The 144,179-nt window shown below is 45.4% G+C and overlaps 1 protein-coding gene across 1 annotated transcript; it reads right to left on the bottom strand.

The window, feature by feature from the left end:
• Positions 1-24,461: 24,461 nt before the first annotated feature.
• On the bottom strand, positions 24,462-121,763 carry LOC144761727 (cystatin-like). Its single transcript, XM_078646981.1, has 3 exons — positions 121,447-121,763; positions 36,243-36,356; positions 24,462-24,770 (listed from the first exon to the last, which is right to left on the bottom strand). Exons 1-3 carry the CDS (start codon positions 121,660-121,662, stop codon positions 24,693-24,695), a joined length of 408 nt encoding a protein of 135 aa, XP_078503107.1. The 5' UTR covers positions 121,663-121,763; the 3' UTR covers positions 24,462-24,692.
• Positions 121,764-144,179: the final 22,416 nt, after the last annotated feature.

Here is a 144,179-nt window from a genome sequence, read left to right as displayed (position 1 = left end):
GCCTAACACTATTTTTGCAAATATCTTCTCCCCAATGTCTAACAAATTGATTAATCTGTAGTTTTTTGGGGTATGCATATCACCTTTCTTGTGTATGGGCCTTATTATTGCCCCTTTCCAGTTGTTGGGGAACCTCCCAGTATCTAAAATAACTCAGAACATTTTGGCAAATAATTCAGCCCACCAGTCGGTTTTAATTATTAGGGCAGGGAGGTTATCCGGGCCTTTATCGTGCTTTTTACTTCAGGGACCGAAAAGTCGTGTTTTATATCTGCTACCAGATCGCTCCTATCTGGATGCTGATTCTCTTCTCGGTTTCTCCCGGGACTATACAAGTCCTGCAAATATTCCTTCCAGGCTGCTTCCTCCACTACACAGGTCATTGCGTCCATCTGGCGATCCGCTGCCGAATGAACTAGTTTCCAGAACTGGCGTAGGTTCCTTGACTCAATTGCCTCAAGTAATTTTAACCAACAGCCCTCTTTGTATTCTCTTTTTGCCCTCCTAATTAACATATTATATTCTCTTTTTAGAATCACGAGGGCATTTCTACTACCCTGCCCGCCCTTTATAAATTGGCGACGTGCCATTCTCCTAACTTCTCTCTTCTTTTCCAGACATTCCTTTGTGAACCACCGTCTTTGAGCCTCCGGCTTTGAATGGTTCAATTTGTCATTTATTTTACCTTTTCTCAATCCATCACTAAGGGTTTGGACCACTTCTTCAATTTTACCCACGTACCAATCTAAACTCTGGTCACTTACTGTGCCCAGTTCTAAGTTCTGTTGTAACCTTACTAGTCTGGCCACATATTTTTCTGTTAACCTAGTTGTACACCGCCTAGGGTATTCCACCTGTTGTTCAATAACTTGGGTACGTGGGTTCAAATGTGCATCAGGGAGCTCCAGATCTAGAATGTTATGGTCACTCCCTTCTCTATTTGAAATGGATGTATGACGTTACAACGCATACTTTTACAACGCACACCTTTACAACACATTTTTACGATGCAATATTCATTACAACGCATTCCATTACTACGCATGCCATTACAACAAATTTTTAAAAACTACCTTTACAACGCATTCCATTACAACGCATACTACCTTTACAACGCATACCATTACAACGCATACCATTACATTGCATGTATGGTAAGTATTGGATAGTGTAGGGGTAGAAATTACTATTCTAACTCCAGGGGGTGCAACAGTATGGTAAGTGTTGGATAGTGTAGGGGTAAAAATTACTATTCTAACTCCAGGGGGTGCAACAGTAGGGTAAGTGTTGGATAGTGTAGGGGTAAAAATTACTATTCTAACTCCAGAGGGTGCAACAGTAGGGTAAGTGTTGGATAGTGTAAGGGTACTATGCGTTGTGATGGTATGCGTTGTAATGGTATGCGTTGTAATGACTGCGTTGTAATGACATGCGTTGTAGTGTCATGCATTGTAATGGTTGCGTTGTAATGGCATGCGATGTAATGGATGTTGCGTTGTAAAAGTTTCGTTGTAATGGCAGTGCGTTGTAAAAGTTGCGTTGTAAAGGTTGTTTCCCATTTGAAATCCTAAACCCTTTAATTAGTTGGAAGCTCCAGGGGGTCATGAAAACATAATCGATTGGACAGTTTTGGGAACCTAGTTTGCTGGGCAATCTAAGGAGGATCTTAGGCAAAAGAGGTTTTTAGACCACAAACAGTTTCCCAACTGGGTGTCCTTAGCAGTTGTTATACATTCTGGGAAAGTTGCTTGTGTTATATCGTAGGCCTCTAATACTTCTTGAAACCAGCAGTCTACTTTCTTGGGGTGTAATTTATGATTAAAATTGCCCAATAACATAATCCATGCCATACTTTTGACAAATTGTATCCAAGTCTTCTTTAAAATACCCCGGATGTATGATATTACAACGCATACTTTTACATCGCATGCCTTTACAACTTAAGTATTACAACGCAGTCCATTACAACGCATAGTGCTTTTGGGCGCTGGATAGTGAATAGTTTAATTTACTATTCCAACTCCAGTCCCCGTGGACACTAGGGAAGGTTATTGGATAGTAAATTAACCTTTTCCCTATCCTAGAGCGCCCCCCAGAGCAATGCATTGTAATAGTTCGCGTTGTAATGGTTGCATTGTAAAGGCTCTGCGATGTAAAAGTTGCGTTGTAAGTGTTGTTCACCCTCTGTGAATGATCCACCGGTTCCAAGGTGCATGGTTCTGAATGTGATGTACCTGGGTTCTCCATGTTGTAGAGGTAATGCATCAATCTTCTCCATGCAGTTGCAGCAATTTGTGAACTCTGATGATGCATTTCTGGAGGTGATGTAGCAGTTCCAAGTGCAGTGCATCGATCTGGTTCCCTCAACAGTGGAGATGCATTGGTTCCGATGGGCGCAACACTGTAAATGCATGGGCTTTGCTAGATGCAGTACTTTATACTCACTTCCAAGGGCCCAGGACTCGATTGGCACCACTTGGCAGAGCAGGACTCACAGCAGACGGAGTCCAGGTTCTGTTTGCAGGTTGAAGAGAGAAGTCTTTGCTATCCATGAGACTTCAGAAGACAGGAATAATAATAATAATATTAAAGATCTTTATTCGGCGATAAACACATCCATAAAAGATACAATAAAAAGACAAAGACAAACCTTAAAACACTTCATCAGTACAACTGTGTATCAGACTAAATAATGTGCAAAAAAAGCAAACTCCAATCAATCATTAATACATCTGGAATTTCTAGATATAAGTGTTGCTCTTAAAAAATACGTAACTCGAAAGAGCGTATAATAATTAGAAAACAGCTGCAGATACATTAAGGCAACACAGGCTTGTCTAAAATTCATCGATTTTAAAAGAGGTTTAAGCTATATTCTCCTCGGGTAAGTAAAATATTTACATAAAAGTACAAAATGTAGGGTGTCCTGTGGATACCTATTGTTGCAAACACAGGGGCCTCTCATCTCATCATGTAAAACAAAACCAGTCAGCTGAGCTAAAAGATGGTGGAGCTGGTTAAATCTAAAACGAGATATTTAAAATCTATCAGAGGCTTCTTAATCTGCATAGGTAATCCTCCATGCCATGTACTGGTTTTAGGAGAGCGTGCCCTCTCACCACTGGCTTGGGTAGCTCGGTGTTTTCACAGGCAGCCAAATTGTATTTTAAAAAATAGCTCCTTAACTATACTCAAGTTTCACAGAGTCAGGCTTTAAAAAAATGTTGCCAAAAGCAACAGCCATCTCTTTAATACAGCGCAACCAGGGATTTTTAGTGCATGGTCTAGTGATAAACAATCTGATACAATCAGTTGATTGAGGACCAACTAATTATTAGACAAGATGTTCACCCAACAGGTCAGGGGTTTTACTGCCACCATGTCTGCTAAATAATTTACCCATAGTTCCTCATACAAAAAAGGGGCTAAAATACACCCCTGGCGTACCCCCCTGGTGCAATCAAAATAATCAGTGGTTCCCTCCCCATGTGAGTGAAAGCAGGAGGCAAGCCAACAAGCCCTTGGAGATACATAGGTTCTGGGATTCTGGGATGTAGAGGTGCAGGGACAGTCCTCATTTCCAGGCAAGAGGGCAGCAGGCAGAAACCCAGCACAGCAAAGTAGTTCAGGAAAGTAGCAGTCCCTTCAGCTGCACAGCAGGCCTCCGTTCCCGAAGTGTTCTGATTTGGTGGTGTCAGAGGTCCAGTACTTATACCCAGTTGGGCCTTTGAAGTGAGTGAGAATTCAAAGAGATGGTGTTAAGTGCACAGAGTCACTTTCTTTCCTGTTCTAGCTCCAGACTCACTACAGGGGTGTATGCAACCCTCTGTGTGGGTACAGGACACATCCCTTTCAGGTGTAAGTATAAGCAACTCCCTCCTATCCTACTCAGGATGGTCCATCAGCATGCAGATGGCCACTCTGTCACAGCTGCCACCCACCCCAAACTTGTATTACAGAGACAGGCAGAAGATGCCAAATAGTTACAATAAGAAAATGCCAACTTTCTTAAAGGGCATTTTCAAAATTGCAAATTAAAAAACAATTTCACCATAAGTTGTGTTTTTAACTTGTGATCCCAGGGACTCCGAATTTGGGGTTTCCATTTTTTCTCAATTGGAAATTACATTTATAACATGTAATAAGGCACTCCCAATGTTATCCCATGGGAGAGTCAGGCCTTGCAGTAGTGAAAAACAAATGTAAGTGCAGGTCACTACCAGAACATGTAAATCTTTAAAATACATGTCCTACTTTCTAAATACACTGCACCCTGCCTATAGGCTGTCCAGGACGTATCTCAGGGGTGACTTATATGTAATGAAAAAAAGGATTAGGCCTGACATGTAGGTTTACTTGTGAGGTCGACATGGCAGTTTAAAACTGCACACACAGTGCAGGTCTGAGACATGTTTAGATGGCTACTTAAGTAGGTGGCACAATCAGTGCTGCAAGTCCATGAGTGGCATTTTATTTACAGGACCTGGAAACATGCAGTACACTACTAGGGATGTATAAGTAAACCAAATATGCCAATAGTGGATAAACCAAAGTTACCATGTTATAAATAAAGAGCACATGCACTTAAGTACCTGTTAGCAGTGGTTAAGGGCTCAGATACCTGAAGCCTGCAAAAAAACAAAGTCAGCAAAAACAGGAGGGCAGAAGACAAAAAGTCAGGGGAAACCATGCCAAGGATGCCAGATCTAACACGTCAGTGTGTTACTGACTTACCCTGACTAGGATTGTAGTTCACACGGTGGACATGGTGCATACCTCTGCCAACCAGAAACCCCAATTTCTAGCAGTCAGAAAAAGGGGGAGAAAAAATTATTAGTCATATATTCTGCCGAAAATATTGCTTAGCAAAATATTGTTCCATTTGGGTGTAGATTTCTTCAACACCGCCACCTTCCCGGAGAGCTGGAAGCATGCCGAGCTCAGCGCCCTACTGAAGAAACCAACAGCGGACCCCACCGACCTCAAAAACTTCCGCCCCATCTCGCTCCTCCCTTTTCCTGCTAAAGTCATCGAGAAGATCGTCAACAGACAGCTTGCCGCCTTCCTCGAGACGAACGGATCCCTAGACCCTTCGCAGTCTGGTTTCAGAGCCAACCACAGCACCGAGACCGCCCTCATCGCAGCCACCGACGACATCCGAGCCCTGCTCGACAACGGGGAAACAGCGGCACTCATCCTCCTGGACCTCTCTGCAGCGTTCGACACTGTCTGCCACCGCACCCTAGTTCAACGCCTCAGCAACATCGGCATCCAAGAGAAGGCACTGGAGTGGATCATCTCGTTCCTTGCCGGAAGAACACAGAGAGTCCGCCTCCCCCGTTTCGATCCGAGGCAACCGAAGTCATCTAAGGCGTACCGCAAGCATCATCACTCAGCCCCACCCTCTTCAACGTCTACATGAGACCTCTTGCAGCCATCGCACGCCAACACAACCTCAACATCATCTCCTACGCCGACGACACCCAGCTGATCCTCTCCCTCACCAGAGACCCCCACACCGCCAGAACCAGCCTACACAAAGGGATGAAAGACGTCGCCGAGTGGATGAAGAACAGCCGCATGAAGAACAGCCGCCTGAAACTGAACTGAACGGAAGTCCTCATCCTGGGACCATCTCCCTCCGCCTGGGACGACTCCTGGTGGCCCCCGGCCCTGGGCACCACTCCCAAGCCAACAGACCATGCACGCAACCTGGGCTTCATCCTGGACTCCTCCCTCTCGATGACCAGACAAGTCAACGCCGTCTCCTCATCATGCTTTCACACCCTACGCATGCTTCGCAAGATCTTCCGATGGATCCCGACCGAAACCAGGAAGACGGTCACCCAGGCACTCGTCACCAGCCGACTGGACTAAGGATACACCCTCTGTGCCGGAACCACAGCCAAGCTACAGAATAGACTCCAACGCATCCAGAACGCCTCCGCCCGACTCATCCTGGACATCCCCCGACGCAGCCACATCTCCGGCCACCTGAGGGACCTGCACTGGCTCCCCGTCAACAAGAGGATCACCTTCAGGCTCCTCACCCACGCACACAAGTCTCTCCACGACCTGGGTCCCAAGTACCTCAACGACCGCCTGACCTTCTACATGCCCACCCGCCAGCTACGGTCTACTAGCCTCGCCCTCGCCGCCGTACCACGCATCCGAAGAGCCACCGCTGGAGGCAGATCCTTCTCCTACCTGGCGGCCAAGACATGGAACTCCCTCCCCATCCACCTTCGGCTGACCCAGGACCATCTCGCCTTCAGGATACAACTCAAGACCTGGCTGTTTGAGCAGTAGCGGACCCCTTCCCCCAAGCGCCTTGAGACGCTTCCGGGTGAGTAGTGCGCTATACAAGTGTTATGATTGATTGATTGATTGATTGATTGATTTGCATTTGAATGGGTGTTGATTTTCCAAATGATACTTAGGAAAGAATAATTTTGTCCACAGTATTTAGTCCACAAAAATCTGGAACTGCAACACTTTGCAGTGACCTCTTTTAAGACCCCTTTAAAGAATTGCCTCTTGGGGTCGTGGCCAACATCCATACATGGAGGTTGCATAGCTTACGATCCTGCCCTAATCTTATGCTACTGTAAGTATCGAGGGCCCTAACTGTGACTTGAGCACCTGGGCTGTTGAGCGGTGAGATGTAGCTCCGTGGGAATGCCATGGTTTGAGTCAAAGCCCCTGGAGTAAATCGCACAGTGGCTGTGCTGTGTGGCCAAGATGGCAGACGGCACCTGATTCCAAGTGTGTCTAGAAGACAGGCAGCCTGGGTACTGGGAGGCGTGCTTGCAACACTGACCACTGAGTCATTAAGACTTTATGTGGTGCAGAGCGCACTAGCGAGCTGATGGCCCCCGTCCGTTGCCTCATGTAGTGGGCTACCGATCCCACTGAGCAGCTGGGCCTTTCAGGCCATGTGGTGGATTGGTGCACTCCCCAGAGGCATTTCAGGTCAGGACTGGCTGTGGGAGCCTTCCTGAGAAATGCAGTGTCTCACATTGAATTGCCATCAAGAACTACATGTTGGGAGCTTGTCATCTGAGGCTGCCTGGGTGTAACAGAGAGGCTCAGGGGAATGACTATGCCTACAGGTGGCAACCACCTTGACTGAGAATGGTGGCCCCATGCTCCTACTTACCTTTTTGTCTTGCTCCATCTCCACCTCTTGCCAGTGCTATGCTCCTGCCTGTTACTGTGCATGCAACGTGATGTGAGTATCTCTGCAATGACTTTGAGTGTGTCCTCTGAGACCGGCAGAATGGAATATCTGTGTGGACTGATAACGTCATACAATATACAATGCCTGTGTTCCTAAGGTAGCTGGATCTACTACCACGACTTGAGAAGGCCTGTGTAGAGTATTGACCTTATAGTCTATGAAGCAAGTGACCTGTTAGTACGGGTCCATTGCCCGCAATTATTGCTTGTGCATGTGGCATAGTGTGCATTGGCTATAAGAAACACCCTGCTCCCCCGGGGTTTGGTGTGAAGTCGCTGACTGGACAGCGGATGTGTGGAACTTATTGTCCAGGCTTACTAACTGATTATATTTGATAGACCTATTCAACCATGTACTGTCATTAACCATCGCAGGTATGCGCCCCCCCTTGCTCAGATAATCTGAAGACTTAATTGCATGGGGTCACGACCTCACCGCCCTGTTGGTTATTGGTACTTGAGACCTGCTGGCCTCCCAGAGGAATGTACTCTAAAGCCAACAAAGAAACTTATTATTGGATTCAGCTCATTGGGTTTCGTGCTGAGTGACTCTCTCCAGTGTCCGCATGTGCTTCCCCTCACCCTTTTCCCTGGGCAATTTGTGCATACCACTGGTGAACTATTTCAATCGTACTTTTGAGGGCAGTGTGCAGAAACCATAAACTATGGGGCGCACTAAATCAAGAACCAATAAGTCGGCCCCATCGACTCGCTCCCAGTCACTTTCCTTGGATGGCTTTCCACCTAGGAGTTTCTAGAAAAGGTGGAGGCTCCCCACCTTTAGTGGTCGTGTGCACTCTTCAACTTTGACCGAATAGGTCATCCCCAAATTTCTCATTCTTCAGTCATTCATAAAAAAATTCATCCAATGTTCATCTGTTGATGTTGTTTATTTATTCATTCATAACATAAACTTCATGATTTAGTCAATTAATCATGCTTCATCACTTCTCGTAAACCCAATGCATTTCGGGTCAGGGACCCTTCCTCGGGGGTCTGTATTAGGAGAAAACAAGGAATTTTGAGCCAACCTTATCACTCTATTAGTATGCACACTAAACAATAATGTCAGTGTATATGTACAAAATAAACTTTGATATATCATTACTGAACCAGATAACAGAAATGATCTCAAAGGTGTAAATGAAAACGCTATTGGAACAGTGATCTAACAGAAATCAACTGCGAGTGAAACAAAGTACAATTAAATGGGTTAAATTAAATGCCAACTTCCTCAACTACTCTTCGTGTTCTATTGACTTCATTTTCTTATCTACATTTCCAATGCACCTAACGTCTATTAGAACAAAATATAATGTTACATGCAACTCAGACATCATTGTTTGTACTTACGGAAGTGAGAATCAACGCGAACATCGTAGTTCACCCAATCGTAAACGCGCTAACTGTTTACTGTGTGTATTGGCTTTAAATCAATGTGCTAATAGGATCACGGGAAGGTCACGTGATCGCGACCTATCTTTATCGTCGAAAACCGACTGAAAAATGTATAGAAGTGGATATGATAATCACGGTATTATTGTGTTACCACACGCATTTAGAAAGGTTACAGTAGTATTATAGAAAACATAAAATGACTAAATAAGAAATGTGAACCAGTGAAAATAATGAGGGAAACAAATCGTAATAAAAGAATATGTGCAGTCACTGGAAGTGCTCTATGTGAAAGGTAATGTATAACTCGCATATGAGCAACAGAGTCTCACTGTAGCTTACAACATGTACAATAACAATATCAAAGTGTCGGCCATCTTGGTATGGGATGAGGTATACAGAAACAACTAAACAATCTCAGCTCATAATTATAGAAAACATGATAATTCGATCCTGTCATTTAATCCTTGCGGCTGTAGACTGCCCATCTTACGAATCCAATAGTATTCTGCTCTAAGTCTTTTTTTGTGAATATCTGTATCTTGCTGTGTTGTGATCACTTCTAGAATGGTAAACCGAAGTTGGGAAATATTGTGTTTCGTCTCCTACCAATGCATAGCTATCGATGATTTTTGATTATTTTTTCTGATGTTACTCTTATGTTCTATTATTCTTACTTTAATCTTGCGCTCTGTCTGGCCTACATAAAGTTTTCCACACAGACATTTTATACCATAGATGACATTTTTGGTATCACAAGTACTAGAGTGTAATAACGGAATCTGTTTCCCGGTCATTGGATGAGTAAATAATCCACCTGTGATTACATTATTACAATGCACGCAGTTCATACATTTCTGCATTCCTTTATAGGTCTCAGTTTTAGTTCTTGTCTCTTTTTTCTTTAACAGTTCTTTGATGTTTCTTGATCTATTGTAAGCAAATGTAATCCGTTCAGCAAATAATGGTTGGAGATCTGGTTCTTGGGTCCTATTAGCACATTGATTTAAACCCAATACACACAGCGAACAGTTAGCGCGTTTACGATTGGTTGAACTACGATGTTCGCGTTGATTCTCACTTCCGTAAGTACAAACAATGATGTCTGAGTTGCATGTAACATTATATTTTGTTCTAATCGACGTTAGGTGCATTGGAAATGTAGATAAGAAAATGAAGTCAATAGAACACGAAGAGTAGTTGAGGAAGTTGGCATTTAATTTAACACATTTAATTGTACTTTGTTTCACTCGCAGTTGACTTCTGTTAGATCACTGTTCCAACAGCGTTTTCATTTACACCTTTGAGACCATTTCTGTTATCTGGTTCAGTAATGATATATCAAAGTTTATTTTGTACATATGCATTGACATTATTGTTTAGTGTGCATACTGATAGAGTGATGAGGTTGGCTCAAAATCCCTTGTTTTCTCCTAATACAGACCCCCGAGGAAGGGTCCCTGACCCGAAATGCATTGGGTTTACGAGAAGTAATGAAGCATGATTAATTGACTAAATCATGAAGTTTATGTTATGAATGAATAAATAAACAACATCAACAGCTGAGCATTGGATGAATTGTTTTATGAATGACTGAAGAATGAGAAATTTGAGGATGACCTATTAGGTCAAAGTTGAAGAGTGCACACGACCACTAAAGGTGGGGAGCCTCCACCTTTTCTAGAAATTATTAGAATAATAGTGTTCTTAGACAAAACACTTTGGAAGTAGTTGCACTAAAATTATAATTGGATTACATCAATCAAACTCATCGATAAAAAAGAGTGCACCAACGGATCTAGTATAGTTTCCACCTAGGAGTCCAGATGCCGATGTGCCCTCTTTGGGGGCAATGCCTCTTTTAGATGAACCTTATCCTGCACAAAATAAGAGAGTTGCACTAGGTGATGGAGCAGCATCTGGGGCCACTTACCACCGACGTCAGTCTGTTAAAGGATTACCATTTGAAATCCTCAGTAGCAAGGTATATGTCCTTAGAAGATGTACAATGGCGGCCATCTCACTTGCCATCCAGTTACCTTCTAAAGAATACTGGCTGTTGGGAAAGAGGCCTGTTGTTCCCCCTAAGAGCAGGTACTATGAAATACATGCTTGTTTTCCCTTGGGGTTTAATGTTAAGCTCGATCAAATGCTATGCCCATGTGATAACTATAGCAAACAAACAATGTTACATTTTCTATTTTTCTGCAATTTTTAACAAATGTACACAAAACTGTTTTTGATTCCTTTTTTTAAGGAAACCGCCATTATTGATTACAAAGCAGCCTATACAGAAATTCTTAAATTGGAGAAGGATGCTCTGGTTTTCCGCTTAGGTTCTTTTTTGAAAGCGGCAGTTCATTCACGCACCTCCATGCGCACTCAATGATGGTTGATTTTTATTGTGTCTCTCGCTGCTTTAAAATTACAGTTTGGATAAGCTTTAAAATACTTGGATGTCTACGTTTATTCATCCATCCATATTTATAATTACTGCTGGTGTTTATGCGTATATTGCACATGTTATTTTCAGTTTTTTGGGAAACATATGAAACTGAAGCACTTTATAGTGTATATTTGGAAAAGAATGCACTTCGTAGTTATATTGCGCTGCCATGCTGCTATCCTGTACTAATGTATTACTGTATGGATGTTGCCTCTTATGATGCTGCTGTTTTTATATATTTGTGTTTTTAAATATTTTATGTATTTTAATACTGATCTTTTTGACCTGTGCTTTTATGGATACACTTTGCATCCGAATAAAGATTAATTGAATTTATAGGATTATCATCATAAGTTGACAGTTAGGGTCAAGGCAAACAAAATGGCACTTGTGTCATTATTTATAACATAAAAAAGCCTTTGGGGGGTCTGAGGGCTAAGAATTTAAAGACCTGCAAGAAGTAGTTCCCCTATACACATATATAAATCACACAATGAACTTCTTGGGTCTGTCAAGGCTTGGAACCAATAAAGGCTAGAGTGAAGTGCAACTGTATCTCATCAAGAAGACTCTATTGAGGAGCGATCCCTTTTAGGATGAATGCCCTCACTCACCAAAGGTGACATGCTTCATCATTTGGGCTTTCTCCTCCAAGTGGGAAAACCTAGTCCCACTGAGTGCTACCACCACCCCTCTGAGAGATGGGAGCTCTGGGGCTGGGGGTCACGTAACTAGTTAGCATCGAGGAGTCTTGTGTCATTATCCCCGGTCAAGAACAACTCACTATACAAGTGGCTCAGTTGCAACATTAAGTGGATCTTCAACAGGACAATGCAGAAGATGCAGAGGGGAGAGCCTGCCACAATAATATCGGTATTATTGGTTTTCCAAAGGGAGTGGAGGGGGCGTGCCTGACTCACTTTATGGATGACTGTCTCCGAATGACAGTGGCTCCTACGGGGCTCTCTGACATGTTTGTGGTCGAGAGGGTGCACAGGGTCCAACTAGGAGGTTGATACCAGACACTCCTCCAAGACTTTTCGTGGCCAAGATCCTTAACTAGAGAGACCATGACACCCTATAGCAGGCGGCCAGGGATCAAGTATCTATCATAGAGGACAATGTGAAAATCCCTCTTTTCCCTAATTATACAGTGGCAGTCAAGCAAAGACGTGCCTCCTTTCAAGAGGCCAAGAAGTGGCTTTGGAACACAGATGTCACTTATGCCCACCTCTTCCTGGCCAGGCTCAAAGGGATGAGAAATCAACAGACGCACATTTGCGATACTCCAGAACAGGTCCTGAACTGGCTGGCCCAACACTTCCCTGACGCTCTAGCAGGAAAAACAAGATAAAACACCAAACAAGGTAAGATGCAGGGTAAGGTAGAAGAAACGGAATAAACTGTATGCTCGTGGGGTTGGCAGTGGCCGAGGGCCCCCTCCCCACAGCAGGTGCTGGAAGATAAATTGGCTGCCTTGAGGTCACCGATTACTCTGAGGACACCATCCCCCCTCATCAGCTTGAGTTCCTCCCAGAGCGGAGCCTCCAACGCAGATACAGCAAGTAGTGTAGCACTGTTCCCAGCAGTCACTCCACAAACAGCAGACAAACTATTAATTGAATCCAGTAATCATTTTCTTAGTTGGCTTTAGATGCACAGCTCTGTTCACAGTGTAGCTCATGTTCTTTCCTAACATATATACATTCTGTGGCTTTGCCCTCACAAGGGTTGTCGATGTACTGCATCCCAACACTGCTACGCTGCCCCTTTGACTGTATGATAACAGACAGCTCTTGAAGACATTATAACATCTTGTCACTTCCTGGATGGGTTCCGGGGCCAAAGGCTGGGTTGCTGTCAATAGCACCCTGGATTGTTCTGTGCTAGCATGTGAAACATGTCTTACCAGATTGGCTGCTTGTAACCTCATTGCAAGTTCACCTGGTACTTATTGTTTGTATTGTTACTTTATTTTCAACAGGTTCGGTTGAACATTCCACAATCGCTGGACCGGGTATTAGTAATTTGTTGTTCTAAGATGTTTGATAGTGTTACTGCCGTCATTGTAGGGGAGTGGAAGAGGGTGCCCGTTGTTGAGTTTTAGATTCCAGATACGTAAATACCTCAGTGTCTAAAAATTATAACTTGATCATCTGAAATGTGAGGGGCATGGGTAATATATAAAAAAAGACATAGGATACTGGCCTAACTACACCGTCACCGAGCCCATATTACTGTTCTACAAAAAACACACCTGGTTACCTCAGAGGCCTCCAAATTGCACAAACGTTGCCCTGACCAACTTTTCCGTACCTCCTATTCTGCCTATTCCAGGTGGGCGGATATTTGGATACGTGCCAGAGTCCCCTTTAGACTGCATGACTCGAGAGTGGACATGCAGGGCTGTTATATATTACATCCTAGATGAGGACAAGATAGTCCTAGGATACATATATGCACCCAATACAGATCAAGATATATTTTATACACAGTTGTCTACAGTATTAGCGGATTGGGCTCCATACCCTTGGGTGCTGGGGTAATTTTAATGCAGTTTTGGATATAACCCTTGATGGAACACATTCACCTCCACCCGGTACTTCTCTGGTCTGTCAGGCCTGAAATCCTCAAACTATGGGTGGATGGCTGGGAGTTGAATGATGTGTGGCATGCGAGTAATGAAGAATACTACTTTTAGCCAAACCCACATGCTTTACATACACAGTTAGGTCACTTCCTATAGCAGGCGCACCTCCTACCCTGCATTATCCATGCAACCAACCTAGGTAAGACCATTTCAGATTACAGTCCGTTGGAAATTTCACTGACATGGGTGCCCCGATTTCTACATGGCAGCTTAAACCAATTTCATTAGAAGGTACGGTCTTCGGCGAAACCTTATCAATTGCCATTGACAAATATTTTGCCACTAACACTGGCACTGCCTCTTCACTCACCATAGAATGGGAAGCATTTAAAGTAGTGATCCGCGGCTCCACCATAAATTTAGGGGTGGAGACTAGGAAGATGAATCTTTGCGAGCTCCATGAGGCGGAGGACTCGTTGGGCCTCCTTGAGAATACAGAGGCACAAAACATAGAAAGGCAGGGTGCATTACTCTGAGTAGTGGGACTGACTCTGCATGGTAGACTATCGCCAATATACGCAGAGGATGCACGAAGAGGTTGACAGATTGGGTGCACTATTGGCGTGCATGAGACATCCAGATCTCTCACCCACACCGATGCTACCCTTAAACACAACGATTGGTAAAGTGGTCACACAATGCAAGATTAATGCAACATTTCTGGGCTATTATACAATACTATATTTTAGACAACCCACTCCTGACCCAACGGGCTCTCGGAGTTCCTATGGATAGTGCGCCTGTCAACATTGCAGACTGCAGATCAGGAGGACCTTGCAGCCCCCAATACTAGGAATGAAATCAGATGGGCCTCAAAGGAATTGACACAAAACAACACATAGGCATCCAATAAACTCCTTTCAGAATTCTGCTCTGCCTACGCCACTCAATTGGTCCCCAGTACTTTACAACACTGCTCAGGATGGGAGACTTCTTACCCCCACCACTAAAGACATTTTGTTTACTTCTCTATTAAAACCTCAAAAACCCCCACATGAGTTGACCTCCTACCTCCTACCACCCATTATCAATTTTAAACAGCGAATATAAACTACTCAGCAAGATTCTTACTTGCAGGCTGCTTCTGTTGCTTCCTCGCTTAATACACACTGATTAATGTAATTGTGTACCTCGCCAAAACACCTCATTAAATATACACCGGTTGTTAAAAAAACATGGATGTCAGTCAGGATATTTATCCCAATGACGGTTGCCTCTCATTAGACATCCATCAATCATTTGATTCCTTGGATTGGGAGTACATTGCATGTTTTGAGATACCTTCAGTTTACATCAGATGGGTCAAAATATTAGATACTGCCCCCACGGCCAGGGCTAGAACTGTCCAGCATATCTCCCAATCTTACCCGGTTCAACGAGGCACTAGACAGGGGTGTCCCCTTTCCCCACTCCTCTTTATCCTTGTTGTTGAACCCATAGAGTGAGTACTTAGACAAGAAGCAAGTCACGAGGGAATTTCAGTAAGTATCACAATCCATACCGTCTCCATATATGCCGATGGCATGGTCTTGTTTTTCAAAGATATCCAAGAAGAGCAGAGTGAGTTTGTCCAATTAGTTACTATATTTAGGACCCACTCTGGCCTTCACATTAATGCGGGCAAATCTAATGCACACTCCTTGGCAGGCATGTGCACTGACCCTAATCTGTTTTGATGAATTTATGATTCCAGTAGCCCAGTCCACATGTTGATATCTTGGGGTTCAGATATACCGTGATAGCCTTGATATATTAGAGAGTAACCTCTCAAGAGCCATTGCAACACTCAAAACACAAGTGACCTTTTGGACAAAGTTACCCCTATCCGTGGCTGGGAGACTGGCACTATCGAAAATGGTGATGTTGCCGCGTATTTGATATCACTTTGTAAACTTACCAATTGTGGGCCCCTCGGGTTTTTTCAAAAAGCTTAATACTCTGTTGACTGATCTAATATTGGGATGGGGTCATCGTAGAGTCAGCTCAGCAAAGCTTCAACCTCCAGCACATAAACCAATATTTAGCGGTTTGGTAACTGTTAGAGCAAGAGCGCACTGCGGGTAAAGGAATATACAGCATATACAGTAGGTTTGGTGCTCAAGATAAACGTTGGTCGGTTACCACGACCTATCGCTGTGCTAACAGGTTAGCTCAATCAAAACCTAATTATTTTATCGAGCACTCAAAAAGTCCAAATAAATATGCAGTAGTTTTCAATCTTGCAACGATTTTAATCTTGAATCTTTCCAATTGTCATCTTCATTGGATACATCCTTCAGTAATGAACATTCTTCATCCTACATGCAGGCGTTCTAGTCTAGACTAGAACGCCAGAATAGAGAAGCGTGCTCCGAAGAACGAAACACAGTACGATAGGTGACGGACACCTGAATAAAGAGCTGAGTAGACTATAGAGATATGCGAGCCCGCAGAAGTAATAGAATCTAACCCGACAAGAATAAGACCGGATATTTAATACAAAGTTACGTGGAGAAATATGGCCCTGAGGAAGTCTTTTGGTCTTTAAAAGACCAGACGAAACACGTGTTGGCTGCATGTAGGATGAAGAATGTTCATTACTGAAGGATGTATCCAATGAAGATGACAATTGGAAAGATTGAAGATTAAAATCGTTGCAAGATTGAAAACTCCAGCACTTAAAGGTGGACTGGGCGCTCCAGATTTTAGGGCATACTGTATAGCTAAGCAATTGCAAAGGTTATCATACTGGCTTGCTGGTCATAATATATCAGAAATAGGTTTCACTGCTACACACTTAGAACAGGGCCAGCGTCATCATCTGTTATGCTCGGGTGCTCCAACACTACCCACTCATATACTGTTATTGCGACGTGCATTGTCTTATTGGAAGATGGCATTGGGATATTCCTCGAATAAGGCACCTTATGGCCCCAATCTACCTCTGCAGGCCTCCCCACTGTCTCAGGTGCACTAACGTGTGGGAGGCTTTTGACCTGGGAATGAAAAGGGATTACTCTGTAGGGGATCCATTTGCTGATAGCACCCTCATGGCTTTTGTTGACTTCATTCACACACACAACCTCCCAGGCACCCTTTCCCTAACACATGCCAGCCTCCTGCGCTATGTAGGTAAAGACTGGGCAACAGATGACTATGAACCACCAACATCTGCATTACTAGGAGCATTACACTCAATGGAGCATGGCTACTATCTAGTTAGATGGCTCTATAAGGGTTTTCGCATCCATCTCCTTATATCACTTGCAACACTGAGAGAGGTGGGACACAGATTTTGGCAGAGAACTCACAGATAGGGAATGGGGGAGGCTGCTGCAGTATCTCAAGAAGGTGTCTCGAAACACAAGATTTAAATTTATTCAATTTGCCATTTTACACGAAGCATACTTAATGCCATTTAAACGTCACCGTATACACCTATCAACATCCTCCCTATGTCACCATTGCCGGATAGAGGAGTCCAACTTACTGCACATGTTGTGGGCTTGCCCTCACCTATAATAATACTGGACTGGAGGGGTACAGTCATTGAAGGAGGTCACATGCCAGACTCATTGGAACACAGTAGAGTGCTGCATATTGGCATTGTATGCAAATAAATCAATTTGAGTATGTATTCTTTACTTGCTTTTATGACTATTTTCTGAATCCTCTAGGCAGGTTTTTGCAAACAACCTAAATCTCCTGCTTGTTACATTTGTCACCAGGATGAATTGTGGTGCCTGTATTCTTGTGTTATCATTGGAGAGAATATATGCAATCATAGATGAGTAAAAGTGAAAAATGGAGAAATTTCTCCCCAAAGGGGCATGAGTGACATCAAATAGGCAAAGAGTGCAAAACTAGAATGAGTGATGGCGAGACACACATAGCATGGCGTCTCCTCCCTGCCCCAAATAAACTATCATTCCTTCTGAGAACCCACCCACACCGCCCTCGGTGCCTTCGCTCCACACACCTACTGAAGTAGTGCTCTCTGTTCACCTTCAGAGCGGACAGCCAGCACTGCACTAACAGTCTCTCTGGGAGCCCAGTCAGAGAATCCTGAAAATGATTAAGGTCCCCCAAGGACAGCATCCAATTGAACTTGGTACCCATCTGTGTGAGTAGAATAAGTATTTTTTGGTCCTTGTAATTTGGTAGTCTGTATTTCATTCATACAGAGAGTGCGACAAGAGGGATTGGGGTGCATGGCTCTTGTGGACCTTTAGGCAACTTAATCTTGTCCCGATAAATGACGATGGATTTAGTGATTAAGAGAGGAGCAAGCCCAGTCCTATTCCCTTCTTGACCCAATTTGTTTTCCTTGTCAATGGCTTGGACATGGATAGTCAACCTCCAGGTTGAGAGCGTGGTTACAATCCTGTCTCTGTTACCCACAGACACTGATACTTTAAACAGTAATGAGAGTCATGCTGGCTCCTGCACAAGCACTGCCCTTACACCCGCAAATATCCAATGCCTAAGGTATATATTATCCCTAAACCGAGTCTAGATGCTGTGATAAGGTGTCAAAGAGCGAGCAACACCCAGGCAGATAGGCCTGGACACTAGCCCAGCTATAGATAGGCATTTAGTTAGGAGGCTTGGTAAGCAGCATTCTCTAGGGTAAAACCATTACTACTGATCACACAATACACTTGTGTTTGGCAGCAAAATCACACAATGGAGCTCCCACACTCGGTCCTTGACAGCCTTGCTACAACACTGTTCCCTATTCCAACGAACCCCCATTGACAGGTAGAATTAAAGGTCTAAATTCCCCTATAGTCTTCACCCCACTTTTGGATGGAACTTTGATAAAAATCAATACACCCACCTCAAACACACCCTCACTGGCCATATTCACCAGATACTATGTGTCAAGCATTGAGCGTATGTATGTAATTAACGCATGCTTTATTAGTTGCAGCATTTTTTCACCTATATATTTATTGAGTTTATATTACCACATTTAAGTCAATCTAGGAGTGGCAAACACAGGGCTGGTCACTGTGTGGTCCTGAGGAAGAGCTTGGGGGACGCTCGAAACATGTTGGTGCATACCCAGAATCACTAGCCCATTATAGCTAGGATCTCTGGTTTCACCCTGTTTTTAGAAATACCAATCTAGGAGCAACAATGAAGTATTCTCACCCAGTAGGAAGGTATTTTTAATCCGCTTTAACCCGCTCCACCACTCTTTTGCAGTACACATAGTCTTCCATTAAAAGTGCTCTTACGTAATTTCGCAAGTCGCAGCACGCCTCAGTTCGTCGAGAGCTGAGATGGCCCCAATGATGAAGCATGTCACCGTGGGGAAACTCTGGTGAGTGAGGGGACTCAAGAAAGACATTTTTCTTCCCTGCAGACATTTCCTATCAAGTTTGGTCAGGAAAGCCAATCCCACCCATTAGCTAGGTCCTTTACCCATTAACGTGGGTTGTATTTTTCAGTTTGCTAATGGAGGGCAGATTCAGCTCTTAAACCCTCTATCCTCCCCTCTGTTTTTTGCCTTTCATATAACTAACAGCAATTATAACTCTACCAGCCATGCTCTCATTCTCACGTCCTCTCGGCTCAAACACAGGTTTAGATACCCAAGATATCCATCATGACCCAACCTAACACAGTAAAGATGCTTCGATATGTGAGAAAGGAGACTTGGATGTGGGTCTCAGACACCGGTGTAGGGAAACACTCTTCCATAAGTATATATGGGCACTTGGCAGGAGATGCATACATTGGGGCACTGGGACACAAGCACATGTGGCGGAATACATGGGCATTAGGCACATGGGAAATGTGCCAGGGGCAGTAGTAACTTGGGCTTGAGCAACGGACACAGGCATGATGGCAGCAAGGCAAGAATACAGAGTACATGGCAAAGAGCCACAGACATGGACACTCTGATAAGGGGGAGACACACTCTGGGAAAGAAGATAATGGCATTAAGCAGGAAGCCTCAGGCAGGACTCCTAGGGAGCAAAACACGATGGCAGCTAGGTTCTTGTTGTAAAAATGAGACTACACGCAGGTTAGTTCCAGTATTTATTCGAACTCCTCTGTCCACCATCGAACACCAGCTCCTGACTCTCATAGCTCTCTAACGTTCTACCACAAGCTTCTCTACACATACTCCATGTCCCAACATTCTAAGGAACACTCTGACTACTAACTCTATCGCGCTAACGGGAGCACTAGTGTTGCACTCGTGACAAAGTGTTTTATTTTGGTAAACTTTTAAAAATGATATTTTTTAAACTGTATTGACATCATTATTTTAAATTGAATTACTGTAATTGTCGCGCTACTCCCCGGTCCACCGCAGCGATTTTAGGCTGTTTGTGTGGAGGGAGGAAAGCGCTAGTGTTGCCGGACTGTTCCTTGGTGGGCAGCCATTTTAGCAAGGGCGACGGTCTAGTCTCCCCGCTCCTCCCTGACTACAAAAGGGCTGGACTTCAAAGCGGTCAAGAGATTGACTACTAACTCTATCGCGCTAACGGGAGCACTAGTGTTGCACTCGTGACAAAGTGTTTTATTTTGGTAAACTTTTAAAAATGATATTTTTTAAACTGTATTGACATCATTATTTTAAATTGAATTACTGTAATTGTCGCGCTACTCCCCGGTCTACCGCAGCGATTTTAGGCTGTTTGTGTGGAGGGAGGAAAGCGCTAGTGTTGCCGGACTGTTCCTTGGAGGGCAGCCATTTTAGCAAGGGCGACGGTCTAGTCTCCCCGCTCCTCCCTGACTACAAAAGGGCTGGACTTCAAAGCGGTCGAGAGATTGACTACTAACTCTATCGCGCTAACGGGAGCACTAGTGTTGCACTTGTGACAAAGTGTTTTATTTTGGTAAACTTTTAAAAATGATATTTTTTAAACTGTATTGACATCATTATTTTAAATTGAATTAATGTAATTGTCGGGCTACTCCCCGGTCCACCGCAGCGATTTTAGGCTGTTTGTGTGGAGGGAGGAAAGCGCTAGTGTTGCCGGACTGTTCCTTGGTGGGCAGCCATTTTAGCAAGGGCGACGGTCTAGTCTCCCCACTCCTCCTAATCTTTATAAGCCTCTATCCCCAGCGCAGCGGGAGCGCCTTAGACGCGCTGAAGAAGTGCCAAAGAGAAGCCAGTCTGCGCCAGTCCACGTTCAGACGCTTCGCGCTTTGTGGTCAGGCAGTATGGTAGGACGTCGCATCTCATACAGTGCTTCTATGCTGCACGCCTTACGACCCATCCTCAATCACATTTGTACTATCTCTGTCCCTCCTTATCCCGCTAATATACGCTGCAAAACCTGCGATTGGGGCTTTTCTCCTCCCAGCTTAGGTAAACAACAGTCCCAACATACTATGAAAATGCTTCTTCTTAATTGTCGCTCACTCCCAAAGCATCACACTGAACTGGCACTATTGATTGAGGAGTACAACCCAGAGGCCCTCTTTTTAACTGAGACCTGGCTTCACCTCCAAAATGATCCCACAGTAGTGTGGGCCATTCCTCAAGGCTATACCATTAAGCGCCTTGATCGCCAGTCAGACGGGGCGGAGGATTAGCCATTATTTATAAGGACATCTATAGCTGTCGCGTTACTCCCTCCACCACGTCATCATGTGAAAGTTTATATTTTTCTTTGCATTTTTCCCCTACTAGCACTTTTTCTGGAATTTTGGTCTATCGACCACCGGGCTCTCCCGGCGACTTCATTGCCGATATTACAGACTTAGTTGCTAACTCAGTGCTTACCTCAGCCAATTTCACTCTGTTAGGTGATTTAAATCTGCATTTAGATGATCCCCTTGATGTTGCTGCCAATAACCTCCGTTTAAATCTTCAGGCTATTGATCTGACCCAAAAGGGGTTTCAGGCGACACATAATAGGGGTCACCTTTTGGATCATGTTTTTAGCAATTTAGACAAGCTCTCAGTGGAAACGCCGGTACCACTCCCTTGGTCTGACCATTTTCTAATCCCCCTCACATGGTTTATTAACACTCCTATTACCTCTCAAATCCACGATAGGCATTGGGGTAGGAAATGGAGTGCTCTTCCGCTTCTTACATGGGAACAGGCCCTCTCTGAACAGCCGCCCCGACAAACTAAGAACCCTGACCTAGCAGCTCTTATTTTTCACAACTGGATCTCCAGCACACTAGATCTAGTCCTCCCGAAGTGTTCCTTGCAAACAATAAAAAGACCCAAAGTTGCTCCATGGTACTCTCCTGACCTTAGGATATTGAAACAGGCCTGCCGAAAAGCGGAGAGAGCATGGAGGAAAGACCGCTCTCAACTTAAGAGATCAGAGTACAGATCGGCAATAAGGCACTATAAGAGCAAGATAAAACTTGCCCAAGCTGAGTTTTATGGAACTAAAATTAATGTGGCAGCCAACTCCCCTAGGGAAATTTTTAAAATTGCCAAATCCTTGATATCTCCTCCTTCTGAGAGACTACCATCAGAGGGTGCACAGGCCCGCTGTGAGGACCTTGCCACTTTCTTCTCTCAGAAGATTCAGGCCATTTACTCCCAACTAGCGATAAATGGCAATGGCATATGTTCCCCCTCCATTTTAGACTCAGACTCGCATTTATCCTGCTCTCTGGTCACTTTTCCACACCTGGATTCCAACACTTTAGATACTTTGGTCCAGAAGTTCACCTCAGGATCCCCAAATGACCCAGCCCCGCCTCAGATTTTAGTAAAAGCTATGGACGCTATACGTCCGGGTTTGCTGGAGGTTCTTAATACCTCCATTACCTCCAACTCAGTCCCATCCACGTGGAAGTGTGCGTTGGTAAGGGCTTTGCTGAAAAAGCCGAACCTGGATTCTAACAATCTATCCAATTTCCGCCCCATCTCGCTGCTTCCGTGGATGAGTAAGTTGTTGGAGAGACATATTAATAAAACATATGTGGACTATCTGGAGTCCAACAAACTTTTACAGGTCTCCCAAACAGGGTTTCGTCCTCAGCATGGCACTGAGACCGCCCTTCTAGCAGTCACAGAGGCAGCCAGAGCTATAATGGACCAAGGTGGAAAAACAGCTGTTATACTTCTGGACCTCAGTGCCGCGTTCGACACTGTTAACCATGCCACTCTATTACATCGTTTGAAGGGCATGGGGGTGTCGGGCGCGGCCCTGATGTGGCTGACCTCCTTTTTAGAGGGACGCTTTTTTCAGGTATTTGAAGGCGAGGTGGCATCATCAAAACATCCGCTCAGCTGTGGGGTTCCGCAAGGCTCCTCCCTGAGCCCCACATTATTTAATATTTATATGCAGCCTCTAGAGAAGGTAGTTCTCCCTTTTGGTGTGCGGATTGTCACCTACGCAGACGATACCCAACTTGTGGTCTCTTTGGACCACAAGGAGGGCTCGTCTAACACCTTGGGCCCGTGTCTAGAGGCTGTTGCTGGGTGGATGCAACTCTCCCACCTGAAACTCAACGGAGAGAAGACCGAGATTATGTTACTAGGTAACTCTTCTCCCACTTCCTTGGTGTCCAACTGGCCTTCTTGTCTCGGCGCTCCCCCTCCTCCTAAAGACCCGATAAAGAGCTTAGGAATCTGGTTGGATAGAGCGCTGGACTTTTCGGTCCAAGCTACTAAAACTGCCTCTGTATGTGTGGGGCTAATGAAAATGCTCCGGAAAGTGCTCCCCCTACTTCCATTCCAGGCGAGAAGGATCATGGTACAGGCCCTGATACTTTCTCGCCTGGATTATGGAAATGTTTTATATCTAGGGGCCCCGGCAACAGTGACAAAAAAACTCCAAGTCACTCAAAATTGTGCCGCACGTCTATTGTTCAACATCCCTCGCTGGCAGTCAGCGAGGACTGCCCTAAAAGAGCTTCACTGGCTCCCAGTGGCTGCCAGAACACTATTTAAGGCCATGTGCATTGTGCACAAATCTTTTCATCTAACCGGCCCGGCAGTGCTGTACCCCTTAGTGTTGCCTTATGCGCCGCCTAGAACCCTCCGTTCGGCTTCACTGCATTTGGCATCTAAGGCAAAAATTAAGAAAGCCCGTTGGGGTGGTCGCTCCTTCACCCACTCAGCAGCGAAGGCATGGAACTCCTTGCCTTTATCCCTCAGACAAAACAACAACTTGATGTCATTTAGGAGAGATTTAAAAACCTACCTGTTTTCAAAAGCGTACTTATTTTACCCGGTAGCCGCACTCAGTAATCAGTCTATAGCACTGCAAAGCCTCCGGGTGGTTATGCGCTATATAAGTGGAATTTTTCATTTCATTTCATTTCACTCTGCTCTAACTGTAGGGAAATACCAAGTTTGGGGAAGAGAAGGGGGGCAAGGGCAAATATACACAGCATAATAAGTGATTTTACTTGAAAGCTGTAAATTATGCAGGAGGGGAAAATACAATAAACATGGGATATAGCAGTTCTACCATGGGAAACCCACAACCAGTAGGCATCCTATTCACCGACTTCCTTTCCACGGATGTTGGCAGAGACTGCACGCCTGGCTTAACTATGGAGCTTCCTAGTACAGAACTCGACAACCAGCAGACAACATTCTGCTAAGTGAGAACGCCATCACCAGCAAGCGGGCATGTAATGAATGACATTGGGACTTATAACAAAACCCTCTCAGACAACTGGCAAAAAAAGCTCATGATTAGGCACCAAGACAGACTCTGTTACCTCCCGACTGTAGCCACTTTGTAACCAGAATTTCAAGAACGTGACACCTCTCAATCAAAATATGTGCAATCAGAAATGGTTGCGTAAAGGTGGATAACTTTTTTTATTGTGCTTCAAGAGAAAATGAGTACACTTTACATTCCCCAGTATTCGGGAGATGCAGAAAAATACCTATTGACGAACAACAACGTTATAATACTAGACATGTTATTCTCTTCGGGGGAAAATGGTGATTTTTACTCTTTTCATAGGGTATATCAGAAGTGAGGGCATATATCATCGTTTTCCTTCTTTTCTGGGTGATGCGGAGATCAATTACTGGCATCTTTTTTTCTTCAGTTCAGTTTTCTTGAGCCATGGAACTGTTTCCACAATAAAGGTGCACGTGGATCGCTAAGGGAGAAAGAAACATGACCATCAGGTAAGTGCGCACGTTGTCATCTTCAGCAGTGGAGGAGCAGAAATGCAATGGCACCGTCACGTGGGCATATCAGGAAACAATGGGGCACATTATCAAGGGCCGGTGTTAAAATTATCGCCGTTTCATCGGCAGGAAACTGCCGATAAAACGACGATAATGGGCTTGATAATACGCCCTTGTTAATTCCCATAGAAGCCCATGTTCTGATGTTAACATGGGCTTCTATGGGAATTAACAAGGGCGTATTATCAAGCCTATTATCGCCGTTTTATCAGCAACTGCCGATAAAACGGCGATGATTTTAACACCGGTCCTTGATAATATGCCCCAATGTTTCTCTTTTTTTATTAGGTTAAGTTGAAGTTTATCAGAATTCGTCACTTACCACTAATGCTATACAGCCAAGCAATTCAAATCGATAAACATACTTATGATATTTTATAAAGAATTTAAATGCAGATATATCATTTGCAAAGGAAGGAATAATAAACTAGGGGTGTTCGGTCCGTGTGGTGAAACAAATAATGTACATTGAAGGCCTTTGTCAACTTGAATATACAGGTAGTAATATTTGACCAATGGTATAATACTAACAGTAAGCCTTGGCAAGGACAATACAACAGTTGGAAAGGGGATATCCCCTACATTGTGTTACAGATGAGCACCTGAGCCTGAGTGATCCCAGATGGGGATCCTACCGCTTTAGACTGAAGGGGCATATCAAACATGTTCTCTTGTCAGCATGCAACTACTCTGCGAGTCCTCGGTCATCAAGCGGTGGCAGCAGAGTATCTTTTTTCTGATTGATAGTACTGAGCAGGCCTTTTTTCTGTTCCTGGATAAGTGAGTAGGTTAGTAATAGCAGGGGCCTCACTGCTGTTCATGTGCTCCTGCGCTGGAGGGCTGGGAAGGGCTGATTAATTTACTAATAGCAGGTGCCTCACTGCTGTTCATGTGTTCCTGCACTGGAGGGCTGGGGAGGGCTGATAAGGTTAGTAATAGCAGGGGCCTCACTGCTGTTCATGTGCTCCTGCGCTGGAGGGCTGGGGAGGGCTGATAAGGTTAGTAATAGCAGGGGCCTCACTGCTGTTCATGTGCTCCTGCGCTGGAGGGCTGGGGAGGGCTGATAAGGTTAGTAATAGCAGGGGCCTCACTGCTGTTCATGTGCTCCTGCGCTGGAGGCCCGGGGAGGGTTAGTAGGTTAGTAATAGCAGGGACCTCACTGCTGTTCATGTGCTACTGCGCTGGAAGGCTGGGGAGGGCTGAGTAGAGTAGTAATAGCAGGGGCCTCACTGCTGTTCATGTGCTCCTGCGCTGGAGGCCCGGGGAGGGTTAGTAGGTTAGTAATAGCAGGGACCTCACTGCTGTTCATGTGCTCCTGCGCTGGAGGCCCGGGGAGGGCTGAGTAGGTTAGTAATAGCAGGGGCCTCACTGCTGTTCATGTGCTCCTGCGCTGGAGGCCGGGGGAGGACTGAGTAGAGTCGTAATTGCAGGGGCCTCACTGCTGTTCATGTGCTCCTCCGCTGGAGGGCTGGGGAGGGCTGAGTAGGTTAGTAATAGCAGGGGCCTCACTGCTGTTCATGTGCTCCTGCGCTGGAGGGCTGGGGAGGGCTGATTAATTTACTAAAAGCAGGGACCTCACTGCTGTTCATGTGCTCCTGCGCTGGAGGCCGGGGGAGGACTGAGTAGAGTAGTAATAGCAGGGGCCTCACTGCTGTTCATGTGCTCCTGCGCTGGAGGGCTGGGGAGGGCTGAGTAGGTTAGTAATAGCAGGGGCCTCACTGCTGTTCATGTGCTCCTGCGCTGGAGGGCTGGGGAGGGCTGATTAATTTACTAATAGCAGGGGCCTCACTGCTGTTCATGTGCTCCTGCGCTGGAGGCCCGGGGAGGGTTAGTAGGTTAGTAATAGCAGGGACCTCACTGCTGTTCATGTGCTCCTGCGCTGGAGGGCTGGGGAGGGCTGAGTAGGTTAGTAATAGCAGGGGCCTCACTGCTGTTCATGTTCTCCTGCGCTGGAGGGCTGGGGAGGGCTGATTAATTTACTAATAGCAGGGACCTCACTGCTGTTCATGTGCTCCTGCGCTGGAGGCCGGGGGAGGACTGAGTAGAGTAGTAATAGCAGGGGCCTCACTGCTGTTCATGTGCTCCTGCGCTGGAGGGCTGGGGAGGGCTGAGTAGGTTAGTAATAGCAGGGGCCTCACTGCTGTTCATGTGCTCCTGCGCTGGAGGGCTGGGGAGGGCTGATTAATTTACTAATAGCAGGGACCTCACTGCTGTTCATGTGCTCCTGCGGTGGAGGCGGGGGGAGGACTGAGTAGAGTAGTAATAGCAGGGGCCTCACTGCTGTTCATGTGCTCTTGCGCTGGAGGGCTGGGGAGGGCTGAGTAGGTTAGTAATAGCAGGGGCCTCACTGTTGTTCATGTGCTCCTGCGCTGGAGGCCCGGGGAGGGTTAGTAGGTTAGTAATAGCAGGGGCCTCACTGCTGTTCATGTGCTCCTGCGCTGGAGGGCTGGGGAGGGCTGAGTAGGTTAGTAATAGCAGGGGCCTCACTGCTGTTCATGTGCTCCTGCGCTGGAGGCCCGGGGAGGGTTAGTAGGTTAGTAATAGCAGGGGCCTCACTGCTGTTCATGTGCTCCTGCGCTGGAAGGCTGGGGAGGGCTGAGTAGGTTAGTAATAGCAGGGACCTCACTGCTGTTCATGTGCTCCTGCGCTGGAGGGCTGGGGAGGGCTGAGTAGGTTAGTAATAGCAGGGGCCTCACTGCTGTTCATGTGCTCCTGCGCTGCAGGGCTGATTAATTTACTAATAGCAGGGGCCTCACTGCTGTTCATGTGCTCCTGCGCTGGAGGGCTGGGGAGGGCTGATTAATTTACTAATAGCAGGGGCCTCACTAATTTTCGGGTGATCCTGCGCTGGAGGGCTAGAATAATTTTGCAACAGAAAGGGGCCTTGCTGTTTTATTAGTTGCTCGGCTTTTAGGCCATTGTCACTTTGGCCCTGTGTCCTTCGCAAGAATAGTATCCTCCCACGTACATTCCTTGTGTGTGCAGAGGCATATATGGCCTGATACCAGAGTTGTAGAGATGGGGAATCATGTTTGAGTCCCAGTGTCTGCTCAACACCCTGTGATTCTGGGCAGATCACTTCATTACCCAGGCCCTTAAGTAAAAAATCGGATCTTGAGTACTGTAATTGGTGCTCATGAATAGAACTCAGGTCTGGTTTTCTTATGTTGTGGATTTCTGATTTATGTGATGATTAGAATCATCCGTACAAGCAGGACCATCAACTGAACAGCGTCCTTTTTTAGAAGGAGGCCCCACAGAAACAGTAGACCCCGGAGGGGACTTAGAAAGAACAAAAGAAATAGACAAAACGACGCCACAGACGAGAACAGCCACGTCCAAGAAAAACAAGAACAAGAAATTTCATTAGAAGCAAAAAACTTGGTCATTAATATATCAGATGAAAGGCTTACTAAATTTCAAATGGATACGTTACAAAAAGGGATGTCATTTGTCCTCACAGCCCGCACTAACAAATTGGAGCTGGAGGTGAGCTTATTTAAATTGACACGGAAAATAAGACTTAGACATTTCTTTGACAACGTTCTCACGGAACCTTTGCAAGCGAAAACTGATGAATTAAGAGGGCTTAAAACCACAAGCACTTATATGCCACCAGTTAGCCACAAGACAATTGACCTATTTGAAGTCTTATGTAAACAAGAAATAGAAAAAGTCAACACTAAGAAGACTCCCAAACGGAAGAACATGACAAACAAGGAGTACGGCACCATACAAGCACTGGCAAAAAATGACAAAATCATGTGTCAAAAGGCAGATAAGGGAGGGGCCATGGTTATTTTGAATAAACCTTACTACGAGTCAGCGATCAAAGAACACATTGAAGATGAGTCATTGTATATGGAAATAGATTATAATCCCACGGAAGAAATCCGAAAAACCTTGTCTAACATACTGATGAGAGCAGAAGATAAGGGAATCATAACAGACAAAACCAGGAAATATCTAACCCAAGAAAGCCCTAAGAGTCCAGTTATATATATGGTACCCAAGGTCCATAAAGACTTGAACAAACCACCTTGCCGCCCGATAGTTTCTACGAAGGGAAGTCTCCACGAACCAGTGGGGAAGCTCATCGATAAATACTTGCAACCATTGGTGCTTAAATCCACTTCATACATAAAGGACACCACTGACTTTTTGGTAAAATTGAACAGCTTGAAAACATCAGAGAAAATAACAATGGTAACCATAGACGTTAAGGCGCTTTATACGTCAATACCACACAAGGAAGGCCTGGAAGCCATTGAAAAAGCTCTACTGAACAGCACATATGATCAAGACCTGCAAGTATTTTTAATGGAGCTAATGGAGTTTACTCTCATGAACAGTTACTTTGAATACCAAAAACGATGGTTTATCCAACGGAGTGGCACATCCATGGGCAATTGCGCCGCGCCGGCGTATGCCAATCTGTTTATGACAGATTTTGAAAACCTACACATCCATCAAAGACAAGAATGGGCAACTCAGCTATCGATGTATGTAAGGTTCATCGACGATATCTTTTTAATTTGGAAAGGCGATGATGAAACTTTATGTAGAGAGTTGGAAATATTGAACAGCAGAAATGAACGGATAAGCTTCACGTGGCAAATGAGCACCACCAAGATCCAGTTTTTGGATGTAGAAATTACCAGAAGTGACCATCAATTTCAAACTAACCTTTATCGAAAGCCCACTGACAGGAATAACTTATTGAAATTCGACAGCCACCACCCCCAATCCCTGAAGACACACCTGCCATATTCACAGTTCCTCAGGGTACGAAGAGTGGTCTCGGAAACTCAAGAATGTCAAGAGCAACTAACAATCATGGCGAAGAGATTTCAGGATAGGGGATATCCTGAACAAACGATTCAACCAGCATTGGCAAGAGCACAAAAAACAACCAGAGATGAATTACTAATGAACAAAACAAAATCGTCCACAAAAAGAATAACATGTGTGAGTAAATACTCCAATGTGAGCACCCAATTTAAGAATATCATTAGGAAACATTGGCAAATATTGAAATTGGAAGTGGATTTTAAAGGCATCTTTTCTGATGAACCATTGTTCGCATTTACTAGAGGAAAGAACCTAGGAGAAATGTTGAAATACCCCATCGAGCGACCTCCACAAAGTACTTATCGTGGAACTATCCCATGCATGAACTGTAGTAGTTGCCACAACATCATGAAGGGAAATGTGATATCCCATCCTATGAAAGGGTTTAAAATACCGCTAAGAGTCAATGGGACATGCGACACAATGAACACAATATACATGTTGAAATGCCCTTGTGGTTCAGTGTATGTAGGCCACACTGAACGCAAACTAAAAACGCGCCTTACAGAACATAAAAGCAACATAAGAACGGAATCAGTAAAATCAACGGTGGCCGTCCACTTCAAAGAGAAACATCATCACATAAGCCAACTGCGAGCATGCATTTTGGAAATAGTGCCCAAAACTGAGGGCACAATCAACAAGAAAAACTTACTCAGAAGAGAGAATCACTGGATTTATCATCTGAACAGTCTGAAGCCCAATGGGCTAAATGATCGAACAGAATTTTTGTGCTATTTATGAACTTGTCAATATTTTCGTCACATGTGCAATTTACTAATTATGTTATACATAGCACTACATGAAGCTTTTCATACATTCTTAAAACCGATTAGGCACCATATAGTAAGGGCGCGCAGTCAGATTCACGTAGATTACCAGCATAGAGCATTGACAGTGTTAATAAAGTTGATTGAAGAAAACGGCTAGCGCAGCTAGACGCATGCGCTAAGCAGCCGGTAGAAAAACGTACACATTTGACCCCGGCGCCATTAGAAGATGCAGCGCGGAGTTCGCGTAAGCGGAGCACCTTAGCAGTTTACAAAGTTCACAAGGTGAGCGTTCAAAGTACGAGCATAATGTTAATGCAAGCCGCGTCCCGCAAGTTCAGTGTAACTTTAGCATATTTAAGCATTTGCTAGCGATTGAGCGGCCCAAGAACCTTTACGGTAACATTAAAGCGAGACACCATCAGCTGTGTTTCATTGCAATATCGAACCATAAGCACGCACCCACGATACAGACGCCCATGAATTCATCCGAACTTTGTTAAACATCTCATAGAGTTGTTGGTTTATACGCCAGCACGCATCATGCTAAGCCACACATTTGAACCATAACGCAGTCAGTGAACAAAGTCGCTAACAATGTTTAATATCGTGAATTATACGAAAAAGTGCAGGCTAAAGCAAGTTTTGTTTTATTAATCAACAGGTTTCCTGATGAAGGTGCTAGATGCACCGAAATGCATTGGATATGATTTATTTGGGAACAAAACAAACGATGTAAAAGGAGACATTTAACATGTGAATTTAACATGAAAAAATTGGATTATGATGAAAAATAAATTTGAAAGCATACAACTACAACGAAGTCACGTTTGAATTGCCAGAGCTGGCGATCCAGCAATTTTCTTGTGCCCAGGGTGAGAGGGCTATGATGCAATAGTCCTGCGACCATTTGATTATTCTATTACACTCAGGGAGGAGAGTGATACCCAAGGCAGCACGGATAACACAGTTGAGCCTATAGGCTGTGCACATCCCAAACTTTGAAGTAACATGATTAGAGTCTAGGACATAGCTGGTTGAGAAAGAGTATCTAACGACATTGTGCAGGGTGTTAAGACTGCAAGTACGTATTCCGTTTTTCAGAACTGCAGTGCTCCTAGTCTTTACCAATGTTACTAGCTCTGTAAGCTTTAAAATAGTTAATTTACTAAATATTTCTCTACAAATTAAACCTCAAAGAGTAACCAAATGGTATTTCATGAAAGGGCACGCCCCTTGAATGTAGGGCACGCCACTTGAATGTGGGCCACGTGTCTTGAATGTTGGCCACGCCCCTTGAATGTGGGCCACTTTTTTCGTCAGTGCCTGGGCCAAATTGTGATCCCAATCCGACCCTGCCTACCAGCCTCATGCCTGTGAAGGTTCACTTGAATGTAATTTCCAGGTCATGAAATGACATTCCGGTATGCCTATCTCCTGTGCTGTATGATTGATGACTGGTAGCAGAACTCCATGTTGTTTGTCTATGTGTGCCTGCACAGACCAGTGGGATCCATGTTGTATACCCCTCGTAAAACAAAGCACAAGATGGAGGCTGAGGTACAGTCTGCCCAGACCGTGGAAGTGAGTTACTTGCATTCCTGAGCTAAGAGTAGACTCAGGCATTGAAGTGTGAGAAGATTGAGACCGGGCTTCTTTACTTATCCTCCTGTGACCTGTTAGGAGGGTTTAAAGATTATTTCTTTCGGAGTACTGCAAATTGGGTCGATAGTGGGAATGGGGAAGCAGATCAGCAGAATCTGCTTATAAGGAGAGGTAATGTTCAAGGCAAAGCCGCCTACCACTTTGTCTCTCTCCTGAATTCTATCCCAGAAGGCTAATAACAGCCAGGTTGAGATTTTTCAAACTAAATTATGGTCATGTTTTAGGTGCTTCAGTTCAAGCCAGCTTCATCACTACCTACTGTGAAAGCCATCATATTTGACAAAATGTGTGACTCCTCCACAGAAGGAATAATGAGCTATGAAAAGGAACATCTCACTTCCAGATCCACGTCAACCCCAAGACAACCCTCAGAGGCACCCTCATCTACAGACCCCCGAGACCACGCACACAATTCAGCGAAGACATCGCCGACTTCATCAGCCCACACGCCCTCCCCTCCGCCGACTACATCCTCCTCGGGGACCTCAACTTCCACCTGGAGAACAACAACGACCGCAACACCACCACCCTGCTGGACAACCTCGCCAACCTCGGACTCAAGCAGCTGGTCAACACCCCCACCCACTACGCTGGACACACACTCGACCCGATCTTCTCTTCCAGCAAAGACATCGCCTTCAGCCACGCCTCGGGACTCCACTGGACGGACCACAGCTGCGTCCACTTCAGCTTCAAAAGGACCACGATCCACCACCAACAGCAACAGGTTCCCCGCCGAAGCTGGAACAAGATCACAGCCGACCAGCTTGCGAATTCCCTGAGCAAGAACCCTCCCATCAGCACAACAAACCCCAGCCAAGCGGCCACCAACCTCACGAAATGGATCAGCGACTGCGCAGACGACCTCGCCCCTCTGAAGACCCCACCCAGCAGACCCGGCAGCAAGAAAGCCCCATGGTTTAACGATGAACTCAAGAGCTCCAAGAAGAACTGCAGAGCACTCGAGAAAACCTGGCGCAGAAACCCAACACCAGACAACATGACTACCCTCAAGCTCGCCACCCGAAAACACCACCAACTGATCCACGCCACCAAGAAAACCGCATTCAAGGAACGACTGGACAACAACGCACACAACAGCAAGGAACTCTTCAACATCGTGAAAGAGCTCTCCAACCCCAACGCCGGAAACAACGACATCACCCCTTCACAAGACCTCTGCAACTCCCTCGCCTCCTACTTCCACAACAACAACGCGGACATACACAACAGCTTCAGCACTCAACCGACACACGCCACGACCGAACCACCGCCCCCCACAACCACCCTCCACGCCTGGACCCCGATCAGCATCGAAGACACCATCCACACGATGAACTCCATCCACTCCGGATCTCCGACAGACCCCTGCCCTCACCACATCTTCAACAAGGCCGATGCTGTCATCGCACCCCACCTGCGGGACATCATCAACACCTCCTTCGACACCGCGACCTTCCCGGAGAGCTGGAAGCACGCCGAACTCAGCGCTCTACTTAAGAAACCATCAGCCGACCCCACCGACCTCAAGAACTGCCGCCCCATCTCGCTGCTCCCGTTTCCGGCAAAAGTAATCGAGAAGACAGTCAACAAGCAACTGGCCGCCTTCCTCGAGGCGAACGGTTCCCTCGACCTCTCGCAGTCTGGCTTCCGGGCCAACCACAGCACCGAGACCGCCCTGATCGCAGCTACCGATGACATCCGAGCCCTGCTCGACAACGGAGAAACAGCAGCCCTCATCCTCCTGGACCTCTCCGCGGCCTTCGACACTGTCTGCCACCGCACCCTAGTACAGCGCCTCAGCAACGTCGGAATCCAGGAGAAGGCACTTGAGTGGATCATCTCCTTCCTCGCCGGAAGGACACAGAGAGTCCGCCTCCCCCCGTTCAGATCGGAGGCCACCGAAGTCATCTGCGGCGTTCCTCAAGGCTCCTCGCTCAGCCCAACACTCTTCAACGTCTACATGAGCCCCCTCGCAGCCATCGCACGCCAGCACAACCTCAACATCATCTCCTACGCCGACCACACCCAGCTGATCCTCTCCCTCACCAACGACCCCGCCACCGCCAGAGCCAACCTGCACGAAGGGATGACAGACGTAGCCAAATGGATGTCGAACAGCCGCCTGAAACTGAACTCGGACAAGACGGAAGTCCTCATCCTGGGATCCTCACCCTGCGCCTGGGATGACTCCTGGTGGCCCCCCGCCCTGGGCAGCGCACCCAAACCCACAGACCACGCACGCAACCTGGGCTTCATCCTGGACTCCTCCCTCTCCATGACCAGACAAGTCAACGCCGTCTCCTCGTCGTGCTTCAACATCCTGCGCATGCTACGTAAGATCTTCCGATGGATCCCCATCGAGACCAGGAAGACGGTCACCCAGGCCCTCGTCACCAGCCGTCTGGACTACGGCAACTCCCTCTACGCCGGAACCACCGCCAAGCTCCAGAAGAAACTCCAGCGGATCCAGAGCACCTCAGCAAGACTCATCCTCGACATCCCCCGACACAGCCACATCTCCGGACACCTGAGAGACCTGCACTGGCTCCCGGTCAACAAGAGAATCACCTCCCGTCTCCTCGCCCACGCACACAAAGCCCTGCACAACCAAGGCCCAAGATACCTCAACAGCCGCCTCAACTTCTACACCCCCACTCGCCAGCTTCGATCGACCAGCCACGCCCTCGCCGCCGTCCCCCGCATCCGAAGAGCCACCACAGGAGGAAGGTCCTTCTCCTACCTGGCCGCCAAGACTTGGAACTCCCTTCCGACCCACCTCCGCCTGACCCAGGGCCACCTCACCTTCAGGAAGCAGCTCAAGACCTGGCTGTTCGAGCAGTAGCGGACCCCCTCTCCCCAGCGCCTTGAGACCCTCCGGGTGAGTAGTGTGCTATATAAATGCTTTGATTGATTGATTGATTGAAAGTCTTTTCCAGGATATTGAAAATGGTATCAACATCTTCTGTCTGCTAAAATGTGTATACCAGTGGGAACGAAACCATCCCACTTCCAAAATTCCAAGTTCTTCTCTGACCAAGTGCGTGAATGTTCCGAAGAACTGCTGAGATCTAGGGCTGGGTTCTTTGATATTCAATCTCCCAGAGGTGTTAGAAGTATGTGCATCTTCCTGGAGAACTGTGGGTTTGCTTGTGGCCTGGCCTGCCAAGAGGAGGGAAGGAGCACCTGACCCTGCAGGAGGGAGGCTGCCTGAAGAGGAAAAGCACTGTCACTATTCCTAGAATTTGGGCAGACAAGAGGATTTCTATGCCACTGGAATCAAGCTAGCCTGGCTGATGATGGCAGCAATGCCAGAACCGGTCCCAGAATGCTTGTTTCCGGTCCAGGGAAGACATGGCTTTGGCAGTTTGGGCTGGACTGTTCCCATGAGGCACAGGGTCAGACTGATTTGCATATGGCCATGTCTGAACTGGGGTGGCAGAGTGAGCCAAAGAATGATGATGGATTAAACCCAGATCAGTTGACTGGGGGTGAGTGTTTGATTTGCTCAAACACTCCGTCCATCATCCCCTTTTGTATCGCTAAAGCATTCCTCAATCCTCTGTAGGAGGGAGGCTGCCTGAAGAGGAAAAACCCTGTCACTATGCCTAAAATTTGGGCAGACAAGAGGACTTCTAAAGTATTCCTCATTCCAAGTGCAAAAGGAAATGTTGTAGAAGTTAGCAGCCTGCGAGTTCAGCAGTGAGATCATCACCATCTGAAGCTTGTTGAAAACGGCGGTCATCGCCAAGCGAGCGGAACCCATGGACTCCCCAGAATTTGCAGGTTAAAAAGTTGACACAGTTAGTCCACGGCCACCCTGAACTGTATCTTTGGGTTTACATGTTGCATGTACACCATTGATACTCAGACCTTTAGATATTTACATCTTGATTACAACCAATTGTTGTCTATAGTGAACTATGTCTCAAAAATAAAGAAGAAACAGTCATTGCTGGCCTTTCTTAGTTCCCTTTTTCACAACACCTTCAAGGCTATAAAAATATCAGGTTTGTGTTCTACAATTACCGATAAGACAGCATAGTGTGTTTACTTTCCACATGTTTTTTTCTTTGTGAAATCTCCTTACTGTACCTTTAGCAATTCCAGTGATTCTTGAAATGAGCAATCTTGATTTTCAGGATCTGTTTTTAAACATAATGTTAGTCCAGTCACAACTTTCGCTTCATATTTAGCCCCACTGATGATCTGCAAAATAAAAAAACAATGCAGTGAATATCATGTATTTATTTATAGCTGTATTATTTTGCTCGAAGCTGACGCATAGGGTGAAAGAGCACTGATAACATGTCCAGTGTCGCAGTACACACAAGGATCGGGATAAACATGGCAAAAAAAGAGCCACTATTTATAAGAAATTATTTAGGTCTTGCATTTGCTGAGAAAGTTCTTGATAAATACCAATACAATGCGCCACACAGTATGTACAATGAGAGACTAATCAGGGCTTGAAATGAATATAAAAGTACAGTAAATATCGAACACAGTCACCTGCTGCCTTGAGGGGAGAGAGCTGCCTACACTTACGGAGCACTCACCAGCCGCTCACTTGCTTCCCGCCTGCCTCCCGCCGCCCACTCCTCTCCCAGCACCGGAGCGCGGCCGCAGAGTGGAGAGCGGGCTTGGGGACTTCAACCCCCAGAAGCACTAGCGCATCCACCAGCGCACTAACCAACAAACGACCACGCCAGGAGGCGCATAAGTTGTGCATCAGCCCTAGCCGAGCGGGGGAATCGAACACAGTCACCTGCTGCCTTTAGGGGAGAGAGCTGCCTACACTTGCGGAGCACTCACCAGCCGCTCGCTTGCTTCCCGCCTGCCTCCCGCCGCCCGCTCCTCTCCCAGCACCGGAGCGCGGCCGCAGAGTGGAGAGCGGGCATGGGGACTTCAACCCCCAGAAGCACTAGCGCATCCACCAGCGCACTGACCAACAAACCACCGCGCCAGGAGGTGCATAAGTTGTGCATCAGCCCTTGCCGAGCGGGGGAATCGAACACAGTCACCTGCTGCCTTGAGGGGAGAGAGCTGCCTACACTTGCGGAGCACTCACCAGCCGCTCGCTTGCTTCCCGCCTGCCTCCCGCCTCCCGCTCCTCTCCCAGCACCGGAGCGCTGCCGCAGAGTGGAGAGCGGGCTTGGGGACTTCGACCCCCAGAAGCACTAGCGCATCCACCAGCGCACTGACCAACAAACGACCGCGCCAGGAGGCGCATAAGTTGTGCATCAGTCCTGCCTCGCGAGACGCCGGGCGAAGCCCGGGCAAAGGGCGGGCCGTCTGTGGCCGTCCGGGGACGATGAGGGACGGGACGGGCCATCCCCCTTATCAGTGATATCCCAGTCCACAGGGTCTCGTCATCTACTACAAAGGTACTGTTATTTGGAGCACTTTTTGCTTTCTAGCTATCGCTCACTGATCCACCGGGCTATCACTGGACTTAAAGTACATTATCTGAATTTTGCGGGACTTGTGACTTTATAGTTGTTAGCAGAGCCATCATTCCTTAGCAAAAATGAGCACTCTGGGCAGGAAATCTAGATTACCTGCATCTCGCCCAAACACTAGACTTCAGGCAATACTACCACAGCCCTCTGCCCACATTGACGGCTATTGACAAAATTCTACAACAAACTATAGGGGAGGTGGCCAATGCAATTGAACACACAGAAAGTAGATTATCCTTCCTTGCACGCCAGAAACCCATGTATGGAGGACGAGATACCGTCCTAAGGAGGAAAATACCCTTACAATATAAAGTGGAGAGAGAGTGTGTTTTTGCTATCCACGGGCCGATTAAACGTGAAAAAATATTAGGAGAGCTGCACCCCCATGACGCTGTAGCAGGGGTGTTGAACAAGAAACTGAAAATTGGATTGACCTATATCAGCCTTGAAGAAGTCTGTGGATTAACTCCCTATCAGACGAAACACGTGTCGGCTAGGAAGGTTTTGTGAACAACCCACATATGAAATAAAGAAAGAAAAAGAAGACAACAAATAACGACTTGTAATTTGTCATTTGAGTATGAAGTGATATTTGTGTTAGCTCGGGATAAATCTTGTGTTAGATTATCCTTCCCACCCACAGCATGCTCCAAAGATCGTGGTGAGGATTGCTCAGTTATTGCGATCGATCCCACGATCTTGGACTCTTATCTAACATCTACTTACGCTGAGCTGCCTTGTGCGCAGTTGCCAGCTGAGACTTCAGTAGACGTTGAATTAGTACAGGTCCTAGTAGGGTCCCCTACAAACAACGACGACCAACTCTGCACCCTGACTTCTCCTCCCCCTGCGGTAATTTTAAAATCTGGCAGAGTAGGCCCCAAGACAAAAAAGCATAGTTTCCCTAAAAATACGGGTAAAAAGAAGCAGGCCAATCATAACTTGGTGACCCCGTCTGATAACACCCTGCATCCATCTACAGGGATACCATGTTGGGTCACCAACATGGTGGCCGATCTTCAGGCAAGTCTGGAGCAAACTATTGCCTCCCATATTAAACCTCTGGTGTCAAAACTGGACAGACTAACCTCCATCTTAAATGATAGAACTTTAGGGACAACGAAGTTATTAAATCCCCAAGGCAATTTGGCACCCCCTACACCTGCAGGTGCCCCTACAAAGACGCCATGCCCTGAAGTAGCAAAGTCCACTGTCCCAGTAGTATTGAACCAAAATTTAGGGTTAGCATCAACTACCGCTAAGCCCTCAAACCCTGTACCTCCCCCCACATCAACTACCATCATACCAGGACATACCATTCTCCCCGTAGGGGACCCTACTGGCAAATCTAGACGACATTACAAAGAGGGTAAAAATGTGGGAACTAACAACACAGCACCATTACCGAGACCTCCTGTGCCCAAGGCAGTCTCTAGCCAATTGCCGTCAATAAACTTGCCCCCGTGGGTGTCCCGGCCCTTAGTGAGGGGAAAAGAGAACACGAGGCAGACTTATACAATAAGTGTGTACAGTGGTAGAACCTAAATAGACCTTTGCCTCTAAATATCTCGGGGGAAATACAGGCAGTGAGAAGAATAGATTGGATTGGAAGGGGCCCTAAAACAGTGGCAGGGGATGTCGTTACAATTAATTTCATGGACTCCTCCGCTGTGGATCACATCTGTAAAGCCCGTTCCCACAGAGATTCCCAAATATTTCCTCTGCACTTATCTTATTTCTATCCTACCCCTACTCGCAAATTGACTTCCCATAGGAGACCCCAACTTACTAGAAATCGCCACTAGCCTCCTAATAGGATTCACCACTGGCAGTCATTTGGGGAGGGTATCTTTCCAACTATTCCTACCTACCCACTGCAAGCCCACTGGAACAGGTTTAGTGTCCTCGAGGAGGTTGATTGACTCACCCCGAGAGGCACCCCCCCACTACAACTTAACAACGGTAACCTAGTGGAGGGTCCTGGAACTAAGGAGAAGATTTTATCCACGGTTACTGGTGAGAATTCTTTTCCCAATGCAGTAATAAGGGTGGGGTCTAGTGCAGAGCAGAGATCGGGCCAGGGACTCCCTTTAGAACAAGGGGATGCGCAAGGTACAAAAAAGGCCATGGAAGGAAGCATAAAAATCCTTTCATGGAATGTAGCCGGGCTAAAGAGTAAGCTACTTGCTCCAGGGTGGTCTTCTTTTATGGCCACTCATGATATTTGTCTGATGCAAGAAACTTGGTCCCTAGAGGAGAGTGTTAGCCCCGGTTTTGCCACCTATGACATTTATGCAGTTTCTGGGGGGAAGGGCCGTCCTTCAGGCGGCCTATCCATATGGGTACGATTCAGAAAAGGGGGTGGTGATGAACAGAGTGTCTGAATTAAGCAGACCACTCTTACCCAGTCCAAAGATCAGGGCTTGATCCATCACCGTTATTTAGCTCACTGCCCCATCCTAGCTCAGAACCTGGCTATATGCAAATTAGTCTGTCCCTGGCCCAGTGCATCATGGGAACAGGGCAGACCAAACTACCAAGCCAATTCTTCACCAGAAAGGAGACAAGCTACCGGGGACCGGTTTCTGGCATTTCAGCCTCGTCGGCCCGGCTTGCTTGAATCCTGATGGAGCAGTGAGCAAGGGACTCATGTCTGAGTATACCCTGCCACACCTATAGTGGCCAAAAACGATTCAGAAAAGGGGGTGGTGATGAACAGAGTGTCTGAATTAAGCAGACCACTCTTACCCAGTCCAAAGATCAGGGCTTGATCCATCACCGTTATTTAGCTCACTGCCCCATCCCAGCTCAGAACCTGGCTATATGCAAATTAGTCTGTCCCTGGCCCAGTGCATCATGGGAACAGGGCAGACCAAACTACCAAGCCAATTCTTCACCAGAAAGGAGAAAAGCTACCGGGGACCGGTTTCTGGCATTTCAGCCTCGTCGGCCCGGCTTGCTTGAATCCTGATGGAGCAGTGAGCAAGGGACTCATGTCTGAGTATACCCTGCCACACCTATAGTGGCCAAAAACGATTCAGAAAAGGGGGTGGTGATGAACAGAGTGTCTGAATTAAGCAGACCACTCTTACCCAGTCCAAAGATCAGGGCTTGATCCATCACCGTTATTTAGCTCACTGCCCCATCCCAGCTCAGAACCTGGCTATATGCAAATTAGTCTGTCCCTGGCCCAGTGCATCATGGGAACAGGGCAGACCAAACTACCAAGCCAATTCTTCACCAGAAAGGAGACAAGCTACCGGGGACCGGTTTCTGGCATTTCAGCCTCGTCGGCCCGGCTTGCTTGAATCCTGATGGAGCAGTGAGCAAGGGACTCATGTCTGAGTATACCCTGCCACACCTATAGTGGCCAAAAACGATTCAGAAAAGGGGGTGGTGATGAACAGAGTGTCTTAATTAAGCAGACCATTCTTACCCAGTCCAAAGATCAGGGCTTGATCCATCACCGTTATTTAGCTCACTGCCCCATCCCAGCTCAGAACCTGGCTATATGCAAATTAGTCTGTCCCTGGCCCAGTGCATCATGGGAAGAGGGCAGACCAAACTACCAAGCCAATTCTTCACCAGAAAGGAGACAAGCTACCGGGGACCGGTTTCTGGCATTTCAGCCTCGTCGGCCCGGCTTGCTTGAATCCTGATGGAGCAGGGTGAGAGTATTCTGCTTAATTCAGAGACTCTGTCCATCACCACCCCTTGTTGTAAATTATTTTGTCCACCCTAAGCGTGGAAGGGTATACTCAGATGTGAGTCCCTTGCTCATTGCACCATCAGGATTCAAGCAAGCCGGGCCGAAGACGGCTGAAATGCCAGAAACCGGTCCCCGGAAGCTTGTTTCCTTCCCAGTGTAAGAATTGGCTTTTGTAGTCTGGTCTGCCCTGTTCCCATGATGCACTGGGCCAGGAACAGACTAATTTGCATACAGCCAGGTTCTGAAACTGGGATGGTGCAATGAGCTAAAAAACGGTGTTGGATCTAGCCCTGATCTCTTGACTGGGTGAGAGTATTCTGCTTAATTCAGAGACTCTGTCCATCACCACCCCTTGTTGTAAATTATCCATATGGGTAGGCGCACACTTAGGTGCACAGGCCACCCATGTGGATACAAAATCACCCGATATACAATGTGTCTTTTACAAAAGACCATGGATAAATCCTGTGTGGCTATTATAAATATCTACTCAAGGCCCACCGCGAATGGAAAGGAATCGAGCACTATTAAAGCGCTCAATCTTTTTCTCCAAACACTCGACCCTACAATTTCGATAATCCTTAGTGGCGATTTTAATTGCCAGTTCGAGCCCCTGGGTGGATCCGAGTTGTGTGATGAGGATGAGGTTGATCTGCTCTGGCATATTCCTGCCCCAAGGATTGCCCCGGTAAGGTCCTGGACCTCGCTAGTTCTACAAATCAAATCCCTGACCCTTGCAATGTCCCTGCGGGCATGTAACGGAAGGGCCATTAACGACAGTGACGGCCTACCTACATATAATCGGACTAATCGTACTTCCACCATTGACTATCTCATGCTGGAAGCCAAACATTGGGACAGGTTCAAAGATTTTAGGGTCATTCCAAGGCATGACAGCGACCATAACGCGCTGGTCCTGACGCTTAAGCCTGGTTCATTTGGACTAACTAACCCTAACTCTAGCCATAATTTGGTAGTGCCACCCTATATTATATCTAACAACAGGAGAAGGGTTAAATGGCCTTCTTGTGTGGACTCCCCAAGCCGTCTTGCAGAAATCTACCAGATTGCTACCCCACTTATAAGTGACATGGGGAGCTCTATTTCCCACGGGCAGATTATTGAGACCCACAGAAAGTTAGTTGTGAGTCTAGGGTATGTATTCTACCCAGCTAGTGGGACGAAGTCGCGTAGGATTAAAAGAAAGAAAGATCTTCTTACAGCAATTAAATCTAAGGACACCCTAAAAATTCAAGCAACAAGATTGCTCTATAAGAAGGAACTCATCAGGGGCAAGAGTGAGTGGGAGGAATCCAGATGGGATGAGATGAGACAGGCACTCCTCCTAAAAGATTCTAAGAACTTCTGGGCCATTGCTACCTCCTCGGCGGGAGGTGAGCGAGACGTTGGGGTCTCGAGCATCGCTCCCATAGTTTGGGAGACGCATTTTAAGTCACTTTACACTAGTCCTGAGTTGGGGACACTTTTGTGCCAAGGTCGGGACAACCTGTCTAGAGTGATTCTACCCCCTCGGATCTGTATGGCCCGGGACCTCCGGCACGAGTATCGACTGCCGGGGGTCCCGGGGTCCGGGGCTTTCTCCCGTAAAAATCAGGACACTATGTTAGCTCCTGGGACTCCCACGGTCCCAGACCCCCCGCACGAGCATCGACTGCCGGGGGTCTGGGGGCCCGGGGTCCCCTTTTGTAAAAGTCAGGACACTGTGCCAGTCCCTGGGGTTTTCACGGCCCAGACCCCCCGCACGAGCATAGACTGCCGGGGGTCTGGGGCCCAGGGTTTCCCTCTGTAAAAGCCAGGATACCCTGCTAGTCCCTGGGGTTTCCTCGGCCCCAGACCCCCCGCACGAGCATAGACTGCAGGGGGCCTTGGGCCCTGGAAACCGGATAGGGCAATTGGGTGCCCATGAGAGGATCACCACTATTAATCTTGATTCTATCTCCCTTAAGGAAGTTGAATCGGCAATCGAGAGATTGCTCCCGAACAAAGCTCCCGGCCTTGACAGGCTTCCAGGAGATCTTTTTCGTTCTCAACCAAAAATCTGGGCTCCATACCTGATGGTCTTGTTCAATGCGGTCTTACAGGGTTCCGCATTGCCTGAGACCTGGCTTGGAGCCGAGATTGTTCCGATTTTTAAAAAGGGTTGCCCGCTCGCCCCATCAAACTACAGACCAATCAGCTTAATCGACACCACCCAGAAGCTGATGGGGCGAATCCTACTCAATAGATTATTGGGCTGGATGGAAGAGAATAAAACCTTGACCACCCTCCATGCCGGATTTAGATCAGGGGTCTCGACCATGGACCAGGTATCCGGCTCCAGGTCCTATACTGGAAAACTGCAAGAGTAGAGGGTGGCAGCCTCTACCTTGTCTTTGTGGACCTGAGGGCCGCATTCGATCTGGTTCCCAGGGAGAGGCTGTGGACGGTCTTGGAGGAGCTTGGTCTCCCTCCCTACTTATTAGATGCCCTTATCAGACTCCACACTGGGAATTATGCACAGGTGAGGTGTGGGAGGAACGGGGAATTATCAGCTTGCTTCCCCGTTACCCGGGGTGTACGCCAGGGTTGCGTACTGGCCCCCACCCTCTTTAGCCTGTATGTCAATGGTCTGATAGATGTACTCAACGGCGTTAGGGATAACGATGCTCCTCGCCTGGCCACTGGTAGGGTGCCCGCTCTGATGTTCGCGGACGACACCCTGTTGTTATCGCGAACATCAACGGGCATCCAGCGGGTCCTGGACGGGTTTGTGTCCTTTTGTGCCTCACGGGGGTTGGAGGTCAACTTGGAGAAAAACAAGTTCATGATCTTCAATCCCCCGAGGCACACCCACCCAAATCCCACACTGAACGGAACTCCCCTGGAGCGAGTCAAGACTTTTGTATACTTGGGGGTCACATTGACTGAGCACTTCACATGGGACCACCAAATCTCTAAATCTTCCCTGAGACTGTCCCAGATTATGGGAGGCATAGGTAGATTTCATAGAGCTTCAACTTTTAAACCTGTTACTCCTGCCCTTGAGATATACAAAACACAGGTCAGGTCAGCAGCTTTGTATGCTGCAGAACTCTGGGGACACACGAATGTATATAACTTATTGAAGGTTGAACAGGCCTTCATGCGACACCTGGTTGCCCTTCCCCAAAGTACCCCCCTCATACCACTACGCTTGGACCTAGGCTTGGAACCCATTGACGAATTGACAGCTGCACAACCTCTGCTCTATTGGAGAAGGCTCTGGTCTGTGCCGGAGCTTGTATCCTTTAGAACAGAGTTCATTGCAATTTGGGGACAGCTAAAGAATAAGAATATACCCTGGTTGGCTCATGTGAAGGCTTTCTTCTACCAAATTGGTATGCCCCAACTTTGGGATGCACCTGAAGACAGCTGCATGAGGACGCAAAGGTCTCAAATAGTGGCGGCTGTAAGGTTACACAACCTTAAAACTTTACATTGCTCGACCTCCCTGGGCAGGCTGTCCACAGAGTTTTTATCGATGAAAGTTGAATCCAGGACGGAGGTCTTTTTGGACTTGGTGCAGCCTCCACTTGCAAGAAAATTATACATTCAACTGAGACATGGCTCCATACCGATAGGGGCACTAACATCCAGATGGGCAAATTCGACGGAGGCCAACTGCACTGCTTGTAACTACTGGAGGGAAGACATTGCACATATCTTCTTTTTCTGTCGGCATACAGTGAAATTCGGAAATGCTGGATCCTTCCACTGTGTAATAATCTGGGTTTTAGACAATGTGCACAAGCCTCCAGAGTTCTAACCTATGATACTGCCCCTCCTATTGTTTTTGCTGTTTCCCGTTTTTTACACGGCATGTGGCGGAGAAGAATTATTTTTATCAATATGAAATAATGGCCCACTATTATCCATCTTACTTTCACTCTTTGATAACTCAATGTTTAATTACTTTTTAACTTGACTGTATTTATGGTTTTATTGTCGTGCCTGTATATATCGTATTGCACTTTTATGGTCTTTGACCGAAATAATGTTATCAAATGAATGAATGAATATAAAAGTACAGTAAATATCATCTACAAGATCATAAACTAGTTGGTTGCAATTTACACTCAAAAATACATTTATACATTACTAAGCAGGATAGTGCAGTTGTCTAAATCATTCAATTCGGGAACAGAGATTTTCAATCCAGCAAAGTGTCCATAGTTGCTGTGTTCTGATGCAGTGAGAGAAGACCAGTGAGAAACAATTTACGTAAATTAAAAATGTGAAACTTTCCATTTTAATACTCTCTAAAATATTTATGAGGTGAAAATGACATCTTCTGCAGAAACATCATCTGAATGCCTGACCACTCTTTTACATAGTTTCTGCATATTTCCACTCAGCTCATACTGTGTGCAAGAAATTAGGTTGCTGGCTGAGGGGGGTGAAATCCTTCTCAATCAGCAACCACATTTCTTCTATGGGTGAAGTCAGGAGCAAACCTTAAATTAACTTGACCTCGACCCTCAGGTAGCTTGGCATAGAGCAGAGGCAATGTGCAAAGTATTTGTGCAACACTTCAAACAGTTACATAGTGGAAACACACCACAAAAGGATCCCAAATCAGTTTAGAAACCTAGAGTAATTGTTAATAAATAAAGCAAGACTAAAACAACAAAAATCCAATTCTTTGAACCGAAGATATTCAATGTTGAAGATTTTAATAAAATAGCACCAAAAGGCGTAAAGCACTAACTGGGCAAAGTCACAAGTTCAGACCAACTGCCATGGATTGTGGGCCAGCTACAGGTACCCCATTTGGGCCCACTGAACAAAGTACCTTCAATCCTGGTTTGCGGAGTGTCGGGAGGATCCGCTTCGAAGATCTATTGTGCAGCTAAAGTGATGCATCGGTTCGGAGATGTGGCGAAGTTGTGGTGCGAGGTCCTGCATTATCTTTTTGAGGATCCTGTCAGCAACGGCTTCCAATGCAAAGACAGGAGTAGAGGATGTGCTGCACAGTAGGGCAATGCACCAGTTCCAAGTAGCTGCGAGGCTGAGATGTGGAGTCAGGCGTCGTCAGTGAGGCTTCGGTTGATAAGGGATACAAGGGCATGCTTCAAGGATACATCACCGAATGGCGGTTCTGATGCAGTGATGGGCTGCAATGTGCTGAAGGCTCTTTGCTGCAGTTCTGAACCTTGCAGTAGCAGAGATACAATGGTTCTGCTGGGGTTGTGCTGCACAGTAGAGGAAATGTATCGGTTCCCCTGGATCCACAGAGGCTGGCAGAGCACCTTAGGCCCATTTCCAAGGGTCCAGTATGGGGGGGCACCACTTGGCAAGGTTGATTCACAGATGGCAGAGTCTAGGTGCTGGGTAAAGGTTGTTGAAGCCTGCTGCCCCTGAGGCTCAAGTTAGGAGGCCAGCCAACTAGCCTTTGGAGTCACTCCCGGGTTATGTATTCAAGAGGGGTAGGTCTATTCCTTCTCATTGATGCAATAGGCCAGCAGGCAGCAAGTCAGCACAGCAAGGCAGCAGCACAGCAGGTCAGCAGTCCAGCAGAGTAGCAGTCCTTCAGCAGTACAGCAGTCCTTCTTCCTGGAAGGGGTTCCACAAGTCCAGCGGTGTACTGAAGAGTTGGTTTCTGAGGTCCAGTATTTATAACCAGTTGTGCCTTTGAAGTGGGGCAGAAGCTCCTACAGGTTTTTCTTTGAAGTCACAAGGTAGCCTGCCTTCCCTGTGTTGGCTCCAGAATAAGTTTGGGGGATATGCAGCCCTTTGAGTGAAGGCAGCACACAGCCTATTCAGGTGTAAGTGTGGCTGTGCCCAGCTCCTCTCTCCCATCCTGCTAGGGATGGTCGATCCAGGCACACATTACCTCCCTATTGTGTGTGGCTGTCTAGGAGGCAAACACAAAACCCGACTGTCAACTACAGCCAATCATTTCACCCAGGTATAGAGTACAAGCAGTAAGGTGCTTATTCTTGAGAGCCATGTGCCACTTTTGCTTCACGTAAAGTAGTACATGGTGACGTAGGACTCTCCTAAAAAATTATAAAGCTAAGCAAAGCCACCCTGCATTACTTTGAGTGGCCTTAAAAATCATAAGGTAGGTGACACACTGATTGGAGGCGATGTAGACGAATCGCTGCGTTGCCTTACTCAGCATCTGGGAGGCGTCCCATTGGTGTTGCAGTGGGTTATCTTGTGCAACACTCATGGAATTTGATGCTGCCCCAGATTTGCAAAAACATGCAAACTTGGGGAAGTGCCACATCCATACACCGCCTGGGGTGATGCGTAACAAGGAGAAATAACTGCATTTCACCTTTTTTTCCCCATTCCATGTGTGCTGCAAAATGCAGCACACATAGAAAGAGGAAAACGCCTCAGAGAAGGTCCTCCTTCCTGCACAAAAACAATCATGCCTACAACAGAAGCACCCTTGCACCGTGGTGCAAGGATGCCTACATTGGCGCTAGACTGCCTAAATGGCGCAAGCACATGCATAAAGGACATGAATGCACTGTGTTGCTTAAATATGGTGCATTCCTGCATTTTCACTTTGGCATAGAGAACCTCAGTCAGGTCCCTTGCTGTGCAGCCCCATGCCAAAATGCCATAAATGAGGCCCTTAATGGGAAAGGCAGGAAAATGCCAACTTCCTAAAAGTAACAGGAAAGACTACAGGAGATAGCCCATAAACCCAGTCGCAACACAGGTAGATCAAACATAACAAAAAACAATGTATCAATAGGTAATCATTTAGTAGGCAATTTCGTAAGGTACAAAAATCAATTACAGTTGAAAGGTAGGAATGAGAGACCACAAAAATGTGGATGCAGCGCTTAGAATGGTCTATATACAAACCCTCCAGGATTTCACGATTTCGCAGTTTGCCGCAAAATTGGCACTTTTGTAAAAATGCCGCAATTTGCAGATTATGGCTTGTCAGCACAACTCCTGTGCCATCAAGCCTCTTAGAATCTGCATGCCAGGAACTGCACAACGCAGTGGCATACGAGTATGCAAAGTATGCCTATGGGTAAGCCTGGACGTCTGTGGATGTTGAAAGAAGAGATGCATTATTGCAACAGGGCGCACAGCTTCCAAACACCGCAGGATGTGAGTTACCAACAATTGTTTTGCAGCTAGAAGGACCTCAAGGACCATTGCCGTTTGCAAATGTAATTGCATATTCTTTTTTCAGAATAACAGGACTGGTTAATTTTTACATTTGTAAAGTTTACCTACGAATGCGGAAATACCACAACTGTAGTTGAGGTGCCACATTCTGAAGTTCATAGCCTGGAACGGGTTTGAGGAATTTCACATGTGGGACTCAACAACAGTCAGTGAACACCCAAAATCCCTCTGTTTTAGGTATTCACACAACTCGATCAAACATCTTCCCACTCTGAAAATCCACACAAATTTACCTCTGCCAAAAACAGAAGGAAGGCCGTCTCCTGGGTTTGACTGGGAAAGTAACACCTACATATAATGGACGTTTAGGGTGGAAGGGTTCTGCAGAGGGAAACAATTTCACCATAGAGAAAAAAAGTTCAGAGGAGTGTGCATGACTTTCACTCATGCAGAATCTCCCACCTTTTGGAAAATTTCAATCAGCAAATTGTACTTATGTATTATGGTCAGATTTGCTCGCGAGCTACTGGGTCTGTGGTGGAAATGGGTAAAACGTCGGTATTTTTGTTGAAATGGAAAAGCAACCCTTTTGGGCAGATTTCTGACTTTACACCCAAATGCTTTGTGAACCAGGAGACTGTTCCTTTAAATGGAAAGCCCTCCATTATGCTTTGACGGGAGCCATGTTTCATATGTGTGAATTCTGTTACACGCTGCCGAAAGAGCAGAATTCCAGCAGTCTGGCACCTGCTGGGATGGACAGTTCACTGTACAGACCCTCCTGTGGGCGCAAAAAGGTGGCATGGATATACCTGCTATAATGCATCACAGTGGGGTGGGCGGCATTGACAGAGTGGTTGGTGCCCTTCTATTTACGGTGCTTTTCAGAAGTTGGAAGAACTTCTTGGAGTTTCTGGTTGCTCAAATGGGTATAATTGATGGTATTTATGTTCTTTCATTTTCATTGCTTGATTTGTCACTCGTAGTCATTGAAATGTCACTCATAATTTCATTGAAATTATGAAAATGTGACACATCGCAATCTAAAACCTTGGCAGCTATGTGTGGGTCAGTTTTGGGAGGATGAGGCAGGGAGTAAGTGGTGGGCCTTCATGGAAAGGTAGTCATGGCACCCCAAATCTGTGCCAAATCCAGGCTGATATGTTGTGCATACCTTGTATTTTCACTTTGTGTGACCTTCCCAGAGGCCATGGTTAAGCGGGGTCCTCATAGTCACAGGTTCAAATCCCGGTGGGTCCACTCAGCCTTTCATCTTTCTGAGGTCAATAAAATTAAACCACAGAGTTGGCTAACAATAAACATCTGTTATTCAGTGTCAAGATGCCCTTGGGTGAACGTTTGCTTTACAAATACTTATGCTATGTTACTGGTGGAATCTCCTCTGCATTGGATGTTACTCCACAGAGTATCTGCACCCCCCATGGGAGGAGCCACTTTGGTGATAAGACATTAAGGCCGAAACCCACCAAAGTATTTCTTCCCATGGCGGATGCTGCAACTTTGGTGGACAACCCTCCTGTGCACTGCTGGTTAATCCTTCATAAGGTGCATTTTCAACAGCTGCCTTGTCAGAGGGAGTAAGTCTGCCAGCATGGGGGTGGGAAATCCGCCAGCCCAAGTCAAAAGGCGGCTGTTTGTTGTGTAATTAAAAACAAGATACAGGGTTTTACTGTCATTTCAGTAATCCCATTTCGGCCACATCCAGTAAGGTGAACCTAAGCTTAGCTGCCCGTCTTTACTTGTAGGACAGAATAAACCTTTCTAATTCAGATGTTGCTTTAATATATGAAAGTATGGGTTGTCTCAATGCATCAAGATATATTTTAAATACCGGCACATTGGAAATGGAAGGTGAGGGGGTAACATGGCCAACTAGAGCATGGGCGTCAATTCACTAAAATGCTAGGGGTAGTGGAAGGGACATCAACGGAAATGACTTCAAATTAGGGCCAATTTCAAAGTGGAATACTCTGATAAAACAGTTTCCATTGTTTTGATGCTGAAAATAAATGATCAGGAGTAAAATAAAGTGCTGCAAAAATGCCGCTAAATTTCCATATTTGTGCCGCTAAATTTGCTAATCCATGCTGCTATATCCTGGGGGTCTGATATAGACAGCAGTAGTTATATCAGCACTATTTGCATTGTATGTGGGTGTAACCCAAACATTTGTGTGCACATACGTGCTCGTATAAGAGGTGAACGGTGCAAGTGACACTTGGGATAAAGTGAAAAACAGCCAAAAGCGGTGCAGAAAATGATTTGAAGAATGGTGACAAAACAGTATATTGGTAGTCCATAAAATAATCAACTGATTTAAGGAACTGTAAAAAACCCCAAGGATGTGCTGAATGGTCGATGGCGTTTCAACCTGTAAGTATTTCAGGCCATCATCAGGACCGGGTTACAAAGAGTACAGTCAGTGCAGTAGTAGGATCAAATCCACAAGAAGTAGTAATTAACTTTTGTGGCCAGAGTAAATCAGTCAAGGTTTCGAAGGCGTGCATACACATCTGGGTACAATGGTAGGGGATCATGTATAATCCAAGAGGATGTCCACATCGTGGGAGGCACGAGCCGGTCACAGTCAAGTACTCTTATAGATCCGATGGGTGATTCCGGTGACGGAAGCAGCAGCCTCCGGAGCGTGGAAGCTGAAATTAGCAGGATTGCAGCTGGTTAAAGAAATCCTTCTGGTACAAAAGGGGGTGGTGATGGACGGAGCATCTGAACCAATCAAACACTCACACCCAGTCAACAGATCTGGGTTTAATCCATCACCGTTCTTTAGCCCACTCTGCCACCCCAGTTCAGACATGGCCATATGCAAATCAGTCTGACCCTTTGCCTCTGGGAACAGTCCAGCCCGAACTGCCAAGCCATGCCTTCCCTGGACCGGAAACAAGCTTCTGAGGACCGGTTTCTGGCATTTCAGCCGTCTTCAGCCCAGCTTGCTTGAATCCAGTGGCAAAGTGAGCAAGGGACTCACGTCTGAGCATACCCTGCCAACTTATGGCGAACAAAGTGGTACAAAAGGGGGTGGGGATGGACGGAGCATCTGAACCAATCAAACACTCACACCCAGTCAACAGATCTGGGTTTAATCCATCACTGATCTTTAGCCCACTCTGCCACCCCAGTTCAGACATGGCCATATGCAAATCAGTCTGACCCTGTGCCTCGTGGGAACAGTCCAGCCCGAACTGCCAAGCCATGCCTTCCCTGGACAGGAAACAAGCTTCCGAGGACCGGTTTCTGGCATTTCAGCCGTCTTCAGCCCGGCTTGCTTGAATCCAGTGGCAAAGTGAGCAAGGGACTCACGTCTGAGCATACCCTGACAACTTATGGCGAACATAGTGGTACAAAATGGATGCTTGTTTCCGGTCCAGGGAAGACATGGCTTTGGCAGTTCGGGCTGGACTGTTCCCATGAGGCACGGGGTCAGACTGATTTGCATATTGCCATGCCAGAACTGGGGTGTCGGAGTGAGCTAAACAATGGTGATGGATTAAACCCAGATCAGTTGACTGGGGGTGACTGTTTGATTTGCTCAAACGCTCCGTCCATCATCCCCTTTTGTATCGCTTTGTTTGCCCTAAGTTGGCAGGGTATGCCCAGACGTGAGTCCCTTGCTCACTTTGCCACTGGATTCAAGCTAGCCTGGTTGATGTCGGCTGAAATGCCAGAAACCGGTCCCAGGATGCTTGTTTCCGGTCCAGGGAAGACATGCCTTTGGCAGTTCGGGCTGGACTGTTCCCATGAGGCACAGGGCAGACTGATTTGCATATTGCCATGTCAGAACTGGGGTGACGGAGTGAGCTAAAGAATGGTGATGGATTAAACCCAGATCAGTTGACTGGGGGTGAGTGTTTGATTTGCTCAAACGCTCCGTCCATCATCCCCTTTTGTATCGTTTTGTTCGCCCTAGTTGGCAGGGTATACTCAGATGTGAGTCCCTTGCTCACTTTGCCACTAGATTCAAGCTAGCCTGGCTGATGACGGCTGAAATGCCAGAAACCGGTCCCAGGATGCTTGTTTCCGGTCCAGGGAAGACATGGCTTTGGCAGTGCGGGCTGGACTGTTCCCATGAGGCACGGGGTCAGACTGATTTGCATATTGCCATTTCAGAACTGGGGTGGCGGAGTGAGCTAAAGAATGGTGATGGATTAAACCCAGATCAGTTGACTGGGGGTGAGTGTTTGATTTGCTCAAACGCTCCGTCCATCATCCCCTTTTGTATCGCTTTGTTCGCCCTTAGTTGGCAGGGTATGCTCAGACGTGAGTCCCTTGCTCACTTTGCCACTGGATTTAAGCTAGCCTGGCTGATGACGGCTGAAATGCCAGAAACCGGTCCCAGGATGCTTGTTTCCGGTCCAGGGAAGACATGGCTTTGGCAGTTCGGGCTGGACTGTTCCCATGAGGCAAAGGATCAGACTGATTTGCATATTGCCATGTCAGAACTGGGGTGGCGGAGTGAGCTAAAGAATGGTGATGGATTAAACCCAGATCAGTTGACTGGGGGTGAGTGTTTGATTTGCTCAAACGCTCCGTCCATCATCCCCTTTTGTATCGGTTAAAGAAATCAAGCATGAATCTATAAGCTGTGTGGGTTACCAAAGATTATTGAGCCATCCTCAGGATTGAAGCCTGGGAGTAGATATCCAGTGTATCATACAGCGTGCAGAGTCCTAAGGCCAGAAAAACAAGATCAGCAAAGGTGGGGGAGAAAGTCAAAACGTTTGGGGAAGACCAGCCTAAGGCTGACAGGTCTAACACTGCAAATCATGTCTAATGGCCTGATTACAGTATTCTTCATTACTTCAAGTCCAGGTGTTTCACATTTCAGCTCTGCATTCTCCCTTTGTCTTCCTTTTCATGCACAATGCACAATAGTACCTAGGGAGGAGTGTAGGATTTGGAAACAGAAGATCTAACAGGGAAGAAATAATTTTTGTATGAGCTGGGGAGTTGTGATGCGGCGTCCGCTCATACCCGCCATGGTCCACGTCGGTTCGGTCCTTCGCGTACAACGGAGGTCCCGGCCAGAGCGTCCATAGCAACGACCCGCCCCACCAAACGTCCAACCCTCTGTCCTCTGTTCCAGGACCCAATCCGGAACGACGGACACCCGGAAGCGCTACCTCCCGACCCCGGAAGTACCTCCCCCTCACGACTTCCGGACACTGGAAAAGCCGGAACCAGGAAACAGTCCAGCGTCGGATTGAGCTTGTGGCAGGAGACCCCGACCGGAGAGGCGAAGGAGACGGCGACCGAAGAGGAAGAAGACTGGTCCGAAGATTGGTGGAGTCCACCGGAGGTTGCTGGGGAGCGGCCGCAACTCAACTTGGAGAGTTGCGGCGGACCGGGTGAGTGACTCGGAAACCCCTTGTGGCACGTTAGGTGCAGTGTACATATCGCCCTTTGTATAGTTAATCTTCCCTCCTTTTAGGCTCACTACGCCACCAGTAGCACCGTGTAAATATTGTGAAGCACTCATCCACTTTGTGAATAAACCCCGACCCTGCACGCCCCACCACCCTACACCTCTACCGTTTCTCGCTACCCTGCTTGCCTTTGCTTCCAAACCCGACCCTACCGTCCCCTCCTCACTTTCGCCTTCATACCCCTCACAGTCCCTGGTGTTGGTAACAGGGATAATACAAGAAAGTCCGGCAGGACTAACGGCTCCTTTCTTTGTTTCTTTGTTTCCCCTCCCGGTACCTCCGAGGACATCCCCAAGACCGGAACCCAGGAGAGCCCACTGGATACCGAACCCCGACCCTCCGTCCATCCGAGGAGCTGGACTTTGTTTTGTGGAACATTAAAGCCCGATAAGAACCCTATTTGTGACCTGCTGTGAAATAATTAAAAACATTGCCCACTTTATACGGCCTCCGCGCTTGATATTCCGGTCCGCCACATCCCCACGTGGACAGGAGTCTTTTTATTGTATAAAGTAATTAAGGAGCGACTGCATGTCTGGAGGCAGTACGCCTCATAACCTAACCAGTGCTTGATTTGAGGTGGTGGTTACTGGTGGGTCTTTTCTGGGGTCCAACACGAGAGCAAAAGAAGGAAAACACACAACAGGAGAATTAGAGTTAGAGAAAGATGGAAAAACCAATACCACGGCAGAAAGCAGGAACCTGCAAGAGTGCGTTAAAGGGGTGTCTGGCAGTGAATTCAAGAGGCCTGAGGTGGATTCAGGGCTACCAGTCTTCATATTCAGCAAACTGACATTTAATAGCATAGGCTAGGCTTCTGAGGAGCACTTTGAACACTGACACTCTTGTTTATTTGAATAGTAAGCAATGAACCTAAGGGCCTGGAGTCTGTTCATGGAACATCAATGTTCTTGCAAGTAAAATATCATACTTAGAATGTTTAGCCTACCTATAAATCTTTGACATCATCCTCCTGCAGGAGACATGGCTTGAAGTACCCTTTCATATATAGGGCTTCACAAATCACTCCTTTCCAGCTAGTAAAGAAGAGAAATTCGGCCATTCAAGAGAGGCCTAGCCATTTACGTGTCTGCGACAACCACAGGCCCATGTAGGACACTACTCACAAACTCGCTGCCAATAAATGCAGTTGTAACTACCATCAGTTGCTGGCAAGCTAAAATTCAGGTCGCAATTATTACTGTCGACAACCGCCCTAAAAGCATCCAGATAGTTAGAAGAGCAAATCTTTAGGCTTCAGCAAGAGGAACAATTTACAGAATTTGTGATTTCAGGTGACTCCAACATCCACCTCTTAGGGTCCTCCTCTGGAGTTTAATTTATATCAACGCAATCTCTACACTGGGAATATACCGTCGCAGGACCGAAAAGGAACTTGCAAACTTAGCAAAATCAGTATGCAGCCTCTAGGCAATTTGGATTACTTAAATATGCATGCACTAAATGGACATTTTACAGGGAGTAACCTGCTGGTTGCCACATACCACTAGACTCAGCCAGCTCCATAAAAACTATACTTTTGTCAACCCTGTCATTAATATCCCATGTATCCTCATTCCATCTAAGTGATAAGGGGGAGAGTGATCATCTTCAAAAGGTTACCTTACAGGTAGCCTGCGGAGAATTCCATCGGTCTGAGGAAGTACCCGGGTGGATACATATCATCAATAATGAAACAATCACATACTTTCTTTTGACCATTAACAGTCAGATTTTGCAAAAGCACAGTGCAACAATATCTGGTAACCTTCAAAAATGTCCTACTTATTTGGGAGCAATCCACAAATGGGCTGGCAGAGAAATGTGCTACTTCAGTAAGTACAGGGGACCAAACACTATAGCAACAGACAACAGGGGTTTACCCCGTGGAGCAAAATAAACAACTAGTGGAGATGACAAAAAGGACTGTAAATAGAGCAGTAACAGCCCTTCATCAAAGGCCTGGGGCGCACAATTACAACTAATGCTGAGGAAGCATAAATCTTCACTAAAGAAATTAAATAAAAATGGGCTATAAAAGGGAAGCAGGAGAAAGAAATATGGGCCAAATTACTTTGTGATGTAAAGAACAATGACAGTGTGAATTTTTGGAAAACAATGAATAAACTGCTGTACCCTACTGAAGGAGGGATCAGTTTGCTTCTATCAGATGAAACGTTGGCAAAATTGTTGACTGATCACTTTAATTTTCATTCGGCAGGTCGCCAGGCTCTTTATGGAACACTCACAATAGGCCCTTGAAGGAACGAGTCAAGGGTAGTTTACCCACTGTCTGCCTCACTTCAGTCAACCGGAGTTCGGCTTGACAATACATCTTTGGCAAGTGTTGGGTCGATTAGACGGCAAATATTAAAGGGCCCTGCCATGTTTAAGCATGATGCAGCCTGCTGGATGGAAAATCTCACACCTGTATTCAATCAATTCATGGAAATGGACTATATCATCTCCTGTCTTCAAGGGGGGAGCCAAATCACCTTGTAAAAATACCACCTTGTAGCACTCATTGACAATGAAGCCAAATACTTTACAGACACCCTCCTGGAGGAGTTAATAACTTGTGTCTCAGAGAATGCGATCATTCCTTTAAATCAGAAGGGCTTTTCGAAACGAACTGGTACTGCAACTAACATATTGACTCTGTAATTTTTAATTTTTTTATTCTTTTTAATATATCATAAGAAAAGGCACATTTATATAGCATTTTAGCACAATACCTTTACATTCAGTTGCTCATATCAATATCTGAAGTCTTCCTTCACAATAGTACATGGTTGCCCACGCATTACAACAGTGTGGGTTCATCACATAACAACTTATTTATCAATCACCTTAAATTACTTCCTGATCTTGAAGTATGGTTGGTAAGGTACATATTCCTCCTTTATAGGTGTTCCATCCCTCCCAGAATCACATCCATTTTTCCGGGCATCATCTATGCACATACACAGTCTTTTCTGCCACCATGGCCATGTCCATATCTTTGCACCACTCCGTGAGTGTGGGAATGGTGGAGGCTCCCCAATGTTTAGCGATGTTCCTCTTAGCTAACTTCATTCCCAGTGTTGCCCATGTTTGCCTTATGGAGTTAAGGTCTGTGGCTTCCCATATGTTTAATAAACAGAGTTTGTGTTCTAGCAGGACTGGGCTCCCGCTCATTCTTGTGATAGTTTCCATTACGGACGTCCAATATGTCGTTTTTTTTTGTTTTGTTTTTTATTTTAGTCCTCATTTAAAGATAATATGCTCCCATTAAAAACAAGAGAGATGGTTCTTTTCTGACCCCTTCTAAGTGTCTGAAGGATGAATATTTAATTACCGGTCCGGTTTTCACCTCCACAGAGGAGAAGGGATATCATGTATCTCCAGAGCCACACCTTCGACTACTTCTTTAGGGTTTCAAAAACCTCAATCTTGAAAAGGAAAGCGGCCCATATAATTTCACTTACCAGTGAGAGGCCCTTTTCAGGCTAGTCCCCAGGACCATGTCTGAAGCATTTTATTAATCATAGGACCCAGAAACACAGAGATCCACTTGAAAAAATAAAAATAAAATAAATTAAAATCAAACATCCACGAGCCGTAAACCTTAAACCAGTGTATTTAAAACCCATAATCCTCATTATAGATGTCAAGCCCTTGTCTCAAACCAATTATCCCAGATTTCCCAATATTTAGTCTTTTTTGTGAAATTGCCTAGTTGATCCGGACATGCTGACCTCTGAATGGAATAAATCCATTCATTCTCCGTGGGAGGACATGCTAGTATCCATTTAATACATAATTCTTTACGGGCTAAGAGAATTAAAGTAAAGAACAAAGCTTTATGCCTCTTTATTAATATTAAATCCCCACTTCGCTAGGAGGTAGCCCAAAAATTACAGATTTAGAGGTCAGTTTAATTTCCATCCCCATAACATCTGATATGGTCTTGCCCACTTTGTTCCAAATTCGAAAATTACCAGACAGCTCCATAACATATAGACCTCATTAGCGTTATCTTCTCCACATTTGGGGCATTTCTTGATCTCCCGATTTCCCAGATTCTTCGCGGGGTCCAATATGCTTCATGAGCTGTGAAAAGGTGATTCTTTTTTAATGATGCAGCGTTTATACGTGACCAAAGAAGTGACATTGATACTTGCCCAATAGATTCAAGATCTTCGTCTGGCAGGTCCTTCTTCCAAATTTCCATAAATAAGGCCTGCTCCTCTTGTCCATTTTGTGCCAATAGCTAGTACCAATCTGCCACCTCCTTTCCCTTATTGCTTCTTAAACAAATCTTTATTGGTAAATACGGGTTCCCTTTTAGTTCTTTTCCAACTGCTTTTATCCAGCTTGTTAATTGGTAATATTTGAATTTTGAGATCAAGTTTCCAGTTATAGCTGATAGATGCGGCCAAGAAATAATGTCTCCCTCAGTTAATAATTGACCCCAAAAGACAATTCACAATTTCTCAGTGGTAACGCCAATGAGTCTGTTAAACATACTGGTATCCCAGGAGAGTTCCAAATCGGAGTAATATCATTATAGTATGGAATTTTTAGGGGGCGGCTTACTTGTGACCAAAGTTTTACAGATGTCAGCAGAATCTTGAATTTAACTTAATAAAAAAAATGTAAGGTTGCCAAATTTTAGAAGAAAACCATCAGCTTGTGGAGATAGAGCCCATGTAAGTGCTTTAAAAAGGGGTGAAAATGCGCAATGTTCCAACATTAATTGTCGGTAGTTTTTTAACTGAAATGCACACATATACAAATAAAGATCCGGGCTAGCAATCCCACCATACTCCTTTTTCTTTCTAAGTTTTTTCTGGGAGATCCTAGCGCACTTATTTCCCCATATAAACTTTGTAAAAAGTCCCTGCGCCTTTTTAAACCAAAGTATTCGGAACTCGAGGGGGATAGTACTAAATAAAAAAAGTGTATTTAGGAAGAATCCACATTTTTATTAAATTGGATTTGCCCAGAAAAGAAAGAGATATAGCCCCCCAAGATTGTAGGAGTGAGCTTACTTCTTTTGTCACCTTATCAAAATTAACTTGCACAATTTTATCTATATTATGGACTATATTTCATAGGGGTGTATTCCATTTCATTAACTCTGTTTTTTGTTGATTTACCAAGTATCCTGAAACCTTTCCGAACTTCTCTATCTCCAACCATATTTCTGGGTAAGATTTTTCTATATTCCCTGTGTATACATTAAGGTCGTCAGCGTACAGCCCTATTTTTTTTCCCATCCGTTATAGCTAAACGGGATAATTTTCTGTGATGTTCTTAATTTAAAAGCTAAGGGCTCAATATACATGTTAAAAAGTAACAGGGAAAGAGGGCACCCCTGTCTAGTCCCTCTTTTGATTTGTATTGCTCGAGTCAGATTCCCATTAACCAGAATTTTAGCAGAGGGATTTTTGTAGATATCTTTGATTGCTGCTAAGCAATTTTCCCCCAAATTGAAGCACTGTATTACTTTAAATAAAAAGTTCTAATTAACTCGATCAAAAGCCTTGGCGGCATCGAATGTCATTGCCGCCAAAGGGGACGTATACGTCTGTGACACATCTATAGCTCCAATAAGATCCTGGGTCAACTCACTTAATTGTCTCCCCTTCATAAATCCTTTTTGATCCGGATATATAAGTGGCCCTAATACTTTATTCGATCGTTTTGTTATAACCTGTGTATAGATTTTATGGTCGCAGTTTAAGAGCGAGATTGGACGGTAAGATTCACAATCTCGCTGATTTTTATTAGGTTTCAAAAGGATTATTATTGTTGCTTCCTCCCAAGATACTGGGGACTGTTTCCTTCTATGAAAGAGGAGTTAAATAGTTGTAATAGGAAAAGTGTTATTTCATCTTTTAAGATCTTATAGATCTCATTAGGGATAGAATCTGGGCCAGTAGCTTTCCCCTTTTTTAAGGAGTTAATTACTTGACGTATTTCCTCCAGTGAGAAGGGACCATTTATAACTTCTCTGTCTTCTTGTTGGAGAGTAGGGAGATCCATCTGTGAAGGAAATTCTTCCATGCAAGCTTCATCTATTATTTTCTCTTCTGTATACAATTTGTTAAAAAACTGGACAAAAGCTTCTTCAATTTCATCATTCTCTGTGACTACCCTACCATTATTAGGGAGTCGTATATCTTTTATCCAGTTTCTCGTTTGTTCTGTCTTTGCTTTCCACGCGAGAAGCTTGCTACACCTTTTGCCATAATCATGGTGTGCCAGTTTACAGGCATCCCATTTGTTTTTTAAGAATAGCTTCTAGATAGTTAGATTACATTTAGCGGATGTTAAGTTATTTGTAATGGTCACATTCTCCCTGTCCCCCTCCAGACTTTCAGACAGTCTCTGTATCTCATTTTCCAACTTTTTAGTCGCCTCTTTTATTTTCTTTGCTTGTGCACAGGTTATACTTGTTAACACCCCCCTCAGAACTGCTTTATATGTATCCCATACAGTTTGGACTGATGCAGAGTTTAAATTAAGATAAAAAAACTCTTTAGTTTCTGCTTTTAATCTTTCAATTGTATTTTGCTCCAATAATAATGCTCGATTGATAGTATACCTTCTATGTGCCTGGGTCCTACCGATAGCTATCTTCAAACTTACAGCCGACTGATCAGACATATGCTCAGGGGCGTGACTTACTTGACTGATGTTTTGTCTTGCTTCTATCCCAACCAAGAAGAAATCAATCCTCGACCTATGTCCACATTTTTTATTATGAAAGGTAAATTTCCCACCCTTAGCTTTAGATTTAGTGGCCAGGTCACTCCAGATGTCTATTAAACCTAAATCGAGCATTAATTGCTTTAAAGTCTTTCTCATTTTCTGTGTATTGGATATAGCTCTGAGAGAGGTCGAGTCCTTGCTTGGATTGAGCACCAGGTTCAAATCCCCTCCTAATATTGTATAGTAATCAGCTTCTACTAAATGAGATAATAAGGCAAACAGGGGGGCGGATCATCTATATTGGGACAGTAATAACTTGCTAACGTGATTCCAACTCCACTGATCTTTATTTTAGCAACAGCACATCTTCCCTCTGGGTCCACTATACCGTCTTCCAATACCGCAGTCGCTGATTTTTTAATTAAAATAGCCACTCCTTTTGTTATACATGTTTGGTTTGTACATATATAGTGTTCAACCCATCTCTGGTGCCTTAAAATTGAAACCCATTCTTCCTTTTGTAGATGAGATTCTTGGATAAGGAAGATCTTACTCTCTGATAGTCTAAAATATTCCAGAATCTTATTTCTTCTCCGCGGGACCCTCAAACCATTTACATTCCAGGTCGCTATTTCTAGTTCAATATGTCGTTATAGCAGGACAGACCCAGATAGTGTGGAAGAAAGTACCAATCGCCCCTCAGGCAAAGCTGGGTGTCAGTTTTTTCCTACTTTATAATATTCTATGTAATAACTTGAGCTGTATCAGGCGTAGTCTGGATGGAATCGCCACCTCTCTAGGTGATGACAGTGCGTCCTGACAATCAGTGTTGTCTAGCTCTCTCACCTCCCCGCTCCATTTGTCTCTGGGTTTTTGTATGGGGTCGGGCATGTTATTGGTAATTGTCCAGTATGTTATAGAGATTGCCTTCTTATCCGTATGTTCCGTAAGCAACCTGTCTTCTAATGGCGAGGCCTCAGGTAGGTGAGTGTCAGTGGGGATTGCTGTCTCCAAGGCGTGTTTTATTTGCTGGTATCGGAATTGCTCCATCGGTGCCATCTCGTAATGCGATTGAAGTTGTGCAAATGTAAGCATCTTCCCCCGTACCCAGAGTTCCCCGACTTTGGCTATTCCTATAGCGTCCCAACGCTTAAAGCCCTTACTGTTGCCCAATCTGCCTAACCTATTCGTGACCAAGAGTGGCATTGCCTGTATGATCGTATTGTCCCACCCCAATTTTTTTACGTGCTGTCCGCCATATCTGGAGCGTGGGGATTGTTGGGCCCAGCAGGGTCCGCTATTTGTTGTATAGTGTGCCCTACCGGCCTCCCTCTTCCAGCTCCACCCAGTCCAGACTGTAGGTTGGGTCTGTGTGAGGGACGTGAAGCCAATGATTAATTACAGTTAATTGGGACGCCCAGTAGTACGTCTGGACACTTGGAAGAGCTATTCCACCATCGTACCATGTTCGGTACAGTTTTACCATCGCTATATGGGCTGGTTTGTTATTCCAGAGGAGCTTGGTGACCTCCGCCTCTATGGCTCGGAAGTTGGAATGGGGGACTGGGAAGGGCGTATTTTGAAGGGCGTAGAGGAATATTGGCAGCACCATCATTTTAAAGAGCACTGCCCTTGCCAGGAGAGTCATCTGTAGTAATTGCCAGTGTTTGGTGTCTCTTTGAAGCCGTTGCAGGGGGGCTTGGAGATTTAGAGTCGTAAAGATCTCTTGATCATGCGTGACATGGATTACTAAGTATTTAAAATGCTCCTCCACTATTGTCACGTTGAACCCAGCTGGTAATCGTGAGGTGGAGGTCTCTGCAGGACATACAGCACAGACTTTGTCCAATTTATCATGTATCCTGAGTATCTCCCGTGGGAGCCACAGATGTCCAGTATACAGGACAGAGATTGTCTGGGAAATGCCAGGTATAGGAGGATATCATCTGCGTACAGCAATTTACGGTCCTCACAGTCGGCAGTCCAGCAGAGCCCTCGAATGACCGGGTCCTGTCGTATCCAGGTCACGAGGGACTCTAATATCAGGGCCAAGAGCAGTGGCGATAACGGGCAGCCTTGTCGCATGCCCAGATGCAGTGGGAACTCCCTGGATATGTGCCTGTTTGCCACTACATGTGCTAGGGGATTAATGTAGAGTAATCTTATCCAGGAACAAAATGTTGGCCCAAAACCCAGTTTTTTTAGAACGGCAAACAGTAAGGGCCATTCGACCGTATCGAAGGCCATTCTTGCATCTAAGGAGAGCACGATGGCGTCTTCTTATACAGTGTGTTTGCGCCCCAGGACATTATGGAGGCGTCGCAGATTTAGGGCCGTATTTCTCCCCGGCATGAATCCTGATTGGTCTGGGTGTATTAATTTGGCTAGGTATGGCGTAAGTCTATTGGCTAGGGTCTTGGCCAGTATCTTGGCTTCAGCATTTATCAGCGAGATGGGCCTACATGAGACACTCCCTCGCCGGCTTACCAGGTTTGTGGATGGCCACTATGTTTGCCGTTCTTTGATCCAGCTGTAGTTCTCCCACCTCTAGGCTAGTTGCAAACATTGCTACAAGATAGGGCGCGAGTGCTGTTGCATTACATTTATGCCATTCTATGGGGATCCCGTTAGGGCCGAGGGCTTTTCCTGACTCAATTTTATTGATTGCAATTGCAAACTCCTCCGTTGAGAGCTCTGTTTCTAGAAGCTGGGACTCAGTCTCTGTGAGTTTAGGGAGTCAGATATCGTGGAGGAAATCCTCTGTCTCATCCTGCGTTATTGTGTGTGTGGAGGTGTAAACCTGTTCATAGCGGTGCGCTAAGAGGTCTACTATGTCTTGGAGGTTCTGCGTAGTGTCACCCATGGGGAATTGAAGCTCTGCTATCCACCTGTCTGCTTTTTCTCACTTATCAAGCCAGACTAAAAGCTTGCCCACCTTGTCACGTACTTGTGTGTTGCTTTGCAGAGAGCCGTGTCTTTGCTTCCTCCCAGAGGTGGTCTTTGCATACCTGTTTTTTGAGGAGTAGTAGATGTGTGGTGGTGTTGGAGGGGTCCTGTCCCTGGTTTTTTTTCTAGGTCATTTTCCTCCTGTTCAAGTGTTTACACTATCCAGACTTTTTCCTTTTTATGATTTGTTATTAATGAAATTACCTTTCCACGGAATACTGTTTTATATGCTTCCCATAAAGTGAGTGGGGAAGAAACCGAAGGTGCATTCTCACTGAAGTAGTGTGTGGTGGTGTCTGATAAACCCTTCCATATATCAGGATTCTTCAAATATCCGGGGTCTATGGGGTATATCGTCAGTGCTTAATTTGTGCCGATGCTTTCCGGTGCTAAGCACTGGCACTTAATCTTCAGGGCCGGGTCTACCCACGATATCAGCTGTTCACTAAATTCAGAGGGGTTTCCCTAGTGAAGAGTTAATATTGCATGTGATTGTGTTTAAAATACTGAATACAGTACAAATTGAATGCTGCAGCAGCAGCCCGCTTTATGAGGCATGTGAGACTCGGATTGAAACTGCAGTCTCAGGGCCCCTGCCTCCTCGTGAATTACAGGTCACTCCAATGAAGGCTGGGGCCTGCATGCACTGCTACTGATGGGTAGTGATTGCAGCTGAGTCACGGGCTTCTATCAGGCTGACAGCATGGCTGCTACAATGTATTCTGATGCCCTCCCCACGGCGCCGCTGAGGCGGGTGTAAATCAAAGTCTGCCCAATGTGCCGCGGGGGTAGGGGGGTGAGACGTCACCTCCGGTCTGGTTGCCAGAGCGGGAAGTTTGCAGAGAAGGCAGCTGGCTAGAAGATGCGTTTGGGTTCAGGGAGTAAAGGAGGAAAGATGGGAAGAACTGGGGGCATATTCACGAAGAGCCGCCCATCCAGACACAGCAAAAACAAAAAATCACATGTAATGTCGGGGCTGGAGGCGGCAATTGGCAGAGCAGAGACACACATGCTGACGCCATAAATCTGGGACAGGAGGCCTGGAGGCGCCCCGCTCCACAAGTTTTACGGTAGGGTCATTAACTGAACTCTGGCTACTGGTTCGAGGGACTCAGGCGTGCCGCGTTGGCCTCGCAGCGCTGTTCATATATTTATTTAACTGAACAGACGTTGCTAACAGAGGCCCTTAAAAACATTTCACGGTAATTCTTTTATATTTTGAGCATGTGGGCAGCAAAACAAAAAAGCTAGCTGCGTCTATTTCAAGATGTGTTTTTGTGGTGCCCAGCACAATATGTCTGCAAAAACAAAACATGATAAAAGGACCCAACTCCTCATACCCTCCAAAAGCACTGCTGGGAGTTTTTCCAACTCGTTTTGAAAAAAGATATGATAGTTGAAGTGCCATTTTTTTTAGCACAATAACCACTTCGACAAAGCTCTGGTAACTGACTTAAATAGTCTGCAGATTCTAGCAATGAATGCAAATACATTACCTACTTTATCAAAGGAGCTACTGCTGCGATCAAAGACGTGCAAGATTAATTTAAACTTGTTTCAAGCAAGGAAGGGAGGCAGCAATAAGCAGCAGGATACCAGAAATTAAGAATTATGCACTACACACTCTAGAACTATTTCCTTAGAGAAACTAAATGAAGCCCCTCGTTGTGAGTTACAGTGTCTCACCAGAAGGGTTAACTCTGTGTAGGGATACCGAATCCTGATGCATTACAGGTAGCCGAAGTCTCCAGATCCATTAATACCAGGTCCGGATGCACCTAGCCTGGTCTTACCAGGTGCAGATCTGCACCCGGTGAAACTGCTGCAGGGACATGGGAAGGGGATGCAGGCAGGAGCACAGCCTGACCATTGCAGGACACACAAGCAGAGCAGACAATGCTTTTCTTGCCCTACCCTAACCCTGCACTGGTCTGTCTTGACCTGATGAAACTGCTGCACAGACATGGACAGGGGCTGCGGAAGGGGTACAACCTGGCCCTGCCTGCCCATTACAGCACCACAGGCTGAGGTTGAGCAGACAAGGCTACGCCTGCCCTAACCAAGGTGAACCCACTGCTGGAAAAGTGTGTGGAAGTCGACCTGGAGTCGGGTGATTATCAAATTGCAGAGATTTTGGAGTCATTGTAATACAAGCTTCCACAGTGTGTGTTGGTAGCCTGTGCGCTTGTATACACTATACAAATAAATCTAAGCAGAGGCTGAAAGGCTAGGTGGAAGTGAGCAACCTCTGTGAGCTGAATTCAAAAGTGATGCCAGGAGGAAGCCCCATATAATATTAATTATCCTTTTAACGTAATGCCAATAATGGGTTCCTAGAGTTTCTTGTTGCGCAAATGGGTGCAATTTCTGATGTTTATATGTTTCCTTCGCCGTCATTGCTTTATTTTGCTAATGAGAAACTGTCACTCATAGTCTTTGAAATGTCACTCATAATTTCTCTGAAATTATAGAAAAGCCACACATAGCAATCTAAAACCTTGGCAGCTATACACTGTGGGGCTCTAGCAGGCAGTGTGGAGGCAGAAGGTAAAAGGCAGCAGCCATCGGCAGTTCTAGCCATAGTCGGCCAAAACTACAGGCTTCAGCCAAACTTCGATCAATTCCAGAAACACACTGAAGCATTGCCCACTAGGAATGCTTTCAGCCAGGAGTCCTCTTTGCCCGACTGACCTGCGTGGCCCAGATTTCTTTCCCGCTTCAGAAGAACTGTAAATATCATTTATATGTCAGGAGAAGTGTCTCATTAATTACCTTAAAAACACAATGCCCTTGACCTATTGAACCATCTTGTATTCTGGTCCCATGCTCAGCTGGTGATGGGAACCTGAAAGTGTGAGGATGAGGGCAGACCTTGTTGCCAGTTAGGGCTTAATGTGTGAAAAATAAAAATGCAGGGGCCCAAAGTTTGTCTTTTGAGACCATTGGGAGAACTTCTGAATGCCAGTGTTGCACACTACGGAGGCTGTCTGGTCTTGATTACACCTCATCATGGCTCTTTCTTCACTCTACACGATTTTCTCTCGTGTGTTCTTTTTCAAGCCAGCTTTCTCCCTGTGTCTCTGTTTCTCTTCCAGGGGATCCTCATCAAAGTCATATGCATTAGAATATTCCCGCCCATGTGCGGGACCCCGGAAACACTATATTATATGTGCCCCACATATATATATACACATATATATATATATATATATACATATATATATATAAAAACATGCAATAGCAGCCAAAATAAAAACAGAGCTGAAATGTTCTGTAAAGAATTTCCACCATACATGAGTAATAAGCATTAGAAACATGAGAAACAACACAAAGTTTGTTTTAGAAACTGTTTTGATGCTCAGAAAGCAGTAGAAATTCTCATAACTCACTGGAAGCACAGAAAGCTCCCAGGCTGCATTGCAAACACACAGTCTAAAAAGACTGAAATGCTAACCTGTAGCTGCATAGCAATAAACTGACACCGTGCCTTTAAGGCACCCATGACCCCCAGTATGCCATCATGCCTCAGGGGTGACAGTTAGGTCAGTTGTTCTTTCCGGTTCCTTCAGAGAAGGACCCTGGTTACACAGCTCCACTAATTTTCAGTTTTTTGACAGAAAAATACTTCACTTTTAACAACTTTTGCTCTTACTTTGACATTTAACATCTAGTCAAGTAAGATACTGTCTTTTTCAGTCAGTTTAGTGAACATTTTCTTTTGAGAATGCCTTCACTCTTTGACAAATGTCCTTCTTGTGGCAACAAGAAGGCAAAATCAGACAACCACGACGTCTGTATCCTGTGTCTGCCTGAAGATCATGATCCAGGCACCTGTCCTCATTGTGAGCACCTGTCAGGAAGTACTCTCAGGGAGAGGATTCGCATTTATGGCCTGGCTCACAGGTCATCAAGAGTAAGATCTCCGGTGAAGACGGGCTCCAAGAAGGCTCATACATCTTCAAAAAAGAAGTCTTCACACCCTTCAACTTCAGCATCGGGCTCGGCGCTGAGAAAAGAACCACCGGTGGATCATCTCTCTTCTAAACTACCGTCGACGGCGGGCTCGCCGTCGAAAAGAAGACCAGGTACGTCAACGACGTCGAAGGATCCAGTTCAGTCGTTGAAATCCCCTCCGCCGGCGTCAACCGGGCGACGACCGGCGTCGAGGAAGGTGACTCTGCCGCCGTCAACCGGGCGACGGTCGGCGTCGAAATCCAAGACCCCTCCGCCGTCATCAATCAGGCGACGACCGACGTCGAGGGAGGTCATTCCTCCGCCGTCATCATCCAGGCGACGACCGGCGTCGAGAAGTGTGACCCCTCCGCCTTCGTCTAAAAAACGACGTTCGGCGTTGAGGACCAAGATCCCTCCGCCGTCGTCAGAAAAAAGTCGATCGGCGTCGAGGAGGCAGTCTCCGTCAGTGTTTCGTCAGCGCTCGGCGTCGAGGGTGCCCAATACCCCTCCGCCGTCGTCGCACAGACATTCGACGTCGAGGCAGAGGACTCCGTCGACAGCTGGTCATCGCTGTTCGACGTCGAGGCAGAGAGCTCCGTCGACGACTGGACATCGTCGTTCGACGTCGACAGAGAAGCCTCCGGCGACGACTGGACATCGTCGTTCGACGTCGAGAGAGAAGCCTCCGCCGACGACTGGACATCGTCGTTCGACGTCGAGAGAGAGGGCTCCGTCGACGGCCGGTCATCGCCGTTCAACGTCGAGACAGAGAACTCCGTCGACGGCGGGTCCTCGCCGCTCGACGTTGAGGGACCATAGATCCTCAAATAGACAATCAAAGTCGAGATTGTTTGACCCGCCGACTCCCTGAGGGCGCTCGACGGCGAGGGAAGATCGCTCGACGTCGAGGTTTTCAGATGTGGTTATGGTAACGGAGTCAGCTTCCCGTCATTCCACTTCACGGTCCTCTGGCTCCTCAACTGCATCTTCAAAGTCCAGAAGTCCTGTGCGCAAATCTCCTGAGCGTCGGCCAGACCCTTCGGCTGGGCAAATCAGATTATCACCTAGATGGTACAGGTCTTTGGACCATTGGAGAGATTCTGGGGCTGCCAAACGTATGCAAGAACATGCCAGCCCACAGCACAGGTCTCCTCTTTCAGGATCTGGTAGAGGAGATGGACAAGCGTAGTCCTCCCAGGCGCAAATCACCTGTGAGAACACCAATCAGATCTCCCAGAAGGTCCCGATCTCCCAGAAAAGGACCTCGTTCAGAAGATCGGATCAGATCTCGCTCTCCTAGGTGGGAGGAGCGTTCAAAAAGATCGCGGGAGAGGAGGCACAGTGCTCACTGTAGACGTCGACGAACTCCGTCTACTTCATCTGCCTCTTCTACCAGGTCTTCCAAGAGGGACTACTCCCCTACGTTGACGGACAGTCCTACGTCCAGATCCTCTCCAGTGGATGACATTGGCACGTATCTAGATGTCCTGCAAAGAGGAGCTCAGAAGCTGAGCATTGAAATGTCTGTCCCTCAGGTTACAACGACAGTCATTTTTGAGACTTTACACAAAAAAGCTATCTCCCGTCCTCTGCTGCCTTTAGTCCCGGGGATTATGGATCCTGTCAAAGAGGTTTTCCTAACTCCGGCGGCTATCAGAGCGGTGCCAGCCCTCATTCAGAAAAAATACAAACCAGCCTCTTCTGACCCGGTTTTTGTAAAATCTGACCCTCCAGCAGACTCTGTAATTGTGGCAGCGGCGAGGAAGACACATGCAGTTGCCGGGTCCTCTTCAGTCCCACCAGACAAGGACAGCAAATCTCAAGACTCCTGGGGTCGCAAGGTTTGCAACTCAGCTGCATCCACTCTTAAGGTTTCTAGTGCGGCTGCGCTTCTGGGTCGATATGACAGATCTTTATGGGACTCCATGGAAAGGTTCAAATCCAAGCTGCCAAAAGAAGACCAGCAGGATTTTGAAGAGACTGTGATAGAAGGATGTCTGGTGGCGAATCAAATGATCAGCACGGCTGCGGATGGTGCTGTCCTTGCGGCGCATTCCTATTCACATGGGGTTTGTGCCAGGAGGTCGGCCTGGTTGCGCCTTACAGGTCTGAAGCCGGATGCTCAGCATCGCATCCTTAATCTCCCCTTTTCGGGTTCCGCTCTCTTCGGGGAACATGCTGACGAAGAAATGACCCGAATGAAGACGGAACTGGACACAGTGAAAGCGGTGGGTTTGGAGAAGAAGAAAGAATTCAAACGCCGCTTCAAGACCAACAGGGGGAGAGGGGGTCAACAGAGGGTTCAAACCCCTCAGTGGTCCCAAAATAAGAACCAGGGAAATCCCAGTTTCGAGGCAAGCCCGGCAGAGGTAGAGGAGGTCACCAACAATCCTCTAACACCACAAGAGGAGGAAAGGCCTGAGCAGTGGCTTCCTCTGGCGCCGTTACCCACTCCAGTGGGAGGAAGTGCTTCACAACAACTGGCAGAGTGGGTCAGCATCACAAAGGATCAGTGGGTGCTGAATATACTGCGCAATGGATACAGGCTATGTTTCCGTGCGCCTCCGAAGAGCATTCCTCCAAAGAGCTCTTGCCCTCACCAGCAAAGCTTGCTCCGAAGAGAGGTAAAAGTCCTACTGCAAAAAAGAGCGATAGAGGAGGTTCCTCTCACTCAAAGAGGAAAGGGAGTTTACTCCAGATATTTTCTTGTTCCCAAAAAAGATCAGGAGGACAAGTTCAGACCAATACTCGATCTTCGACTTTTAAACAAAGTCATCGTCAGAGAAAAGTTCCGCATGTTAGCGCTTCACCAAATATGCCCACATCTTCAAGTCGGAGATTGGATGTGTTCGGTGGACCTGCAAGATGCGTACTTTCACATCCCAATTGCTCAACAACATCGCAAGTACTTGAGGTTTGTCGTAGGGAACAACCACTACCAGTACAAAGTGCTACCCTTCGGTCTCAAGTCCGCACCACGAGTCTTCACCAAATGCATGGCAGTGGTGGCGGCTTTTCTTCACAAGAAGGGGCTCTTCATCTACCCATACCTGGACGACTGGCTCCTAAAAGGTCCATCTCCGCTACAGGTAAAGCACAATCTACATCTGTGTCTGCACCAGTTGCGCAGGCTCGGCGTCCATGTGAACCTGGAGAAGTCAGTCCAGCGGCCTACACAGTCCATCCACTACCTAGGCTCCGTTCTGGACACAAAAGTGGGAAAAGCGTTTCCTTCGGAGGAGAGACTTTTTTCCCTGAGTCAGAAATGTGGACTCCTGCTAGAGGCTTGGCTTCCAACAGCCCGACAAGTAGCATCCCTGCTGGGTTCCATGGCGTCCTGCATTTTTCTCATCCCAAACGCCAGGCTGAGTATGCGTCCTCTACAGCAGGCTCTGGAGTATCAGTGGGACCAAGCGACAGGACGTTGGGAAGATCGTATCACGCTTTCCCAAGCGACGAAAGATGCCATCAAATGGTGGACTCGGAGAAAGAATTTACTGGTGGGGGTACTGTTTCACCAACCTCTTTCATCCCAGTCGATAGTGACGGATGCCTCTCTGCAAGGCTGGGGAGCGCACATGGGTCCGCTTCAAATTCAAGGCCAGTGGTCTGCGCAGGAGCAGACATACTACATCAATATGCTGGAGCTCAGAGCAGTATTCCGGGCTCTCAAAGCTTTCTTTCCAGCGATAGAGTCCAACTCAGTCCTAGTTCAGACGGACAATACGACCACCATGTTCTATCTGAACAAACAAGGAGGCACAAGGTCTCGCCCACTTTCTCGAGAGGCTCAGGCAATCTGGCATTGGCTCCTCTCTCGAGGCCTCACGGTAGTGGCACTGCACCTTCCAGGCGAGTTGAACGTAAAAGCAGACGCACTGAGCAGGCACTTCGAAGATCAGCCAGACTGGGTGCTAAAAGACGAAGTAGTAGAAGAGTTTTTTTGTTGCTGGGGTCGTCCAACCATAGACTTGTTTGCAGACGACGAAAACGCCAAATGCCACGCCTTCGCGTCCAGGTTCCACCGGCCAGGGACGCAGGGCAATGCTCTACTGATGGATTTGTCAGGGACATTCGCTTACGCGTTTCCTCCACTGGCTCTGATTCCGAGAGTAGTTTCCAAGCTCCGCAGGTCGAACATGGAAATGATCCTGATAGCTCCGGATTGGCCGCGGCAGTGGTGGTACCCGGACCTTCTACATCTATCTGTGTGTCCACACAGACGACTCCCTTGCAGGCCGGACGTGTTGAGCAAGATGAACGGGAGGATAATGCATCCCAACCTCCCATCACTGAACCTAACAGCATGGCTCCTGAGGTCCTGCAATATGGACATTTGAACTTGCCTCCTGAATGCATGAACATTTTAAAAGAGGCTAAGAGGCCTTCCACGAGAGCGTCCTATTCGTTCAAGTGGAAAAGGTTTTACTTATGGTGTAGGGATCATCACCTAGATCCGACTAAAGGGCAGGAGGACGTCATCTTGCCATACCTCCTTTCCCTGGCAACTGCTGGTTTAAAGTACGCTTCTATTAGAGTGCATTTGTCAGCCATAGTAGCATACAGAAAATCACCTGATCAGATTTCTTTCTTTCAAGTTCCAGTGGTTAAGGACTTCCTCCAGGGGTTGAAAAAAGTGTATCCCCCTGTGTGAAATCCTTCTCCTCCATGGGAATTGAACCTGGTTTTATCCAGGTTAATGTCACCTCCTTTCGAGCCCATCCACAAGGCCTCTTTGCAACATCTCTCTTGGAAGGTGGCCTTTTTGGTGGCGATTACCTCTGCGCGCAGAGTAAGCGAGATTCAAGCGCTCTGTGCGAAAGAACCATATACTGTTTTTCATCACAATATAGTCCTAAGGGCTCATCCATCTTTCTTGCCTAAAGTCATTTCTGATTTTCATATAAATCAGTCCATTTCCCTCCCTTCGTTTTTTCCAAATCCTACGACCCCAGCCGAGCGGTCGCTTCACTCCTTAGATCTTAAGAGAGTGCTCAAGTTCTATTTGGAAATGACCAAAGGGATTAGGAAAACGGATCAACTGTTCGTGAACTATGGTTCAATGCGAACAGGTTTTCCAGCGGCCAAGAGGTTCATCGCGAGATGGATTGTCTCGTGCATTAAATTGGCCTATCAGCTTGCAGGCAAGCCTTTGTTGGGGTCACCCAAAGCGCATTCCACTAGAGGGAAGGCCGCTACAGTAGCTTTCTTGCACGACATTCCAATGTCAGAGATATGCAAGGCGGCGACATGGAAATCAGTTCATACCTTTACAAGGCATTACTGCCTAGAATCGGATTCCGGGGCCGATACTCAAGTAGGACAAGCCTCTTTGAGGAATCTATTTGGGTAACCTACGGCCTGTACGAGCTTAGTGGTTACTAGGCTTAATATGGTTATTACTGTATTGTTACTCCTTTACCCGCAGGGAGATGAGGTGAGGCTCGCTATTCTATTCTAATGCTTTTGACTATTGATGAGGATCCCCTGGAAGAGAAGGATTAGTTACTTACCTGTAATCCTAGTTCTCTTCCAGGGGTATCCTCATCAAAGTCATAAGCAACCCTCCCGCCTCCCCGGGCAAAGGTAATTCTTTAATAAGGAGATATTGTTAACCTATCTGTTACTGGGTTTATTTTCAGTCTCCGAAAAGAACAACTGACCTAACTGTCACCCCTGAGGCATGATGGGATACTGGGGGTCATGGGTGCCTTAAAGGCACGGTGTCAGTTTATTGCTATGCAGCTACAGGTTAGCTTTTCAGTCTTTTTAGACTGTGTGTTTGCAATGCAGCCTGGGAGCTTTCTATGCTTCCAGTGAGTTATGAGAATTTCTACTGCTTTCTGAGGATTAAAACAGTTTCTAAAACAAACTTTGTGTTGTTTCTCATGTTTCTAATGCTTATTACTCATGTATGGTGGACATTCTTTACAGCATATTTCAGCTCTGTTATTATTTTGGCTGCTATTGCATGTTTTTATATATATATGTATATATATATATATATATGTGTATATATATATATATGTGGGGCACATATAATATAGTGTTTCCGGGGTCCCGCACATAGGCGGGAATATTCTAATGCTTATGACTTTGATGAGGATACCCCTGGAAGAGAACTAGGATTACAGGTAAGTAATTAATCCTTCCCTATCCTTCTCTTCCGCCATTCAATCTTTTTCACATTTCTCTCTCCTGCTCTGACTCAAAGTTAGTCTGCTGTTGAACAATAATCCCAGGTCTTCAAAAACGAGGGCTTGTTAACACCACCTGCAACAACTGGCACAAATTAAGCAGTGCACTAAGGGCAGCACCCAGCACTTAATTTCAGCTGGTGTTTTCCATTGTACGGTACCAGTACTTAATTCTCAACACCTGTATTCCGGTACCTATGAAAGTCTGGCACCTGGTGAACCTTTCTGTCTAATTTTGAGTTAAGCACAGCAACAGATGTTTAATTATTTAATATACATTATTTATTAATATCTACTGCTCACACCATTTATATAGCTTTAAGTGACTTGAAATAGTCTGAATTGTCACACTTCTAGGTGAGTGATGTGTACTAGTTGTGTTGGTAATGCTATTAGCGGAACTGCCAGGGAGGAAAAATGCGTGGTAAAAGCTGCAATGGCCTCTTGAAAAGGGTCCTGGCACTTATATTTTTACAAATTAAGCACTGGTTTACTGTGGCTGAAAGTCAACAACACACCTTGGCTGGATGCCTATATGTGACATTTCAATGGTTTATGGCCTGGATCATGGATGTTTATGTGTGACATTGCCACGGTTTTTGGCCTAGCCCTGTCCTGGATGCTTATGTGTGATGGATTATGGCATGCTTTCTGGCCTGGACGCTTATGTGTGACATTTCCATGCTTTCTGGCCTGAGGGCTTAAGTGTGACATTTCCACAGTTTATGGCTTGGGTGCTTGCTTATGTGTGACATTTCCATGGTTTATGGCATGGGTGCTTATGTGTAACATTTCCATGCGTTCTGGCCTGAGGACGTGTGACATTTTCACGGTTTATGGCTTGCATGCCAGTTGAGGGTGTGGGTGGAGCCAATAGATGAAGTGGGTGGAGCTAGTGAAGGAGGTGGGTGGAGCCAGAAAAAAGGGGTGTGGCCTCCGACACATTTGAGCACCTGCACTTCATATTTTACAAATTAAGCACTGTATATCGTACGTCGGTGTTGTAGTCTGCCATGAATATAAGGCACTAACAATAGAATGATCTGAGATGCCTCTTGGCAAGTGTGGGATTTCTAGGAAATTACCTTTTTCTCCCGCCAGTACCAGTATGTGGTCTATTCTGGAGAACCTATTGTGTGTGCCCGAGTGGTATGTGTTTTGTCGCATCTGTGGGAAGTGGAGTCTCCAAATATCTACTAGGCCCATGGTTTCTAAGAAGTCCATTACGGCTGAGTGCATCCGGTGCTGTTGTCTTGGGGGTGTACCATCCAGGGTATCGTCCAATGTGGCGTTAAGGTCGCCGCCTATAAATAAGTTGTCCTGTGGGAGCTGTAGCAGAAGCACACCAATCACTGGGTATGTTAACAAGTGGAGCGCCAGGGGGAGATAGATGGAAACAACGTTGACCCTCCCATTGACATGTCAGCACTGCGAATCGGCCTTGGTCATCTGTATATGTCGGCTTAACCACTATTGGATGCTGTTTTTAATAAGGATCCCCACCTCTTGGAAGTCGGTCATGAATCCTGACTGTAGCGCCAGTTTGTAGCCCCATCTATCCAGTGCTTTACAAGTCGTCCCTGTCAAGTGGGTCTCCTGAATCAGTGCTATTGCGGGTGCTTTGCGCTTCAGATACTGTAAGTCTAACCCCCGTTTGAGCTTATCTCGGAGACCATTTACGTTCCAGGAAATTATGGGTAGGGTTTGTGTGCATGTCGCCTCCGAGTTGACAATGTCAGGAGCAGTGGTCATGATCCGCGGTGAAGATGTGTGCTGCGCGGTCTGGGTAGTTGTGTAACGACATATGAGTTGTTTGCATGAATCTAGAGTGTGCCATGTAACATGAAGATACAAATAAACAAATTAAAACAAAACTTTCCCAATTCACCCTCGTCCCCTCCCCACTCCCTGCTTCCCTGCAAGACAGTTTAAAAACTTCCTGCCACCCCAACTCTGAAGAGGGCCTAATTACCATTACCCGGTCCCTTTGTAGGGGGAGGGGATAGCTCTCATGGTGCCCCTCTCGGGCTGCTTCGTGGAGATAATGTCCCTCTCAGCATCTCATAGCAGGCTGCAATAAGGTGTCCAAAGCCCCTGGCCCACACAAAGCTAGATATAGAGGCCGAACAGTGGCCAATCCCAAATGTCTTCTTGCTCTGGTATGCTGTCGCGGGAGCCCAAAGCTCTCTCTTTGCACTTTGTCCGAGTTGTCGTCACCTGAGTCTTTTCTCCATAAAGGGTTGGTTCTGCATCGTGCACTCCCTACGGGGAAAGTTCTGACATTGAGGTTGAGTCAGTTCTCTTTGGTCTGGATACCTGTCACCGCCGTCCCTTCTGCTCGTTCCTGGGATTGTGTTCCTGCCGCTGTTCGGTTGTTGCTGCGTCCGGATCCGCTATGGCAGGGGATTTGTCGCCAACCCTCGAGCCACTCCTGCGCTTCCTGTGGAGTGTTGAAAATACAAGTTTTCCCGTCTGCCTCAACTCTTAATTTTGCAGGGAACATCATTGAGTATTTGTGTTCTCGACGTCTGAGTTATTGCTTTATGGCAATGAAGTTATGTTGTTGTGTGGCCACAGCCGCCGTATAGTCCGGAAAGGAGATGGTGTCTTGCTGGTATCTGAGCAGGGGGGTGCCCTCACCATCTGAAGGATGAGGTCCCGGTCACTAAAGTTGAATATACGTGCGAGTATGGGCCGAGGGGGGGACCCTGGCTGGGGTTAAGCCCTGGGAACACGGTGGCCCCATTTGACTTAGAAGTAGTTAAAAAGTCCTCTAGGTTGTAAGTGGTTCTTGATCAGGTCTTCCACAAATAGGTCTACTGCGGGGCCTAATGTTCCTTCTGGTACTCCTATTATTCGGCCATTGTTGCGGCGAGAGCGGCCTTCATAATTGTCCAACTTCGCTGCCATTTGCTTGTTGTCTGATTTTAGTTGTTTCATTTGTTTCTTAACTGCAACGGTGCCTGTGCTCAGCTTGTTGATGTTGTTTCTACCACCGTCACACTGGAGCTAAGGTTTCTGAGGTCCACATGTATTAGGGAGAGTTCTGGGGTGACTGTGTCTATACGGGACTCCAGCGACGTGTGGACTTTATTGAGTGTAGCCATTATGTCCTGTAATGTGATATCTTTGGCTGGCGTGGGTCCCTTGGCTGTCGCCTCCTCTGCGCCAGCTTGCTCTGGATTATTTGGGTCAGGCTTGGAGTATGCGTATTTCTCTAGTCTAGTTTGTTGGGTCCCTTTTTGGCCATGGCCCCCCATGGCGTATAGACCAGGCGCAGCGGTCGCCAATCGTCGATTGTCAGCTGATGGTACTCACCGCCGCCTGCCTGTGCTACTCCGAGGTGCACGCAGACTGCCGGGTTTCCCACCAACTGGTTGGTGTTGAGGCGTCTCCGATCAGGAGGCACTATAATTATAATGTGCTGCGTACTGGCTTTATTGGCTGTTCTCTTCTGGGCGTCTTATAACATTAGGCCACCAGGGCCCTTGCATCAATCTGTGTCCCTGGCGCCCGGTGGGCAGGCAGCAGTCCCAGCGTCACTGCAGGGAGCCCGGGTATGACGCATGCCGGGTTTCTTTAATGGGCCAAGGGTACCGTCATGACTCCGCCGCAGGCCTCATCGGGAATAACAGCACTTCCCCCCCCTGGTGGTTGTATGGGTCGTGAGGAGTGAACACCAGTCTGCTTTGTGCACTGTGGGTCTTGTGGCAGGTGGTGGTGCCTCCCCGCCTTGCCCCCACCAATGCTTCGTTTCCCCGCAGGCAAGATCAGGCGCTGGATGGTCCCCTGTGCATTGTCCCCATACGCACACATGTTCCAGCACGGGTGTCATCTAGGCTGCCACCCGACCTCGATTAATGTAAGTGGTGGGTTTGCCTCAATCGGCCACATTCTCTGCTGCCGAGCTGCTTTTTGTCAGTGTCGCCGTGGAGCCCCGTGGGGGAGGGGTCTCAGAACCAGGGGGGGGGGGGTTAATTTACAACAGGCCTCACCGTCCTGCGCCGTTGCTCTGCACCCGTCGGGGGTGCCCACAGGGTCAGATGCACCCTCGAGGCCCCGGCCCGGTGTATGGCCGTAGGCCTTGCTTCATCCTCACGGCAGACCAGCGACTTCCGGCTCCACAGTCCGATCGTTGGGTGCCACCGGGGTTGCGACATCTCTGCCAGTACTTTCCGCTGAGTTGCCGACACGGATAGTAATTGCGGCTTCCGGGGGTCCAGAGCTCTCCTAGGCTGTGGCCATCTTCGTCGGCTGCTGGCCACACCCCCGACTCTGTCACTTTTGATTGATGAAGCAAAAAGAATTAGGCTGCCACAGCATGTGTGCTTTATCGATTAAAGGTCAGCTTTCCACCATATCAACCAAGGTAAATTATGGCACAAATTGGATATTTGGAACATCCCAAGGGCTCTCCTCATCCAACTTATATTACTACATGCTGACACATGGGTGCAGATCAAGTTTGGTACTGGATCACATCTTTACAGACAAGTTTCAACCACCAAAGGGGTATGTACATATGCCCATCCTGCTCAATTTGTTCCTGGCTGACTTAACACAGAGGCTAAATATCAGTGATTCACATGCCCCAAAACTAGGTGGCATGGCACTTTCCAGCTTTTTGTACCCAGATGATTTGGTTCTAATAAGTCGCACCCAGGTAGAGTTGCAGTGCTTACTTAACATCGCACAGGAATACTGCATAGAAATACTCCAGAGAAAAAGTCTTGGTTATTATCTTAGAAAAAACAAAAACAATGGCAATCAACAACATAAGGAGAGGGCCTCTGAGCTGGTATTTGAACAGAAAGTAGCTTGATCTGGTAGATAAATACAAATATCCTGGAGTCACAATTGACAAAGATGAGTCATTTGTCCCCAAATAGAGGCCATGAGAAAGAAAGGAAATGCATTGGCCTTCACCTTTAAGAAAAATAATTATCTGGCAATACTATGATACCCCTCCTTCCAATAGTCCATGCAAAGGTCCTGCCCACCATAGCTTATGAGAGCAAAAGTTCTTACAGAATGTTTTTTATTCTCCCCTGCTATACTTCCTCGGCACAAATAAGGCCGGAATTTGGCCTACAGGGTCAAACTTTGGCAAGGTACAGAGCTCATATAAACTGCTGGAACAAAATCAGAAAGACTCCTCCTAACATCTCGAATTTTCACCTCTGGACAGAGCTACTGAACAAGGACTCTTGTGCCGCGTGAGAGTATCTCAAGGAGTCGCTAACGGTAACCAGGCTAAGCCATCTCTGGTAAACCACTACTGACCTGCTCTGCTTTAAAAAGTGGTGAACAAAGCAATCAAATTGTTCTCCGCTCCATAGTATATATACAACGTGTGATTCACCTTCTATTCAAAACCCTCCCCACAATCTTGTCTAACAGAGTGACCAAACATGGATAGTTGATCAGCCATGGCATAGTCCTTTATTTAAACTTAAACAAAAAGAGAGATAGGGTATAACGGAACCACTCCTGGTCCCCTTACTGTCTATACTTAATCAACAAAGACGTAATTCCAAATTGTTTTATCGAACGAGGCACAGGGAATAACAATTATTTCTTAAAAGAACCCTCAATCACCAACCTAGTTGGTGACATGCTTCATCGTAGGGTTACCACCCGAGTGGCTGAATGCCTCTTGGGTGTGCTACGACTCCTGATTACATTGGAGCGGGGTTTTTTTTCGTGCAAGTTGAGTAAACCAGTGAATGATAAAATTACCTTTACTAATCCTAAGAAATTTTTAATATAACTAGTATGCACCTGCAAAGAACTAACAAGCGATCTGAGACTTTTCCTAAGCAGCCTTGAATCAAAGAGGAATCTGCACACCAAGGCAGGCTGTACGGGCTTGCTTTCCCCCAATAGAACTGCAGCTGAATTGTCACCTGGGGCCAGATGTAGGTAATTTTATTTTACCACTTCTTAAATACCGAATCATACCGATTCGGTATTTAAGAAGTGGTAAAATAGAGGGGGGAGATGTAGGTATTTCTGAATCGGTAAATACGGAATCGTTAAGATTCGGTATTTACCGATTCTGTAAATACGGAATCGGTAATGCCCATTGATTCCTATGGGCATTTAAGCCCATAGGAATCAATGGGCATTACCGAATCTGTATTTACAGATTCGGTAAATACCGATTACAGCAAGGGTGAAGGGGGTGTCACTTTGACACCCTCTAGCACCCCAAATACAGGCATGTGTGCCATGTGGCACACAGACATGCCCTAAGGGCATGTCTGTGTGTCACATGGCACAGGTGTGCATGCACAGATGTGCATGCACACCTTTATTCGGTATGTTACCACCCAATTGGATTGGGTGGTAAAATACCGAATTCTGAAGGCCTGTAGCACTGTCAACAGTGCTACCTACATCTGGGTTTTACCGAATCGGTAAAATTACCGATTCGGTATTTTACAGATTCGGTAAATTTACCGTTTCGGTAAATTTACCGAATCTGTAAAATATTTGCCCCTACATCTCGAAAACCAATTACCGGTCGGTAACGGCCGAAATCGGCCGTTACCGACCGGTAATTGGCGACCTACATCTGGCCCTAAGTGAAGTTTCTTAAAAAGGTGAAAGAGAAAATGGCAGATGAGGCTTGTTGATTCCTCTTGAAGCTATCACGAATTCTATGCTTTTAACCCTGCCATCCCTGCACACATTAATACTTAAGCTACTGCTAGTCGTTATAAATCAGATAAGAGCTAGAAGGGGAGTACTTTAAAAATAAATACTGCTGCAGTCAGCATTGAGGTCTGTGAGATTCAGGCATTTGACCAACAAAAGTGTGCAGTTAGTTTAAACTCAGCATGAGTAGCTTATTACTTGTTTATGACGACTGCATAGGAATTAATAGGTGTTTTACTTTCTCTGACCACTAATATTTGCCAATTTTTTTTACTTCTTGTAATTCTTTTGCACATTTCCTGGCACACAAGCACCTCACCTATACGCACAAGCATAGATTTTAGTTTCTGAGCCTCTGCACATCCCTTTTCCCTATCCCGTCTTTTCACATTCTCTCTCCTAAATTCACTGGCAGCTTTGCACATTTTGGGGCATATTTACATCGAAGTGACGGAGTGTAACGTTAGCCTCCTTGGCTTAACGTCGCGCTCCTCCACTTCTGAAACGCATGGCTGCACCTTATTTACAACAATATGATGCAGCTCTGCATTTCCTCCTGCGCTGGCACTAAATGTACCTGCCTAGCGCCAAACCAGGCACCCTGCAACATAGTGCATGGGTACCTGGATTGCTGGAGAAGATTGTTTATATGGAAGGCGGTGTCCCTTCCTGCACATAAACAATCTATAAATGGTGTTTTGTAAAGTCTATGTGTGCCGCAAGCAGCACACATAGAAGCTGCAAAACATTTTTTTAATGATTATTTAGTGCAGGAAGGGATACCTTCCTGCACATAAACAATCAATGGAGTTTTGCTGTTTCCAAGTCTTCTACACAATGCAGACACATATAAACAGCAAAAACGAGGAGAAATTATACATTTCTCCTCATTTCGCGAGGGTAAGACCAGGTTTTCCCCGGTCTTAATTCTGGTGCTGCCCCATATTTACACCACCCTTGAAAATATGGGGCAGCGTCAAATTCAATGAGTGTTGCGGTGGAACGCCCACCACTACACACATTGCCCTCCCCTTTCACGCTAAGTATAGCGTGAACGGGGGCCTTATTTACCAGGCACCGTTAAGCCATGTCAAGTCCAAAAAAGGGACGTTGTGGTGGTGATAGGGGCTTGTAAATATGCCACTTAAAGTCTCAGACGGTGCATATTCTCTTTCTGGACTTTCTCGATACACTATATACTTAGGGGTACAACTTCACTATCGCAAGGGCTGTGCACACCTGGAAGACCTGATTCAGAATGCACACTACTTAGCCGAAATGCACTTTACTAGGATTTTGCAGAGCTTTACCAACACTTACCCTGCATTCTCACCAACCCAAGCACTTTACTTGGGAAGCTGCACTTTACTAGGAGTTGTGGAGGCTCACTTTCTTTGATTATGCATGCCCCAACTCAAGCATCTTCGCATCTTTTGAATAGTTTTTTGGGCACAATTACACATTTGCATGGATCGCGTAAGCATGGAAGATCGATCCTAGACTCCCTAGCCAAGCGAAGGGTTAACTGTTAACTACAGCAGATTGTTAGATTGCATTTTGAATAGGGCAGAATTTTAACTGGGTCAAACTATATGTACCAGGAGTCTGCTTTCGGTTTCGTGTCATCCCTTTCTGCTTAGAACTTCGAGCTATGCCTGTCCACCTGTGAACAGCATTTTTACAATGAAGATGCTCTGACATTTTAGTTGTGTTGAAAATGGTGCTATGGTAATGCTTGGTATTGTATTAGTAATTTCATTTTATATGTTTTAATTGTTTGCAATGGTTTTAAGTAACCGTGCAATAATAAGTAAACTTAAAACTTGAAACTTGAACCTAAGGGCTGGGATGTGGAAGACAGAAAAGGAGCAAATGGTGTAAAGTGACCATGTCATGACTATTAGGATCAATGAGACACTGACTAAAAGAGTTGTGTCAGCAATTACAAAGCATATCTTAGTTACAGACTTATGAATCCTGATGGTGTCAGACACCTCACTAAATATCAATCAATGCTTGGTGTCAAAGTCGTTACTTGCCTTTACATTGTGTATAGTGACATTGAGATAAGGAGATTAGTATTGATTAGCATATGAGGCACCCTATGTTGCATGCTTCATATCGCATGACAAAAATATTGCATCCACTGCATAGACCTTGTTAGTGCATCTGTAGATAATAGTTAAGAATACTACGTGTATACTTATCTTGATGATGTAGAGCTAGGCTATGTAATACATGCAATATTTTTGTAGCTGATATTATTAATCTCGATGTACTTTCATACAACCACATGTGGTATGAGAACTTGGAGAGGAGAACGTGGTAGGTGCAGGGTGGACTTGTCACAGTATATGGGCTTAGACAATTAACAGTGGGTCAGTAGGTTTTAGAGAATGCTCGGGGAAATTCGCAGGGGTGTTCCAAGGTTGTGTACATGGGCACAACGCAGGCTCCGACAGGGGAGCGCCATATCTTCAAAGACATGGCTCTCTCCTCCCCTTTCCCTTGCGACGGCGCTGATTACAGCTGCCGTGCGCCACGCACACACCTTAGCGCCGCAGCGCTTGGGTGTGTCCATGAGTCCAGCATAGGTTTTGTAGAGGAAGGGTGCCCTTCCTGTACAAAATACTATGCTCGGCACAAGGGAAAGCTTTTCCCACTTTGTATGCGTGCTGCACATTGCAACATGGATACAAAGTCGGAAAAGGAAGGAGAAATTAAAGCATTTCTCCTTCTTTGCGCCTAGTTGAAAAGGGCGCAGTTTTCTCACGCTAAACCCAATCTAATGTTTCTAGTAAATTGGGTTTAGCGTGAGAAACCTTGGGTGATTGCATGGGAGCACCCATGCGCCACCCTTATTATGCCCTCTTAACGCAAAGTAACGCGAAGCAGCGCAATGCTCTGCTTCACACTACTTTTACATTATTTCCAGCACTAAACAAGTGTAGCGCTCAAAAGTAAATTACTAAAAAAAGATTTTGTGACATCTTGTTTCACTTTTGTGACGCAAAAGCTTAGTAAATCTCCCCCTAAGTGTGTACTATAATTACCCTGACTAAGATTGTGGTGCCTGCTTGGGCAGGGTGCATTCCTCTGCCAACCAGAACCCCAATTTCTAACAAATACACACTTTCAATTTTGGGAACCATATTTTAATTGAACCAGGCAAAAGCTTCTGATTTAGTTGGCTGAGCTGCACCCAGGAGGGCTATTAAAATGCAGGTGGAAAGCTACCAGGAGCTCACAAGCTTTTCGTTGGAGAAGACTGGCATGCTACAAGGAAAATACAGGAATTACCAGCTTTCAGTGGCGATTGATTTTACTTAAGCTGGTGCAAAACATTTGTGAATGAAGGCAAGTGCCTCAGGCAAAGGCTAATGTTGAAGCACGAGTTATGTAGAGAGTGTTAGACACGTTCTTTCAGAGATGCAGACGCACTGAGGCGATGATCAAAGTAGGCAGCCTGCATTATCAAGGAGTCAAGCAGGCATTGTTCTTTCACAAGCCTTGCATGAGCAGGATGACATTTTGTAAAGAGGAAAGCAGAATATAATGAGCTGTAAATGGCTGTGGGAAGAGCATGCATTCAGAACTGACAGGATCAACTGAGCGTGCATGCTGTAAGGGCTGTTCTTAAAAGAAATGGTAATACACAAATGGTGTCATTTAAGGGAAATAGAGGTTATTTAAGAATGGCGGAGTTAAAAGTAACCAGTAAGGAGGTAACTGTTGAAATGATCAAGGGGTGTGTTAATGGAAAGAATATTGAAAACTAAATAAAGCTTTTTTGAGAGAGAAGATACATGGTGGCTCATTAAAAAAGAGACGAGAGATGTAGTTCTGAGGAAAAACATTGGATATTTCAAAGGAGAAAGAAATTATTACAAATGTAAAGAGGGGCAAATGCCTCAAAAGGAGTAAACATACCAGCAACGCAATGGTAGATGTCAGCATTAACATACATTTAGGTGAGAATACATCGAAGCAGTTGTCCAAATGGGCGAAGGAGTTATGGCAGTTTTGTTAGGATCACAAGATATTTCATCTGAGTATATACCAGGCCAGGACAAGAGTGTTGTAGATAAGAATTCAATGTGTTTAAAATATTACAACAGTTGGAATGTAAATATATTTCAACAAGAATAAGGTGCTTTGCGGACCATAAGAGATGATTTGTTTACATCAAGGTTGACTCCTCAATTACGGGATTATTACGGTTAGACACCAGGGTCAGTCAGTCAGTCAAAAACAAACTTTATTTGGTTTGTTACAACCATAAAGTACAATTTACCTCTTATCTTACCAAGACAGGAGAAAATAAAAACACAATAATACATAGCACGGCGGTATCAATAAGCATCTTACCACTTGATATACACTTAATTCATACCTATACAACACCTCCTTAATCATGCAGCACTATTTTAAACACTAGTTGTTTCACACTTGTTTAATGTCGAGGACTTGTATTGTTAGATCTTACTCTGTGCAATTGAGGAACACCTTAACTTTTTTCATATATTTCCCCAAGGCACAGGCTATATCTAAGTTCTCCATTTCCATCAACAATTTAGCGGCTTGCATCCTATTTGTGATATTATAATTTTTTTAAATCGGACATAAAAACTCCTTTCGTAAATCTAAAAACCACGTACAATCCAATAAAATGTGTATAATATTACAGGTAGTGCCTAAAGTGCAAGTGCAGATCCCATTACAACTTATCATTTGATTTCGAGCTCCATTATTCGCGTAACATGGGTTTATTCTAATTCTCATTTTTAGGGCTTCCCACCTTAAGTCATGAGTTGGTAGTCGATCCACATACGGAAAATGTTGGTCAAGCTCCCATGCAGATGTCATGTGGGCTAAGGAGCTTTTTTGTGAAAGGTACTCCCGGTCATAAGTGCGGGACATATCGGTTCCTTGAAGCCTTAGTTCTTTCTTACCTATTATTGTATGATCTTGTAGCGGGCAGAACTTCAAATCGAGCACCCTGTAAGCATTCCTTATTGATGCTCTTGTCTCTTTTGCCCAGGGTAGGTCGCTCTTTGTAATTTCCACTTTGGCCCACTGGGAGATTTTGAGGAGCTCTTCTGCTCCCAATCGCTGCCAGAATCGTACAAGGGCCAAACAGGCGGTTATCGCCCACGAGGTAATTCCCAGCTCAAGTCTGGCCGCCTGTACCATAGAAGATTTGGGCAGTACGAATAGGCTTTTTAATATATTTCCCTCCTCTCTATCCCAGGAGGTCTTACCGCTTAAATAAATAACTTCGGCTCCATACAAGAATTGAGGGGGCACCATTGCTTGATAGGCTTTCAGGACCGGTCTGTCCGACATTTCTCCATAAATATTGTTAAATCTTTTTAAACCTTTCGCTGAAGCCAATGCCCTCATTTTTAAAGCTTGTAAATGAGTATACCATTTCAGGGTACCAGAGAACCACATTCCCAGATATCTATAATCAGCTACCCTCTCAAGCAATACTGTGCCCAGGTACCAAGAGAACTTTGTTTTTCTCCTGCCAAAGCAAACAACTTTGGTTTTCTCCATGTTTACTACGAGTTTTTTGGTAGTACAGTATTCTTTGAATCGATTTAGTTTTCTTTGGAGCCCAATCTCCATCTGATCCATGATTACCAGATCATCGGCATAGAGGAGGCATGATATCTGGTTTCCTCCTAGTTTTGGGTTTGCCCCTCTAACCTCTCTTAATTTTTGGGGTAGGTCAGCTAAGAACAGAGAGAATAGTAGGGGGGCAAGTACACATCCCTGCCTTAAACCGTTCCCAATTGGTATTCTCTTCGTCAATCCTCCCTCCTTATCCAGAATTATCTGTGCCCAGTTTTCTGTATGCAGTTCTTTGATTAGAGCTAGCAGGTCACCCTGTATTTCATACCCAACCAATGTTGACCACAGTTGCTCCCGGTCCACCAGATCGAAAGCTGCACGGAAGTTCACGAAACAGGCGAATAATTTTCCCCCCTGATCGATCGACTTCCGTGCAATGGACCAAAGGGCAAAACAGTGGTCAACCGTTGAGTGGCCTTCTTTAAACCCCCCCTGTTCTGGTGGTACTATGTGTTTGTTGTCCACCCAGTCCTTTAATATACCCAGAATTGCTTTAGAAAATACCTTTTCTCCTATATCCAACAGGTTTATTAGGCGGTAGTTTTTTGGGGAGTTTACATCGCCCTTCTTATGTATTGGCCTGACAATTGCCCCTTTCCAATTATCTGGGAACTTGCCTGTGTTTAGGATTTCTTGAAACATATTAGATAAAAACTCCGCCCACCAATCTATATTCGTTTTTATTATAATTGCTGGTAAATTATCAGGTCCTGCATCCCGTGTTAGGTTTAGTCTCCTTATTATACCTCTAATGGCATCTGGGAGAAGTATACTTTAATTTCTTCCCTTATTCCAGGCCAATCATTGGCCGTTCTTCCCTCCCTGTCTGGCCATATACCATAGATTTCTTCCAGATATGTCACCCACTTGGCCTCTGGCACCGAGCAGTGTAGGGTTCCTGAGACTTTCCCCGTACATTCCTGAATTAACTTCCAAAAACCTCTCACATTCTTTTCTTCAATTGTCTCAAGTAAATTCCCCCAACATTTGTCCTTAAATGTCCTTTTTTATCTCTAATAGTGGCCTTATATTTTATTTTTAGTTTCTTAAGTTCTGTTACCGATTCATCACTATAATTTACACTTAGGTATCTCTCCTGTTTTCTAATACTAGCCTTTACCTTCCGACATTCATCATCGAACCAATGGAAGGTACTACTGGGGTATGGTTTCACATTATTTACTACTCTACGATTACCGAGTTTTAATTTTATCCTGAGGCATTCCACCATATCCCTTATTATATCCTCATACCAGGTTATGCCCTCCTCTGGTGCTAGGTTATCTAATGTCACGGTTAACTGGTGTGCACGCAGTTTTTTTATATATTCATCGGTAATTCTCGTAGTGAGTCGTTTGGGGTATTCCACCTCTACTGATAGCACTTTTTGTCTATGTGGGGAGCTAAGTACCTGGAGTTCTACCTGCAGAGGGTAATGATCACTACCCTCCAGCCTAAGAATTTCAAATTGTTTAATTAGGTAAAAATTCCAGGCCTGAATAAATACATAATCTATTGGGCACAATTGTTGTCCTACCTTAAAAGTACGATTCGCGGGCCGGTCTGCTTCCTTTCTTCCATTAATGCAGACCAGACCCATAGCCCCCAGCAGTTGCCCAAGCTCATCATCTTGAGTTGAGATCTCACAGCAGGGAAAATGTGCGGGCTCTATTTTATATATTCCAAGCATATCCTTCAACCAGGGGTCCGTTTTAATGGGATTTAATCTATGATTGAAGTCCCCCAGTAGCATTAACACATCTCTTGGATAGCGATCACATAGGTATTCCAGGTCTGATTTTAAACATTCTAGATCAGTCTTATATTCGTTTGTTTTCCCTTTCCGTATGTACACATTTATAATACATATATTTTCAACCCCCAACATATTGTTTAGGGTACACACTCTACTACCCAAAGCCCAATTACACTTGAGTTCTAGGGAGTCCATGTCTTTAGCTATCCTTGTTGAGACCAGCGTCATCTGGCCACCGGAAGGTCTACCTGATAGGTTCTTTTTTGCTGGTTTTACGTGGTGAGTGAAGCCTTCTGTTACAGGGGTTTCGTCGCACAGCCATGTTTCCTGGAGGCATACAATGTCATTTTTCTTCAGGATGTTTTTGAAATCTTCCTGTGACATTATTCTATTGTATCCATTTACATTCCAGGACAGAATGGATAGGCTGTGCAACGACCCTTCTTCCTAATCAATGTTGCTCATATAGCATGCCAGGCTTGGAGGCCCATAGGAATGAATGTAAAGACATTCGGTATTACCGATTGGGTATTACCGAATCGATAATACCGGGAGGTATTTCAAGGGTGTTGGACACCCTGGTGCACCCCTGAAATGTGCATCTGTGCACATGTGGCACACATGCATGCCCTAAGGCCATGGATGTGTGCCACATGGCACATTTCAAAAAGCAAAAAAGTGCTTTTTGAAAGGAAATCGCTACTTACCACCAACTTGAAGTTGGCGGTAAATAGCGATCTGTTGAGGCTGAGGTGCACTGTTTTAAGTGCTACCTACATTGCATTTAAGGAATCGGTATTACCGATTCCTTAAATGCAAGGCCAATAAGGAATCGGTATTAAGGAATCGGTATTTACCGGTTCCTTATTATCGATTCCTTCCCTACATCCCAGATGGCTAAATACCGGTCGGTAACGGTGACATTTAACGAATTTCACCTTTACCGACCGGTATTTGCCCACCTACATCTGGCCCCAGATCCCTAGCCTCTGGGATTGGATATTTTTGACAGGGCTTGAAGAAGAGGAGAACTACACATTCCTTCCACTTATGATGATTTTTAGATGGTCTTGATAACAATAAACAGACAGAGGTGTCAGGTGGGGTTGATAACTCCACCTTGGATGCTACAGACATGGTTTTAATGTGTTAATGAAATGGCAATAACTTATTTTTTATTAATTCCAGAGAAGAAGGGCCTGTTGGCAGGTTGGGAATGAGAAGAAATCCTTGTGTAGTGTATGAGGCAAGCAATCTTCTTCTTTGGAATATATCAGGCAGCCCAGATGATTCGTGAGACTTTCTCAAGAGGAACTTGTTAAAGAGTCATGGGCATTAAACACAAAGCAGATATATAGTGGAGGATGAAAAGTCTGGTTCAGTTTCATGCAAAGATGGTAGGATTCCGAGGAGTAACCCGTAGTTATGGCACTTAATTATATGCCTGAAATGTTTGCCAAGAGGTTGAGCTTCCCAAAAAACGTTTTGCCAAAGATAAACAGTTGCAGTAGCACCTTTGCTCTACGAAGGAAACTTCAATAAATGAATAGGTGTCTAGGGATGAAGGAAGTAAAAAGCAAGACGTCTCCAAAGGAGGGAGAGATGTAACTCAAGTTGAGTTGTAAGTTTGATATTCAGGGTATTTGAATTATGGCCAATTCATTTTTATTTAGGATGGCCAAAAGTGAGAAAGCTATAGTACTTTGCTTAGAACTGAAGGTAAGTAGTAGGCATTAATATCCTGATGAAGTTTGTTTTGTTATAATGAAGAGGACAAAGATAATGTCAGACACTCGTTTTTATCCAAAACTTGAGAACTTTTCTAAGCTAGGCAGGAGGAAATGTATGCAGGTATAGGATAAACATGTGCTCGGATTGAGAACCCTGTTAATGATATCATACGTGAAGCCAAATAAAGTAGCCTCCTTTCTACGATTACAAATAGGTGAAAATCATGATGCAAGAGGTTGGTGTGAATACGTCCGACTTTAAGGCCCATTCTATTAAGGGGCCACTGTGATTAAAGTAGATGATTGTGTAGTGTATATATTGAAGGCAGCTGATTGGTTGAATTTAGGAATGTTAGATGTGAACGTCTCTGCATTGTCCACGGGTGAATTCATCTGCCCGGAGTGCCTATTTACTTGTGTCTGCTAACTTGAGTTGTTTGACACTGGCGTCATGCTAATCTAGCGCACGTGCTGAGGTGTAGGTTTGTCCCTGACTAAGAGTAGGCCCTGGAACTGTCCTGTGCCCTATAGGGGTGCATCAAGTTCATCTTTACTTACAGATCGTGGAGTATTGCCCATTTTCAAGAGACAGATGTGATTAATAACTAAAAACGATACAGAAGCAAAGAAAATCTAAAGTGAACTCTGAATACCAGCATTTCAAGATACAGCATCTATCCGAGAATGGGTAGAGTTGAAACTAAAAGGCAGCAGGTGTGCAGCAGCAATTGAGGTTCCAGACCTGTGTGGACACTCAGGGTAATCCTTAGTAACATATGTGGTGGTGTTTTGCGATGTTAAATTAATCATGTAATATCAGCAGTAAAACCTGAAACCACTTTTTTGTTTAAGGCCTCTGCTAGCCCAAGTGCTGAAAGCCGAGCTTGTAATTTCGGTGGCCCAGGAAGATTAACTCTGCTACTGACTGGTCTGGTCTAGGCGTATGAGCTTGGTGTCTTAGGCTTCAGACTATTAGGTCTGTGTATAGCATGAGTTATTGCTTTGGTGACTGTAGCCTGAGACTTTGAGATAGCTCTTCTCTCTGCATCCCAATATAGTTCTGCTATATGAAGTCCGAATCTGTAAATTGTATATTGTATGACAGCTCTGTATTACAATTGGTTCTGTGAATTGAGGAATAGCTGTACTGTCTAAAGGCAAAACATTTGTTTTGTGGCACTTGAATGGAAGCTGTGTGAGGCCAGAGCCAGCAAATAATCTCTCCTGAAGAATATCTATGCTGTCTAATGTCAGAGAGTTTTAGCCCTTGCACAATTCTGCTGTGTGATGCTTGAGCCTATAGGTTTTTTGTTAGTGTATTCAAATAGTTATGAACTTGTTTTGAGGAAGGTGGTGGTGAGACTCCTACCACCCCATCCTCAACTTCCATACTCTTAAAGTAAAGCTATTGAGACACCATCCAATTCATATCAGGATTCCCGACATTTGCACCTGACGTTCTAAGTATTATGTGTGGGAAAGTCAACTAATTGCCTCACGTTTATACACGAAATGTAAGGGAAGGCAGTCCTTTCATGCATGTTCCTTAAAAAGAAAAAGAGCAAAAGGTAGATATTAAAAATTGCTCCAATCTTCTGAATTTTCAGTAGTTCAGTTTAGGCACACCAAGGATGAGAAATTGCCTAACTCATCACTGTAGAGATGGGGGAAGAAACGAATTGTCTAAGTAAGGAGAAAGGACATTTAAAAAAAAAAGATATTTTTTCAAAGGTCCCAGATTTCCCCACCTTATATATGTGTGTAAGTGGAGTGTTTGTGAAAAAGTGTCAGTTTAGCCAAGAAGATGTTTCTACAAAGTAAAGGAAATGTTTCTTTTAGGTGGCTACAGAGCAAGAGCAAAATTAAAATAAAGAATACATAAGAAAATCACAAGTATCTACCTACAACCAATTCTTTAGTATTGAGCCCAAATATTTAGGATAAAGCTGATCACTGAAGGCCTAATTACGAGTCTGGCAGTCCTCAGGCGGCACGGCGGTGGTGGTCAAATGACCATCACATTACTACCCTAGTGGTTGTGTGGCTGGGGACCGCCGACTCTGCCAGGGAACCACTGTTCCCTGGCAGATGTGCTGAAGTCGAGAGGCATCTATATGCGTGATGGGAACACTGCGGTCACTCCAAGCATATTACGACTTTCATCTCTGCCACTGATCTCATGGATTTCTTTCTTCTATGAAAACAGTAGCAGAGGTAAAAGAAAGGGAGCCCTACAGGGCCCCCTTGTGCCTCAAGCCTTGTGGATGCACACAGGGAGGCATAACACATGTGCCCCCTTCTGTACATACACAGAAGTTTCGGAACAGCATGGGCTTTTCAGTCTATGCAGTGCAAGAACTTTTTTTGATGTTCCCATTGCATTGCCTATTTTATAGGCACTGGCATGAGAATGCCAAGGGAATCGCCCCCTGAGTGTGCTAAATTGGGAATACAAGTCTAAAAAAACAATAGGTAGAGACTTGTAGTTTCCTTCTGTGTACTTGTGTTTCACTTTTATTTAACATATATATTTCATCCACATTTCAAACTGTCTTTTCTTGATATAATATGGAACATAAATTGAAGTTTTAATAGCCCAACAAATATGGATACATTAAACGAATTGTTTGCTAAATATGTGAACTGTGCGGGCAACTAAATTTGTCTGATTATAAAGCACACTCCCACAACTGCATTCCCAGAAGGTATAAATTACTCAGAAGGGCCTGACTGGAAAGGATTTCTAATATACTTCTTAAAGTAGCGTCAGCATGGTCAACAGGTATAGAATCATTTGTTTTATTGGGACATTCCTGTGTTGGAAATTTAACAATGTTCATGTTGAAAAAGAAGGAAGCAAAAGAATTACAGAGACTGCAGGGTGATTCTCTTTTCCATGCACCAGACAATAATGCCCCTATTTATGGTTGTATCTAAGATCCCCAAACTACTGTATCATACCTAGTTAATAGAACACACTGGGATTTGCATATAGTTTGGAGATTCAGGCCGCTAGACGCAGTTGATCAGGCCAAATTTAAAAGTGCACTGTAGTAAATTGGTCCACGAATAAAGTTGGTTCCAAGAAGAATGTATTCAGGTAGAAGAACAACTTAACAGCCACAGCAGAGAACAGCAATAACGATCACCTTCCTTCAGTAGCTCGCCTTCCTTCTGCCCCCCTGACATTCTACAATGACCTCACAGATTCTAAATGACCTATCCATAGAATACCATACACCTCCTCCTTTATAAAAAAACAATAATAAAGGGAAAATAACAAAATCCCCCCCCCCCGAAAAAGAAAAAAACCCATGAAAAACGAACAAAATCCTTCAATTTCACAGGAGTATGTTTTACACGTGAACTCCTACGTGAAACATCAGAATCTTGATTACAATTAGTAGAAACATTGTTAGAAAAATCATCATGAACAGTATTATCAGACATATTATCATTGGTTACATTTTCATGACAGTTATCCTCACACGGAGAAGAGAGATTGTCAAAGGCTTCATGAGTACCAGAAAAACCAAGGTCATTATTCACAACTCGCAGGTTCCCAGGAGACTCCAGGCTAGAATGCTGTTGCATAGGCTTTAAATCGTTGGATTTACATATTGAAATGCGTCTAAAATTCCAGATCTTACCACCCTCAACTCTTACAGCCTTACTAAAAACCTCAGTAACATTTACTGGACTAGACCATCTAGAAGCCCCCTTGAGAATTTGTCCACCAAACTTCACTCTCACAAGATCCCCTACACTTAACTTAGAAGTATTAGTTTTTTGTACAGAATTTTGTGACATTTTCGCTTGGTATCTACCAACACGATCTCTAACACTTTTCAGATCCAATTCCAAGTAATCACCATTCTTAGCTTTTAACCACCAAGGCATGAGTTTTGAGCCCGGTTTCCTACAACGCAACATCTCAAAAGGAGATAACCCTGTCACAGAGTTGGGAGACATGCGATAAGTCAAAAGAGTTGCTTGCAAAGTTTTTCTCCATTTCAAACCACTCCGTAAAGCTAACTGACAAGACTCCTTAATTACTCTGCTAAAACGTTCCACTTGACCGTTAGCTTGTGGAAAATAATTGGAAACTCTCTTGTGCACAATACCACAGCTGGATAGAAAAGATATAAAAACATCACTAACAAACTGCGGTCCATTATCAGAAATAATTTCTTCAGGCAGACCTTCTCTACAGAAAACTTTGTTCAAAAACTCTATAATAACATCAGAATTTACCTTTTCAACAATTTTCAATTCTGGCCACTTCGAAAAATAATCGACCAGAACTACAGCAAACATATCCTTCCCTGATTGGTAATTAAAAGGACCAATAATGTCGATTCCTAACTTCTGCCACGGACTCTTGACAAACTCAATGAGGGTAACACCCACAGAAATCAGTTTCACAGATTTGTCACTCCAAGAACACTGAGTACAATTCCTAACCCACCTGTCAATCATGCAATCCATACTAGGCCACCAATAAAATTCCCTAATTCTCCTCTTAGTTGTGGACATTCCCATATGCCCTTCATGTGCAAGATTGCACATAGACTCTCTCATATCCTTAGGAGGAACAATTTTATCAGCTCTGAACACCATGCCAAAATTTTCCATCAATTCATCCCTAACCTTAAAGAAAGAGGCCAAATCACCACTCAGTTTCCTCTCTTCTGGCCAACCTCTACTTAGAAAAGCTCTCACCTTCTTCAGGACTTCATCCTGTTGCATAGCTTGTGTCCATAAAGTTTCAGAAATCAATTTGGATTGATCATTTCCACTGATAACATTTACGTCACATATTGTAAAAGCAACATCACATTCTTCGGGGTGTTTTACCTCAGAACTATCACTGATGGGAAAACATGACATGCAATCCGCATGAACATTAAGACGTCCTGGGACATAAACCACCTCACAACGCTATTCCTGCAGCTTTGCAGCAAGCCTCGCTAGACGAGCAGTGAGAGTCCTACCACCACCCGCCGACAACATACTAACAAGAGGTTTATGATCTGTCCTTAAAGAAAATTTTGTCTCCCAGAGAAATTGGCGGAAATGTTGAGTCGCCTCGCCCAAGTACAAGCAAGTAGCTCCTTTTCTATTGTAGAATAATTAAATTCTGCATCTCGTAGAGTCCTTGAAGCATAAGAGACAACATATTCCCCAAACTTATCTTTCTGCACCAGAACGGCTCCTAGACCAACATTGCTAACGTCGACGCACACAATACACTCTTTTAAAACAGAAATTGGTTTCAGAAAATGAGCATCAACAATTTTACTTTTGAGAATGTCAAAAGATTCTTGTTGGTCTTTACCCCATACAAATTTTGCCTGTTTCTTCAATAAAGAGCGCACAGGATGTACAATTGTGGAATAATTTTGTACAAATTTCCCATAGAATTCAGTAAGGCCTAGAAAAGACAACAACTGTTCTTTAGAAGTAGGAACAGGAGCTGAGGTAATACTTTTAACATTGTTAATTTTGGGCTTAATACCATTTCTTGAAATTTCATGGCCCAAATACTCAACTTTAAACTGTCTAAACTTACATTTGGAAAACTTCAGAGTCAGACCTTTCCCTTGCACATTGCTTAATACAGAATGTAGATTACAATCATGTTCTTTAAAATCTTTACCAAATATTTGGATATCGTCTTGAAACGCTATCGCACCATTACAATTCTTGAGCAGATCTTTCATCAACCGTTGAAAAACGGAGGCGGCACTAGCCAGTCCGAAAGGCATCCTCAAATACTGGAACATGCCTTCCGGAGTAACAAATGCAGTCAACTTCTTAGAGTCTTCATGCAATTCCATCTGGTGATATGCGCTGGGCAAGTCAATTGTAGAAAATACAGTAGCACCAGATAAAGAAGAAATTAATTCATGGATATTTGGTAGAGGATGTTTATCAACCCAGATTTCTTGGTTTAAACTGCGGAGATCCACGCATAAGCGGAGATCTCCTGAACTTTTAAGTGAAAAAACAATGGGAGATACCCACGGGGAACATTCAATGGGCTCAATAATTTGTTTCAATACCAAATCGTCCAAAATGTCTCTAAGTTTACTCCTGTTGGCTAATGGGACATTCCTTACTCTGTGCCTAACTGAAACTGCATTATCATTGAGAATTATTTTATGTTTAAAGTCAGAGTATTTTCCAAGAGTGTCCTTAAAGACATCAGGAAAATTCATCTTAAGGTTATCCACAAAATGTGAATCCTCCAAAACCTCACTTGAATTCATTTCGGCCAAACTATTTACTTCTGAATCTATAAAACATACCGGAGGATTGGCATTGGGATCAAGCTTAATTCCCAGATCACGTTGATGTGGCCACCCAAGAATAGCTACGCCTTTAGTAGCCACATACACTTTCCCATTGGTGATTCTATCTCTGATTTGAATAGTAGCCCAAAAGAAACCTTCCATATTTATTTTTTGTCCAGTGTAACCTCCAGGTTGAATATCAGGATTTAACAATTTCCTGTTTCCCCATAAACTATTGAACAACTTTAAACCAATGATAGTATACCATGAACAGGAATCTATCATCAATTCAATTGATACGTTGTCAATTAAAATGGGACAAGAGGGAAATTCTTTATGCTCAACTTCATCTACAGAGAGAATGCAATTAAAACTATGAAGAACTTCTTCTTCTTCTTGTGAAATATAGTTAATTTTTTTAATAGAACAACAAACATTACCAAAATGTCCTTTTCTTTTGCATTTAACACATACTCTGTCCCAAGCAGGACACCCGGTGTAATTACCAAGATGGTTAGAACTTCCACAACGATAACATGAAGCATTTCTTTTTTGAAAAAACTTGTTATCAGAAAATTTCTTATTATCCACAGGTTTCTTATCACTGTCTTTTTTAAATAAACCCTTGGAAGAAGAATTCGAATTCGTTTGGTTCTTAACTAAAGAAACCTCAGCTTCGGGAATCTGTGGTTTAGATCCAGTACCTCTAATTTCAGACACAAATAATTCTGATTGCTCGATTCCCTTGGCAATATTAATAACAGCACTGAGGGAAGATTCTGTGCCCAACCAAAGTCTCTCTTGAATTTTCTTGCTCTTTGTTCGCATCATGATCTGGTCTCTAAGAACTTGTTCATAAGAGATCGTTTCAAAAGCACAGTAACACGCTAGAGAACATAGAGCAGAGACATAATCCTCAATGGATTCATCTTGTTTCTGGACACGAGAATAAAACTTGAACCTTTCCATGACTGTGTTTATTTTCCTCCCAAAACGAATTTTCATCTGTCTGGTAGCCTTCTCAAAAACATCAATATCTCCCGCATCATCAATAGGGGGAAGTTTGTCAAATTCTTTGATGCCTGCGCCCCCCAAGCAATGTCTTAAGAGGGCTAACTTCCTCTTCGCAGAGCAACCATCCTTCTCAAGTACGTCAACATATGCTACAAACATTGGGAACCATAAGTCCCACTCAATGTTAGGATCACCAGCAGTTTGTAAGAAATGAGGAGGAGCTGCAATGTTCGACATTTCACACAGAAAATGGTATGTTCTTTACTTTAAAATAGCAATAATGAGATAAAAATAATGAAGAAATACCTTGGTATATAAAATAAATGAGTTATCAAATCCTCCGTCAGAGAAATAGCATGTAAAACTTGTTTCCGGTAGAAAATACGAGTAAAAAGGTAAATATTCAAAATGGCGGCACGCAAATGACGTCAGCGCGTCACTTTAGGTGAAAGGTGATTCCAATAATGGTTTGCGATTAGCTCCCACAATGCTTGGCGAGTACACGTCAGCGTCGTTGTGAGAGAACAGTCTAAGATGTCGCATGCAGGGAATTCTGAGACGTGCTTGAAGAACTTTTTGAAAGATACACTCACTAATGGCATCCAAGGTAATGGTAGATTGAGGCAATCAATGAGTAAAGTTAAGAAATCGGAATTTTTAAATATTAAAATTGTCGAGATGGCAAAGTCGGAAACGATGGATTAAAATAGCAGGATTTGAAACTGTCGATATGAGCTCGAGGTTGAAATATGTTATCCGAGACTATAAAAAGAAAAAAAAATTGAAATAAACGGCAACAAAATACGTTACCCAAAAGTCAGGAAGATTCAATTCAACTCCAGTTGAAAGGAAAATGCGGTGTCATTTTAAATAAATAGTACGTGAACGTTGTTCTTCAAATCTTGAAATGTTAAGATCCCAAACGTCGCCAAGAAATATGTAGTAAATTGGTCCACGAATAAAGTTAGTTCCAAGGAGAATTTATTCAGGTAGAAGAACAACTTAACAGCCACAGCAGAGAACAGCAATAACGATCACCTTCCTTCAGTAGCTCGCCTTCCTTCTGCCCCCCTGACATTCTACAATGACCTCACAGATTCTAAATGACCTATCCATAGAATACCACATGCACCAATTGCCCTTCAAAGTTTTATTGAGCGGCTGAGATAAGGGAACCTCATATCCTTGACGAGTTACACGTACCAACTAAGTATGAAAAGTTGTACATCCTTGTTAATCGTTTGCTCCCACAAGCTAGCATGATAACCCTACTTCTCATAGAGCCACAGTCCATAATCTGGATTTATTATAATGTGTTGGTAAGTCCTGACTTACCATAAACTCCACAAAGTAATTGATTAACTTACACTGTGCATTGGCCGTCTGGTCCATTAAGACAGTGTCATCTATGTATAGCAACGTTGGCATTGCCATGTTACCTCTTTGAGTAACATCCTTGCAGGCAGTAGTTTAATGAGCTCAGATTTTGATGAAAAGCATAAATAGCAATTGGTCTAACACACCCTTGCCATACTCCTCAGGCAAGAGCAAAAGATTCATTAAGCTCCCACTAAGGCCAAAACGACCCCTAGCCACAAAATGATCATGTATCCCTTGTACCAGTGCCACATCCATACCCAAATCCAATAGCACCCTCCATAACTTGTGATTTATGCAATCGAAAGCAGTGGAAAGATCCATGAACAACATGTACAGTGGGCAGCGCCTGTCAATGGCATAATCCCTCACAATAAGATGTAGGCACTGCTGCATCGTACCCAGCCTCTCTCTGACCCCATCCTGACTAGGATGTAATACGGTATGATTTCGTGCCAACTATTGCAACCTGTTGAAAATACCTCTTCCGATAATCTTGACCAAAGTATCATTTAGGAAAGAGGTCTGTAGCATTTAGGCTCCGAACTGCCGTCCTTCCTTAAGGTCGGCACAATCATGGATAAAGATGAGGTACCTGGAAGGATATTAAGAGAGTGTTTATTGAAAACGTTGGTAAGAAGCTGGGTCCAAAGTTCGGCATTAAATTTCACCAGATCAATAGGCAACCCATCCGGTCTCAGTGCTTTGGAGCTTGGGTTTTGGTAGATAGCTACCACAACCTCTACAAGAAAGAAAATTAACTTCGGGGACTACTCAGCAAACAGCTCCGGGTGAGAATAAGACCTTGAATCATCTGAATTCATACATTATATAATTCTGCAAAATACTTAGCCCAGTCAACCTCACATGTTAATGTGCTTACACCTGGACCTACACTGCTTCATTGTGGGCCAGAAGGTCTTTTGGTCCTTCTGTTCAGCAGAAGTGGTGAGCGGCTCCCAATCATCATCAATGAGCTCCTTCTTCCTCCTGGTTAGTTGATGTTTATATTGTAGTCTAGCAGGTATTATCCCATGCGGGATTCTGTGTGGAGCTGTTTAAGATTCCTTAAACCATCTATTAGCTAGGGAACATTACGAGTCAAACTATCTGGGTGGTACCTCAGTGCTACGAATGGCCGCCAAAAGCGATGCTCTAATGTAAATCCATTGTTCTTTGAGATCATGCAAAACTATCTGTCCATCTGACTGTTCAATCAGACACTGTAAAAAGGAAATTAAATTAAATAGTAATAATCTGGCCAAAGACGTATTGGGGTTACCCAAGTGTCAGCAGAGACTTCGACCATTAACATGGACTACGCGTCGGGTCAGTGCTTTCCAAGGATTCTTTGTTTCCACACATAGGCAGAGATTGCAACATTGTAGGTGCATTATGGTGGATTTATCTAGTTCTACAGATATGCCCTTAATGGCAAAAGCATTCTAGAAACAAATATCTTACAAGACGGACGTCAAGTAGGAGCTTATCCTTAGAGCTCCTGGTTTGGGGATCAACTTATCGGTCAATATCCCTGCCATAACCAGCCATCCTACATCAACTTCCACTCCCTTACCTCAAACAAAACACAACCCATTGTTCTTATGATTTTGTAGTCGCTTACCGGAAGAAACGAGCTCCCTGGATCCATTGACGCTCTCAGCTGGATTGGGCCCACGAGACCGACGACACTCGTACCCTAGCAGGTCTCTACAAAAGAGATCCCCCAACGTGCAGGTTTACTCGCTCAGCCATCCTCCTTCGGAGCCGATGTGCCCTCCTTCCGCACATCCTCGACACCCTACAGGGACAGACCCACAAGGTGAGATGGAGATGGTCCTTGCGTGGACGAAGTTACAGTGGCTTCTTCATCGTCTTACAGCGACTCCTCAGTTGGCTGGGATCTGCCGGCTGGCGGTCTTGTACAGAGGAGAGTAGGCACCTTCCGTGGTGCTTGGGTGGCCATTTCCTTGTTGGAGAAACCGAAGGATTACCGGTTTCATGCAGGGAAATATTCGGTGCCCGGATCACAGAATCGAGAGGGATTGCACTATAGTTGTACATGCAATGTTGGATATGGTCAAATATCGTTTTTTATTGAAATAATAGGAACCATTTGAATTAACCTTTATTGTGGCAGTAGACCCGTGTTTTGCTTTGCAAGGAATACCTGCGAACATTGAGACTATGCAGGAGTATTGGACTCTAACAACCCTTGATCTGTATTGTTTGAATTGGTCAGAAACCCTTATTTGTTTACAAAGCCTAATCTACGCTCTTCCATGCTTTATTGGTATTGTCCTATGTTACATTTATTCCAGAAGAGAGAGAACCTTATAGAGGAGTAGTGAAGACACAGACTGGCAGTAACCTGTATGATGCAATCCTTTTGATAGGTGTGTTATGAGGGTCAACAAAGCATAGAAGAAGTGTTCAGGGTCATAGAAAAAATCTCTCTTAACCGTTCTTTCGTGTTTTTGCTTTCATTGATAGCTGTATCATGAACCTGCCTCCACCCTCTTCTTTCTTCTGAAGACAGCTATACTTTTTTATTGTTTCAGGTAGGGGTTATTATATAGAGGGGTTATGTACGAACTAGAGGGTACAGCCAAAGAAACATAGCCGCTTACGTTGTTTTCCTTCTCAGATCTCCCTCCCTGCTGTTTCTACCCTTTCCTTCCCCTGCTCAACCACCTCAACATTCTGTGGGTATTCATTGTCCAGACTTGGGGTGGTTCAGAGGTGGGCCCCCATTGAGCATCGGCACGATCCTGAGGAATCGAGGTTGAGGAGCCTACCAGAATAATCGGCCCATGAATTTGATTCCTCCCAATTGTACTGAGGTTTGGGGATGGCCATTTTAGACGATGTCATGGCAGCTCTAGTCCTTGTGCAGGCTGAATTGGCTGCCTCACACCAGGAGACAGCGCCTTGCAAACCAGGGTAGATAAGCTATAGAGAAACCCATTAGATGCAGGGGGAGCCCAACACCCAACCTCAGTAGTAGTGGAGATGCCAGCACAAATACCCTTGGCCCCACCAGAGAGGTTTTATGGGGACATAAAAAAGGTTCAGGTCTTCATAACTCAAGTGCTACTCAACTTCACCTGTAAGCCTAAAATGTTTGCAACTAATCAAGCCTGAGTGGCTTTTCTGATCTCTTACTTGGGTGGAGAGGCTGCACAGTGGGCGGTCCCCATTGTGCGAAGAGACGACCCTCTCCTCTATGACTGGGACGAATTTAGGGAGAGCTTTGAGAAACCTTTTGATCGTCGGGCCGAGACATTCTCCGTAGATAGAGATCTGCTAGAACTCAAGCAATGAAATTCTGATCTTGTGAGTTATCCTAATAACTTCAGAAGACTCGTGGCAGAAACGGACTGGCCACAATCCAAGCAGTCAGCTATCTTTTATCAAGGACTCACAAGAGGAGCTCAATGACGTTCTGACCTCCAACCTAACACCTGTGCGGCCCTCATTGACCTTACCCTCTGTTTGGATCATAGGCTTAGGGAGCGCAAAGGAGAACACAAACGAAAAGAAAAATATGTCCCGTTTGGTGATTGGTCATTTTCCGCTGAGAAATCGCCCTCAAAACTAGAAACAATGGAGATCGGGACGGTGAGAGCATCATTAACCCTCAGTGAAAGAGACCATCGCCGCAAGCAAGGACTGTGTCTGTACAGCGGGAAAAAAGGTAATTTCCCCAGAGACTGTCCCGTCAAACCGAAGACAGGCTGATGCTGGCCAGGGCAAGTGTCCACGGTAACTTCCGAAAAAGGGGCGGAAAACTACAACGCTTGAGGATGCAGGAAGGGTTATCCTCAAGCAGTAGTACTATCCCTTCGATGAATACATTTGTCTCCATGTAAGCCAAACATTTCTTTATTACGATGGACATAAAAATCAAACAGGAGACCCAATAAATAAGAACCATGGTGGATTCAGGAGCTACTCCGGAGTACGAACTCACCTATGATGACTACCACCAAGAGAGGTTGTCGTTTAATATAATACAAGCGCCACATTATGGGGTCATCTTGGGTCTTCCCTGGTTGAAGAAACACGAGCCTACCATTCAATGGGCTAACAAAACCTTACGGTTGGATTCCTCATATTGCCAAACACATTGCAACCAAGAGCTAGCCCGACCAGCTAGTATTTTGGCAACCAGACATCACATTGTCACAGGGGCAGAAAAGGAAGTTGTCTTACCCGAATGCTATGCAGCATTTGATGACGTCTTCAGTGATACCAAAGCGGAGGAGCTTCCCCCGCACAGACACTACGACTGTAGAATAGACTTGGTCCCTGGATCTGTGGTTCCATGTGGGAGGATATATGCCCTCACATTACCTGAGAACCTGTATCTACGACAATACCTAGACAAACATTTGGAGCGGGGTTTTATTCGTCAGTCCAGATCCCCAGCAGCATCTCCTCTCTTTTTCATCCCGAAAGCCAACGGCGATCTGAGATGCTGTATAGACTATAGGGCATTGAATTACATAACAACAAAAAATCAGTATCCTCTTCCTTTGATACCAGTATTACTGGAGCAGGTGCGGTCAGCAGGCATTTACACGAAGCTGGATCTACGAGGGGCGTACCACTTGGTCCGTATGCACGAGGGCGACGAGTGGAAGACTGCCTTTAAGACACGGTATGGGCTTTTTGAGTACCTCGTGATGCCCTTTGGGCTATGTAACGCCCCTGCGGCATTCCAATTCTTTCTTAATGAGGTTTTACCGGAGTATTTGGACCTCTTCGTTGTTTTTTACATAGACGACATCCTCATATACTCCACCACAGAGGAAGAACACGTCGACCATGTACGTTTGGTACTGCAAGCACTACGTACGCATCGGCTACATTGCAGGATCACCAAGTGCGAGTTCCACGTGACCACGGTATAGTTCCTAGGGGTCATGCTCACCCCCTCAGGTCAAGTCGTAGCCGAAAGGAAGATCAAAGCCATCATGGAGTGGCCATGTCTTCGTAACGTAAGGAGATCTAGAGTCTGCTGGGATTTGCGAACTTCAAAAGAAGGTTTATACGACAATTCTCGGATATGGTTGCCCCCTGCCCCGATTGACAAGAAAGACACGGTTCCTGTGGACAGAAGAAACCCAGAAAGCGTTTGACCTTCTCAAACAATCGTTCACGACCGTCCCGGTTCTCACACATGCCAATCCAAATCTACCATCCATCGTCAAGGCTGATGCGTCCGAAGTCGCTGTAGAAGCTGTACTTTCCCAACAGCATGAAACAACTGGTTACCTTTATCCCATCGCATTTATGTCTCGGAGACTGAATACTGCGGAACAAAACTATACAATCGCAGAAAAGGAGCTCTTGGCTATCAGAGATGCTTTTTTGGAATGGAGACATTGGCTGATGGGAGCAGTACATCAGTATACTAAGACCATCGCAACCTCCAATTCATGAGGGCCGCTCTCAATCTCACCCCATGTCAACTTCGGTGGATGCAGTTTTTTGCAGAATATCATTTCATTGTGACCTTCCGGCCTGGTGTAGACAACAAGAAGGCGGACGCCCTCACTAAACAAGATACGTCCTCGCTTCCTTATGTTACCCCAGTCAATTCCATAATAGAACCCAGTCGGGTATTATGTGCAACACGAACCAATGATTTCTTGCAGAAAGTGAGACAGGGGGGCCCAATTCACAGATGGCTTCTGGAAAACCTGGTGCTCTGAGCTGCAGATCGCTCCTTCTCTTTCAACGACCTTTCACCCCCAGACCGATGGCCAAACGGAGCGGCTGAACCAAACTCTCAAACAGTTTCTTAGGTGTTATGTCGATACTAATACTGATGCATGGGTGGATTGGTTATGGGTAGCTGAGATAGCCTATAACAGCGCCAAGCACTCTTCCATGCTGCACACTCCTTTTTATAGCATCTATGGGTTTCACCCTTGATTCACCCCCTTCCTTATCCCCAGTAAGAGCACTAAAATTCCTGGTTTACGCAAAAGATTAATGCTTCTGCGTAAGACTCTAATGGTGACCCGTAACAACTTGATCAAAGCCAAGGAAAGGTACAAATCTCAGGCCGATAAGCATCGGAGACCGGGTCCTGTGTACAAGAGTGGAGAATGGGTTTGGCTGTCTACAAAACACATAAGATTCAAAAGATACAGTGTGTTCAATCCAAAGTTCATAGGCCCATATCGGGTAATCAAACACATAAATCCTGTGGCAGTTAAGCTAAAATTGCCATCTCATTTCCAGATACACCAGGTGTTTCACGTGTCGCTATTGAAACCCTCTCGTGGTCCTATTAAGAAGAACCCCTCTCCCATATGGGTTCAGGGGGAACGGGAGTATGAGGTTAGGGGTATTCTTGATGCAAAGAAGGTGCAAGGGAAGCTGTGGCATCTTGTAGTGTAGAAAGGCTACGGTCCAGAGGAGAATTCCTGGGAGCCGGCTGGGGCAGTGCACGCACCTAGACTGGTGGCCAGGTTCCATCGCTTGCATCCTGACAAGCCGTTTGGCAGTTAGTGTTTTCAGGAAGGGGACTGTACTGTCAGAATCCAGATGGCGATAGCGCACTAACTGCTCTCAGCGCATACCGAACTCCGAAATTCCGGAAATAAACTACATTTCCCGGCATCCATTGCGAGCCGCATCACGTGACTCGGGTGTGATGCCGGGAACAGAGTCAAAAAGCAACGGAAATCAGGCATCACCGTTGATTATTCGTTTTGTTGCAGAGTCGGACTTCTCACACCAGGATACGACGCTTAGTCATGGGCAGTAAGAGTGCTTAGGCACACATACTGGGAACTGTAGACCGCGGCCTTTTGTTACAGTGCCTTCTTCACCGTCTTACAGTGACTCCTTTGTTGGCTGGGATCTGCCTGCTGGCGGTCTTGTGCAGAAGAGTGTAGGCGCCTTCCGTGGTGCTTGGGTGGCAATTTCCCTGTTGGAGAAACCGAAGGATTACCGGTTTCTTGCAGGGAAATATTCGGCACCCGCGATCACAGAATCGAGAGGGATTGCACTATATTCGTACATGCAATCTTGGATATGGTTAAATTTAGTTTTTTATGGAAATAATAAGAATCATTTGAATTAACCTTTATTATGGCAGTAGTTCCTTGTTTTGCTTTGCAAGGAATGCCTACGAACATTGAGACTTTGCAGGAGTATTGGACTCTAACAACCCTTGATCTGTATTGTTTGAATTGGTCAGAGACCCTTATTTGTTTACAAAGCCTCATCTACTCTCTTCCATGCTTTGATGGTGTTGTCCTATGTTACATTTATTCCAGAGGAGAGAGAACCTTATAGAGGAGTAGTGTAGACACAGACTGGCTGTAACCTGTATGATGCAAGCATTTTCATAGGTGTGTTATGAGGGTCAACAAAGCATAGAAGAAGAATTTGGGGTTGTAGAAAAAATCTCTCTTAACCGTTCTTTCGTATTTTTGCTTTCATTGATAGCTGTATCATGAACCTGCCTCCACCCACTTCTCTCTTCTGAAGACAGCTATACTTCTTTATTGTTTCAGGTAGGGGTTATTATATAGAGGGGTTATGTACGAACTAGAGGGTAAAGGAAAAGAAACATAGGCGCTTACGTTGTTTTTGTTTTCCTTCTCAGATCTCCCTCCCTGCTGTTCCTACCCTTTCCTTCCTCTGCTCAATCACCTAAACAGTCTGTGGGTATTCATTGTCCAGACTTGGGGTGGTTCAGAGGTGGGCCCCATTGAGCGTCAGCACGATCCTGAGGAATCGAGGTTGAGGAGCCTGACAATGTCAGTATTGTCGATAGGAGGTCACCTACTTAGGTCACCTGCTGTTGAAGGAGGGTAGGAGATTGAACCCGGAGCATATTAGTACCATTGTTCAAATGTAAATTCCACAAACCCAGAAAGAAGTACCCGCTTTTAAAGGTATCACTTCCTACTGTCGTCAGGGGATACCTAACTATTCCCTACTAATTAAGCCCTGCTTGCGCTAACCATGAAAGAAGTGTATGTGCCTTTACCTTGGACGCCTGAATGTCAGCAGTCTTTTGAGCAACTAAAAACTGCGCCTTGTTCGGCTTCAGTGCTTAGTACCCCTAACTACGCTAAATCCTTTGATTTACAGGTACATGAGATGGCTGGTTGCTTGCGTTCTGTTCTAATACAAAAATCTGGAGATAAACAACAGCCATGTGCTTATTTCTCTGCTGTGCTTGATCCTGTCGCACATGCCCTCCCGAGCTGTCTGAGAGTGGTTGTGGCCGTGCCTGTCTCGAGAATGCAATCGGCTGGACTCGTCCTTGATACTGACCTCACAGTCATGGTACCCCATGCTGTGGATACCCTTTTGAATAAGACAAAGACACAGCACCTCACCAGTTCACGTCTGACAGGCTATGAATTAACGCTGTTCGCCAAACATATTTAGATCAAAAGATGTGCCACTCTGAATCCAGCCACGTTACTACCCCTCCCTTCTGAGATTAATGAGATCGATGAACATGATTGTATCTTCGGGATGGAAGAAGAGACGAAAGGACATGTAGACTTGACTGATGTTCCCTTATCTGACCCTCAAGGGGAACTATATGCTGATGGCACTTGTTTTAAATTACCAGATGGCACTACAACTGATGCATATGCTATTACTATGCTGTGTACGGTAGTTGAGACATCACAAGTTCCCTATCAGTTGGCCCAAGCTGCAGAGCTCCTTGCCCTAATATGAGCCTGCGAATAGAGTGAGAGACGGGTTGTCAATATTTATACTTACAATCAGTATGCCTTTGGAGTCGCACACAATTTTGGGAGACTCTGGGCAGAGAGGAGGTTTCCTGCTGCGCATGGTGCCAAAATACAACATGGGCACCCTATATTGAGGCTTTTGTCTGCTTTCACACTCCCTAAAAAATTGTCAATAGTAAGGTGTAATGCCCACCGGAAAGTCACTGACGGTGTAGGTAAGGGGAATGCTTTTGCAGATCAGACAGCTAGGGAAACCTGGACTAAAATGACAAGAATGTTTGTAGCAAGTCCTGTTAGGTGGGTGCCTGAAGTCACCATGTTTGACGATGCACTTGAGAACGTGAAGGAGATACAAAGCGAGGCCACAGTAGAGGAATTAGCAATGTGGTAAGAAAGTATAGCACAGTTCAACGATGAGGGATGTTGGATTGATGAGTCAGGGAAGCAGAGATGGATGTTGCCAGATGCATATGTTCTTCCTGTAGTCACGATGGCTCATGGCCCATAAAGGGTATTTGCAAGTTGTTAGACCCTGTATGGCAGAATGACAACATTTCAAAAATAGCTGCACATTTTGTGAAATACTGTATGGTGTGCATGATGCACAATCCTGAGAAATGCACCACCTGGTAATTTTGCCCCACCCACTTTCCCTTTTGAGGTCCTTCAGATGGATTATATTGAATTGGATAGGGTCAGTAACTTGAATTACTTGTTGGTGGTTGTCTGTGCATTTAGTAAATGGGTTGAGGCTTATTCCACTAAAGTCAATACAGCTGTTACAACTGTAAAGGTACTCCTGAAGGAGTTCTTTCCTCGTTTCGGCTTGCCCCATTTGATCTGGAGTGATAATAGAAGTTATTTCAGTGCCAAGGTCATTCAATTCATTTGTGATGGTTTGCAAATCAAGACGTAGTTTCATGCTGCAAACCACCCACAGTCAGGAGGTTTGATTGAGAAGTACTATGGTACTCTCAAACTGAAATTGGCAAAGATTCAGGTGACAACAGGGTTACAGTGGCCATATGCTTTACGTCGACGTATGTCGTTTGTCGACAAGAACAACAGCACATTCTTGGACAGGTCACAGTACGAGGTCGCATTTGGACGCCCGGCAAATGTCTTGGGCGTCCCGCGTCCTCGTCGGTTCTCAGATATTGAATATCAATTATTAACTGACTACCATTGCCAGTTAACTGAAAATGTGTGTTCTACTCACCAGCAGGTCCGGGAAGCCCTGCCAGTCAAACCAGAGGGGCCTGGACATGACAGTGAGCCTGACAACTTCACCACCCCCTTTTGTACCACTTTGTTCACCATAAGTTGGCAGGGTATGCTCAGACGTGAGTCCCTTGCTCACTTTGCCACTGGATTCAAGCAAGCCGGGCTGAAGACGGCTGAAATGCCAGAAACCGGACCTCAGAAGCTTGTTTCCGGTCCAGGGAAGGCTTGGCTTGGCAGTTCGGGCTGGACTGTTCCCATGAGGCACAGGGTCAGACTGATTTGTCTGAACTGGGGTGGCAGAGTGGGCTAGAGAACGGTGATGGATTAAACCCAGATCTGTTGACTGGGTGTGAGTGTTTGATTGGTTCAGATGCTCCGTCCATCACCACCCCCTTTTGTACAACTTCATCCTGGTTGGCACTTTTCACAGGAAGAAGAGTTTAGAGCTGCATTGGAAGGGACCAGAACAGGTCCTTCTAGCTACATGTACTGCAGTCAAGGTCTCTGGCTGAAAGAATTGGATCCATGGCACTCATTGCAAAAGAGGGCCTCTGCCTTTGCCTTATGACCAGTGGGTCAAAGAAGGAGTAGAGGACTCTGAGTGCGAGAAGGTGCCTCAGTTCGCCCCCTGATGCAAATCTGACTTGGACCCAAATGGATGCGTAGAATGATGAAATGCTAAGTACAGCGCCCCCCCCAGAAATACGAGCTATTAAGGAGTTGCAGTTTGTTGGTCACTCTGTGCCTGGAGTCACCAGGTACAATCTACATTCTCGGCTGAGGAATAATGCACCAAAGGAGAAGTCAGATTAGCCAGACATGGACTGTGTAAGTTAGGGTGTACTTTGCCATAGTACTAACCCTGGGCGGCCAGCTACGCTCCGTGCACGGAGTGCGCATAGTGCCGTCTCCTACGCATTTTGCGTAGCGGGCGTAGCCAGGCGGCACTACGCGCGCTCCGCAGACGGTGCGTAGCCGGCCGCCACCCGCCTCCCTCCCGCCCTCCCTAAATATTTAAATAAAAGGATAGAAAGGTTTTAAAAACACTTACCTTGTCCGCCGCGTCCCCGGGGCTCCCTCTCCCGTCCCTGGATTCGCGCCGCCGCCATTTCGGATACTAATGCGCATGCGCGGGCGGCCGCGCATGCGCATTTCTCATGAGAAATGCGCATGCGCGGGCACCCGCGCATGCGCATTAGTATCCGAAATGGCGGCGGCGCGAATCCAGGGACGGGAGAGGGAGCCCCGGGGACGCGGCGGACAAGGTAAGTGTTTTTAAAACCTTTCAATCCTTTTATTTAAATATTTAGGGAGGGCGGGAGGGAGGCGGGCGGCGCGTAGTGGGGCTACGCGGAGTGCGCGGGTGGGCGTAGTTTTGCGCCCACTTCGCGTAGCTCCGCGGAGCCCCACTACGCACACTACGCCCAGGGGTACCAACGGGGATATTTTAGGGTGATGTGAGGTTGGTGCACTGTTTTCACATTGGACAGGATAGATCGAACGTGCTCCCTTGAAGGGGGATATGTTATCCGGACGGACATGGGGTTCATAGTGAGCTTAGGACTGATCAAGCTCCACCGCCTGCGCTCAAGAGTGTCAACGTTTGAGGAACAATAGGAGCCTGTACCAATGAGGCTCTGACGGAAACTGGGAACACTTACCTTTACTATCAGTCTTATTGCATTCCGTTCCTTGCTTCATAATGTATCCATTTGGTCGACCTATTGATGAGGAGGAACAACCATTTGCACCACCGCGTTTAGCACAGGATTGGTCAACAAAGAGTCAAATTAATTAACTGTTGTTATTGCATTAATGACAATATTTGAAATATCCTGGTTTCTAGAGCAGAATATCCTGTACATTCCTTTGTTGGTACAACTCCTGCTCCCCCTGAGCACATTGTTGTTACTCTAGTTCCACACAAAGAAGCGCATAGGTTGTCATACACAGAGAATGTACTTATACAAATGTTGCATCATGCTCACATTGTCTCCAATACAACAAATTGTTGGGTTTTGGGTTGCTCCCTTCGGTCACTCATAAGAGCGACAATTTGTTGCCTATGCCATTGTCATATATTGGCAGCTGCGAGGGTTGGTTTCGATTGTTTCGACTGGTGTACTTCCAATTTCATCTTTCTACTTTAGATATGACATCTGCTGATACTCACACTGCAAATGAATATTTACACTTCTACCGAGGGTTTAGCCCCATAGGACCGGCAGGACAAGGGACACTAGGGATTATGCCCACAAAGTCTTGTTTGAAAACGTACCATAAAGTAAAGGGCAATGCATGGTTTAGAATGGAAATGGCTGATTTCCAATGGTTTAACACCTCTGTGTACTTCCATTCCTTCTAAAGTCGAAATCTTAAATAAGATAAGCCGATACCTGTGTCGGTGGTCAATACGACAGCTAATTTTTGTGTCCAGGGGACCGGGGAGATAAAGTTGGGGGAGAGTACATGTAATTTCACCTACAAGCTAATACGACCATAACGTCTATTTTGTTTGTGGGTCACAAGCTCACGTTTGGCTCCCGAGGGGATGATTAGGTACATGTTATCTCTCTTTCCTTCTTCCCCCTGTATATGTTGCCCAGTCTAATTATCATAAAAATCATCAGCTGCAACGTAGAAGTACTTTCCTGACCCAAGCTAAAAGGGTTGTTGACACAAGGGATATAGATCAGACAGACACCACTGCTCAACAATTTGGAGTTGCTATGAAGAGCCTACTACCTTTTTGGGGCCCTATGGCTGATAGCCTTTAAGTTTGTCAGTTAACAAGAATTGTTGAAGGGGTTATCAATACAAGTGCTGGGATAATGACAAATATCACTGCTGAGCTCCAGGCCACGAGATTAGTCACTTTGCAGAACCATATGGTGCTAGACGTTATACTTGCAGATAGGGAAGGGGCCTGTCACATCATTGGAAGTAGCTGCTGTGTGTATATACCTGATAACGCTCCCTACTTTCATTCCGCTATACAAAAATTGCATAGCATATCAGCTGAGATACACTAAGAAACAGGTACTTGGACTCTGTCGGAGTGGTTTGGAATACGCTAACATCATGGGGTTGGAAGTTCCTCACTTTCGTGGTTGTGGTAGCCCATATCATCTTTAGATGTTGCCTCTGCATACAATGTCTCCCAGCTTGTTACTCCGATTGCGTCAATAGCCTCACTCCCATACAGAAAATGTCAATTCATGATACTAATGCAGCAATTATGTTACAGAAGGATATTGACAATATGATGCAGATAGATGAGGGTATCTTTGAGTACTAACTATATGAGCAACTCCTCATAGTGATGTTTCTTATTCTTGCAAATGTTATACTTCCCTTGATAATAACATAGCATGGTTAGCTCATGCTAAAAGGGGGTCTGTTAGAATAAAAATGTTGTTGCTGTGTTGATTATGTATTGTTCTACGTAAGTTAGCATCCTCAGCACCATTTCATGTTTGGCCGCAATTTTGAGCCATTATCGAAACTAAGCTCTCTGAGAAAAGCAGCTTTGGTAAGTTTTGCTTCTCCAAGGTTGGGCCTTGCTTTGCTAATGAATACACTGTTCTTATTAACGCATACCTTTACCAATAGATAGAGGCCTTCTCCCACCAGTCCAGCAGTGGGCACGAACGGAACGACCTTGAGCAGGAGATAGTGTGTGCCTGGCCTCAGGATCGAAACCTATCCTTCTGTACTTCTTTGTTTAACTGCATCTGCTTGGAAAATTCCATTGTGGATGTGCCTTCATTGATTCTGAATTGTACATAATGTATCACCATGTTTGCTGATGTCAGTCCCTCTGCATCAATCCTAGAGACTGGGCAGACTGGGCTCCACTCAAGTGTATCTGAATGCATATATTGGTTTGTATTCTCTACTGTCTAACTGACTCTTCATTTGTATGGAAGGCTGAGAGGTGGTCGCGAATGACCCAGGTGACCCTGATCGGGTCACTTCCTTCAGTTGGCACCCGAACAGGGACTCCATCGGGTGAGTGGCCCACCCCATCGCGAGGACTGGTGGGGAGGTTGAGGCCATCGTCGGGTCAGATGGACGAATCAGGGATCCCTGCACAAGCATTCCTGTACTTGCAGCTGCCCCTTCTGTCCTGCCGGACGGTGCCTCAACCTCCCTACCTGTCCTCGGAAGGGGATGGGTCACTCACCCAATGGAGTCCCAGCCTTATAGGAGTTCGGATGGGCACAGATGGGCCCACTATTGGCCCAATCTTTACCGGGTCACAGCCTGGGCGAATTTCGGGCAGTGAGGCATTTTGCCTTCTTTTCAAGCATTATGGAAGCCCAACTCTTCCCACATCCTTGAGCAGCCTCCAAAGGATTCTGGACACTGGAGTCCACAGGAACATCAAACGGCATCCTGCACAGGGGGCGCATTGTACCTTCTCTGCAAGCATTGTGGGAGCCAGCCTCCTTCCCATCTTCTACAGAATACGCAAAAGCATCTGGACACAGGAGTCCATTGACACCAAAAAGAGTGATGTTAGCAATGATGTCATAGAACATGTCATGAGTGATGCAATATGTGAGGTCATAAGTAGTGCATGGTGAGCTTTGCAAGTTATTGTTTAAAATGTTAACCTTTTAACTAACAATTTCACCTAACTTTTACATCACTCTAACATTACCTTTTTCAGTGAATTTCAGGGTTCTTTAAAGATTTTAATGTCATACCCTACTATAACATTACTTCAACCTTTGGTTTTTACAGTGGATATCTATAGTTATTTTAACATACAGTAATTGTATAAGCATACCTAACTATGCCAGCTTCGGCCATGTTCCGCTTGGGATTGGCCTCAGGGCCTAATCCTCGCAGGTAGCCAACCATGCCCTAGAGGGTCTGGCTATCGCCATTTAAGGTGGTGTTATGGTCAGGTCATCACAATATAAGGGGCTGCCATTTTAAAAGAAACAGACTCACTGACTTTAAAGGTTCACAACATTGATATATAAAAGGGCAGGCCTATTGGCTTTATCATGAGATCAGGACATATATATATATATTTACAGAAGAGTACTATTGTATTTGTCAAAGGTCCACCTCATAAGTAAAGTTACTACATGTCATAATTTAACATTCAAACCAATTGAATCAATAGCCATAATTCAATGTATTCATTATTTAATCACACATAGCAATGTTCATCAACAGCAAATGTCAAAAAAATATTTTCAATAAAGCATTGTAAAAAAAAATAACTATAACAAATGCACATAATGCAGCCATAGGTCCAACCACAAGGAGTTCCTGCACTACAGCTGAACAGCATACAGCTCCAGCTCAGATAATTCTGAACAGAATAGTGAACTTTCCTAGGGTCATTAATTCAATGTCCCAAGATAATTACTGTGATTTGTTTTTAATATTCCTGGAGGGCTGCTGTGTTCCCCGCATCCCAACACCCCCGCCACTTACATTAATAGTTGGTGATGCCTTTGCACTTTCATGGAGCATCACAAGTACTGTAATATATATAATTAAGCTCATGCAGGGCATTGTGGAAGGCACCAGACGAGTGCAGTGAGTATGAAATGAACCTCCTCGCCGCTTCTATTCTCAAACAATGAGACCACAACTATTTTACTTTATATTCAAGGTGCTGTTGTTCCCACCAATATAAACAACAACACAAATGCCAATGCTGGACTGCAATCAACACTTTTTATATCAGGCAATGGTACGAATAAAACATACCAAACCAATTTTACTTACGTCAGTAGTTTATTTTAGTCAATTTTAGTCACTAATTGAATTATTTTCATTCTTTTTCACAGGACAATATTTTCGTGCATATATACATTATATACAGAGACACACAATATTTTTACAATTGCACAGAGTTTTTTTTACAAATTTACAATATGACAACACATACACATATTCCTTTCTCTCTTCAGACATTCGGCTTTCATACCCAAACAAAAAAACTCAAAACCTTTGGAAATGGGGCCCTTCGTCACTGCCTTATTTGATCATATACAGTCATGAGTCATGTTTGTCTAGTCAAACAAATTAGATAATTTGAAGACAAGATCAGTCAGGGTTTTAGTCCTATCTTATCCAGACAGTGTTTTTAAACCATTACTCAATGGCAAAGAGCCAGAAGTGGTTGACGCGTTTCGAATCCCTTATTGTGGGATTCTCCTCAGGACCAAAAGTTTCTTATTAATCCTGCAGTGTTAGTATCTCATGTGGGAATTATGGTAATAGTTTCAATAGTTCTGGTCACCGTTGTGGCTGAAGAAAGGATCCCCGATTTAGACTTATGTCGGCCTCAGCCTGGGGCTCAATAAGAATTGTACTGCGTTTAAACACGGCGGGATTTCTTAATAGTTCCACTTGTGAATTCATCCGAGACGGCGTCTCCGCTCATTCTCTCCCGCGTTGTTCCCACCAATGGCATCCACAGTGTACCTTTTATTATTGCCAGCATAAGGAGCCCAATCCTGTGTTGCCTTGCCACTTTTTTGTGGTTTTTGTGGCCCTGGTTCCACCGGCTTTATTTAACTAATGGCAGTCGGGGAAACCCCCACCACTCCTCCTAAGCCAGCCCCCACCATCAGCATATACCTACCTGCCACAGAAGCTAGTAGCTGCCTGCCCACGCCCATTCCATGCGGGTAGGGAGTGCATCTGTGGTGTACACTCCATTCACGAGGAGCAGGAGGTCGCACCGCAAAGTGCGGATGCCTGGCAGTGACCCGGCCCCTTCTATGTTTCTCGGGGCCCGAGAATGGGGTTGTGGACTCCTTTCAACTTCAGCGGCCTTGGGAAATTAGAGGTTCCCAGGAACAGGTAAGACTTCGGGAAGGGGGCACCCTGCATGCACCTACCCAAATTTTATTTTAAAATGAAGAATAAGATGACCTCCAAGCCCACACCCACCTCGGTTGGTATATCAAAAATTATCATCTAGTCTTTTTTTAAAAAACATTTTTGCCGCAGCATCGCAAGAGTACCACATTACTGCAATAACACACTTTTTTTTTAATTTTGGCCCTGGGAGGGCCCTCTGGTGCCAGCCGACAATACCTAGTGGGCTAGGAAATCCTTACCCTGAGCCTCTATATGTTAAGTCTTTTTTTCTCCATCACCCGGGGACTAAGCCCCCAAGTACTTTAAAGGCTGCCAAACATCTTTGTTGATGTTGAGGGCAGGTAATCGGTTATCTTTTTATATGCCGGTCATGTGATAGTACCATGGTGGAAGATATCTATAAATGTGAACCCTCATTTCTCACATATTGAACAGCTTTACAACAGACATGTTTTCTAGGTAAAGATCTAGCCTTCTGGCAAATTTGATGTACTTCTATTAAACTGCTTTTACTGTAGCTTTGTTTAAAGTTCCAATGGGAAATTGCATGAGGAAAACAAGTTTTGAAACCACCAACTGTCTCTTGCCCCCTGCTTGACAGATTACAATGATTTCATTGCCATTTTGATTTGTAACCAAGGTGCGCCGCAGCAGCCAACCCGCTCCATATAATCCTGTTGCTACTCTCATGCCTGCTGACAGTATGGGAGCAGTGTGGTGTGGCCACTCTATACTACTCCTCTGTATGCCAGTCTACTGTACTCTAGTCCAATCTTCTACACCTCCTCACTGTAAGCCACTCCACTATACGTTACTCCACTCTACGACATTCCATTGTCTGCCAATCCATTCTACTCTATTCCACTCTAAGCTAATCTACCCTACGTCACTTGGCTCTATGTCACTATACTGTATGGCCTTCCACTCTGGGCCACTGTACTGTACGCCACTCCACTCAACACCACTTTTATGCAATGCCACTGCATGCTTGGGTCAAGTGGCTCAGTGAGCATGCGACCCTTGTCTCAGCATACCCATCACACTAACAGCATCACACTGAAGTATGCAAAAAGTAATGTCTGAAACGCTTGAATGAATGTCACCCATTTGCAATTACCCAGGGCCAGATCGCAGTCCATCATTATTGTGCCCACAATGCCACCTCGTGTGTCCAGCCATTAGTATAAGTCAGATTAATGTTCGAAGAGCTGCACTGCCATTGTGAAGGAGTTTTATCGCGAGCACTATAAGGAAGACAGAATGCTGTGTTTAACTTTTTGCATTTGTTTATGGAAGCTAAATACCCTGCAAACGAATTTAGCATTGTAATTTACAGAAAGTAATTCACAGTTACACCTCTTTTCTCTGAAATACGAACTTTATATCCACTGACAAGCATTCAATAAGAAGGCTCAGAAGTTTAGAATGTGTTATTTGTAGCCTTTTATTTAATTGTGCATCATAGGATAGCAGCACTATCAAAACACAGGCAAAAGCAATGCAGGGAGAGGGATGTATGACATTACAACGCATGCATTTACATCGCATGCATTTACAACGTAAGTATTACAACGCAGTCCATTACAACGCATAGTGCTTTGGGGTGCTGGATAGTGAATAGTTTAATTTACTATTCCAACTCCAGTCCCCGTGGACACTAGGGAAGGTTATTGGATAGTAAATTAACCTATTCCCTATCCTAGAGCGCCCCCCAGAGCAATGCGTTGTAATAGTTTGTGTTGTAATGGTTGCGTTGTAAAGGCTCTGCGATGTAAAAGTTGCGTTGTAAGTGTTGTTCACCCAGGGAGAGAAGCCTTCCAAGCAGGTACAAGGGAGCCAATATCTGATGCTCTACGAAAGTGACCATGGAGTGTTTGGACGGCTTATTTAAAATGAAAGGCTGAATATTTCTGTTTTCAGGAGTTTCCTAAAACTAATGTCATACAGATCTGATCTCTGAGAGAAGGCGAGGGCATGCTATAGCTTTGGGCTTTGAACTTGGACTGTCTGGAAGATGCACAGAAACCTGAAAGTGATCTTGGCTTTGAATGGTAGTCACTGGAAAGCTGATTGGATGTACACCAATTTACATAGGTTAAATCTCATTCGAGCTTCCGGTTTTGTAGTCTGGCAGACTGACAATGACTTTGTTAAGCAGGGCTGTATAAATTGTGTTCCTCTGGTACTTGATGAGGGCTCTGATTAGTTTCTCTGATGGTCAGTGTTGAGAATTGAGAAGATTTTGTTTTAGCTGAGGTTTGGTCCCTTTAGCCTCAGCATTGAGAAGCTGAGTGACATCCCTGGAAATCTCAGATTTTGTTTCATTTTTGTTTAAATTGTTGTCTGACCATAAATGAAAATGAGTATCAGCTGCATACATTTGGACGTTTACTTACTGTAAGTCAAGAAGGTCTGCCAAGCAGTGTAGTGAGATGTTGAACAAGAAGTGGAAAGGGAGAAAGATGCCTTGGGAACACCGCACAGTATCAGGTAGGTGGAATTTCCCACTGTGTTAATCCTGACTTATTGATTACGGTTGAAGAGAAACAAATTCAGGATAGGGAAGCACCCTGTAATCTCTTCTATCTAGCAATCTTATGTGGACAGCAGTGTTGTATGCCATGGACATGGCAAGGAGTATGAGTGCTGCATTCTTATATTCCTCCATTGTTACGAGGAGCATCAACATTATGTTGGGTATGGCTGCTTCCATGACCAAGGGACTAAACCCAGAATGATGGTAATGGACAAGACAGTTTTGTTCTACACACTCTGGGAGTTGTCTTGTCATCTCCTTTAACAGGGTATCCTTGAGAAAAGGGAGGTTAGATATAGGTCTATAGTTGGCCAACATTTTGGGGCTGCCACATTTGTTGTTTTCTTAAAAGTATGGTGATAGCAGCATTTTTTAGATGGTTAGGTAAGATTCCTGATCAGACAGAGGCATTTGTCTCTGCATGGGTGTTTATGAGGCACAGGAAATGTGGGAAGTCAGAACCCTCAGCTTCTAAACACTGTGCCTTTAGGTCTTAACATCTTCAAAATGGTTCCTCAAAGAAATACTCCGAGGTCAGGCATTCTCAGTGTGTTTTTATTTAGGAAACAGCCCATCCCCCAATAAAACTTAAAAGAAAGAACATCTCACACACATGCAATACTGCAATGAACTGGCATTTGAAACATTATGAGCTATGCCAATTGATTCTAAAACCAGCACTGGTCTCAACTGCTTGTCATGCCTTGTTTCTTTCTCAATGGAGAACTAAATCAGCGTAAGGCTTACTTAACACAACACACCCCACATCCAAATAGCGGAGCAATATTTGACAAACAGCTGACTATTGTTATAATGCAAACATCTTCCAAGCGCCAGAGACACAATACATTATTACACAATGAGGGGTACTTGCCACACCTAAAACACCTAACATCACTTTCAACCTACAACAGCACAATGCTCTTCCAATTTCATGCAAAATCTAGTCCTCTGAAAAGGACAAGCAACACAGTGACAACTTTTTTTTGTTAGAGGTGGAGGTCAAAGGCTAGTCACTTCCTCTAAAGCCTCCACCCTTCTACCTGCCCAATCTAGGATGCATGTGTCCTGTGTGACATGATGATGTCGCAGATGGAACGTGAAATCAGTGTTTGTCATTACTGCCCACTGGTTTCAGGAAAACTCTGTCTCCCGAGCAGCAGTCAGTGTAACCTTGGGAAGGGGATAATGTATCATCATCATTGATAACTTTATTTCGACCACGGTGGGCCATAAAAGTACATGTTAAAACAGACAATAAAACATTAAAATCCATTTTTGAATAATACATAATTTAGGCTAAGAACACAATTCATATATATATACACATATTAACGACAAAATACTCATGAATAAAAATAGAATTAAACCATCTAAATAATGGATAATGTATCCATATCTGCTCTGTTTGTCCCTGGCGGACCTCTGCTTGAGGATCACCCTCAGAATGTGATCCTCAAGCAGGGATCCACTACCCTCTAGCCACCAAGAATGTTACTGGGGTGGCAGCTTCTTGGGCAAGGGCATGAGCTCCCCACGACCCCGCCCCAAAAGTAATTGTTTTTCTGCCCCCGCCCATCCTATGCCACACATATTAGGGTACCGTTTGTATTGGGAGAATGCTGAGTGATAGGAATGTTGGGGCTAATGAGTAAAAAAACGCTGTGGGATCCACACAAGTCACACAACACTGGAATAACTTAGTCTTCAGAAATAGTTGGGTTTGGTAGGTGTCTCTGGGTGGTGGCGGAGCCCGAGTACCCACATTACCAAACGTTTGTTTTTCAATGAGACTTTTTGATATCTCCACTTTGTGTTATTGGGCATTTTCTGTCCCAGACACTAGGACCAGCCACACTAGTAAGGAATAATTTTTATGAGGAGAAGTGAAAGAAAGCTAGGTGATAGGAATGTTGTAACTTCCAGCAGCTTCCAGAAATTTCTCTCTGAGAAATGTGAGGAAAAAGTGTGTTTTTAGCCAAAGGTTGATGTTTCCTAGGCCTTATGGGTAAGACAATATTGTGGGATCAACAGGTGTGTCACCATCCTTTACTCCCTGGATGTCTAGTTTTCCGAAATGTCTAAGCTTTGTAGGTGTCCTTGGGAGGCGGCTGAGATAGGGCCTAAATTCCACACCTACCTAGATAGTAAAAAAAAAGCAATTGATTTTGCTAGGTGAAATGTGATGTCTCCATGTCACAATATGAGGTGCTCTGTGTTGCGGGCGCTCGGCACAGATACATGTGTGGCACTGTTTATATTGGGAGAAATGTGGGAAACCGAGGATAGTAGAACATCTGTAAGTACTAATTGGCCTTCTGTGCTTTTTGGGTTCAAAAGTATGCTAGTGTGCAAAAAAGAACATAATTAGCTCAAAATGCCATCTGGATCATGTGATAGTATGGGTAACCGCAAATGCAGAGGTGTGCTAATAACCACTGCCCCACAACTCAGTATCTTGTTCACATTTCAGAAATACATAGGTTTTCTTTATGTCCATTTTTTTTCATTTGATTTCTACGTATGAATTGATGCATGGTGGTAGCGAGATGAAAAAATCATTATAAGCAGCAACTCATTTTTTATGTCTGGATTTCGCGTATTTTTAGAGAACCTATAAGCCCTATATATTTCTGTGCTCAGAAAGGTTCAGCAGATGTAACAAAAAGCCTCAGTGACGTAGGTGGTTGACAATGATTTGGGTGAAAATAGGAATTTTAGTCCAAATCTCTATTATGAAGCATGAAGTAATACATCATGTGGCTTCACCGCACACTTTATTACTGCAGATTCTATCTAGGACAAATCCACCAGATCCAACTTGGTGGAATTTGTCAAGTCAAACAAGCCCGAAAATCACCCACAGAAATAAGTGGTGCCACACTGTTACCACATGTTCAACATACCCCAAAATGTGTGCATTCGATTACTTGTATTACCACAGCAATAGGCAGTCCTAGATTTGCCTGTATTAGTGGTATCTGTTTAAAATTACCCACTGCATTATAATGGGACATGTTATGTATACCTTAGTTAGTAAAGCACAGCTAATTGAATTAGAGTCTTTCGCTCACCTTCCAGATATGGATCCTTGAGCCATTCAAATAAAGTCAGCTAAACATTTCAACTAGATGCACCGCCCATTATACATATAATATTATTTAGCAATGACAGTCTCTTAAAAACAAACTACACAGGCTGGCATGGACAATCTACCAAACAGCTCAACAAAAAACGGCCAAGTCATTTGGCACACCTACCCATCCAGCATCACATTACAATTATTCTTATCTGGATCGACCTAATTTCACTTTCATGTTAAACATCAGGAGCCATTATGAAATAAGCTTTAAGCTATGAAATCTTGTGTTCGACACACACAGCATAACATCAACACACAATCGGAATGCCCTATGAAACATTGCCCAATTAACTTTAGTCAGGGTTTGTATATCTTAAAGCCCCTGTATGCAGCAGCCTTTGGATGACACCAAGACTAAACTGAAGAGTGAGCCAGGTTACAACAAAGGTCTCGAAATTACTTGGTTGCAAGGCAAAAGGGAGTGCCCATGTAGTAAAATATAATTTAGCCTGGGACACTGAAATCCAGCTCTGGAGCTCACTTCGATGTACTGTGATAATGGTCACACTTGAATCATGACAAGTCTGACCCTTTCACAAAGGGATGTGGCGTATACCTAAAATACCTAATTATTTACTTTTTATATTTTAATTTCTATGTGTCCATGTATGCAGCAATACATTCTTCATAGTTCTATATCACAAGCACAAACCCTGATGAATATGGATCACCAAAAACAAGTGTGTACAACAAAGAAGGCAAGTGCACCATCACTTAACCCAAGCACCCAACCCCTCCACTACCCAATGTGCTTACCTGCTTCCTGGCTTTGGTAATGGTCATGATTTGCCTTCTGTACATGTCGTTGCTGCCCTCGTTGTACTCTTGCATGGCAAAGGTGAGGGCCTTCTGGAGCCCCTTGTCCTGTGGATCCACGTCAAACCAGCCTCCCGGTTTACCACTGCTGACCGCAGGTACTGAGGTGCCCAGGACCACAATGGCCAGTATGGAGACCTGCCACGCGCCAAGCATCTTCTCGGTTTCCTTGAGGCTTCCCTGCGTCCTTTGCTCTCCTTCCCAGCTCCGTGCACAGACTTTTGCAAGATGTTCGTCGAGATTTTCAACCCCTGTGCTTGCAAAGCTTGCCCACTTCCTCCCACTTATTGTGTAAGATTAAAAAAAAAAAGCACAAGATGTATTTTTGGCAAAGTCTGTGGAATCGTTGCGATAATTTCCACCATTTCCTCACTCTGTAGGCCACGAGTCATCTGCTCAGTGTTTATGGAAATGTAAAAAAAAACCTGGAATGTTCATCACGGAATGTTATCTAAGAGAGAGGCCAGCAGCTGCAGAATCGCGTTGGGCTGAGGGCCTGGAGTCTGCAGAATCTCACAGTCTTGTTCCATGTTATTGTATCCTGAACATCTGCTTCCAGCTGTTGCGCCGCAGAGAGGAAACCAAAAACGTGTTTAAAAAATAGTGCACTTTGTTCTGGGTAATCAAGCCTCTATGTGTAATTCAAAAATCATTTTGTACCAGCTGTGACTCGATAATGTGAGCGAAAATATAGCCTTGGCTTCAGAGTTGTTGCGCACTTTACTGTCGCTCATCCATTGGTTTGAGAAGTAGGCGGTCAGCCCTATTGACTTACAATGTTTGCTGGTTCCTGGAATAAGTGCCCGGCTTGGAACTTCATGACCGTACTCTGTTCATTTTTATTCTCGCGGACAGCTTGGACGAGGAAGTGTTATTACTTGCCCAGCAACTTTGTGTTGTTGTCCCTAAGCGTCCAACGTCACCAGCAGGTCTTAGTAACAACGTGGCAATAACCCCTGATCTAATGGCGTCTTTCAGAGGCCACGGTTATTAAAGGAAAAGGCATTGGTTACATAGTGTATTGTTGTCACTAATGTGACCCCAACGCTTTGTTCTCTCACCATGGCCGGTCATAGAATGTGAGGGACCTTGGGCTGAAAAGGGAACGTGTGATGCCACTCTAATTTACCTAGAAAGCAAAGATTTTTGAGTGAAAAGGAGGGATAATAAACCTACCCGATACTCTATGCTGCCTGGTGGTCCGTTATTTCTGTGGTGCCGCGCTGGAGAAACAGAAAGTAGTTGGATATATATATGTATATATATATATATATATATATATATATATATATATATATATATATATATATATATATATATATATATATTCACTGAAAAAACCATAGGTTATACACCATATATAGTTAGGAATTAGCATTTAAAAAACCTTATTTTACTCACACAAAACCATTGAAATTCCATATATAGTTAGTTGCACTAACTATATATCGCGCACCCGCAATCCACTGCTGATCATGTCACATATTACATCATTCATGACATGGTCAGTGACATCACTGATGACATCACTGATGACATCTCAAATGACATCACTGATGACATCTCAAATGACATCACTGATGACATCACTGATGACATCTCAAATGACATCACTGATGAGATCACTGATGACATCATCCAGTGACTGTGTGTTTCTGTAAAGTTTAAATATGTTTTACATATTGAAGAATGAGTAGATGTATAAGTGTCTGGACGAAGGATTTAGTAGGTGCATGACTGAATGTATGAGTGAGTGATTAAATGTGTCTCACTGAGTGCATGGGTTAGTGAGTAAACTGTCTTAATTTGTGCATCATTATGTCTGTTGTTCTGTAAACTGCTGCATGTGTTGATCAGTAGCTATATGATTAACTATATGGGTTATTGATTGATTGTCCAAGTATTTGTATAGGAGACTGAGTGTGTGTGTGGCTGGCTGGGAGGTGTGTGACTCTGTGCAGATCAATGTGTACTTGTATCAATGATTGTATAAGAAAGTAAGTATGTGTTAGTATATGTTTGAAAATGTAAGGTGCTCTATGTTTAACTGTATAGACAAGAAAATGGAAGTGTGATTGATTCTTTACAGGACTGACTAGGTGTGTGAGTAACTCCATGGATGAGTGGCAGAGTGTAAGTGTCTGTATAGGTGTATGAGTGCATATGATAGTGTTGTAAAGATGAGTGATTGTATGTATGAATGATTGTATGGGTGAATGAGTGAATGTGTGTGTAGACGTAGGAATCAGTGAGTACGTATGTAGTAACTAGTATTGGTGTGTCAATGGTTTCAAAAATTATACTCTGTATTTAACACTGGGTGAAACAGAGGTTATATTAAAACGTGAGGAGATGCATTGTATTGTCACATGAATGATATCATCAGTGATGTGGTCATTGATGTCAAATGAGATGTCATCAGTGATCTCATCAGTGATGTCATTTGAGATGTCATCAGTGATGTCATCAGTGATGTCACTGACCATGTCATGAATGATGTAATATGTGACATGATCAGCAGTGGATTGCGGGTGCGCGATATATAGTTAGTGCAACTAACTATATATGGAATTTCAATGGTTTTGTGTGAGTAAAATAAGGTTTTTTAAATGCTAATTCCTAACTATACATGGTGTATAACCTATGGTTTTTTCAGTGAATTTTCAAGGTTTTGTAAATGCTAATTCCTAACTATATATGGTCTATAACCTATGGTTTTTTCAGTGAATTTCAATGGTTTTTTAATAGCAAATATCATAAGCTGTCGAATGTCAAGTACGTGGTAAGTGAAAACATTTTCGTGTTTATGCACACTGATCTGCTTTGAATGGTGCCCCCCCCCCCTCATTTCTATTAGGAGTACTCTCTCTTTGCAGATAGTGAAAGGTAGTTAACGCAGGCCTTTGCCCCCGTTGTAATCCGTCGTGCCTGCTTCTCTCTCCATTTGATTGATTGTTATCCAAGTATTTACTGTTTTAGAATTAGTTCTCTTTGGTTCATTCTCTATTTACAAACAAACACAGAGTCGCAATACTCTGTTTAGTCTTTGCAGATAACGAAAAATCGTGTAAAAAAAAAGAAAAGGAATCGAGCAAAATCAGTAGGCCACTAATGGGATCTCTTTTTGACCTCGCTAAAATAGAAACATTAGGAACAACCCCTCATGACAAATACAAAACTAGTGAGATGAACTGAACTCCACACAATGATGGCTGCAAAACAGCTCGGCTCCGCCACCCACCCCGCCCAAAATAACGATAAAGAGCGGCTGCCATGATTGGTTGCGGAATGGCCACAACGGAGCTACGAAATGGTGCTGCTCTCATGCTAACCCCAGCTTCGGTCTGAAACATCCAGAAACACTGTAGACTACCAATTCGATCAGTTCCGGTAGCGCCCCAATGTAACCCGGTAGAGAAGAACTAGCCCTCCCCTCTTTGACTGATGGTTCTTGTTGCCTGTCCTTTCTGTTGTCATTTAACAGAACTATTTAGCCTGCTGAAAGGGGTTGTGTTTCGACCGCTGGTTGGTGGAGACATTTTGACTATATTCTGGACCTGCGTTGTCGCGTAATGCGTCATATGACGTGCCGCGTTAGCGCATCCGGAAGTCATCCGGGGCGCGCAGCGCGTAACGTAAGCATAACAAGTCATGTGACTTGTTAATAAAACTTTTCATTGGTTCATTTTACTTTTCTTATTCTAATGATGAAAGCCTTGGTCATATCACCTAAAAATTACGCTTTTAATTACTTCCGAACATTATTTTCTCTTAAATATATGTTATAATGTTCCAGGCTAATGTACTTTCCCGGAAATTTTACAACTGTCCTGCAAGTAAAATATATTCTTTTTTCGAGAAAAAGAGCGTTTCTTCGTCCCATGACGGAGCCGTTGAGCAAAAGAGGGTCGACCTGCTGTCTTAGTCGCCGATACGCCTGAATATGAGATTCTTATCGATCACTTTATGTTGCAGGAATAGAAAACACAACAGCCCTTGACCATTTATCTTTACTGCGTTCCTTCGTATTATACCTTTTACCCTTCATGTAATTGGTCTGCTTTATTTCACTTGCCTTTTAATGATTCTAAAACAGTGACTATTATTAAAAACTTTACCAATGTATACACTACTACCATGTTTTCTTTTAAAAACCTTTATTGTGAAAATTTCATTATACAAATACGAGCCTATAACCACGTGGGCCTGCCACGGAGCAAACTGTAATCGTATATGATGAATAGACATTTACACTGTAGAGGAACGTAACGGGCGGGCCATTAGGTTGCAAAAACTAAGGTGTCTAACAGTTACGGAATCGGTGGACGTACATTTTATAATTAAAATACGACAGGGCCAGTTACAATAAAATTATCTAGATATACATTTGCGGGCAAGTACCATGGGTGACGTTAATTCGAATTTTCAACAGTACAGTAATCAATAACACATCAGAACTTAATATCAATAGGGATGTCGAAATATTCAATCAATTCTCGTCCCCGCCCGCCATGTGCTTCAAAACTGCATACGTATCTCGTGATTTCAAGGTTCTGCAACCAGTACACAACAAGGAGTTACGAGTCCCATTTATTCCGGCGCCATTTTGGGCGAGGACGGGCAGGTCCAGGATATAGTCAAAATGTCTCTACCAACCATCGACTATGATGATGTTCATATGCTGTATTTATTAGAGTAACACTCATCTGCCCACATGAAATTAATTTACCACAATATAAACATGTCATTTTAATCTTTCCAAAGTTCTTCTAAATATTTGGGACCGTTTCCCTTGCCTCTGAAGCTCTCAGTGCCACTTCTTTGATGAATGTACTAGCAGGTCAGGGGTTCTCCTCCAAATCTCTCTTTTATGCAGCACTATAATTAATTGGTGCCACCTCTCCATATGACGATGCATGGTATAGTTACCACAACTATATATTTTTTCGGTTCCTCTGGAGAGTTCATCGTGGCAGATGAAGCGTGTAACATACCGGGCATTTACCTTTTTTTGCATGTACAGGAAAGGAAAAAAAATCGAGCGTTCGAGTTCTTAGGTGTCCCAGGGCCATTTTAGTGGACCAGGCCCAAATCCAAAGAACAGCTATCTCACAGGCTAATGGGGCGACCCACGCCGAGTTTCAGCATTGTAGGATGACCACACAAGTACAGCAACTTGCTAGACATCACCTCGGTGCCATCCGGATCTCGGCGCCCCACTGCAGATGAAGTGCCTCTCAACTATGAAACCACCACGGTTACATCCGGATCTTGGCGCGTTGTGCTGCCTTCGGCCTATTCGCACATCGGTCCGCTACTGACGCCATCTCACAGGCTAATGGGGTGACCCACGCCGAGTTTCAGCATTGTAGGATGACCACACCAACTTGCTAGACATCACCTCGGTGCCATCCGAATCTTGGCATCTCAACGCCTAGTGGTATCTTCCATACAGAAAATATTGTTACGCTGCCTTTGGCCCCATTCGCACATCAGTCCGCAACTTAGACATCACCTCGATGCCATCCGGATCTTGGCATCTCAGCGCCTTGTGGTGTCAGTCAGAAAATATTGTTGCGCTGCCTTTGGCCCCATTCGCACATCAGTCCGCTACTGACACCATCTCACAGGCCAATAGGGCGCCCCACGCCGACTTTTACCATTGTACGATGGCCACACCAGTGGCACAACTTCCTAGACATCACCTCGGTGCCATCCGAATCTTGGCATCTCAACGCCTAGTGGTATCTTCCATACAGAAAATCTTGTTACGCTACCTTTGGCCCCATTCGCACATCGGTCCGCAACTTAGACATCACCTCGGTGCCATCCGGATCTTGGCATCTCAGCGCCTTGTGGTGTATTCTCTTCAGAAAATATTGTTGAGCTGCCTTTGGCCCCATTCGCACATCCGTCCGCAACTTACACATCACCTCGGTGCCATCCGGATCTTGGCATCTCAGCGCCTTGTGGTGTCTTCTACTCCGAAAATATAGTAGAAAATATTGTTGCGCTGCCTTTGGCCCCATTCACACATCAGTCCGCTACTGACACCATCTCACAGGCCAACAGGGCGCCCCACGCCGACTTTTACCATTGTACGATGGCCACACCAGTGCCACAACTTGCTAGACACCACCTCGGTGCCATCCGGATCTTGGCATCTCAGCGCCTAGTGGTATCTTCCATACAAAAAATATTGTTACGCTGCCTTTGGCCCCATTCGCACATCAGTCCGCAACTTAGACATCACCTCGGTGCCATCCGGATCTTGGCATCTCAGCGCCTTGTGGTGTCAGTCAGAAAATATTGTTGCGCTGCCTTTGGCCCCATTCGCACATCGGTCCGCTACTGACGCCATCTCACAGGCCAACGGGGCGCCCCACGCCGACTTTCAACATTGTAGGATGGCCACAGAAGTGCGACAACTTACTAGACACCACCTCGGTGCCATCCGGATCTTGGCGCGTTGTGCTGCCTTCGGCCTATTCGCACATCGGTCCACTACTGACGCAAACTCACAGGCCAACGGGGCGCCCCACGCCGACTTTCAGCATTGTAGGATGGCCACACCAGTGCTGCAACTTGCTGGACACCACCTCGGTGCCATCCGGATCTTGGCGCGTTGTATTGCCTTCGGCCTATTCGCACATCAGTCCGCTACTGACGCCGCCTCACGTGCCAACGTATTTTCTCCGCATTTTATACCCTATGCCGCATAACAGGTCATGTGACTTGTTTATAAAACTTTTCATTGGTTCATTTTACTTTTGGTTTCCTAATGATGGAAGGCTTGATCATATGACCTAAAAACAACACTTTTCATTGGATGAAAACTTTTTTTTTCCCCCAAACGATGAAAGCCCCACCTTGTTTCTGGATGTTTCAGACTAAACTGGCGTCAGCATGAGAGCACCACCATCTCGTAGCTCCGTCGTGGTCATTCCGCGAGCAATCATGGCAGCCGCTCCCCACCAGAAGCCTGCAGGAGTCGGGGCCCCCAAAACTTTTGATGAATTCTCAAGGCGGAGGGGACGCTTTCGAGAATGGGGTCCAAGACCTAGCAGACAAGCGTCCGATTTCCAAGGTGTCCCAGGGCCATTTCAGTGGACCACGCCCAAAAAGGAAAGAGCCTGCCGCCATTTTGAGAGTCCTGTGGCAGCCGCCTATCGCTGCACCGCAAGAGTGGGCGCAACTCAGCTGAATGGCGGATTTTGACACAGTGGACCAAAAGCGGACGGAATGGCAACTGAAACGGTAAAGGGGCGCCCCACTAAAACAGATGAGACTCCACCTGGAGAGGCCCGTTCACGCCGCCTCCCCCGGGGCGCCCCACGCCGTTATTCGGAGCAGCATTGTAGGATACCAAAACCAGTGCGGCAACTTACTGGACATCACCTTGGTGCCATCGTTCTGTTGCCTTGGAACTATTCGCACAACAGTTTGCTACTGATGACCCACCCCCCGCGACGCCCCACGCCGTTATTTGCTGGGTGGCAACTTACTAGACATCACTTTCGTGTCATCTAGATTTCGGCGCGTTCTGCTGCCTTGGAACTATTCGCACAACAGTTTGCTACTGATGACCCACCCCCCGCCGGAAATCTGGACGTTGTGCTGCGTTGGGACTATTCGCACAGCCGACCGCTTCTTCGTTGTTTTTCCCTAAAAATGTTTATATGTTATTACTATTTTTGTTTTCTTGTATATATTTATAAATTATTAAAGTTTTATAATCTTACTACTTTGTCGGAGTGCTATATATTTTTAATGTGACACATAATTGTAAAAACTTTGATGTACAAAGAGTCATCCCTGGAATCTTCCGCTTCACGCTCGGTCCCCTCCCCAATCACAATACAGGATGGTTTTCAGATAATAGCAACGCTTCTGCTGTGACGGATCTCATCGAGTGTGGGCCTTGATCTACTATAACTCCTTTGAAGAGGGGTGATTCTTTACAGCTGTGGCCATAAACTACATCTGCAGGGCTAGCTGATAGCCTAGGACCGGCCTGGACAATCGGACACAGAGGAAAAGGAGTGTCAGAGGGTGCGGTAGTGAATAGGGCGAAAGGGAGGTGTCGGGCGGGCACAGGGTGTGATTCTCAGGGAAGAGCAGCGCAGATGGGGGGAGGTTTATTACCCATGCATAAGACAGAGAGCGGGGGTGACCACTGCCTGGGTGAGATGCTTGCGAGGGTGGGGAGCCATGCTAAGGATCGACAGCGTGCACAGAGTGGGTCTGGTCAAGGCATCTAAAATGGCTGCCGTGCACGACAAAAGTGTGGCATTTGAAAAAAGACAAGATGGCGCAGACAATGTTTTTCAACACTTCCTGATTTCCTTCGAATCGAACGTTAACAGATGTTGGGGCATATTACCAAAGTTAAGCGATATTTATCCCTAACGATGCATTGCAAAGATTTTTTTACCGTCAGAAATTATCGCAGATAAACATTGCTATTATCAAGGTTTATCGCAAATACGATAAAAAACGACCGCAATGCATTAATATCGCTGAAAACTCAGCGATATTCATGCATTACCGAGCTAATGCTCTTAGCCATGTTATCCACCTCCCATTGGATAACATGGCTAAGAACTGCTCAGGGCAGCTGTTACTTTTTGGAGATATTCGCGCTTATCTCGAATATTTCCAAAAGTTGATAATAGGAGATAGCGATGTTAGCGACTGTTTCCAGTCGCTAACATCTTGGCATGCCCACTTTGCATGTCATTAGTGATAAATATCACTCACATGCAAAGTGGGACCCAAGATGGTCGCTATCTCCTACTAGCCGTCGCTAACTGGTGTTAGCAACAGCTAGGTAATACAGATATAATTTTATCTCCGCGAAGCGGAGCGCTGTTACAGATATATATCTTGTTTTTGAACGTTAATTTCTCAAAATGCACTGAAGCACATATATTGAGACATAGCAAAGGCACATCGGGCTACCAGTCCCTAATATTTTACCAAGTTTCGTGCAAATCCATTCAGCCGTTCGATTATTATTATTATTTTTTTTTTTTGCCCCGCGGGGCCCTTTTAAAACCTCCACATCAAACCTAGGGGGTCAGCGAGGATCTACTATGCCCCCTTATGGTCATTTGCCCCTTCGCTTTGGCCTCCTCTTGTCTCTCGATCCTACCGAGAGACAAGATGGCAGCCGCTACGTACTGTTTGGAATGTTTACAGACACCGGAGAGCCAATCAGCTTCGCTTCGCAAAGCTCCGTAACGCGAAAAGTACGCGAAGCGGTGCGCTGTTACAGATATATATCTTTTTTTTAACGTTAATTTCTCAAAATCCACTGGAGCACATATATTGAGACCTAGCAAAGGCACATCGGGCTACCAGTCCCTAATATTTTGCCAAGTTTCGTGCAAATCCATTCAGCCGTTCGATTATTATTATTTTGTTTTTTTTTTGCCCCGCGGGGCCCTTTTAAAACCTCCACATCAAACGTAGGGGGTCAGCGAGGATCTACTATTCCCCCTTATGGTCATTTGCCCCTTCGCTTTGGCCTCCTCTTGTCTCTCGATCCTACCGAGAGACAAGATGGCGGCCGCTACGGACTTTTTGGAATGTTGACAGACGCCAGAGAACCAATCAGCTTCGCTTCACAAAGCTCCGTTGCGCGAAAAGTACGCGTCCTGGGACGCTGCCCGGTCCGCTGTTACAGATATATATCTTTTTTTAAACGTTAATTTCTCAAAATCCACTGGAGCACATATATTGAGACCTACAAAAGGCACATCGGGCTACCAGTCCCTACAATTTTGCCAAGTTTCGTGCAAATCCATTCAGCCGTTCGGGCTAAAAGTGAGGCCAACCGCCCTATGGAAAACTCAATGTTAAAAACACGTTTTGGGACCCCCCTTTTTTCTCGGCCCCCCCTTGACGAACCCCCCCCAAATTTTCAAAGGCTGCTCAGACACAAAATGTGCCATTTTCCTGAAAATTTCTGCCAATTCCGTCCACAAACGGCAAAGTTATTAGACATAGAATTTTCAAAAAACCCATAGAGAAAAAATCCTAACTATATATACCTACTGGCGACCGCCAGTAGGTAATATATATATATATATATATATATATATATATATATAAAGAATTGGACAATGAAAATGCAAATGCGTCAAATATGGACTTCTGTTATAACATAAAACTGTATATAATGTATATAGTTGTAAAAAATTGAGACTCTCTAGCATACTAATCAATTGTGAAAGAAACATGAGGAAAACAAGACATGATAACTTTGATTTTGTTGATTGCTAGTACTTTACTGAGATTGAAACAGCCCTTTTCAGAGACAATGTCATGCCGCGCGGAATGAAATGTAACTACCTGAATCTTTTAACATTCACTTGTACTTCACTGTGATGTTTAATTAAGTTTAAGTTTAATTTAATTTAAGTCAAGTCATCTTAAAACAATGGCGACCCTCTTTTGGCCATAAGCTGTGAACAAGGTTGACAGTCTAGAGGAGTAGTAGAAATAGAAAATGGTATCTGCACTATGCACTTTAAAAATGGTCTAGACAACACGGACTCTATGGTCCAGTGGAAGGCTAGGAGTAGCCGAAACGCTTTGGCCATCCGATTATTGCACGTAACTCTGCACATGGTGTGTTGGAATAAAATAGTTTGAAAAAGGACTTACCTGTTTGCTGTGCCGTGACTTCAGAAAAGAGGATACAAAGAGGCGAGAGGATTCAAGGAGTATTTCGCATGTGGACTGGAACGTGCATCACAGGCACTCACAACTGAGGAGAGGCAGTCGGGGAAAAAGGGATTCCAGTCGACATTTTTGAAAAGGAAACACGACTGACACCTCTGCTGTTTACCCTGATTACCGCATCGGAGAGGTTCAACAGCAACGTGGTAGAAGACGATTGCGGGAGGACTGTACGGTAAAAACCCAGAGGTGAGTGAGCAGGCTGGGGGGTGGGCGGTGTCAGCAATGCTCGTTAACGCGGCGGAGGCGGCGTGCGAGTAGTGGGGACCCGCGTCTACCGCTTGCGCACGAGCCGCGGGGGTGAATAACCGAGCGTGAAAGCATCGGAGCGCAAACATAAGGACTCTGGCATTTGCTGGCAGAGACGCGCTGAAGAAACGCCACGTTGAAAGTCCGAAATCAGGCAAGCACACTCAAGCGCGATTGAAAGCTCCAAAAGAGAACACGGAAATAAAATCCTTGGAATGGTTAAACTTTTAAAGGGGCAGTACAGCATTTTGTGATTCCATACAACACGAAAGCGTGTTGAAAAAGGAGCAACAGGCATTTGGGTGATTCTGTCGCATCTGAGGAGCAGAAGACAGATAACCCTGTATAAAATTAACGTCACACACCAAGCAGGAACACGTGCAATAAAAAGATACATTCAACCTTGTTCACAGAAATGGCAGATAAGTCCAGAAATCGCCAGAGAAGGGCAAGTGAACTACTAAATGATGACAACACCCCCACAATGAACACAAACACGAGAGGAAACGCGGGGGGGGGGGAGGAAAAGGACAACAGGACAATTTTGAACATTCTGAGGAAATAACAGCAACAAAAAATACTAGAAATTAACAAATGGTGGGAAAAGACAACCCTGGAGAAATACATAGAGTTTAAAAAAGTCCCTCGGGGGCTCCGAATACTCATTATGTCCACCCTGAATGATTTGGACCTAGATTTGATCAAACTGTGGCAAACCGACACGAATTAATGTTCCTTCAAACTCATGAGAACACTCATTATACATGCTGAGAGAAAATTGGGGAAAATTACAAGTGTAATTGAAGCATTGGAACTAGAACTAGCTAACATCCCTACATCAGAAGAAAATAAAGAGTTAATTGAGAACATGGAGAAGAAGGTATCCAAACATGAGGTGGAAGTAGAAAAACGTAAAGCGAACAAATTCACGAGAGATAGGCTGGATTACGCCAATGGGCGTATCTACACTTTCGCTCGTAAATACGACACACTAAGGAGTCGTGCCGTGATGGATAAATGTGCAGGAACCGAAAATACGGATGTAGTTGAAAGCTCGGAGATCAGCTCAGCCGACGAGGAAGCAACAGCAATGCCACTGGATTTTCGCGGGGAGATGCAACTAGCCCAGATGATAACGCGGCAAAGAGGAAGAGGCAGAATAAATACGCGGGGGAGAGAACCATCAAAGCCCCAATCAAAACCACAACCAGAAGGGCAGAAGGAGGAGTAAAATCAAAGAGAGGCAGAGGAAGACAAAAGTAATCTTAAAGAAAAGAAAAACAAAAACTGATAATATAGTCATCAACTTATCAAGCAAGATATTATCAGACACGCACTTGACATTACTAAATAGGGGACTATCCTACTGCCCAAACAAAAAAAATATGGATGTATCAAACGCACGTATTGACCTTTATAAATTTTGTCGGAAAGTCAAATTGAAGAAATACTTCTCTGAGAAAAAACATCGGAAGCAAGACCATCCAGTAGAAGACAGGAACCTGTCCTCTATTGCTCAAAAGGACTTACCAGCAATGAGGGCAATGACATCAATTGAAGAGAGCATACTTTCAAATAGAGAAGAAGGTGAAAATTCATTTCAATCTGACATTGAATTTTGCAATAAGTCTGGAATACCCACAAACAGTGGAGGTGAAAGTGGATTGAAGAGACAATCACGGTTCTGCCTGCAACAACCACCAGGGAATAAGGTCGATCTATTCCATGAGATATTGGTGGAAGAAATAACAAGAATTTCAGGAAAATCCATAAACGACAAAAATGAGGTGGGAAATGGAAGACCACACAATCTTTCGTCAAAAGAGTATCAGGCGATGTCAGAACTTAAAAATGATCCCACCACAATAATAAAATCCTCAGACAAGGGGGGAAATATTGTGGTGCAAAATGTCACGGATTACATCACTGAGGCAGAACGGCAATTGAAAAATCCGGATCACTATGAAAAACTAAAGAACAACCCCATGGAAGAATGGACAGAGGAATATCATGCTCTACTATTGGGTTGGAAAGGGAAAGGCTTGATTGGTTTTGATGAGTACTCTTATTTGAAAACGGACGACCCCATCACAGCCACTATCTACTTTTTACCAAACGTGCATAAGGCACTCAAGAGACCACTGTAGGAAGGTGGATATCTGACTATGGTTACCCCCAAACTTTTTTGCCTGGTGTTTAGCTGGTTTTTGACATAGTTGGCCTGGGATCCTGCTATTCAGGGCCCCAGGCTAATTGCTCTCTCCTTAAAATGGACTCCATGTACCTTAGGTACATACACAATTGGAATTGGCTCACCTTATTGGCCCCTGTAACAGTGTACCCAGGTACCCAGGGCATAGGTGCTTCCAAGGCCTACCAGGGGCTGCAGCATGTATTATGCCACCCCTGGCCTGGCCTCCATATTTTGACACAACTGGCTGATCACTCAGCTGGGGTAAGTCGGTGTAACCACCCCTTACTTAGGTGTAGTATGCCTATACCTAACCTAAAATGGACACATATGTTCCTATCAGTCACTCCTATGGAAGGCCTCATCAATCTTGGAGGCAGAGTGCTTGGGAATATGTGAGATAGTGCTCTGGCATGAGCTGAGCCTGTCTGCAGCTTTCGGAACCATGTCCTTTAGCTGTTTCATGATACTGCCATACCATATACTCTTAAGTGCATTATGAACCTCGCGGTTAAATGCTATCTTGGGTTTGGCTTTATCAAAACATGTCGAGTAAGGTGTCATACGAATTGGAATACTACCCCCTCGCCAGTTCTGGCGACGGGGGTAGCATTCCACCCTTCTAGAGGGACACGACATGTACCTAGCCTGAACCCCGGTTAAAGTTAAACAGAGCCTCAGCATCACAAAATGGATGCTGCCACCACAGACACAAGTCTAACCTCCTGCTGCTGGGAGTCCTTCCAGCGAGGGCAGCTTGGACAAAGGGTTTCCTGCCTGGGGAGGTGCTAGCACCACTCCAGACAGGATTTTGTGTATTGGGTAGGACAGGGCTGAATAGAATCAGACATGCCTGGGGCACACAAGGTGTCCCTGTGCATAGGCCAGTTCAAACCGGTGCTGGGGCTTTCCAGCCCCAGTCCTGGCGTGAAACTGGACAAAGGAAAGGGGGTGTAACCACCCCCCTTCCTGGTTCCACCCAGAGGAGGGACCTAGTAGGTGATCCGGCCCCCAGATTCGAATAAGAGTAGGAGCTGTGTCCTGAGACTTCAGATCATCCTGAATCAACTTGAAATACAGACGAAGACTGGACTTCGACATTCTGCTGCACAGAAGACGGAAGAGAATCTCCCTTGTGGCCAAGGAGTGACCACCCTGTGAACACAGGCACCAACCAGCAACTCGACGTCTGCTTTGCCGCCGCCGGAGCCCGAGCCCAGAGCCTGACAAGACCCAGCCCAGACTTCTCACCACCCGATCCACAGTCCCTGCAAAGAAGGGACCCGTGGAAGCACCGAGAGACGTGGGACCGGACATCTTGGAAGACCCCCGAAACGCTGACTGCGCAGCATCAGAGGCACCCTCGATGCTGTGCTTTGGGGTTTGAGAAGCCCCAACCTCGAGCAGCCCTTCCACCGAAGATCAGCCCCCCAGCATCTCCACGATCTGCGTGGGGCCCTTTTGCACCGTGCCACTCGACGCGCCATCCTGGCCACTTGCCACGTGGCTAGCGGCCATCTTGGCGACGAAACCTACAACTTCTACTGCGGGTCTGGTTGCTCCAGACTTGCCCTTGCTCCTGTAAAAAGGAGTACCTGCTCTGACCTTGCTGGTCCGAGTAACAAGCCTTTTTCGATTCCTGCGTGGCTTGCATTAGCCAAGGCCTGTTTGCTTCAATCAAGTTGCCGACACCGCCAACAGCGAGAAGCCTGCGTGGGACAGCTCGTGACCGACTCCTGGACGTCTTCGACCCCTCGTGTCCACGTGGCTGCAGAGAGAAGCTACACCTCGACGCCTGTTTGCACCCGACATCGCCTGGTTCCACTCTGGTTCCACGGTAGTCACTGGCTAGTGACTTTGAACATTGTCCCCTCTGCTTTCAGGTCTTCACCTCTTCAGATCCACCCTTGGATCCACCGGAACTCTTCAGATCGAGTCGCCTGCAGCATCTTCAGCTCCAAGCACCATCGACCTGCGTGACGAAACCCGACACTACTTCGACCCTATGCACCCGCGTCCTGTGGGTGAGGTAACTCAGCTCCGCCGGTGTTCCCACACTGGTACACACCTCTAGGGCCTGTGTCTAAAGTTTCAGCTTTCTAGGTCACTCGGAAGGTTCCTTTTTAACTAACTTTGTAACTTTTACGCACCATTGACATTGCATTGGTAAAGCGTGCACTTTCCGCACTGCACCCGAGTCCCGCGGGCCTTTCCCGACTTCTTCACTGCTAGTCCCGAACAGCTCCAGCGATTCCCCAGGCCCTAGGCCTCTTCACTTTCCCCATAGTGGTTCTTATACCACTATTTTAGTATATGGTTTAGGTGGCCCCTAGGGCTCATCCATATTGTGCAACTTTGTGTATTTAAACTGTGTTTTGTTTTAACGCATTTGCTTCTGTGCTCATAAAGAGTATCAGGGATATTTGTAGTAATAAATCTATATATATTTTCAATATATATCTGTGTGGTGTCCTTTCATTTGGTATTCAAGGGATTGTATATGGTAAAACAGCTTGCTTCACATGCCTTTACAGAGTTTAGCCTAAGACTGCTTAGTCCATGCTACCCCTAGGATAGCTTGTCTATAAGGTTGACTTTACAACCTGCACCATAAGGGGTTGCTTGGCATGGTACAAGGTGATCACTAGAACTAGTGAGCATCATATACCAGGCCAACTTCTCACATTGGTGAGCAGCGGATTGGGATTTGAGCTTGCTGTTGTTTTACCATTACAATCTTTGAAAATATCATTTGAAAGATCATACAGGTACCTGACAGGTACACTAAAACAAGACTAGATATACTTAAGTTCTACTGAACTTAGTTGTTGTAGAGGATAGGGAGTAGCACACCCTGACTACAACTACTAGATAGGTTTTGTAGGAAAACACAAGTGTAGGTAGATTGCAACACATCCACCACACTAGAGCAATGTCTGGAGCAGAGGGATCCACTGGATCCACCTCTGTTGAGAGTGACCCTCCAAGGGCACCATCCAAATTTGCTATCTTTCCATTTAAGGAACTGAGGCAACTGTGTTCCATGAGAGGAATCAAAACAGGTCCTACTCATACAGCAGGACACCTCAGAGAGCTATTAGACCAGTCTGAAGCTCTAAAGAACTCCAAGCCAGGCCCCTCAGGGACTGGTGAGGGAGTTTCTCCTTCTGAAGATGATAACCCTGATGCCCCTACCCCTGTCATCCAGATAGATGAGGAAGACCAGACCCCTGGGAATTCTCAGCCTGAGGAAGAAGAAGGGGAGGAGGTGGAAGAAAGTGATTCTGATAATGATAGAGATAGCCAGGTGTTAGTCAGCAGGCTTAACCAGGCTAACCTAAGCTTATTTGGGACTGAAGGTGGGCCCAACCCATTCAGACCCCCAAATGGACTTAACCAGGAGCATAGGAGGAGGAGGAATCACTCAGGTGAGTCCAATACTTCCCATGTTTCTAGAGGTTCTCATGGCAACTCCAGAAGGGAGTTGACTAGCCCTCAGAGAAGGGAACATGAGGCCAAAATGAGAGAGGCTGAACTTAGGATCCAGAGGCAAGAGTTAGAGGTTGCCCTGGCCAAAGAGAAACTTGCTAGAGCAAGGCAGCCTAGAGAGAGTGGATTAGAATCCACTGGTGGCAGCACTATCCCTAAGGATAAAGACAGGTCCTATGACAATAGAAACCTGAGTAAGATTGTGCCCCCCTACAAAGTTGGGGATGATATCCACAAATGGATAACTGCACTTGAGAGAGCTTGCAAAGTACAGCAGGTCCCTCAGGAGCAGTGGGCAGCAATCTTGTGGCTCTCCTTTGAAGGTAGAGGCCGAGACAGACTCCTCACAGTTAGTGATGGGGATTCTAGAAACTACCTGGTCCTGAAGAGTGCTCTGATTGATGGGCTAGGCTTAACCACTGAACAGTACAGGTTAATGTTCAGAGACACCCAGAAGACACAGACTCAGGACTGGTCTGAATTTGTTGAATGTGCCACTAAGGCTCTGGAGGGCTGGTTGCTGGGAAGTAAGGTTACTGACTATACAGGATTGTATAATTTAATTATGAGAGAGCAAATCTTAAGTAATTATCAAAATCAGCTTCTACATCAGCACCTGGTTGACTCTGATCTGACCTCCCCACAAGAATTGGGTAGGAGGGCAGACAAATGGGTCAGAACCAGGATCAGGCCTAAGAACCAGGGTGGTGACCAAAATAAAGAGACTACCAAGCCTCAAGAGAAGGGTGGGGATAAAAGTAAGGAAAAGACTTCCCCAGGGCCCCAAAACTCCAAGGATGGGGGCGGGTCCCAGGACACTTCTTCAACCCAGAAAAAGCCTTATTGTCATGTCTGTAAACAGGTTGGGCATTACAAAACAGACAGCTGTTGTCCCAAGAATGGCAATAAAGAGAATATACCTCCAAAGCCAGCTCCAACACCTCCTGTTACTGTCAGCAGTAATCCCCCAGGAAGTGGGAGCACACCCAGGAATCTGGGTGGGTTTACTTTTGGAGGACAGGTGGATTCTGGCCTAACCAGGTCCCCTACCTCAGATACTCTTGTCTATGAGACTGGCATGGGGTTTGCCAATTTCACTGCTTGCCCAAACACTTTGAGCAAGTATAGACAGGAGCCCCTCATCAATGGCTTGAAAGTTGAGGCCTTTAGAGACACAGGGGCTAGCATCACCATGTTGGCTGAATGTCTAGTCCCCTCAAGGCAACGTTTACCTGATGCCACATATCAGGTGACACACATTGATGGAATAGAAACCAATCACCCCATGGCAGTAGTAAATCTTAGCTGGGGAGGTGTCACTGGCCCAAAGAGAGTGGCAGTGTCATCAAACTTGCCTGTAGATTGTCTACTGGGGAATGATTTAGAAATATCAGCCTGGGCTGAGGTGGAACAAGAAACCCATTCTAAAATGGTAAATCTCCATGGAAAGGTTAGTGGGGCCGTGATGGCTACAGCCCCAATCCAAGATGTCCTTCCTGAAAAGGTTGGTAGGGCTGAGCAAACCTCAGCCCCATCGTTAGCTAACTTCCCTCCTGAAAAGATTAGCAGGGCTGTGATGGTAACAGCCCATACCCAAACTGAGTCTCCTCCTGAAAAGGTTGGTGGGGCTGTGATTGCCACAGCCCAAACTCAAACTGATACATGTGTTGTGAAGCCTGAAAAGATGGATCACTCCACACAAACAGAGAGCATTGAGGAGGAAGAGAAATCTCCCTCCCACCAGACTTTAGGAAAGGATCAGCCTCCTCAGGGAACTGATCTTACCCCTGATGAAGGAACTGTCCCAGAGGTTGTTAGGCCTGGCCTGACAGAGCCTCTGATGACAGTGGACCCTTCTCAGGTGGGACCCAGTCTGGAGCAGGTATCCTGCCCCTCTCTACCTTGCCTTACTCAGCCCAGGGCTGCAGAGGACAAGAAGGACAGTGAGCCCCAAAGGGCCCCCTGTCAAATAAAGCACCCCCATCAACAGATTAGGGGCACCGAAACTAGTAGCCCTAGTGAGGTGAAAACTTTAAAAACTCCTGAGGGAGCCCCCTTAAAAGTAGTTAGGGACCTCCCACAGATGGATTCTGTTGGGCACAGCCAAACCTGGGACCCCAAGGCCCCAAACTTGACCTGTCCCCCCAGTAAGCCAACAAGAGGGACCCAGCCTCCAGCTTTAGGTAGCCAGAGGTTGACCCTGAGAGCACAGTGCAACTCAGTCAAAGAAAGAAAGGCACACATGGTGGAGAGTGATTGGAGGAAGCTGAGTCCTACAGAGGAATCTCACTTCAGTACTCCATCCCAACACCAGCCTTTAACTTTGCAAAGACACACCACAGGTAGAGATTCCCTATGGTGGAGACCCTCAGATACCCTTAGGGTGAGGGATTGCTTAGTGGACCATGAGACAGGGGGTAACCAAGCCAGAGCTGGTACTTCCTTATATGGCCACTTAGGCAATATAGGCTTACCTGGTCAAGGATAGCCTTATCTCCTTTCGTTTGGGGGGGGTTATGTAGGAAGGTGGATATCTGACTATGGTTACCCCCAAACTTTTTTGCCTGGTGTTTAGCTGGTTTTTGACATAGTTGGCCTGGAATCCTGCTATTCAGGGCCCCAGGCTAATTGCTCTCTCCTTAAAAATGGACTCCATGTACCTTAGGTACATACACAATTGGAATTGGCTCACCTTATTGGCCCCTGTAACAGTGTACCCAGGTACCCAGGGCATAGGTGCTTCCAAGGCCTACCAGGGGCTGCAGCATGTATTATGCCACCCCTGGCCTGGCCTCCATATTTTGACACAACTGGCTGATCACTCAGCTGGGGTAAGTCGGTGTAACCACCCCTTACTTAGGTGTAGTATGCCTATACCTAACCTAAAATGGACACATATGTTCCTATCAGTCACTCCTATGGAAGGCCTCATCAATCCTGGAGGCAGAGTGCTTGGGAATATGTGAGATAGTGCTCTGGCATGAGCTGAGCCTGTCTGCAGCTTTCGGAACCATGTCCTTTAGCTGTTTCATGATACTGCCATACCATATACTCTTAAGTGCATTATGAACCTCGCGGTTAAATGCTATCTTGGGTTTGGCTTTATCAAAACATTTCGAGTAAGGTGTCATACGAATTGGAATACTACCCCCTCGCCAGTTCTGGCGACGGGGGTAGCATTCCACCCTTCTAGAGGGACACGACATGTACCTAGCCTGAACCCCGGTTAAAGTTAAACAGAGCCTCAGCATCACAAAATGGATGCTGCCACCACAGACACAAGTCTAACCTCCTGCTGCTGGGAGTCCTTCCAGCGAGGGCAGCTTGGACAAAGGGTTTCCTGCCTGGGGAGGTGCTAGCACCACTCCAGACAGGATTTTGTGTATTGGGTAGGACAGGGCTGAATAGAATCAGACATGCCTGGGGCACACAAGGTGTCCCTGTGCATAGGCCAGTTCAAACCGGTGCTGGGGCTTTCCAGCCCCAGTCCTGGCGTGAAACTGGACAAAGGAAAGGGGGTGTAACCACCCCCCTTCCTGGTTCCACCCAGAGGAGGGACCTAGTAGGTGATCCGGCCCCCCAGATTCGAATAAGAGTAGGAGCTGTGTCCTGAGACTTCAGATCATCCTGAATCAACTTGAAATACAGATGAAGACTGGACTTCGACATTCTGCTGCACAGAAGACGGAAGAGAATCTCCCTTGTGGCCAAGGAGTGACCACCCTGTGAACACAGGCACCAACCAGCAACTCGACGTCTGCTTTGCCGCCGCCGGAGCCCGAGCCCAGAGCCTGACAAGACCCAGACTCCCAGACTTCTCACCGCCCGATCCACAGTCCCTGCAAAGAAGGGACCCGTGGAGGCACCGAGAGACGTGGGAACGGACATCTTGGAAGACCCCCGAAACGCTGACTGCGCAGCATCAGAGGCACCCTCGATGCTGTGCTTTGGGGTTTGAGAAGCCCCAACCTCGAGCAGCCCTTGCACCGAAGATCAGCCCCCCAGCATCTCCACGATCTGCGTGGGGCCCTTTTGCACCGTGCCACTCGACGCGCCATCCTGGCCACTTGCCACGTGGCTAGCGGCCATCTTGGCGACGAAACCTACAACTTTTACTGCGGGTCTGGTTGCTCCAGACTTGCCCTTGCTCCTGTAAAAAGGAGTACCTGCTCTGACCTTGCTGGTCCGAGTAACAAGCCTTTTTTGATTCCTGCGTGGCTTGCATTAGCCAAGGCCTGTTTGCTTCAATCAAGTTGCCGACACCGCCAACAGCGAGAAGCCTGCGTGGGACAGCTCGTGACCGACTCCTGGACGTCTTCGACCCCTCGTGTCCACGTGGCTGCAGAGAGAAGCTACACCTCGACGCCTGTTTGCACCCAACATCGCCTGGTTCCACTCTGGTTCCACGGTAGTCACTGGCTAGTGACTTTGAACATTGTCCCCTCTGCTTTCAGGTCTTCACCTCTTCAGATCCACCCTTGGATCCACCGGAACTCTTCACATCGAGTCGACTGCAGCATCTTCAGCTCCAAGCACCATCGACCTGCGTGACGAAACCCGACACTACTTCGACCCTATGCACCCGCTTCCTGTGGGTGAGGTAACTCAGCTCCGCCGGTGTTCCCACACTGGTACACACCTCTAGGGCCTGTGTCTAAAGTTTCAGCTTTCTAGGTCACTCGGAAGGTTCCTTTTTAACTAACTTTGTAACTTTTACGCACCATTGACATTGCATTGGTAAAGCGTGCACTTTCCGCACTGCACCCGAGTCCCGCGGGCCTTTCCCGACTTCTTCACTGCTAGTCCCGAACAGCTCCAGCGATTCCCCAGGCCCTAGGCCTCTTCACTTTCCCCATAGTGGTTCTTATACCACTATTTTAGTATATGGTTTAGGTGGCCCCTAGGGCTCATCCATATTGTGCAACTTTTGTGTATTTAAACTGTGTTTTGTTTTAACGCATTTGCTTCTGTGCTCATAAAGAGTATCAGGGATATTTGTAGTAATAAATCTATATATATTTTCAATATATATCTGTGTGGTGTCCTTTCATTTGGTATTCAAGGGATTGTATATGGTAAAACAGCTTGCTTCACATGCCTTTACAGAGTTTAGCCTAAGACTGCTTAGTCCATGCTACCCCTAGGATAGCTTGTCTATAAGGTTGACTTTACAACCTGCACCATAAGGGGTTGCTTGGCATGGTACAAGGTGATCACTAGAACTAGTGAGCATCATATACCAGGCCAACTTGTCACATTGGTGAGCAGCGGATTGGGATTTGAGCTTGCTGTTGTTTTACCATTACAATCTTTGAAAATATCATTTGAAAGATCATACAGGTACCTGACAGGTACACTAAAACAAGACTAGATATACTTAAGTTCTACTGAACTTAGTTGTTGTAGAGGATAGGGAGTAGCACACCCTGACTACAACTACTAGATAGGTTTTGTAGGAAAACACAAGTGTAGGTAGATTGCAACACATCCACCACACTAGAGCAATGTCTGGAGCAGAGGGATCCACTGGATCCACCTCTGTTGAGAGTGACCCTCCAAGGGCACCATCCAAATTTGCTATCTTTCCATTTAAGGAACTGAGGCAACTGTGTTCCATGAGAGGAATCAAAACAGGTCCTACTCATACAGCAGGACACCTCAGAGAGCTATTAGACCAGTCTGAAGCTCTAAAGAACTCCAAGCCAGGCCCCTCAGGGACTGGTGAGGGAGTTTCTCCTTCTGAAGATGATAACCCTGATGCACCTACCCCTGTCATCCAGATATATGAGGAAGACCAGACCCCTGGGAATTCTCAGCCTGAGGAAGAAGAAGGGGAGGAGGTGGAAGAAAGTGATTCTGATAATGATAGAGATAGCCAGGTGTTAGTCAGCAGGCTTAACCAGGCTAACCTAAGCTTATTTGGGACTGAAGGTGGGTCCAACCCATTCAGACCCCCAAATGGACTTAACCAGGAGCATAGGAGGAGGAGGAATCACTC

This window comes from Lissotriton helveticus, chromosome 6, assembly GCF_964261635.1.
Source record: "Lissotriton helveticus chromosome 6, aLisHel1.1, whole genome shotgun sequence".
Lineage (NCBI taxonomy): Eukaryota > Metazoa > Chordata > Amphibia > Caudata > Salamandridae > Lissotriton > Lissotriton helveticus.
The sequence above is the reverse complement of the archived record's forward strand: the minus strand, read 5'-3'. Positions and strand labels throughout refer to the sequence as shown.

Excerpts from the sequence above, each read along its gene's own strand:
- LOC144761727 (XM_078646981.1), bottom strand. The coding sequence starts at position 121,662 with ATGCTTGGCGCGTGGCAGGTCTCCATACTGGCCATTGTGGTCCTGGGC. Across the intron at positions 36,357-121,446 it reads TTACCAAAGCCAGGAAGCAG|ATCATCAGTGGGGCTAAATA; the intron begins GTAAGCACATTG and ends TTTATTTTGCAG. Across the intron at positions 24,771-36,242 it reads AATCACTGGAATTGCTAAAG|CGATCCACGTGCACCTTTAT; the intron begins GTACAGTAAGGA and ends TTTCTCCCTTAG.